The 129,628-nt window shown below is 38.2% G+C and overlaps 1 protein-coding gene and 1 long non-coding RNA gene across 4 annotated transcripts; both read right to left on the reverse strand.

Moving 5' to 3' along the window:
- Positions 1-10,844: 10,844 nt before the first annotated feature.
- Positions 10,845-97,270, reverse strand: tsnare1 (T-SNARE Domain Containing 1). Of its 3 annotated transcripts, none has more exons than XM_027002407.2 (13): positions 97,182-97,256; positions 95,958-96,006; positions 80,299-80,434; positions 64,612-64,689; positions 64,449-64,518; positions 51,248-51,338; positions 50,740-50,814; positions 50,461-50,517; positions 47,354-47,512; positions 32,975-33,047; positions 27,734-27,816; positions 21,777-21,881; positions 10,845-11,316 (listed from the first exon to the last, which is right to left on the reverse strand). In XM_027002407.2, the coding sequence occupies exons 3-12, from the start codon at positions 80,381-80,383 to the stop codon at positions 21,786-21,788; spliced, it is 867 nt and encodes a 288-aa protein (XP_026858208.2). In that variant the 5' UTR covers positions 80,384-80,434; positions 95,958-96,006; positions 97,182-97,256; the 3' UTR covers positions 10,845-11,316; positions 21,777-21,785. The 3 variants fall into 3 exon arrangements, with proteins under 3 accessions (XP_026858208.2, XP_035386785.1, XP_026858199.2); XM_035530892.1 differs by lacking the exon at positions 95,958-96,006 and adding an exon at positions 86,311-86,359 and having other exon boundaries at positions 97,182-97,211; XM_027002398.2 differs by lacking the exon at positions 95,958-96,006 and having other exon boundaries at positions 97,182-97,270.
- An 11,107-nt stretch (positions 97,271-108,377) lies between these two features.
- On the reverse strand, positions 108,378-110,049 carry LOC113573047. Its single transcript, XR_003410175.2, has 3 exons — positions 109,969-110,049; positions 109,570-109,773; positions 108,378-109,458 (listed from the first exon to the last, which is right to left on the reverse strand). It is a non-coding gene; the product is annotated as an uncharacterized LOC113573047 (long non-coding RNA).
- Positions 110,050-129,628: the final 19,579 nt, after the last annotated feature.

Raw genomic sequence — 129,628 nt, forward strand, 5'->3', positions numbered from 1 at the left:
ACAGCATTTATAAAGGTACACAAGAACTCAGAAAGTGATTCTAGCTAGCAAGCTGTCTTGTATTGTAAATGAAACCAAACTGGCCTGGATGAGGGTAAAACATATTGCAGGATTGATTGCTCATCCTTAATAAACAGTGAGAAAAGTCCCAGTTGTACATTGCAATTGAAATGAGAGATCTGATTATTACATGTCATTTAACAGCCAACCTGCATGTTTTTAAAGGCAGGTGTAACTACAAACACCAAAGTATAAATCCTGTTAGCCAAATACTGTCAAATACTAAGCTTGAAATTCGGCTCAGATATAAAACCACTCTTGTTGCATTAGAACAAGCAAAGGACAGATAAAAAAATCTAATTTTAATAGAGCTCCAGATGTTGTGTTTTTTAAAATGTTTAATGAATCAAGATTCACCCCATATGTGCACTGTAAAATGACTGCAGCCAGCAATATTTGATGCCAGCAGCTGACGTCTAATTGTTTAATGAGAGTCTTTGGGTCATGATAATTGACCCCTATTTCATGTCTTTTTAAAGTGAGCTCACTAACGCACTGACTGGTGCCTTCATTAGTCATAGTGCTGCAGCTAAAAGGAACCAGCTTCTCTGAACTTTCTGGAATTGGCTTTTTGAGATACAAATTGAAGTTTGGTCCCCATATCTGTGTCTATCCTTTCACTCAGCTTTTGCTCTTTGATCATTTTTCAAAAGCAGTATGTTGTAAAACATTTTAGAGAGCCAAGTCTTTTCAAAGAATTGTACTAGTCTGCTTAAGGCCCTGAATCCTGTTTACACTAATGAACACAACATCAGTGTCCTTTTTTCAAGGTCAGCATCTGAATCCCTACACCAGACTCTACATCTCTCTCTTATACCCAGTGAAATAATGGAGAGAAGAAACTGACCTTCATCAGTAAGAAGTTGCATTAAGCCCAACAGGCACTGAAAACCATAAGACAAAAGCAAGAAAACACTCAGAGTGCTTCTGCTCCCCCTGTCTCCCTTATGTGCTGGACCTGTGCAAATCATTTCCACTTGCAAATGATTTAGCATTTTATTTTTTAAATGAAGGAACTCCCAGCAAGCTGGAAGAATGAGCCATGCACAGATGTGTGTGAAGCATTTCATCCTGTTGATAGTTTCCTTGCTTTATCTCTGTACAGGACCGCTCCACCTTAGGATAATAGGATAATTTAAACTGGACATTATACCAACATTATACAAACCTTGACAAAATCTCTGTTTTAGAAGAAAATAAGAGGGAATGGCTGTCTCTTATTATATCCCAATTATAGAGAAAAAAAGAAAGATCAAAGGAAAAAAAGATTGAAGTACAAACGACTATGTGCTAATGGAATGCGTACATGTTATAGAAGTGTCATGGACTGCTCCCAGTCCGACTGGTCACATGGTACAACCCGCCACATGATGTGGGAGTTTGTCTCTTTGTTTGTGACCACACCTATGTTCGCACACCTGCTTTTGTGTCTAATGTTTACATGTATTTAAACCGTTGCAGGAGAGTTCAGGGTTGTTTGGTCTTTGTTCATGTTATATTCATGTTCGACTACATTTTCATGTTCATGATAGTATTGCATATTATGTTTGTAACCTGTTGTCCATGTTCACCTACCTGGTTTTGTGTGAGTGCCAATATGTTTGTTCTTTGTCTGTGTATAATAAATGTCTGTCTACGTCAACAGAGCCTGTGTGTCCTACTCCTCGCCCTGTGGCGCTCGGGCCGTTACAAGAAGTAATTGCAATATATGGAAGAGGTTGCTGATTTTAACATTTAAAAAAAAACCCATCAATTATTACATTTTGAATAAATGTACTGCTTATAATAGTGAATGTACACTATACATTACCGAATGCTACGAAACCCTAATCTACAAGCTGTCAGTACTACACAACAAAGTATACTTTGATATTTGTATGGAAGCAAGATATTTCCCCATGTAAAAACTCTATTCAGCCTAAAATAATGAATCTGTAATTAAAATAATTAAGAGAAATGCCTGTCAATAACTGTTTTTGTTTCTTGTTAAGCATTTTGTTTGCAGTATGGTCAGGAAGCTGCCAAACCTCACATGAAAAGTCAACTGTAATCACATGCAGCTATGGGACAAAATGTTTGAGGTTAGGCAAAACAGGTGGCAGCCAGGAAAAAGGATTTACAATTCAGCAAAAGGAGGAAGCTTCAAAAGCAGGCAGAGCTATTGTCAGAAAGTAATTCCATTTCATGAATAACCGCTTGACTGCTTACAGCGACAGCCTAGTCTTCAGCCTGTCTTTCCAAGCATCTCTGCCTGTGCCAAACACTGACAGAATGTCATTTCTACGTTCACAAATACTGGAGTTAGAGCATGCATTTCCCCCCCCCCCCCCCCATTAAAGCACCAAATCTGCACCATACTGATGGATGTTCAAATCAAATATAAACAGAAGAAAAGGAAAATGATAGAAGGTTCCTCTTCCAAGTAACTGAATGCCCATCATATGAAAGGATTTTTAGTTGAGGTTAGGACCATTCAGGTACAGCAGCCCATGTTTGGATAGGAGAGGTGAAAAATGCAGCCATTGAATATGAAGCTCCTAATTCAAAGGGGCTGTAGGGAGAGTGACCTATTGGTTGTAATGCTTTTTAATGAGTTCACTGCCATCTATTCTTCACATTCTGACAAAACATGACTGAAGCACCTGCAAGGAAAAGACAAACCAGAGGAGAACTACCCAAGACATATCACTGATGAATGAAAACAAAAATCTTTGGTCTAGATTGAAATGAGAGGAACTCCAAAAAAGTAAACAACCTGACATTGCCACTTACACTGGCTAAACATAGCCAGCTATAAATGAGCAGATTTTGCCCGATGTACCTCCAAAAAGGTATCTGTGTAACCTATATGTCTTCTTTCTGTTTTTAATATAGCAACAAGAAAAGCCTCAATTCCTCTCCGCATTATCCAGCCACTAACTATTGCAACATTAACAACATGATAGGAGATTAAATTCCCTATTTTTTTTACCCACACTATGCTCAGATGGGTCACTCATGTGAACATAGTGCAAGCACTTTTATTTGAGCACAGCAGGCATGAGCTAATTTACACCTATATTGCTAGATGCTGCAGAGATCTCTTGTCTAAAATTATTAATCATTTGTCCTAACTTTGGTGTGATGTAAGCATCTAGTAATCAAAACAGACTTGTTCATTTGGCAAAAGCAATACAGTGGTGCATAATGAGTGGTATGTGGGTTTAGTTTTCCTTATCAGGCCTAACTGAGCTTGACATATTGTATGCAAAGCCAGATTTTCTGCTCTACGATGCAATCCCTACCCTTTACACATTCTATCTACTGATGCCCAGAGGCCTGCTTTACAAAATGAAGTCAACATATTCACACTTTCATTGAGATAGCTGCTTTTAGATTTTATGTGTTTTAGCTAGGTTTAGATTTTAGGTTTTATGTGTGGGCTCTGGCTAATTCATAGTTATTACTGTTCACTTTAGGTTTTATCACAGTGGAGAAAATGTGAAATAGGCTTTGGTGTGCAATGTGCTTTGGTTTTTTCTCTTGGATCATCATCTGGTTGGTTAACATTGGCTCTTCACTTACTTCACTTACTTTTGCCTTAGATTCTGTTAAATTCAAGGCTTCTTCTCTGAACCTAGTTGTTTGTTTGCTGTTGGCTGTAATTACTCACTGCCTTGGCTCTAGGTGTGATTTGGGGGAGGGGGGACACAGCACTTACTGAATTGTTAAATTAGGACGGCTCCGCTACAGACGTATGTCAGTGCAGATGAGGAACTAGAAGAAAAGCCAAATGAAAGCCTTCTACAGATTGTACTTTTCTTCTAGTTCTTCATCTACACTGAGACCAGCCCTCTAAAATTCATCTAAATATTTTTTTCCTCACACAACGTTCATTGCATTCTTTCACAAACCTAATATCTTTCCAATCTGAAATGTGTCTCACACTTCCTATCTACATATCCCACAGATCTCCTAGACACTCATCATCATAGACATCACAATCTCAGCAACCTCATTTACTCCCAACGTTCAGCACAATCACAGACTATGGTGGTAGGAGGGCTCTGGAATTGCCAATCTGCTGTCCAGCAGGCTGACTTCATCTCATCCCTAGCATCCCTCCACTTACTACACTTCCTGGCTCTAGGAGAGACCTGGATCTCCTCTGAGAACTCAGCGACTCCAGCTGCCCTCCAACTCACAAAGTGAGTTTGGACCAGATTTACACCTGGAGCACTACAACATAGGATATCACAGTCACCCCCTCAGACCATCACTTTCTATCCTACCCTCTCTCCCTCCATTGTCTTTCCATCCATACCTCCCCAACATGTTCTTCCTCCTTCCATCGCAATCTGTGCTCCATCACTCTTTCTTCTCTTACTTCAACTATTTTAGCCACCCTTCCTCACACTGACTTGCTTTCTTCTCTCTCCTTGGATACAGTTACTAATACTTTCTACACTCTCCTCATCAATGACTCTTCTATGCCCTCTCTCCTCTAGACCTGCAAGATCTTCCACACCTAATTTTTCTCCTCTATCCTCAGACGAAATTGTTCAACTCCTGACTTCCAGCAATCTGACTACATGTCCGCTGGATACCATTCCTTCCATTCCGTTTTATTCTCAAGAGATCTATTTCCTTTCATCTCTGTCATCATCAATAACTCCTTATCTTCTGGACATGTACCAACTGAGTTCAAAACTGCCAGGGTGGTACCAGTCCTTAAGATGGCCACACTTGACTGCTCCAACATAACCAATTACAGACCAGTATCACTTCTCTCTTTCCTATCAAAAATTATTGAATGAGCAGTTTAAAATCAATTATCTCTTTTCCTCACCCAGAACCAGCTCTATGATCCCAATCAGTCTGGCTACAAACCGGCACATTCAACTGAAACAGCCCTCATAGCAGTGACAGAAAAAGTTCGTGCTGCCAAAACTGTCAAACTGTCACCTGTCTTGATTCTTCTGGACCTTTTGGCAGCCTTTGACACAGTAAACCAGAACATTCTCCTTTCTGTTCTCTCCAGACTTGGTGTGATTGGCTCTGCATGGAAATGGTTTCAGTCCTATATGGAGGGATGGTCCTATCAGGTAACATAGAGAGGGTCCACATCCAATCTATGTAGACCCTCCACCGGTGTCTGCCAGGGCTCAGTATTAGGCCCTCTTCTCTTTGTATATTTGTTCTCTTGGTGATGTTATATCTTCTCATGGCTTCTCCTACCACTGCTATGATGATGACTCTCAATGAATTCTTTCTTTTGCAGGTTTCCAGTCGTATCGCGGCATACATGACTGACATTGCATCAAGGATAACAGCCCACCACTTGAAGCTCAACCCCAGTAAAACTGAGCTTCTGTACATCCCAGGAACTCCAAACCCTTACCATGACCTCACAGTTTCCTTCGAGAACTCCCTGGTATCACCATCTAAAACTGCTCATAGCCTGGGCATAACTTTGGACAACCAGTTGTCGTTCTCAACTCATGCTTCAAATCTGACCCAGTCTTGCAGATTTATCCTTTATAACATACAAAGGATTCAGCCCTTTCTCTCACAAGAAACTGCCCAGGCACTTGTGCAGTCTCTTGTAATGTCAAAGCTAGACTACTGCAACTTGTTACTTGCTGCTCTTCCTCCAAGAGCCATCAGATCTCTACAATGTGTCCATAATGCAGCAGCATGACAGGTCATCAATCTTCCAAAGTTCATAACTGTCACTCCACTGCTGCGCTCCCTTTATTGGCTTCCAGTAGCTGCCCACATCAGATTTAAAACCTTGATGTTTGCCTACAAAGCCAAAAATGGACCAGCCCTTCCATACACAATGTCAATGGTCAAAGCCCGATCTGTACCTTGAGTACTTTGAACCTCAAGTTTGGCTCAGTTTGAAATAGCATGCTTCAAGTCTCATAGAAAACAAGCATCAAGACTATTCTTTGTCTTGGTTCCCAGATGGTGGAATGAATTTCCACTGGCTGTCCGGACAGCAGAATCCCTTCCAGTCTTCAAATGCAGACTGAAGACTCATCTATTTGGTAATATTTAAATGACCACTGATCCTGCTCCTATGTTGAAACTCTAATACTTATTGTAGGGTATTGTTTATTACACTGATTGTGGTCTGAAATAGAGCTTATATGTATAAATATATTTTATATTTTAAAAGCAAGGGAACACATTCATAATGGAATTCAATTCACTAACTGATTATTTTTTATTTTAGAAACATATTAGCAAATTTATTAGGCCAGAGTGGCAATAAGAGACTATGTGAAGTATATCCACATTCATCTGTTTGCTTACAATGGTGCTTTGTGCTTAATTTAATTTTGCGCTTTCATTTAAGATTATATTATTTCCATAGTAAATTAAGAACAACAACTGCCTTAAGAGCTTCAAGAGCTAATGAAAATAGAAGTAGCCATTTTTTGGATCTGCCTAAATGTTCAAAATGGTTAGCTTCATTCATTTGTTCATTTGATCATTCATCCATCCATTTATACATTGCGCGCGCACACACACACACACACACACACACACACACACACACACACACACACACACACACACACATATATATATATCTAGTGATTTCCACAGACATGTTCCTGGAACAAAATTCTTTGGTGCCTGTTCTTTGTTATTCAACCTCAAGCTGTCACTGTGCAGTGGGCTGTGTCTGTTACACGCACAGGGTCCTAATTCACAGGTTTCTGAAGACAGCTCAGTACCTTTGCCTATAGTGACAGAAAACTTACTGGTGGTGAGAGTGCAAATGTGTTAGTGTATGACCCATCAAGACATTTTGAGACAGCTATGGATTGCTTACCTCTTCATTTCCAAAAGCAGACGCCTCAGCGCACATGGTGTAGGACTGCTGCACATGGCATACTGCCACGATAGAAAATGGCTGCTCTACATCAATTGAGCCTAGATTTGAGCCAATGATCTGAGCTGTAAGTTCCATGTATTTGATTACAGAGATTTTAGTACTTTAGCACTTATAGTTTGCTGCTATGACAAACAAATCACCACAAAATATTTGAATAAAATAATGATCATGAAATGTACTATTACATTTCTACTTTTGATGAAGAGTCAAATATTGTGATATAATTTTCCAATAGAATAACATCTCTCCAATGCTCATAACTTTCTAAATTGTCTCATTCCTTTCAATTCACTGACAGCTGGCACTGTGAACATGTGCAGTCAAAACCCACAAGTCAACATTGCTGTGTTTACCTGTGAGAAAGCAATTAGGCCAATAGGATTTCTTCAGTCTATTTATAAGCTATCAGTAAGAGGCAGTAGGGCCATCTGTATTTTTATCAGTTTAGGGCCAGCAGTTCTCCTTCATGTGATACGTTAATACCTATATTAAACATTAATTGATATGATTTTTCCAAATTTTTAATTATTACACAATGTTTCTTTTATTGCATGAAAGGTGATTTTAAATTTCAAATTGTAACCAAACATAAGGAAGTGTTTGTGAAATCATTGTGCTACTTAACAAAAATATAGTTTTTTTAAAACTTCTGTAATAAGTATACCTGTATTTCTATAGCACCTTTCAAAAACAGAGATACAAGGTGCTTCACAATGACCAAAAATTCAAAAATTAAGTACAATATGTAAAAAACAATTAAACCAGACCATGCACAGATGCACATAATAATAACATGTACAGCATTGCATGTGTCCTGCCTTCAAAGACTAAGGTATACAAATGGGTTTTTAGTCTTTTTTTAACAAATCCTTAGACTCAACAAGTGTAATGATCAAGCGTAAGCGGTTCCGCAGTGTAGGAGTGTATACTCGAAAAGCACAATCTCCCTTCAGAAGCTGTAAAGAACATACCCATAGTCCCAGTTCCATTTGAGACATATTCTAGATGTGATGACAACATTTGCCATCATTTAGAGAGATATTTTTTTCTCCCTGATGAAGGTTTGTGATCGACATATTTTGTGTTCATGTCAATTTAAATATTTAAGTATCATAAGTTGTGTGTGACATTACTTTTCAACAATTGCATAGCATATATTTAGAATTGCTGACCAGGGTTGAGGGTGAATGGGAGTCTTTTATGAGTATTACCATATACAGATTGCTGAGCCTAAGCAATCTTTCAGTTTTATGGCTGCTTCTGGTACTCATCCTTATTTGCAATCCTAATTTAGTTTTAGGGGCATGTCTCTGAAACTCAAAAATTGTATTAGACAGAAATAATAATAATAATAATAATAAAATGTAGCAAGAAAAACATTAAATATGGACCCATAATGGACATGACGAACATGTTGTCACATAGTCTCAAGACTTTAATATTGTGTTCATTTTATTATATGGACTGTGATATGTGATATTTAAATTGGTAAGTGTGCTGAGCTGAATGTCATACACTGGGAGATGTTTCATCATATGGCTGTGATTAGCGGCATCCTGTCACAGCCGTGCGGCCTTTCACCTCACGAACACTCCGACCTGTGGGCACAAATCTCATGCATTTGATTAGTGTGAGCTGGTGGCATTTAGGACATCATCCATAACAGATACATTCCCTTATTTTTTCATATTTTGACCTTTATCTGTCCACCAGCTAATGAAGACATATTATTAATGAGCAAGCTGTCTGTTTTCTTTGCAGCTATCACTATGACAAAAACTTAGTGGTGTTGTGGTAAAAGTATTTGACATTGCAGTGAAAGTTGTGTAAACATCACAAAAAAACCCCAAATCTTTCCTAAATTATCTGATGTAATCTTTTTGTTTCGAACTTTTCTAGAAGTCATACCTTTCCGTTTGCTTTTGTAACAACAGCTTTGACTACAACACCTTAAATTTAAAAGTATTACTCAGATTTGGCCATGTACTTCCCTGCCATCCTTGTTGAGACAACTTGTTGCATTCATCGTTGTAAGGTTTGTGAGGCAGAACTAGATGCACAAATCAGTATGAGAAGGGTAGCCATTGTGTTCACAAATGCAATATGTTCCAGCAGTTCAGCCCATTAGAAAGCTGTTAATTTCTCACCATGGAGGGCTGTCTGATTCATGAGGCCTCGAGGAGCAATAACCCAGTGATTTATCCTCCACTAGCACACTCGCAAATGGGAGTGAGAGAGAGAGCCTAATGATGCACCATTCCTGCCACTTAGCCAATGTTTTAACATCCAAATAAAGATGGATTCATTGAGAAAAAACTCAACATCTTTGTGTCTCTATTTTTACCATTAGCTGACTGGTCAAAAAGTCTACAAATATCCATATGATATTTCTTAATGTTTTATTACTTTATCAGTAATGGTGTGTCATGGAACGCTCGCCTCCCACGAGGCACGTGGTTTGGCCAGCCACGTGCAGTGGGAGGACCTTCGTTTGTGGCCACGCCTGCACACACCTGCACCTGGTTTGTCTATGTGTATTTAATCCCACGTCAGGGTGTGCAGCGACGTTGGTTATTGTTGACGTAACGTGTTAATGTGGTGTGTTATTGTCAGTGTTGATGTTAAACGTTATATTCGTTATTGTTAGATGTATACGTGTTTATCGTCTTAGTGTTAACCGTTTCTTGTTTGTATTAATCGTGTGTGATTCTTGTGAGTGCCGTTAGTGTTCTATGTTAAATATTAATAAATGTACATCCCAGATGTTGGAGTCTGTGCGTCCTGCCCGTCGCCCTGCGGCACTCGGGCCACCCCACATTACATGCTGGTAAAGTGAGGTAAATTCTGTGTTAATTAAATACAGTGAAAAGCTCCAAATAACCAAATAATTATTTTAATCTATACAACTTGTTATATATTAATCTATACAAATCATCATTATCAGAATGAGGCTTCTTCTCATTTATTTTACTGAATATGCTGAATGAATCTTCTGCATTTGACCATGCAACAGATAATGACCACATTCATTCATATTTTTATTCATTTTTTAATTCCTTGCAGCATTCTGGTGTATTTGCACAATCCCCATATAATTGTGCTGCTTTGAAACAAACAGGCACTGTCTCTATTTTAGTAATCATTCAACAGAAAGTACTATAATTATTTTAAACAGAGATCAAATGTGTTACCATCTCTGTATGATATATTGAGGGAAAGATGTAAAGGATGTTGGCCTCATCTTGATTAGCTAATGGCTGAAATCCTGAGGCAATGACAAACCTGTCTTGTTTTTATGTCTTGAATCATCTTGAATTGGCATTTGCTGTGTGTCTGTGTGAGAATTCTGAGGGAGAAGGAAAACTTGAAGGAAGGGAAGGAAGTATTGATAAATATTTAAAATAATATCAGTTTCAATGAAGCTGTATAATTGTGATAACTGTATGATTGTAAGGTGTCATATAAAAAGAGGATATGGAGGGAGGGAAGTCTGACAGTATACTGTACCACTCTGAAACTCCCAAGTTCACTTTCTATATGTATTGGACTGGAATCTAAATAATGCTAAGAGGATTCTTCTGTACACATTCTATTAAATATCAACTAATGATGATTAACTAAAAGAGTGGATTGTTTAATCAACATAGGCCACCACTTATTCCAGACACAGAAATTGAAAAGAAAAATAATTTGCTCAGAAGCAGTTTTGCTAAGCCTTGACTGGCACAGGACAGATCCCAGCATGGTCATAATCAACTGTGGGACAGATTAAATCCTGCCAAACTCCGAGGAAGCTTGCAGTCCTGGCTTCATAGTGACCTTCACTTGTGTTAATGTAAATTGCTACTGAAGAAGAAAGCCGATGCTTTTATAATGTAACTTTTTTTATTCATCATATGATACAGATACACACATATTAGCAAAAATCCCTGCTCAAAGCTAAATCTGTTATTTCCAAAATAAGTATTTGACTTATTGTTACCATATATAAGATATTTTGTGCTCTAGGAAATGAATGCTATCACATTACTATTTAGCTGCAGTCCCTACAAGTACAAATAATAAACATCTAAAAAAAAATCTAATTTGTTCATGAAAAGTGCAGTGAAGCCTCAGGTCCATTTGCAGTATGTTCTTTGATTTGAGCTCAGTTTCAAATGGCAAGGAGCATTAATAACACAGTACAGTACAGAGCTAATTGAAAGCACTATAATCAACTAATATACCACACACACACACACACACACACACACACACACACACACACACACACACAGATTCCCAAAACCAGGAGAGAGACAGGAGGTGTGACAGAGCGTATGGCCTGAGGAATGCTGGAGAGATTGAAGCAGTGCAGGAACTCAGATCTGTAGAAGAGAATCACAGCAAGAGGAAACAGGTCAAAGGACTGATATAGACAAATACATTACAGTATATCTCCAAGGCACATCCATGTCATATGCATCTACTTCTTCCACCCACATGACTTGGTTGCACCCTATATTTAAATTATCCTGAGCTTTGAAGAATATTTATGACTGGAAGTTAAAGCCTTAATTAAGTCCAGGCCAAAGTCCAACAAGTTCACAACAGAACTGTATCATTAATCATTACAGACCCAAGCTCCTCATTTTTATCTGAAACTATAATCAGCAAGTTCACCAACACAAAACAGATTCAAGATTAAAAATTTCTTTAATGTCATTCAACTATACACTTGTAAAAAGAGCTCATAACAGAACGAAAATACTTGGCATTTGGCTTTGTCATTTAAAACACGTTTAACTAAGTTAAACAAATCTGCTCTCATCAGCTACTGGTTTTCAAGGTGAATGGGAAATGTAGTGTAATGCATAGCAGCAGCTGATGGTTGTAGTTGACTAACACACAAAAATCCGAGGTGTAGCTCATTCAGATCCATTACAGAAAGTGTGTGTCATCTGTCAGCCTGTGGCTACAACATGGCTGAGTGAATGGGACAAAAAATGTCTGTAATGAAACAGCATCTGGGTCTTTCCTACCAGTTGCCTAATGCGTTTTTTAGCCTTTGTCCCATGACCATCTACTGAATATAGAAAATTAGTAGAATGTGCCTGTATTTAATCTAAGTACAAGACGCTTTATAATGTGAAAAATGATCAATCAGTTTACACCTCCTCCATCTATGCACCCCATTTCTCTTACTTCCGTTTATATCTAGTATTACTATTCTCTTAGACTGCGTGCATCATTACCTCTTTTTTTACACCACATGTCTACTGCCTGCCTCCCATTCCACTCAGAAGCAAACACACTTCACTTTCTGTCACTCTCTCTGCACTGCATTGCTTGGCTCTGCCAAGGGCTCAGGGTTACGTCCCAGCGTGTGATCAGGGACAATGCCTCTGACCAGGTAGCTCCTCGACCTGCTTCTCTTGCCTCTTAGTCAGGAAAAAAGAGCAAGAATGAGAGACAGAGAGAAAGAGAGAAAGAGGTAGAGAAAGACAGACAGGGATAAAGAGAGAGAAAAAGAAAGAGTAGCAGAGAGAAAGAAAGAGGCAGAGAGAAAGAGAGAGAAAGGCAGCACAATCCATGAAATGAGAGCATGGGGACTCACTGCCATTTTCTGAAGGAGTGATGGCCATGACGCATTTCTCACTACTGTCACTGCATCCCCCAGCCATGTCTCAGCGACCCACTCACACCCACATGCGCACTCAATCACACACACTTAATCTCACACACACACACAATATATGAAGTGTGTGATCTGCAGCACTGCAGACACAAAGCAAGGCTACAGGGACAGACTGTAAAGAGACACAGAAAATGGGTAAAATGTGGGAGGATGGTAGGCAATGAGAGGAGATACTCCAGTGAGTCTGCAAAGGCACTTCAGTCATACTATTTGTTTTTTTTCTCATGTGTATACAAATGGACAAATAAATAACATGTAATCATATATTTATGACCGCTTGGCCATAATGTGTTATGTAGGTTTGAGGTCTGAGCTGTCACTTAGATTTATAAATGTTTTGCTACATTTCTTTTGTTATCATACTGTATGACTACTAATTGTCATCTTTGTGAAAGTGCCACAATGGCTTACATACAGTTCAATATATATTTATTCCTCTACAGAGATTTAGTGTTCACAGCAATTGCTGCGAAATATTCCTTATTATTTCACATTACTGTTATCACACATTAGGTATTGCCATATGCCATAGTTTGTGACATTGTTTTAAAATCAGCAAAATAAGTGTGACTAATTTTATGCCTCATATGGATTTCTGAGATACCAACAAAAAGGAGGGGGTACATAATGATTAAGTGTGAACATGAAAAAAAGAAGTAGGAGTGAGAGAAGGAGCCAGAGGGGGAGGGAGGAGAGAAGTAGTAGAATGTCTGTGGTGTATTGGCTGATAAAAAGGAATCTGTCCATCAGATCTGATGTCACCATCTCTACTGCTCCACTGTGTGGGAATGTTGGCTGAGAACACTGAGTGGGAGGAGGGGGAGAAAGCAAGCGAGACTGGAGAGAAAAAGAGAGAGATGGAGGAGAAAGAAGTGAGAGAGGAAGAAGGAGGGAAACAGAGGGAAAGAAGGAGAGAAGGAGAGGGGAGAAAGAAAGAGAGAGGAGAGAGAGAGAGAGAAACTCACTGTTTGAATGGATGAAGGGGACTGAAAGGAGGGGGGAATCCTGGAGGAGGAAGGGGCAACAGTGAGGGGAAGAACACCTGCTTTGAAGCGACAGAGATCAGAGGGCACTCTCCTCTCAGGCTGCTTCTCAGGCCAAGACACAGACTCTACTTGCTATATCCACATCAAAGCCTGTCTCTTTGCCACGGCAGGGAGGATCTCCCCCAGCATCCACCAACTCCCAGTTCTCTGCCTGCTTGCCAGCTATACTTCCGCCCACAAGCCCAGTGCACTAAACCTCACAGAGAGGAAGGGGGAGTTAGAGAGCCTCCTCAATCACTATCAAGCTCAAAATAACATGGTAGGACAAAAGACAGAAATCGAACACTGGCTAAACACATGTGAACAGATTTGATACAGAGACCATGTGACTTTATCCTTTAATTCATAATTATTCATCTGATCATAAAGGTCTTCAAAATAATAAGTACCAAGAAATACCAAGGAATTCCAAGGAATTCCAAGGAATCAGCACTTAACACATTTAAAAAAAAAACAAAAAACTAGACATCATGTGATAGAGAAGTTAAACACTGCTTAGGGTAACTCAGAGAGGACAGATGGAACCGTATCATCTGCAGGCATTTCCAGAACTAACGTCCAGGTACCTTGTGTTGAGAATTTTTAGAAGACACAGTCCAACATAGTTTCCCCAGCTCCTAGGATGGTGTAGGACACACCAGGCTGCAGCCTTCAAACTGACAGCCTTGGAAGGGCTGTCTCTCTGCTTGCCAATCTGCCTATTTTATTTTGCTCTGCAATTAAAAAAAAGTAAAATTAAAAAAAGATCCTCGACTCTTAAAGGAAGCGGAAAGTCAAGCTGGTTGTGATGCTTTCCACCCTGAACACCGTCAGCCCCGCTCTTCCCATCGGAGTGTGAGCAGTTTCGAATGAGGAGCTCAGTGCTGATCAGGCTGCTGTAGTGACAGCTTGAGCTTTCAGCTGGGGAACATGGGGAGCCTAACACATTAAGGCGACCAATCAGCTTTAGGTAATCCTAGCTCTTCCTGGAGACACAGGCAGGAGGAGGAATTAGATGAGGGTGCATCACTCACTGGGAGAAACCACTGGGAGAAACATATACATGAAGGACAAAACTGTTTTCTGTCTTCTTTTTCATGTCTTCTTTTGTCGATACATATTTTTAAATTCGTTCTCTGTAATCTACTGATATCATACAGAGATTTCGTTTTGGGACTCCGTACACTCCCAGCTTCCTTGTCACATGACATTACCTGACATGGATGTGGCAGTGATTGCTGTTCTCCTACACTAGTGCCTGTAATCCCCACTAGCAAAGTTTAGAATAAGCTGACAGCACCAAAAAGATAAATAAAGGATTTTCACATTTCATCCTGTACTAGATAATTGCATTTTCTTTCATCCTTTACCTCCAACACAGTTGGCAAATCCAGGTCTTTTCCTATGTCACAATCATCTGGTACAGAAAAATAACATTTAAATACTTTTATTGTTTAGTCTGTTTTTAAAAGAATACTTTGAAAGTCACTTTTAATCACTAACTAATCAATTAATATCCCAAACCACATATACTGAAAACAATATTTATTTATTTAAATATTTATTTATTACTGACAAAAAAATGCATTTCTTAATAATAAAGAACAACAACAACAACAAATAGGGTACTGATATTGACTATGAGTGCAACCACAGTCAAAAAGTGAACTCAGAAACTTCTCTCACTCAGAGAAGAGAGTGACTAATGTCTTGCATTACATTTGTTGTTTATTCCTGCCTGGAAGCAGTGAAATAACCCTATTAAATCAAGTAGTCACCTCCCCTCATTAATCTCAATGCAGCATACTAGTTTCTCAAAGCTAATGTGGTTTGGAATTTGCATGAAGCAAGTTTACCCACAAAGCTTTGTCTAAGGAGATTTGTCTAAGAAAAGTCCAGATAGAGAGCTTTGTCCTAGACATGTATTAACCTTACTAGATCTAAGGCAATATACCGAACTCTAACACCAGAGTGTTTCCTTCCTCTGTTTAATGTCTGCCACTCTATGGGAACAGTAATATGTATTAAGAAGTGCTTCATAATTTAAACTATTTAAACAAAATTTTAAAGAATTAGTGAGGATCTCAATGAGGATGGCCTTATCTTGTGATTACTGTTTTCATTTTCAGCATATTGTACAAATGAAGATGAAGTGTTCACTCCTGAAGGATTGTGGGCACAGCAAGTTGGTGAAGAAGAACTGAGATAACTCCAAACCTGTACTCTTTGCCATCACAGTTTTGAGACACAGGTTTGACAATATAATTAAATTACATATATATGGAATAGCCTGTAACAGATAGCCCAAATGTGATCCTAAAACAGGTAAAACTAGCAGTACTGTAACGTGCTGAAAGGACATGAACATACTGGCTGAATAATTGGCACCATACTTTCTCAGTTATGAAGATTTCAACTAAACATAATTATAAAACTCCAGAGAATTTTTTTTTATAACCTTAGTCTGGAATGTCTAAATCAGGTTCAGAGTCACCTAACATGGTGTAAGGCAAATCACTGGTTGGACCAAAGTGTTACTTCTTCTCAAAAAAGCCAGCATCACTAGGCTCCCATTCCACCTGCTGCAAGCGTGGAGTCAGCACACCTGCACCTTATGGGCTAATGAGTGAGGGCATCAGAACAAGCTCCAGAAGAGAGGGCCCAGGGATAGGGAGCAGCTATGTGGTGCAAGGTAAGAACTCTAATGATTGCTGTCTTCTCTGACACCTTCCACAGAGTAAGCCAGACATGGGAGAGTCCATTGCTGTACCAACTTGTGTTTGTTTGGTGTTGGAGATGCAAGACTAAAGTTAAAGGTTAAAGTTTTAAGTTAACAAGTATTCTTAAATTAATTGTTTGGCAATAATCAATAATCAATATAATTTTACACTTAGCAGTCGATTAGACCACATGATTGGTGCATTTATTAGTTTTGCACTGGTTCTATGAAACTAATGAAGCTAGCAAGTACTGGAAGCTGTTTCACCAGAAACCTTTCATAAATACATAGCCAGATCTTTATTTAGTTACTTTAAGCAACAATGTTAGGCTATGTAAGCTATGTTTTGAATAACTAATTTGATAAATAGTTCATAACTCATAGACTTCTGGTACAGTTTCTCCTTCAAATGTAGAAAGTGATAATGATTAACCCTCCCCGTAAAGCCTCACAATAAAATTCAAATGAGAGCTCACTAACCAGTAGTCTACTGACAATGTCCAATTGTTGATCTATGCAAATATGATATTTGATATGATGTTTGACATTTGCTTATTCTACAACAAATCAACTGGCTTCACACTGCCATAAATTAACTGTGAGAATGACTGGTCATGACAGTAAATGGCTGTATCATGTCAGAAGTGGAACAAAGTGTATTACATACTGATGACAAACAAACCGAAAATACACTTTTGACTTTGTTAGATTTCACGTTTAATACTCTAAGTCATCCCATTACTATTCTGGCACTTTTTTCATTTTGGATTTTCTTCCTCTCATCTTTGCAGTGTCTTAACATGGATCCCAGCTCTGTGTTGTCAGCTTGCCTTTTTAAATTCATTTGAATAAGCCTCTTTTTTTTTCTTGAGCCTGTCTGCTCTGTTTCACTGCTCTGACTAAATCAGCTTTAGCAGCTAAATATAAAAATGTTGCTTGTGTGTTAATTCTTAAATATTTATCAAGGTGCTTGAAATACATTTTCATCCTTGTTGAAGTATTCACTGAGAGAAAAGCCACAGAACATACACATTGCATGAAAGCTCTCACAAAATAAGTGGCCTTCAAAAAGACTTTGACAGTGAATTTTGTTTCACCCTCTTTTAATCCTTGATTATGTTGATTTAGTAGTTTTGGGTCTAACCTAGTTCTGAACTAGCATTTCTAATGGACAATCCTTACTGACCAACCAAAGTACAAGACCAGGCTCAATCCATTAAAATGAACAAATTAATTAAGTGAATGAATGAATGAACATGGGAGCAAGTAAGTGAGCTCCAATAAAAAACAACTAATGAAACTAACACTAAATAAATAAATAAATAAATGAGCAATAAAATTAACAAAATCCGAAATCTTCTCAAAGCCATGTTAGGGAATTCATTTTGAGGTGGTTGGAAATGCTGAATATGTAAATAACAGACTGACTAAATAATGTGAAAAGAGAAAAAGATAGAATAAAGAGGTGGTGAAAAGGCTTGTGCCTGCCAAGAAAAGCCAGCGATCAGCTGGTGCTTATAACACCAAGCATAAAGCTGTGAGAGCAAGCTGTTTGTGTCATTAGTCAAACTTTGCATTTTGAAAACAACACAAAACTGTCAAAGGCAACGCCCTTATCTCACCCTCAAAAAGTAAAAGGTGGAAAATATTCAACAAATGTTAATGCATTCTGAAAACATCATCCATATGATGCTTGGACATTATCATGCTCTGTGCTGGTTATGAACTTAATATTAAGGCCAGATGACAGGTGAAGTTTACCTGTCTCCATAGAGCCCACTAAATCACATTAAAAACCACCCCACAAATAATAGTTTAAAGAAATTCAAATAAAATGGAGATCAAAACCACCTAATACCATCTGCCAGTACCGCATGCAGCATTTCTGCCTGCACACACTGCATAGATAAAAGCAGTGGGTGAGAAAGGAGTTTTAAAAGGATCATGAGGGTTCTTGGAGGTAAACATTAGAAGGTGGGGTGGCCTGCATGCTGTCCTGCTGAAGCATACCTCTGCGGTGGGGCTGCTCGTCTGTCCTTTCACTCAGCGACTACGTCTGAAAACGCACAGGGCAGAGTCGGAGGGAGCAGTGGTGACTAGCACAGATGCATTCCTTCCTGCTAATCCCACACTCAGTGGTCAGCTTCTGACTTGATAAGGGTCAAGCTGAGACTTCGCCCAGCCATGCAGACCTGTGCCAGGTATGCCCAGGGAAGCATGTTGGCCACATGCCCTTCTGTTCAGAGGCATCTGCCTTTGTGAAGTAGGGGAGTGTTTCTGGGTTTGTGTGTCTGTGTGTGTGTATCTCTTTTAAGACAGTTGGACAAAAATAGAGGGGAAAAAAAGCATGGGAAATAACAGAGCAGCTGTAATGTACATAATACCACTGCAATTCTACACTTGTAGAAGTTTACTTCATAAGATACTGCTGAGTATAAAACATGCATTTAGTGATTTCACTGTGCATATACAATCTCAGTTTAATTTCAGGTGGAAAAAAGATCAACCTGGTCAGCAATATAAATAATTTCAATCGTGCATGTGTGTTTGTGTGTGTGTGTGTGTGTGTGTGTGTGTGTAACATATGTAACATGTTTAAGAGTCATGTGAGTACTCCACATGCTTGCAGAGACTATTGCTGCTTGCTCCCTCATTGGCTGACATGAGTGACTAATCTGCGTATTTTTGTTAGCATTATAGCAACTTTGTATATATAAAATGGTACATCTTTACACTTCATAATACTTGCTGAAGTGAAGTACAGATCAGTTATTTTAGGTGCAACAATCGCTCATACTGACTAATAGACAGTGTAGCCTATTCCTACAGTTTTACATCATGGTCTGCAAATTAGAGCTGAAAAGAGCAATAGCCATTTGTCACACCATTAAGGGTTCATTTTTAGCAGCCTAGTGACTGCATGAACTAGGGCCAGTCCCTCATTGCCCCTGATTTTAACAGATCTGCACGCTACAGTTAGCACATGGCACTGACATGCATATTGAAGAATATCTCCCCCCCAAATGACTCTGTAAACAAGATGTGAGGGCAGCACTGGTAACATAATTCGTAGGAATAAGTGTCAGGGTGCAGTTATTGCGTTATTTAGTGTGCCATAAAGCGCCAGGCTATTGATTTGAGAGGCGAAGCAGCTCCCCAGTTATTTCTGTCATTGCCACTCTCATTAAACTGATATATTAGGCTCTGTGCTTTCCCCTCTGCCTTTGTGTCTCAGAAAAGGCCTCTTTCTCTTGTTCTTCCCTGCTTTGCTTTGTTGGTCCTCTTTTGTTTCTTCCTTGTTGTTCCTTGTTGTGCCTCTTTCAGGGAGCTCTTAAAGTATACCGGTATCTGTTACCGATATTATCATTATATTTTACTAATATTTGTTTTTATTTGGAGTACTAAATAATGAATGATCTTTAATACATGATCTTTGCAACATCCCTCAAAACACACCACTTGTAGCAGCACCCAGCACAACAGTGTGAGCAACTTGGCTTAAGCAGCAGAGAAACAGAATGAACAACACAACATGAAAAGAATGAATAAAGCAGGCTATCAGCAGAGCTGCATGTTTTGTGCTTAGATACATTCAGAACTGTTAATTCTGGATAAATCCATACTAGTTTTGGAGCAGGATCCCTGTAAACAGTGGACTGGCTAGTACTCCCAGGCTTACAACAGAATCTGGGATGGCAAAGTACCAGACATTATTGCTCAGGCTGCCACCCCAACCCTTTCCTCACACACTGCACAGAGCCTGCACTGAAATCCCATCTCCACTGCAAATATGATTTTGTACACATTGCTTCACCAATCTCAAAAACCAGTAATGCGTAACCTTAGGGAGTTGACCTGGAGTAGATAACTGGAGGATGTATGCCAAAGCTCTTTAGTCAAGGAATGAGGGAAGACCAACAAGTGACCAGGCTGAAAAAGCAGAATATTAATATTCAAGAATGGACCCTGCTTAGGCAGAACAGAGTCCTAGTGCAATATACACTATATACGTTGTATTTTTCATTCAGTAATATCAAGACTCTGAATCATTTCAAAAACTACTTATTGACATTGAAGTACATCAAAGTCACATCAAACTAATATACTTATAACTATCAATTCTTCCTATCAATGTTTATGACAATGTAATGTTAAATCTTCCTCAGTGTGCCTTGAATGCATAAAGCACTTTGCAAAAGATGAGATCTTGAAGCCAAAGTTCAAACAAGTTTTTCTCTCTTTTAATGCCATTTTACAAACAGCAGTTAAGAGCTAGTTAATTAAAGATGTTATCTGGCTTCACGTTCAGATGAAGTGCAGAATAGGAGGTGTATGGGACATTCATAAGATAGAGAGAGGAAAAGAGAGTGAGAGAGGAGACTAGGAGCGAAGAAGCATGTATTTGAGTGGAAGTGAAAATAGAGCGGAAGTAGTACTGGAATAGAGAGACAGAGCAAGAGAGGTCAGAAGTAAGTGGCATAGAAAGAGAGAGAGAGAGAGAGAGAGCAAAAGACAGAAAAATTATCAAAGAGAAAAAGATACAAAAGTGGACAGAGACAGAAGAGCAGAGAGTATGTATGTAAGTTAAAGGGAAAAGTTAAAATGGAGTGGTAGTAATATTCGAGCAGTGGAATGTGGGTAGAGAGAGATAGAGAGGGTTAAAGAGAGATAGGAGGGAGAGAGAGAAAGAAAGGGAGAGGGAGACAGAGAGGGAGAGAGACAAGCAGCACAGGTTATCTAGAGGGAGAGCGGAAGAAGGGTGTACACTGATGGATATGTGGAAGAGTCCAGCCTGCACCTCAGTCTGCTCTCCCACGGGAAGATTAACATCTCATCTCTCACCTCACAGAAACCAGTTCAGTCCGCCACTAGTCTGCTAGCTTCTCACCCTCACTTATCGATCATGAGGCTATGAATGAAGTGAAGGAATAAACCAAAGCCACTTGCCCAGAAATGAATAGTAATGCTGAAGTGAAAGAAAGTAGGTTAAATTGGCCTTGTGCCATTACCAAAATGAGGTAATCCATGTCATAAATAGAAATATCACACATGGATGAAAAGGAGATTCCCTGAATCACTTTGTCTGGAAAAAAGGTCTTTAGAGTGACAAATGCAATGCTGATATAATATCATAGGGTACATAAGTCAAGAGTTTCTTTTCAGTTAGAAAATTGTTGCAGCTTTCTATGGTACTTTGGCAAACCTTATATTAATTTAGAATAATTAGTGGCTATCACAGTAAATAAAATGTTACCTATTTTAAAATGAACATAGCATACTGTCTTTGTACGTGCACTAGTATCCTGGAAATGATTCAGGTTGCCAATGAAAAGGGCTATTCCCTTATTTAACTTATTTTCGTTGTTCTCTGTATTGATGAACAGCAGATGCAGGTGGATGGCTTACCTACTGCTCTCATTTCCTGACTGACACAATGATGATGATGATCAGAAGAGTCAAAATGAAAGACCCAGCTATGAGCAGATAGCACTTCCTCCTTCTCAGCTGCCTCTGTGGAAGGAAAGAAGAGGGGGATATAAGATGATCCTTTCTGTAATAGCATGTGGACAGTGAAGGACCTGACATAACTTGCATATGGTAATTTCATTCTGATCTCCTTGGTTACTGTCAAGTCAGATCCACATTTGTAGAAAATTATCTGTTTCATTACAAATGGAATGAAACACATGTACATATGGAAATGCTCTCAGGAAGAACATTAAAGTGGACCACAGTATTGATTCTAGATAGGTTCCACATTGCAAAATGTCCAAACATAAGTTTTATGTCATAGTTTTCCAAGTTAATTCAGGTGCAGTTGTTGCCGTTGAAAAAATTCCCAAACATGAGGTCCCATAGCTATTGAAAGAGCATGAGTGGACCGATATACACCTCTGTTTATGAACACATTAATTGTTCATATAACCCCTTCTGCTTTTCATGCTGTGCCCTCTTCCCCTGATAAGTGTTTACTGTTGTGGATTTTCTTTTTTAGAGAATGCCACAAGTGTTATTTGGATATTAACTGCTTCAAACCATTTCTCTTCATGGGAAATGAGTGCCCCCTGCCTCTGCATTATTTTGTCAGGTTTTTAAATTAAGCCTGTACCCAAGACATTCAACAGCCAACTACAAATATATTAATAAAAATTTGAGTAAATATATTTGTGCGCTGAGTAGATGTATTTAAATATATATTTTTATACTTGACTGCGCAGGCAGCACCCGTGTTTGGGAGCTGAGAGGGAGCACAGACTCTATGATGTTTTGAAACACTTTTCTTCTTCGCTTTTTTTCCCCTTCGTTTCCTGCTACAAAGCCAGTGAGAGCGGCAGGACTAGACCAGAGCTGAGCTGGAGTCTTTAAGTCCTGACGCGCTTCAAAGCGCGAAGAGCAATTCATCTTCTTATCTTAGACTGGAAACAGGCTTTCTATGTGGAAAGAGAGAGAGAGAGGGAAGAAGAGGAGGGGGGAGCAAAAAACTGCTGTCGAGTAATTTTCCGTTTAAACGTTCCACTCCACAACAATTTGCATAAGCAGCCCTGCGTCTGTGATAAGAAGATTGGTAATTTTCAAAGGCTCTGTGGGATTGAGAATTAAAAGCCTCTCTCTGCTATCTCCTCTCTTGCAGCTGGTCACCACAGATTCCCGGGCTTCTTTCTTACATTTCCTCCTAAACTAACTTACTTTCTCTCTCTCTCTCTCTCTCTCTCTCTCTCTCTCTCTCTCTCTCTCTCTCTCTCTCTCTCTCTCTCTCTCTCTCTCTCTCTCTCTCTCTCTCTCTCTCTCTCTCTCTCTCTCTCTCTCTCTCTCTCTCTCCCTCCCTCCCTCCCTCTCCCAGAGCAGACTCCTTGTGCTGCTTCTCGCTCTGTGTCATCCTGGCTTCCACTGTCATTCACCAGAAACAAGAAAATAAGAAAATGAATAAGGTGAAAGGGAACAGAAAAAGAGCTTTGCACAACAAAAGAACTGATGCTCTTTTTTACAGCAGGAATTTCCCCCACATTGGGGAAAAGGGAGACATGATTATGATGAGGTGTGGAGAATCCTGGGAGAAGCAGCAGCATGGGGTGGAGTGAATGCCTTTACTTATTTTGTACAGCATGGCCATAATTTAATTTTGTGAATGAACTTTTTTTTAAACAAGCATTTGATTAAGGTTGCATTATTAACACTCACTCATTATTTGAGTAAAGGCTTCAAAGGAGTACAAACTTCTGATAATATTGAATTTTACTCATGGGAACAATTTAGATTGAAAAAGGATGTCAACATGAGTTTCTGCCACTTGGGCAACTATAGCAAGCTCTTTCTCCACTGCATGTAAATAGATAATATATACATTTGCATTTCAGAACAACCCAAAATAAGCATTCCTCACCATTCATTACCATGGTAATACAGTGGGGAAAATTTCCACCCCAGTGTAGAAGTCAGGTCATAATACTCACAATACAACAAAAGTTTGATTATGTTGCTTTATGCTCCAGAATTTAAAAGCATAAACAGGGAATGAACCCTTGATAAAAGAAGAGCAGCAAATTCAAATGTTATCATTTTCACTTTATTCTGCTTTTCTAGATGTTAGTAGTTTTTTGCTGTTTAGAGAGAACAGAAAGGTATACATTTTATAACAAACATGGCATATATTAATGATTTGAATGAAAAGGGAAATGCGAGTACCTAAGACATCTACATCTGATCTCCATTCATGCTGGGAAGAGTAAGCCATACAGTTGTATAGAGCCATATTTAACATCTCCTGAACATTTTGCGATTGTGACTTATAGATTCCAGCTGAGGTGTCCGTAGGGAAAGCTATTTACCTTGTGTGACATGTGAAATCTCTTCATAATACCATAACAATGTGGCAGAATGATTACTGACATAATGTTATTCTGCCTTTATCTCATCTTCTTGGAAAATTGGAGGTCCGTAAAATAAGTAATGTTTGCAGTGCTACTGCCTTGCTTGTAATCGGCTTATGTACAATTTGCATAAAAATTCGGTCCCAGTCTAGCTGATTATGATGTTTAGAAGGCATGGCAAATAAACACTGACTTGTGGTTCTGCTCTGCACTGCAGTTTTGCAGTCGTTATACATGACTGCACAGAGCCGGCCACCTCCCGGGACTCCTGTAGAACCACTATGTTGCTTTAATTTAGCATCAGTGTACAGCAGTGTATTCACTAGAATACTGCCGGCAAAGCACCCTGATCAACCCTAAATATCTGTGGGTTATATAGAGGAGGGGAAAATCAGATTTTTTTTATAACAATGTGGAGGCAGCTATATTTACAGCTATATATACAGTGATCAATCAATGCTAAAAAATCTTACAAAACATACGTAGAAATGTGATTTGCAAATTCATGAAATGTTTGTGTCCCAACTTATATTAAAATATATGACTGTTTAGGGTGGTGCAGGATTAGTGGTCAGTTATTGTTAACTGTGGAAAAATCCTAAGAAATCATTTTTCTTCACAATACCTAGACACTATTTGATACCTTAGGTTGGTAGTATTGTACAACATATTTGAACATTTTAATATTAGCAGTAAGAATGTGAAAGCATGGTTTGAGTTGGAATTGTGCTGGAAGTGTGTTATGACTGTTCTCTTGCTGAGTCATGACTACCCTGCTCATAAGTTCAATTTCTCTAATTTAGATATAATGTGAACACTCCTAGTTTCAGAAAATAATATAATCTCACTTACACAAACAGAATTACTCACATGTTCACAAACCCTAGCTTCAAGCTACTAATATGTAAGACACTGGGCTATGGTGCAATCATTAGCCCTATCTCATGTCATTTATTACTACAAAATTGTACTGCATGGTTTATTTGCGTTGTTAAATCTCTCATCACAGTATGAAATGGAATTGATCAGTTCCCCCTCACATAATCCAGTACAACATTATTCTAGAGGATCTATACACATGTGGAATGAACAGTATCGCTTGGCACATCAACAAAACTTTTAAAGAATGTCTGCATAGCTAAGGTAAAAGAGACCATGGAAAACTAAGCTTACAAAAAGTAAAAATTTAGCCTGACTTCATATGTGGAAAGAACTGCTCAATTCCCAGTAAATGCAATTAGCTGTCACAGCAGCAAGGAGTTTAATAAATGTTTTTTGCTATGATCAGCCCTTGTACATAGCTTTCTGCTTTCTGTGCTCTTGTGTGTGAGGGATGGGGGCCATCTCTGGCAGCGGGTGTGTTCTGCGTGTGGCAGCCAGTTGTCTGACCGACATGGACACACAACAGCCTGCGCCTCAGGCAGACCGAGCGAGGCATACCTCAAACACAACAACCCCTGCCATGTGCTTCAGTGCAGAAGATCATCCTGCATCCGGCTGTCACACAGTTGCACCCATGCAGAACCAAATACACGTTCAAGCAAGCAGATGATTGCAGAGTCTTACTGACATAAGTGCAGCTCTAATTATGAGCAAGTTTGTTCTCTATTAAATCAAGTAAGATCATCCATATTTCCCTGTGAAACTTTTCCCTCTTATTTGTAGTAATATAAGTCTTTACATGCTATGTTCAGAACCTGCTCATTGAAGTTTAGTGCATGCAGCTGCTGTGTGGTAATGAACAATCATGTTTTATCTTGGTCCATTGAGCTCTGATGGGGCTGACAACACTGGTCTTATACACTTCCAAGAGAAGAGAGGATTTACTTTTGGCCTGACAGATTATAAATTCAATTTATCTCGGACATTTATTTAAGAGACATGCTGGGGCCAGAAAAGGAAATGACTTGCCATTTTTAATTGGCCAGAGCATGTGATGCTCAGCAATGTATACAGGCTTAAGAGAGATGCTGAAAAAGAGATGTGGGTTTGTTTGGAGCCAGACACACTCCTGCACTGCCTCCCTCCCCTCGGTGAGCGGCCAGCGGGACTGGCGGAGTGCTAAATTGCTCTGTGTGGGTTTGGTCACGGCTGAGCTCTCCTTGAGATAATGAAATGACAATTAATCGGAAAGCTGTTGCCACTCGCTCATTTGCTCCCTCACTTGCTCACTTGTAAGAGGCGCGAAGGAAAGGAGAGGGAAAATGGAGTTGAATGTGGGAGGCAAGAGCAGACATTTGGGTTTATCCCCATTTCTTCTTCCAGCTGAACACCCACTGGGTCTGATGATTTGTGGATTTTGATTGACTTCTTAATGTGGAAACTACAAATTTACTAAAAAGGACAAATTACAGAGGATGCATAAATATATTTTTCTTGGAATTTTATACAATAACGTTTGCGTTCCAAAGTACTTTATTCCTTTGATATTAGAGACTTTATGAATATGCAGAGTTGATCAAAAATGCGTGAAGAAAAACAGAAGTGGAACTTGAGAACTCTGCAGGTGTACACAAGCTCGATTACTCTCCTTCCTTCCCCCATACATACAAATAACTATCATTTTATACTCATAATTCAGGGAAGGATTTGTAGTTCCGTGTTAATGACAGTAGAAACGTGTGGAGCAGAAAGCAACAGTCATCAAAAAAACAAAAAACAGGAGAGAATCCATGCTTAGATAAAACGAAAACACATTATGCTGAGGGACAAATCATAATGTAACATCACAATCATCTAATCTGGTGTTTCTCGGCTTTTGGATTTGTAAACAAAGAAGACGTGGAGAAGCATGTACTGTTGAACAGAGAAAGAAGGGTGACTAAGAGTAAAATAATGCACTGCAAATGTTAATGGAATGCACTTGGTTGTCCACTTGGAAGTTAACATCTGGCATACTTTTAATGTATGTAACTTCAGGAATCAATATACAAATGAATATTTTTGTGTAATTGAAGAAAACAATGAAAACACATTTCAGGTAACTGTATTCAGGCATTTCTGTAATTCTGTAATTGCTAAAATGTATTTCCATTAAACAAATACTGATTAATCAATATCAGAAAGTCACAGGACATTAATCCTATCATAACAAATGACGTAAATATTCCAAATATCAGTGCAAGGGCTTATTTACCCCAAAACACATGTATAGCACAAGTTATTATTAATATTTATTATTTATTAAACCAATGCATGTGTTCACGCACACAGACAGACAGACACACACACACACACACACACACACACACACACACACACACTTCAATGTAGATCAAAAACATGTAGTACGTCCATTTGGTTAAAAACAGAAAACAAGCATTTTTAAGTTTTTAATATGTCAATGGTTCAGGCTGTAATTAAATTTCTACAGCACTCAGTGGTTCAAGCTGCAATCAATTTATTACAGCACTAAAGCTTCATGTAAGGTGTTTATGCACTCTCGATATAGAAAATCTATTTTATGCATACAGACATCGGATTCAGAATTATTACCTGATGATGGCTGGCCTTTGCAAGCTCCTGATTAGCAGTTTCCACATGTGAGGTGGTGGTCTGAATGTAGTCCTCAATGCTGTCTGAAGAGAGAGTATATTGGAATTATAATTAGCTTCATTAGTATCACTGGGTTCATGATTATTGCATCACTGCTGGAAGACACATACTCTATGTCTTTGAAACATGCTTCTTTTCAGTTTGTCCTTATATACATCCTCATAACCCTGAGTATCTTTACAAGCTATAAGCACACTTTCATTGGAGAGGGTACAGGCCATGAAAACATACCTCTACAAAAAACACTAACTTTACTGTCAAATATTGCATCTCTCTTTCATCTGCCTTACTTATATGATGTTCTCTCTCAGAAGAAGAAAGAGCATGATCTTTAGCTCCAGTTCTACCACACCTTACTCTCTAGATACACTCAGTCTGTGGCCTCATTGTGCAGCCACACGTCTGACAGACCACGGAAATGGTCACGTCTGACAAACCTGGAAATGATATCTTGCCTTAAACAGTACAATGCATGGTTTAAAACAAAGCTAAGATGTGGTGAGTGTTTAAAAGCATTGAGTTCAAATGTAAATTTGTTTATTTTTGCAAACATCCATCCAAGCCCTGCTTTTAGTTGTATAGGTCCAAAATCAGACCAGACTGTCAAACCTCATATAGAGGTGCAGCTTTGGATCCTGTGTTCACAAAGCTCCATGCTGTTTGAGACATTCATACATACGAACCCCAGATTGCTAACCCCAGAATAGCCTGTCTATGGAGCACAAAACATTTGCAAAAGTAGCAAAAGGTATGTATAAAGTTTGTTGTGATTTGAAATCATGTTTCTAGTGCATTAATACCTGACTAGTATCTTTAGAATCTGATATGATTTAAAGCCTTCAAGGAGTAATCTGATGATGACATTTACATTTTATACCACCAAGATATCAGTATTCTTTTGGAATTTATATGGGAAAAAAAATAATAAATAAGAATTTTCCACCTTGTAAAGCCAGTCTATTTGGCAATCTTAGCCTAGACATGCACAAAGGGATATATGCTCTTGTTTTTTTTTTAATTCAAGAGAAACCCAACCAATTATTAGCTTTGAATAATCCAAATTAGTTGTCTTGTATCAATGCACATGTACTTATTCTACCAAGTGAGAACTCTGATTCAAAATGCAAACTCAATTCCCTTCCCAATTAAAAACAAATGTGCGGTTCAACACACACGAGGGCCCAACTAAAGCAGAAGTGAGTGAGATATAGCAGGGTTAAAGTGGGGGAGCCTCAGCAAACGCAAGCACTGTAGCCTCCCCCTCTGTGTAGCCGCTAGAACTAATGAGGTTTTGTTTATCTCCTTCTGATTTGATTTGGTAGGGGTCACTGCTGCCGCCTGCTGTCATGCCAGAGACAGAGAGGCCAAGAGAGGAGAAAGACGGCCAGATTGAGGCTAAGAAACACAGAGCTTTGGTCAAATGGGGAAAAAAAAGTTATTTGATTGCTTTAACTGAAGCCGAACAGCTCATCTGACTAACCAAAACTGAAGAGTTCATCTGACTAACCAAAGCTGAACAGCTCATCTGTCTTGCAGCCACTGCTCTTTGCTTCACTCCTACACACAGGCCCTGCTTCTCTTTGATCCCCACACCCTATCCACCACCTTCTTTTCTGTCACTAAGGACAGAGACTTTTTCTTCATGCAGGAGCTTGGTCAGCAAGACCCAGTGACTCACACCAAAGAAGAGTGACAAAACAGTGACAGAGAAGAGTTTAAAGAGCAGAAAACTGGAATAACCAGGGGAACCCAGGAGGAAAGCTTTGTGGTGTGTGTGTGTGTGTGTGTGTGTGTGTGTGTGTGTGTGTGTGTGTGTGTGTGTGTGTGTGTGAGTGTGTGAGAGAGAGAGAGCGAGAGAAAGAGAGAATACCAGTGACCAGTATGACCCTCCCAGCCTTACCACATTCTCCTGTCTCATTTTAGATAGCTGATCTATCATCCATGACCAATTACCATGCCAGTAAAAAGCCAGCAAAAAGCCAGCAAAAATAAAGAATGGTTCACTCAGAAACACAGAAGGAAGATGACACATAGTGCTGTCACTAAATCAATCAATATTTCAATAAGCGAAAGAGGAAAAAGAGGTGTGGGTTTGATGAATCTCCAGACATGTGTGGTATGAAGACCCTGCAGGGTGGGTGACATCTCTCTAGTGTTAGCCTGAGTGCAATGGGTCATTAGGTTGAACTATGAAATGGGAATTCCATATGAGGCAAAGTTAAATGAACCTTGTGGTCACAGAGGGCCATGACTAACACCTTTGTGACCATTGCTTTAAAACAGAATTTATTACACCATTTCAATATCACAAATCATACCAAACAGTTCTTAACATGTCATGTTCACAAGTTTAAAAGTCTAAATTATTCTTATTGTGTGAACAAATTCATTCTAGCAAAACATAATCTTTAAATCCACTGAGGTTTACAGTTAAGTGATGTAACCCCACTCTCACATTTCAGTTCTCACCTGGTTTTTCATATGCATTGGCTGGCCTCAAGCAAAATAAATGTATAACCTAACAAAGCATCCACAAACAAGGTTATGAAAACACAATGAATTGACTGATGCTTTTTAATTTTCATGAGCTCGACATCCTCAGTTCATTTAGGAATTATATGAACAAACTGTTAATGACTCTAAATGAACAGACTTGACAAACTCTTATTTAAAGACACCACAGCTTCGTGCGTGTGCACACACACTCTCTCACATGGAGCAAATAGCTCAAAAGTAGGGCAGAAATAATCAAATAATTAACCAATTATGGAACTGGCAAGCCAAGCTACAAAACAAACATCTAATTAGTTTGAAGCTCAGCGCAGTGTTCCTTGCTGCAGAACCAGAGCAGTTCTTTAGCCAGTTAATAGGCACAGTGCATGAAGCTGACTTGTCTTTCAGTTGTAACACAAAAGCAAAGAGAGAATGAAGAATACACGAGCGAACAGCAAACCCACACCCCCAAAATTTCTGCCTGTATTAAGTATGTATCTAAATTGATCATGCAAGTTAATCCATGTACTTTTAGGAATCTCTCATGAATGCATGATTGTGAACTGTGTCTTTATAATGTGTCATGATACAGGCTTTGCTGCAGCTTTTTAAAAGTCCATCGGCTTTTTAAAAGCAGTAATCCAAACTTCTTTTACAGTCTCCTATATACGCACACGCACAAGCACACACACACACACACACACACACACACACACAGATTAAAAGCAACACCTACTGCACCACTACTGGTTTATAATAAGCATGTCAATAACTAATCAATGTATCAAAACTAAATATGATCAACCTTTCCCTTTAATCTCCACTCCACTTTTGACAACCTCATAAAGAAATGTTTACTGTTAATGAAGAGAAAAAGAGAGTTGGAGGGAATGGAAGCTGCAACTTGCCAAATTAACCTTTCCATAAACTTTTCTTACTTTCTCACTTACATCTGCCAGACTTTCCCTTGCATGTGTAGAAGACAAAAACCAGAAGACCATGTGGTCTCTCCACCATCTTATTGTCTTGATTAAACTCTATATGTGTTCCACTGTCAGCACAAGCTCTCAGGCAAGCTACCGTACCAAGAGAAAAGGAAACGTGAGGATGGGGGTGTGGAGAGACTGCCAGAATAAATGTAACAAAAAAGAGAGAATCTCCACGTGTCCTCCACTTGCATATTATCTACCCTGTTTAAAAAGGCCAAAGACACTTTATTGTCCAATATATTGCACCCTTGCCATGTATTTCTATGCATGTTCATACTTTTGCTCGTTACATTAATCATATCTTCTGATATTCCTCAATGTCTGATGGCATTTTGCTCTATAAAACTTAAGTGCCTGAGCTAAGGAAGAAGTCAGAGACAAAGTAGTTATATTGTCTCATTTCCCACTCAGCCTCTCCTTTCTCTCCGCCTATGGAGTCTCTGCTCTGTGTGTGTGTGTGTGTGTGTGTGTGTGTGTGTGTGTGTGTGTGTGTTTGTGTTAAATGGGCCTGAAGGGTATGTACGGGACATCTGCATATAAAGGCAAATCGTAAAACTCTCCTACAAGAATTCAGCTATTCAGCTGCCCAAAGAAAAGTATAGGACAGAAGATTAATTAAACTGAGACAAAAGAACACTGTAATTGAAGAGAACCAATTAGAATGTAATTGATTAATTTTCAAACATTAAAGGCACTGCCTTGTGTCTCGAAAAAGCTTGACACTGCTATTTTTTCTCTGGCCCAAAAACTGCATGTTGCATCTGAGAGGAATCTCACTGATGTCAAATGCAAAAATACTTCCTTATGTAACTACTTCTTAAATGTCAACATAACTGCAATTAGTGAAACCTGCAGATTCTCTCACCATCTTTGGTCATCACCATTATAAAGAGTGATACCTCATTATAACTGGACATTTGTCTTACAAAGCAGAATCTTTTTATTGCAGCAGTAGAGGATATATTGCTGCATATATTGCTGCATATCCTCTACTACATATATATATATATATATATATATATATATATATATATATATATATATATATATATATATATATATATATAATTAGTCCTAATGAACCATTAAGAAAGAGATTTTTGGCAAACATGAGAACGATTTCAGAATGGACTTTAAGACATTCCTATTTACTTTCAAATGCCTTCATGGTTTTGTCCCTTTGTACCTGACTAAATTAATTATTGTATGTTCCTTCAAAAGCTATCAGATCTATCAACAGTAACCTGCCAGCCATACCCACTATCTGATTAAAGAGTAATGAGACAATCTTTTCTTACTATGGCCCTGAGATTTCCTTACTAAAAACGTGAAGACTCTAGTTGATCTAAGAACTTCTAAGTGGAAGGTTAAGCCTTATATAATAAGTTTAGCTTTTAATTATTGCTGCATTTCCTGTTGTTGAATATTATTTGTTGTTATATTGTTTTTTTATCTTAATGTATTTAATTTTTTACATTTTGTTCTTTGCTTTGTCATTAGGAGCCATTATTATTATTATTATTATTATTATTATTACTCATATTTCTTGTCTACTGATACAAGTAGCCAAACTTGTTGGAGGAGTGGTTATCAATAAAAGTAATCTAGTTTAAATCAGTGTTCCCCTTGTTTGAGATGCAGATATGCAAACACAGTCATAGGCCCATATGAATGCACCTACATGATTTCAAAGCCTCACCTATTGTGTCACCTTGTTCATGCACCATGCTGGCCAAGTCCTTCATAACCTGGCTCACGTCCAGCATATCTCTCTGCAACAAGGAAAAGGCTAGAGGTTAGAAAACACATACAAAAGAGCTCTTCACACCAGTTCAGGCCATCTTCAGGAAAGATATTTTAGGCATGGCAAGCTCAGAGATTTTTTTTTTTTTTTTCAGATCAAGTGGCTGAAAAGGTACTGCAGATGTTGCAGACAAAAAACATGTAATGGGGAACAAAATCAGAAAAGTCTCTCTCCCCTCAACCCCTTTTGAGCACAGGCCCAAGGCAACATAGAGGTGGTGTCTATTGGTTTCTATCTTCCCCTCACAGCTTCCCCCAGCTCCCATCCACAGCCCATGCAACTGCAGCTGGGCTGGTGGAGTGGCGGCCAGTGAGCCATTCATCACAGGTGGCTGTGATTGTTTGAGAAACTGGCAGATCTCCTAGCTCTTGGCAAATACCATCTGGCTGGAGCCAAAATGGCCCCTGGCAAACCCCGTGATACTAAAGACTTTTTGCATTTGTCTTTGGGCAGTCCAGTCCATCACACAGCAATGGTTCCACAACATATTTATTTTACCTGCCGAGTCCAGTTTGTCACAATGATGAAGTGAAAAGAATTGTTTTGTTCAGTTGGCAGGGAGGGATTTGTGGATATTCACAAGGTTAAGAGGAAGAGAGTGGGAAGAAAGAGAGAAGGAGAGAGATGCATAGAGAGATATTGACTGTTAGAGTGCTCTGGTGCTCTGTGTTCTGGTGTCTGAGGAAAGCCTGGCCATATCCTGGGGCTGTTGAGTTCTGCTCTACATCATTCATGGAGTTATATTCAGCCCATGGTGTTTAGCATCCCTAGTAAAGACCCAGCTCTTGAGACCCGCATCAGAAAAAGTGCCACTTACCCTAATCAAAAGACTATGCTGAGAGGGAGTCAGCCTTGACAGCAATGGCATTCCTGGCCTAAAAGGACAGTTATGTGAAGCATTAAAGCAGCCTTTTTACCCTTACCAGGAATTTACTTGTTCAGTTTGGAACAAACAGAAGGACAACAAAGGACCAAAGGTGCAAGACTTAATGGACAACTTCTTTTGTGTCTCCACTGCCTAGTAAAATAGCATTAAATCAGTGCAGAAATTATATCAGATGGGACCACTTTTTGCTTGTAATCTGTCTCTTTCACTCTCCATTAGTATTGTGTCTATTGGTAGAGGATAGAGAGTGGGGAAGAAAGAGAGGGGGAAGGCCTGACAGGACACAGAGGATATCTTTTTGTTTCATTAGACAGAAAATGTCAGTGTGAGAGCCAGACATCTGCTTCATTTGACACAAAGGCAAACATTGTAGCACACACAACACACACAAACACTCCATAGACGCAAACCATGAGGAGCTGCACCTACAGAATTATATGTGTGGGTTGATAAGGCATGTTACAATGTGAGTAAAAAAAGCCCCACCCCTACAGAAGAAGACTGACAGTACCATAGCCCCAGGCATTACAGAAGCAACACAGGATATGTCTGACAAGAAGGGAACATAAGTGTCACTATGTGCTAACTTTCAGGACATTTTGGGGGTGCAGGGTGGAGGTGGGGGGGGGGTTTGGTTGGTTGTGGTAGGAGTTTAGGTATAGCAATCGATAACAAGTATATAGAATTAAGTTTTCTTCCTGACAAAGCAATAATAACAAAATAGCTATTAAATATGCAATGCAATGACAATTTCTTAAATATACAGTGTAATGACAATTTTATATTACTTTACATAAAATGACGCATTCTCTGCACCCAAGAGCGAGAAAGCCAGGATCATTCAGATAAACATTAATGTGGTATGACAAAGTCAGTGCCCTGAGAAAGGCTGATGTATTCACCCTGAAAATGCATCATTTGCAATGACTACTGCTGGTTTCAAGTCCTCACAGTGAGTGCACTATATCAAAGTTACTGTGCTGTTCTCAAGGCCAGGCTCCATATTTAGACACATGGTACTGTATGTGTGTGTCTCCAAGAGAATGTGTGCTTACTGTTCAGTAGTACAGTATGACTGAAAAATATGACAACAGTATAGAAGAGGAGAAGAGAGTAGGCAACAGAGAGAGAGAGAGATAATGACTCAGTCTTACTCTAGTAAAGTAAGAACGGGGATCTACAGTAATTCATTGGTTTCAGAATCTCTGATCACCAGTACAGTATGGTAGGTGACTGAAAAATAAGAGATAAATAAGGCAATAATATAAAAGAGGATGAGAAAAAAGTGAGAAAGACCAAGAGAATGAATCAGCCTTACTCTAACATAAAGTACAAACGTGTATGTACAGTAATTCAGTGGTTTTAAGATCCAGAATAGCTTCAGTACAAAGCACTCAGAATGAACATCAGAATGAGAATAATGTGTTGAATAATCTACTAGAATGAAAGTAGGGAAAAAAGGAAAAATTAGCACAGGCATGCCAGTTTCATCCAATGTATTTTAGTTCCTATGGGATATATCAAAGGCTGCATTTATAAATCAGTATAGCTACAAAAGACAGGATGGCCACTCAAGGCAGAGAATGCATCATCAGTGTCATCCTTGTCTTTGTCTTTTTTTCCATTTCACAAGAACTTGGAAGACAAATGATTATCAGCTCACATGGCCAACAGCACAGTTCGCTGTGGCTTACTGGAGCAAATCATTTTCGCTGTAAGGTGTATGATTACACAAAGATGTTTTAGGGCCTATTCAGGCTGATATGAATGTTAATTTTAATTTGCGGGGTGGTTGGGCTTATGAACTTTTTCAAATTTCAAATTTTTAACTTGGATTTGTGTATCCTGAAAAGGCACACCACATATTGTTTCCTGCATATGGAAATTACTGCAAAACGTCTCATCCTTCTGGTTTATCTGGGGGAAGAATGCTTTGTCCAAAGGTATTTATTACCTCTTTACAACAGTGAACTGATCACTCTTTCTGCTATCAGCAAAGGGCAGCTAAGAGCCACTGATTAATCTTCTGATGAACATCATTCTGCAAGCTTGCCTGACAGACAAACACATCTGGAAAAATAAAGGCAAGACGTAAACAACAAGGAATTTAGATGCTAGGACATGGACTACTTTATTACCAGGCACAGCAGTAAATGAAATAATGCCCAAAAGACACTGTTTCCTCACACATTTGGATTTTCACAGAACTGCACAGAACACTCATAGCATCCTGAAACATATGATAATTTTATGATACTTGCACCATGAATATGTCACTCTTCCATCTTGAAGAACTAGATTTGGAATTCACTTTTCTTGAAACTCTGAAATAAGTTGGAATATGTTCCATGATTTTTACTGTCTCAGTATGAGATACGAACATTATGATCCTTCTTTTGAGTTGTTTCCAAACACTTCCCAGTAGACTGATTAAACTGCTGCCTCACCTAGGCCTCTTTATCACTTCCTTGTGAGCACAAACCCTTCAAGCATAACTCAGTGTCTCTGCTTACTCTCTCCATTGTCAACATGTTATTTTAGCTGCACTTTCCTCTTCCAGTGAGTCTGCTGTTGCTTAACTACCTTCTAACATTTCTCCAATTGGCCATGCTTGTTTGCCTATATTATTGCCTATTTCACTTTTGTTTTGAATGTTCACTGAATGCTTCATTTGTTGTAATGCCAGCCTGTATAGCCATGTTCTCTTTATGATATCCATAAACATAGGTGTTAGTATTTCCCAAATTATTTTAATTTGAGAAATTAAATTTTCTTTTGACATTTTCTATGCATTGCCTTTATTATCTCATCTGTCATCTGTCTCCCACAAGTCACATGGGTTGGCCTGCCATGTGCAGTAGGAGGATTGTTGTTTGTGACCACACCTGCACACACCTGCACCTTGTTTTGTTTATGTATTTAAACCCTCGTCGTAGTGTACAGGATTGTTGGTCATTGTGGAAGTAACGTCTTGATGTAATGGTCCTTTTGTCATTGTTAAACGTATTCGTGTTTATCGTCCATGTTTAATGTTAACCGTTTCATGTTTGTGCTTAGTGTTTGTAATGCTTGAGAGTGCCGTCATCGTTTTATGTATATATGTAAATAAATGTACGTCCCAGTCACTGGAGTCTGTACGTTCTGCCCCTCGCCCTGTGGCACTCGGGCCACCATGCATTACAGTATGACCAACCACCACAGGAGGCCAGCTCCCGCGGCTAAAAACGGACTTTCTAGTGGGAGGTGCGCAGGCACCCCCCTCCACCGCTGCCTGGACACTGGGGAGAGGACCGCGACCGCTGTCCGTGTCTTCTCGGGAAGCGGAGGGGAACACCCCCGGGAATTTCTTGGGGAGGGCCCTGAGACTGTTGAGCTTAGGCTGAGGAGGACCGAGGGGCACCACGACGACCAGAAAGAGGGCAGTTGGGTGGAGCCATCGGGATCTCCAGAGGGCGGAGCTGAAGCCCGAGTCCCTTCCCTTCAGCGGACTCGCCAGCGAGACTGGAGGGGTCTGCCCAAAGTCCCAGAGGCAAGCCGCTTCTGGGATGCTCCTATAGCGGTGGGAAAGAGGAGGACCGTTGAGGGAGGTGGCATGTCTGGAACCGGAGCAGACATGCACCCCTGCGTGTCCGTTGAGGCCACAGAGACGCCAAGGTGCCCGCGGGGACGGCGGGCACCACGTCACAGCAGCTTGTTGTTTTGTGTGTGGGCATTATTGTGTGTGTGTTTTGCCACCCAGATTCAAACCCATCAGTTCATTCTCCCCTGACAACAAGGGAGAGTGAAGCCTATCACATACTTCATACAAGGTACATGTAACCTATCACTACTATTTTCAAGCAGCTTATGGAACATCACAGGGAGAGTGGATAGCAGTATTTGTCCCCTTCTGATGCATGTGCTTACAGGCACCTGTGTCACATGATTGGTGTGCATCATTGCAATTGAGAGAACGGAGGGAGAGAGAGTAAGACTAAATATGCCACTCCTCGCTCCCTTCCAGCACAGCCAATTTTGCTCTCTCAGCCTTCTGTCCACAGATGGCTGTGGCATCATCAGGGATCAAACTTGCGATCTCCTGATGATAGGGCAAATGCTTTTTTGTAGCACCACTATGATAACCCAGTTAATATCTTATGACAAGAAAACATGAGGCATGTAATGACCTTGTGTCACAGGTAGAATAGTATGACTTTGGTTAATTCATGCTGTCTTTTTATGTATGTGGTAAAAGTTGATTAATCATCTTGTTGCCAAACAGGCAAACTGGAAACCCATAACAATTTCTTATTCAAACACACACACACACACACACACACACACACACACACACACACACACACACACACACACAAATGCATACCTTCATGGGCTGCTGTCACCCAAGCAGGTACAAGCTGTAAATGGTTGAAAGGCAGACACTTAAAACTAAATGGAAATGTCTTGTTCATTACAATTTTACCTCCTTCATAGCTACCCAAGGCATATTTCCTCCAGTCTCTAAGTATCAAATTTTGAAAAAGTCTCTGCTGAGTGCTTCATCTCACTATGCTCAGCAAGTTTCCAACAAAATATAAACCATGCAAGTGAACTTAGTTATAGATCATGTATTTTGATCATGTTTGTCACATTTCCAATAACTGTTGGCAACTTCATGCAATTATGATGGATCACTTCAAATGCAATAACCTTTTTTAAATATAATGGCCCAATTGTTGTCCTTTACTAAATTGAACAAGCAATGACCAAATATTTCAAGTGAGTTGTTTTAGCCACATCTCACATCAAGTAATTTATTTATATTTAGGTAAATTAGTGAAAATGTGCCCCCCCACCCCCCCTCAAACAAAAATGTTCGAGACTGAGTCTGTCAAGTAAGTGTAAGATTAAGTTAGGGAAGTCCAGCAGCTGCCTTTAAAAATATATATTACTTTTCACCATCTATGGAAACAATGAACAGAGAAGGCTGAGGGATGGATTCTGTAGCTTATAACTATTATCTCCCCTTAGACATGACTCTTGATTTCTTTTTTTTGTTGTTGTTCTCAGAGAATAGCATGACACTTTGTTTTTGCCAGTGCTATCCCCCCCGCCCAAACAAAAATTCAAAATTTCTTGTGTACTAACATTTACATTTACATTTATGTATGAACAAATATTTGTGCCTAATTGCACTGCAGCAGGGCTAGCGCTTGAAGCCACAACATAACATCCGGACATAAAAAAAAAAATCTGCAATTCTCACATTTGAGGAGATTGGAAGACTCGGACCGATTGAAAGATGGATAAGAATCAGTGCATGCCTGACCTCATCCACAGTGTGTAGAGCAATATTTAAAAAGAACTTTGAGTCCTGAGTCAGTCAAAAATAATTTTTGTCCACTTCTGCTCATATATATCCACTGCAGGAAACTCTCTATCTAATGAACAGATTGCCCAGTTAAACACATGAAATGTGGTGAGACAACAAGTTATCAAAATCATCTGCAATTTCTCCCACACCCTAACAAAAAGACCATTAGCAATGTTACAAATCAGGAGACTGACAGAGTAGCATTGTTGTGTTATGTCAGTCCCATGTCTTGATTTATACTCATCTCTGCCAGTGCTATGATGTAGACACAATGGGAAGGATTTGTACAGTCTGACAAGCTTTCATCAAGATTTTACTACGGGCTCATCACATAGTGGCCATTATGAAAGACTGGCCTTCTGCCCTAGGCAGAGAATGTGCATGATGACATGTCTACAAAAACCATCAAAGGATCCAGTCTGTCAGCCAACAAAAAGTTTGTTTCTTATAAACAGTGACTAGTAGAGGAGAGATAACATATCAATCAAATACATTCTAGGAGAGCTGAAGAAATATGAACAGAGATTGAGGGGAAAAGAGAATGTGTATATGAGAGAGAGAGAGAGAGAGTGCACTCTGCAGCAATATAAATTGAAAAGTCACTCAAATTCCATGTTGGATGATTAGGCTTAGAGACAGTGAGTTTTAGCTATTCTAACAGAAATAATCACTGGTCTTTATGTTTTAAATGCACTACTTTATTCTGCAAGCTATGCAATAACATATTTACATATTTTAAGATATGTAAGCCTTCCTAGAACAATTGTTACAACTACTAAACAGAACATATGCTGACAGAATCATGTTAAAAGATGTAGGATATAGACAGAAAGTCTAGACACATACACTGCCTGGCCAAAAAAAAAAGGTCACCACCTGGATTTAACTAATGAAATAGGTCAGAGCCTCCCATTGGATAATTACTGCATGGGTAATTATATTTCAGCTGGCAAGAAGTTATTTAAGCCTAACTGATGCAGAGAGTAGCTTCTCATTTGTTAAACAACCATGTCGAAAGACACATCCTGTGGTTGTGGAAAAGATGTTAATCTGTTTCAGAAGGGTTAAATTATTGGCATGCATCAAGCAGAGAAATCATCTAAGGAGATTGCTGAAACTACTAAAATCAGGTTAGGAACTGTCCAACACATTATTAAAAAGTGGAAGGACAGTAGGGAAACATCATCTTTGGGGAAGGAATGTGGTCGGAAAAGAATGATCGTGATCGGCTATTACTTAAACATGTGGTGAAATCAAATCGTAGAAAAACAACAGTAGAACTCAGGGATATGTTTAATAGTGAAAGCAAGAGCATTTCCACATGCATAATGCGATGGGAACTCAAGGGATTGGGACTCAACAGCTGTGTAGCCTTAAGAAAACCACTTGTCAGTAAGGCTAACCGGCAAAAATGGTTTCAATTTGCTAGGGAGCATAAAGATTGGACTCTGGAGCAATGGAAGAAGGTCATGTGGTCTGATGAGTCCAGATTTACCCTGTTCCAGAATGATGGGTGCATCAGGGTAAGAAGAGAGGCGGCTGAAGTGATGCACCCATGATGCCTAGTGCCTACCGTACAAGCCTGTGGGGGCAGTGCTATGATCTAGGGTTGCTGAAGTTGGTCAGGTCTAGGTTCAGCAACGTTACATGCCCAAAGTATTAGGTCAGCTGACTACCTGAATATACTGAATGACCAGGTTATTCCATCAATGGATTTTTCTTCGTTGATGACACGGGCATATTCAAAGATGACAATGCCAGGATTCATCGGGCTCAAATTGTGAAAGAGTGGTTCAGGGAGCATGAGACATCATTTTCACACATGGATTGGCCACCACAGAGTCCAGACCTGAAGCCCACTGAGAATCTTTGAGATGTGCTGGAGAAGGCTTTGCGCAGTGATCCAAATCTCCCATCACCAATACTAGATCTTGTGGAAAACTTAATGCAACTCTGGACAGAAATAAATGTTGTGACATTGCAGAAGTTTGTGGAAACAATGCCACAGTGAATGCATGCTGTAATCAAAGCTAGTCCAACAAAATATTAGAGAGTGTGACTTTTTTTTTTTGGCCAGGCAGTGTATACATACACACACCGCACAATGAAATTTGTTTTACCCCACCGCTTCTGGGAATCCTAGGGTCAGAGTGAAGCCATTGAACAGCACTCCTGAAGCTTACAGGGTTAAAGACCCAACAGTGGCTTCATAGCAGAGCTGGGATTTGAACCCAAACTCTTCTTGTTAGTAACCCACAGCTCTACACACTAGATCACCATTACCTCCTTACAACCATTTCTTACTATAGTTACCTATGTTAGTTCATCAACTTGATGCACAATAAAACATGTTTCTGTCCTCTCTGCTCAAGTTTACTAAGGACACCAATAGGGAACTATGTAAAGGATCATTTGAAGGAAGTTACAGAGAATATACTGTTGGTAATTGTGATGTGCAATAGTAACTGACCATGTTCTTGGGCTTTTCTGCAGAGTATCCAAAACATACTTATAATAAGACAGCTACAAAAAGATTTAAAGGCATTTTATATCTTCTTTTTCAAGAAAACATCTCATGACCATAATCTTAGCTTGTGAAGGCTAATGTGTTAGTACAGTACTTGGCCAAACCATGTCCTCATCCTTTTCTTTCTCTCTCTCAATGCTCTTTCATCCATGCTCCCCTCCCCCATCCAAATGTGTTTAATGCTGATATGAGATCCCCCCCATATCTCCCACCCTGGCCAAAGGCATCGGGCAGCAGGACGGAGTGTCACTGCCCCAGCAGAAAAACTGTTAAGCAGATTTACGCACACGCTTACTGTTGGAAAAAACGATGACATTTTCTTGCACTGCCTGCAAACGGCTTATGCATGAGATGTCTCTCTCTGCCCTTGCTGAATAAACGGTTTAGAATGTAGAATCAAATGTTTCCTCTGCTGCTCCAGCCCTGAGGACCCTACAACTCAAGGCACACATTCACTGCCAGAATAACATGGCATATGGTTGCATGCATCCATGAGCATGAGTTACCCTGAGAGAAAGTCAGTTGGAAAAAAGAAAACAACCAAAATATTTATTATTAATTATTAATTTTACATGAATCTTAAAGAGACTTTATCATTGTTTTAGAAGTTTTACAGGAATAAAAAATACATTCTAAAATGTACATGTTGATTAACATCTTAGAAAATCTTACAAAGTCCTAGTATAAGAACTAATTTATGTTCCAAATAAAAAACTTTTTTTTAAAGAGTGAGACTTCCTTAGCATTGTTCATAAGCAATATAATTTCTGAAACTACCTTTTCATGCAAAAACTATACCAAGTATAGCAATAGATTTTTACAGAAAGTACACTACAAAGTAGTGTTATACAATATAATGATGTTAATGTCATTCCTGAGGGGTGCACTTATACTAGAATCAGAAGTGAAGTAAAGTTGTGATATAACAGACAACTAAAACTATTAGTTTTGATGACTTCTGGAGATTTTAAATTATGTGCTAAAAATGTATTTCATCACAGGTATTATTTTATTCCTCCTCTTCTATATGACTATATACAACAACAGAAGCAATGTGGCACAAATAGAAGTTTCTGTTATCATTTTTAAAGTTATTTTTTCCACACTTTTTTCACTGTCTTGCTTTTTTTTTAGCACTGTACTATAACATATAGCATGTCTGTCATATTACATTGTAATATATTCTGTCATTTTTAGTCCATATTACATGTATCTGTGTACTATCTCTACATTCAAGCTGGCCAGCATCAACACAACAGCATCTCACCTTTGTGAGATGCCCCTTGATATCTGTGTATTGCTGATGACTCCCCTCTGGCCTCCACCTATAAATCAGTCTGTTCCTATCAGTAGAATAGAACCACAGAAAAATTTATTTCCTTACAAATATGAGACAAATATTTGTCTTAAAAACTATACAGAACATTATGACCAAAAAGATCCATGGAATCAGAACCTTAAGGACTACAACCTCCTGAGGTAAAAAGAATAACATATAATATTACTGGTCTTATACTATCAGTCAAACACTGTTGAAATGGCAGGGAAATTGAAATGACCCCTTCAGACAGTGTGCCAGAAATAAACATTCTATGTAGTATCCTTTGCCTTTTTACAGAGGACATAGGTTTATAGACTGGCCCACTTGTTTGTACTGGATTGTCTGAGGTATTCTCCAAAAACCTGCTGTGGTGCCATTGATAGAGCTGGCAGAATTTAAAAAACAATCTGTCCTGAGACTCATCTTACTTCTGTGATAGAATATAATGTTAAATGCTGTTAACACTCAGCATATAACTTTACTCCCCCTCCTCCCTCTCCCCCTCTCCCTCCCTCCCCCCCTCTCTCTCTCTCTCTCTCTCTCTCTCTCTCTCTCTCTCTCTCTCTCTCTCTCTCTCGTTCTAGGGTAAAACAAATGTGCTGTCTACATTTGCAGGGGAGACAGGTGTCTGTATTTTTCCTTCCAGTTGGGCCAGGTGTTGCATTCAGATTCCCCTTGAAAGTTGTCCTCTGTTATACCCACAGACATTTTTTTTTTCAAAGTTAATTTTAATGAAATGTTAGCCAGTGCCAAAGTGCTAAAGGTGCAGCTGGAGGTGATATCATAAAAGAGGGAAGAAGCAACCTTCCCGAGCCTGAGGCTAAAGCTCATCTCCACCCACCCTCTCTCTCTCTCTCTCGCTCTCTATCTCTCCCCATCTCTCTCTCTCATATATATATATATATATATATATATATATATATATATATATATATATATATATATATATATATATATATATATATATAATGCATTCAGTTAAACAACTGTCTAGGTGATGTGTGTATGTATATATATATATATATATATATATATATATATATATATATATATATAAACACACACACACTCACTTGTATCTCTCACTTTACTCAACCCCATAGTGGGACACCGAAGGACAGTACAGTACATCTGAATTCAATTAGCCACCCAGGAGGCACACGTAATTCCTCTTGTTCCTCTCCTTGTAAGAATATACCAAAGCAGTGATGAGTGGTTTAACTCTCTTCTCCCTGTCATTCCCGTTTAAAAGCCATGCACTGTCTCTTACCACAGCAGCCTCTAGAGACCACTTTGCCAGATCAACTTTTGGAAGGAGAGTGGTGAACACAAAGAGAGAGCAAGCTAGCTCACAGTGAGAGAGAGAGAGAGAGGGAGGGAGAGAGAGTGAGAGAGAGAGAGCAAGAGAGTTGAGTTCAGTTCCAGACACTGAGGATTCAGCTGTGTGGAGCTGGCTGAGCAGCAGTGGGTGGGGAGGAAGAGCGTGGGGATTTAGACTGGAAAAAGCACATTGTCAGATGTGATGAGCCTAACCGAGTTCAGGCACAGAGCCCTTCAGCACCTGCCACGGAGCTCACGCAGTGTGGGCAGGACCACGTCGCTGTCACCTCTCCTATCAGTCCAACTCTGCTCCCCCCTGCCTCACAGATGCTGTGTGCATTGGCTGAGCTCCTCATGTGTGAAGGTGGCTCTACTTTATCTGAGGGCTGATGACAGTCTGTGTTGCAGTTGTATATTAGTAGCAGCTGAATTGGCACTGGATGTCTGACATTTAGTGAAGCCTTTCGAAACAAAGCCATATATCTTAATTTCTAGGCTTCTTAGATTTTGTCATTTGTTATGAAGACATGTGGCTTTTCTTATCTTTCACATCCATACTAATCATACCACACACATAACAAGCAAAGAAACACTGAAATGTACATAAAAATGGCTTTGATATTAGACCGAAATTATGTCCCACAACAGCAGAGTGGCACCATCCTCTGTGAGAGACTAAACCCATCTGCGGGCACATCTGGAGAAAAATGCCCCTTGAGCAGATGATGAGGATTCAAAACTGAATTGTAAGCAAAATCACCTAATGCTAATGTATGACAAAAGAACAAACCATCAAAACATTATCCTTAGAAACTAAGTTAACTGTTAGATTTACTGAAGGATGCAGAAGATAGATGACTGAGTCCACACCAAATAAGCTTCCCTGGCCTTTAGGGATTTGTTCATTCAGTATAGAAAAAAAAGAAAAAAAATCACCATTGTGCTGTTTTCTCAGTGCAAATGTGTTAATCTATCCTAAAGCAATGATTTAGTTCCTGTACAGACACTACGGTTTACTGAAGTTTGTTTGGATAAGCTTCTCATACAGTCACTTTGAACTACTGTTGCAGAGCTGAGATGGAGTGGCTTATTAAGTTAGTCTCAGAGCAAAGTACCATACTTAAGCCTGGGGCACATGCTGACCCAGGAAAGGCAAAGCAGATTGTTATTTTTAATTGAGAGCACCTTGCCCATTTACAGGTCTAGCATACTGAGCAACTGTCTAAAAAAAGGAAATAAAATGGAACAGATTTCCTGCTGCCTGGAAAATATAAAAATCATATTATGTTCAAGTAACTCTATGCAGGTACACTGTCTTCAGCCAGAACCCCAAACCATCAGCACAAATCTGCATTATGTTTTCATTGTCTGACAGGCACAGATATAAGTATTTTAAAAGTACAACAGCTTTAAATGTTTTTGAAAAATCATCCATATCTGTCTAGTGAATTGTCACAAAATTTTACAAAAAAACATAATTTTGTGAGAATTATAAACACCTATAGTACGAGTTCACCAACCACATCATTTCTTATATATTTTGAACCCATTATTTTTATAACACAAATATTATTTATAGGAAAGAGAACCATGTGGCAGAAACAGAATCAATAAAAAAACACTATACTATGTTGTGGGCTGCTTTAAATCAGGCTACCTTATAAGGAATAAAATGCACTGCACTGTACACCCAATACTACATTTTATGATTTATGTTGGTTGAACAGGGTGACTACACAAAAGTCGCATTTAATTGCCTTTTCATGTTTCTATCCTGCCATACTATATGGAAGAGAATAAGCGGCTCAGGGCAGGGATTAAGAATTTTGGCCTCTGTTCTCTGATAAATCAGCTCCAGTCCCAGTTTACCATTACTGCTGGCTGCTACTCTGATGCAATCAGTGTCCCTCTCCAGGATCCTCTGGAGCGGGCAGCTTTCTTCAGCCCTCATGATCAGTGTCTCCAGGCTAACTGCCCTGCTGAAACCAAGTATTTCTTGGAGTATTTTCCAGCATATCAAACATACAATCAACCAAAGGACAAAGGCCCTCCTCAGCAGCCCCCTCTACAATAATCTTGAAACCCATAATGCTAAAAACAGCTACTGTGGCTTCCTAATGCTTGATCAGAAATTACGCAGTGCTGAGAAACCCCATGTAACTTATAACTATGACCTATAAAAACCTTGTCCCAAATATTACAGCATTCTGTAGAACAGTAATAGTATTTTCTGGACCCAGACTAAGACTGTGGCAATGCTAGTGAAACAGGGCAAGCAACTTTTCTTCCAACCCCATGATCCAATATGAACCTTCATATGGGATCTACTGAATTTACAGTAACACATTTTGGGATTGCATGGCAAGATGGAAAAATAGATATATTTTTCCATGACTTGGGACAGTTTCTGGAAAGTACTGACTATATTTTACTGACATTCTCATTTATTCAATGAAAAGGAAAAGCTTCAGACTAGTAACTGCTCAGATGTCAAAGCATGTTACACTTAAAGTATGCATTTCCAGTGACAAATATAAAGTTCTGGTATTCTAACCAGCTTTTTTTTTTTTAATGTTTCAAACAATTTGTATTCAAATGTGAATGAATATCCACAACCATTCAGGAAATCAAAACATACACATGTACCACATTTAATAGTTTCATGAGCACACATTTTTGAGCCAAATTCTGGACCACATCGGTCCAAGACTGTAATAACTTAAGGGAAGAAGAAGCTGGAAAAGAGCCATTCCAGAACAAATGGAGTCAGGCCAACACTGCACTCCCAGCAATTCTATATATGTTCTGCATAGTAATCCTGGCATTGTCAGTGGGATGTTCTCTAAGTGTGGCAGCTAAGCTCACACCTCTATCTGCAGCAGGGCCTCTTCTCTCTGGTGCAGTAGCTCCATGTCTTCCTCAGTGATCTCAGACAGGAACGCCTGCTGCCCGTCTCCTTGAACAGACTCTGCTGCCCCAAACAGCGGGTCTTCCTCATATAGCTCAGTGAACTGTGTCTGCGGGCTCTGTACAGACAAATATGTGCACCAAAAGACAATACACACACACACACACACACACACACACACACACACACACACACACACACACACACACACACAGAGAGAGAGAGAGAGAGAGAGAGAGAGAGAGAGAGAGAGAGAGAAAAAGTATATAGATTATGCTTTTAATTACTGCAGATAAAGTTACAGCTGTTTACAGACATTTGAGTTACAGCCATTCATTATAACACTCTGCACTCTATGAGAAACACTTTGTAAAATATTTTGATCCAGAATGTAGGACAGAACTGGTTGTTTTATTATAAGGACTACAATGATGTCCTCTCTCTGACTGAAATGAATTTATATTATATTTTTACACGTAGACTTCTTTAGTTAGAGATTGTTTGCCAGAACTCTGAACTAAAGTGAAAATCCATGTGGGAGTTGGTCACTGAGAGAGCAGCACATTGATCTGCACTTTCTAATTGTGTATATATGACATAGAATGCCTAAGGCATGTTATTGTTTTTGCTGTTCACTGGATGACTCATTATATTCCATTTCCCCCCCATCTCATGATTAGCACGCCTAATGGGCTACATCTCACTCCAGCTCTATGACACTCTGAAGAGCTCCATCTCCTCAGGGATGCAAAAAGTTCTGCCCACTCGTTAAAGATTTGTTTATAATGCAGCTCTCAATATTTAGATATTACCATAAATGGATTGTAGTCTATCTATTGATCGATGTAGGCTACTCTGTCTTACTTAGGGTATCTTTCATACATGTAACATATGCCAGATTTCATATACCAGATTTCAGCCAAGTTTCCCTGCAGCAATTGCAATACAGGGCTACTGACAACATGTAAAAACACATGAAAAAAACAAACCCCCAAAGAGACAAGTTGGAGTAACTTAGAAAACGTTAAAAAAACAATTGGAGTTACTTACAAAACTTAAATAAACATGTAGAATTTGAATGTCCCGTAAAAATTTGTCTGGCCTTGTCCTGAAACAACCTAAGACCTTTCCCTGCAGAAATATTTCTGTACAAATTGGAGTCAGCCTGATGATACACTCAGAGATTGCCTTTTCTGATACTGAATCACTTCTTTGATCTCCAGGAAATGGAACTCACCAATCAAACAACAGCAAAATCTGACTCTTTACAAATAATTCCACCTGTCTTAAAGAATATGTGCACTATTTTCAATTCATACTTTATTAAAATTGTTTATCCCCATAATTTATTTTCCACATAGTACAACCTTTACAACAGCCTTTGAGAAACCTAATTCTCTTCTGTAGCTTCTCATTGACTGGACCACACATTAATAGTTTTTGAAACAAGAAATTTATATCATTAGTACTAGTAATGCTTAATCTAGCATTCCCATTTATGAAATATGATTTTAAAAGTATAGCTTGTCACTGGATTTCTTATAATGACTTTATTGTTCATTTTCTGTTTTCAGCAAGCTTGTGCCACAGTGATAAACACTGAGCAGCAACAGTTTTAGTAAGGTACAGGTAAAAAATAAATAAAAAATCAAGCATATATATGTGCATATGTATTTTAATCCAAATGGATGTCCTGTTTGGGGGAGCTTGTTGTTGGGAGTTTCACAGAGGAGCTAACATGAGACAGGAACATGAGGGAAGTAGCTCCAGGTAACAAAACAGCAACTGAAAACAGCACCTCCGTACCCCCCACAGGGAGTGTGGAATGAAAAAGAAAGATGAGGCTGGAGCACAGTGAGGAGTGCATGGGGAAAGCGGTTGGATGGGTTTGTGTATCTGTGGGCTGCCATGTCTGCATCACAGGTGCATGACAGCTCAGGAATTCAGATGTACACTTTGGAGTGACATCCAAGTACTGAATGCTTTTGTGTCAGTCTGACAGCCTATAACGGTAAGCAATATCAAAAGATGTCATGCTTGGAGGAATATGACCCGATGGATGTTAGTATTTCACAAACAGGATTCAGCTCTGCAGTCATCTTCAAAACATGTTGCCTCTCAGTGAAAAGTCATATTAAGCCTAATCTCAGTCCTAGTCCACACTAACATGGGTAATCATGGCATTTTGTTTACATACTGCAGTAGTGTGCAATGTAGCAGCCAACATGCAGAGAAAATGGCAAGATAAAATGCAGACAGCTTCTTTGTCTAGACAGATAAAGTCCAGCAGCTAAACATAAAATTAAAATACCAGCTGCAGTAAACAGCAAGACAATGGGTTCTGCCATTTAGAGACTGTGAAGGTCACATGACAACTTTACGTCAGTGTTTTCTAAAAGCTACATTTTCCCTTGTCCACATCACAACAGCTTAATTTTCAGAATTACCCACTTTGGAGTGCGGATTTGAAAAGATGTGTTTTCAGTGGTGGAAAGCACAATTTTACTTTGGATGAATTCACAAAATATAAAGAAATCTGAAGTAGATTCCAGGTGAGTAACTGCAGTGTACTGCAGTCAAAGATGTAGAAATATTCAATATCGTCAAGAAGTACACAAGGTTTCCAGAGAAATAAGACATTTAGGCCAGAGGCCCTTTGTTGGCTATCCAAGCAATGTGCTTCTAATAGGAGGAATCAGTTTGTGTTAGAAAAAAAAAGTATGTTTAAATCAAAAGATTCATTCTATGAGGTTCGAAAGTTCCAAGTGTGTAGATCATATCATATGTAGAGCATATTGTGATATCCCAAAGCCAGTCAGATCTACATAATAAAAAGAAAAATAAGGAAAAAGAAAAAGATTATGCAAAGATATACATGCTGCCCATGCTGTGCCAGAGAAGTATAAGAGTATGAGAGTTTCTCTTACACTGTATGCAAGCAGTCAGTTACAGAGACAAACTCTTTATCTTACTGTCACTTGGTCAGCAGTGCATGCACAAAACAACAAAGACCAAGGAAGACCCAAGTAGACTCAGGCCGCCGCAGAGGAGGTTACACCCACTAACCTGTTTTCTGTCTTTCTTTGCTGGAGGAAGCAAGGCCCTTGTTCGGTCTGCAATTTTCTGAAGAAAAACACGTTATTAGTACAAAATCTGACCAAACAGACCATACAACAACCTACACAACGGAATATTAGAAATGGGTTTATTTTGTCACTTTAAATGTGAATTTCATAGGAGTGCATCATGTGGTCTTTATTAACTGACCTTAAAGCAATTGTATTTTTTCCCAAATGTAGACAGAGAGATGCATGAAGTTAAGGAGAGAGTGTAGGGTCTGCTCACCTTCTGCAGTTCTCCATATCGCTGCACTGATTCTGACAGCTCTGTCTTCAGTCTCATCAGACGGAGACGGTCTTGCTAAAGAAGAAAAAACCTTAAGTACTACATACAATGAACATCTAATGAGATGCTTATCATATTTAAACCATTATATAACTCATTACACTAGATAGCTCAGCTACTGCACCCGTTGTTAATAATGCATTTTAGTAGCCTTACTTGTAGCCTTACTTATATTTTAGTAGCCTTACTTAATGATTATAAATGTACTGATACGGAAAGTGCATTTTACATAATATATGACATATAGTAAACTTCCATAAATAGTGGGGTTACACTTGGCTTGTTTAATGGAAACAAATTAAGATTAGGACTGGATTTTCATTATTGAAAATCTCATACACCCCCATCAATAAGGTTGACATTATCCATGTCTATATGTCAAGTCTATGAATACAGGGTATATTTCGTCTGATATAGGAAGGTCAGAAAATTGAAAGGAAGCCTTTACCCGTGAGGAGCCACTGATGATGTCAGAGAGTTGTTTGATAAGTTGGCTTGTGCTTGTAATAACTTTATTGGTTTGCTGCTGTGTAGAGTGTCTTAGTGAGAGAGGAATAGAAGGAGAAAGAGAGAGAGAGGAAGAGCGAGCTGGTGTGTTATTGGTCTTACAGGGTTATGAAGTGAATCATATGAGTGCCAACATGGCATGGCATGGCAAAAAAAAATGTTAACTAGGCTGGCCTCGCTAGCTTTGCATAGCTTAGGTTCAGCCCTTTAAAGTGAATCATTATTTATGGCAGTAATAGTAAGTAACATAAGAAAATGCTATGTAGTGCCTCCATCTGCCTCCTATTTGGATAGAATGCTGAGACAACCAATGTCAAGGAAGGAAAAAATTTAATCAAGCAAAAAAAAACATGTACTGCAAATTTTTCATACATCCTGTCCATAACACAAACTGATCCTATTCAAAGCAGAAACAGGTCAATATTCAATGTGAAGAAGAGAAACAGAAAGATAAAATACAATTTTCAGAAAAGAAGAAACATGAAAGAAGGAAAGAATGAATGAAAGAAAACAACAAAATAAGATACAAGAAAAATGCAAAAAAAGGTAGACATGAAGACAGCAACAAAGTAAAGACTATATGTACATTCTTCCCTGTTTAAAGTACAGCAGTAAGGGAGGCGGAGGGGGTCAGAGGTTCCTGAACAAATATAATCTTGTGATAGAAAAGCATTGTTCTCCTCAGGCGGAGTGAGGTTGGGGATAAGCCCATTGATTTAGTGTCTGTGTTCTGTACTGTCTGATCCTTGCCTTTAAAAGCCAGTGCAGCCACATTGCCTTCTGCTCCCCAGAGATACGTAGCACAGGGGAAGTAGGCCACCTTCCTCTCAAATATTGATTTAGAGATGGAAGACGGAAGTGAGGGACAGGATGGGAAGAAGAGATGGCTTCAGTGTATTTGGTATGATGGGCATTTCACTGTCGTCCTCAGACCACAGGAAGAGTACTTACTGGGCTTTCACAGAAACGGTGTGCTCAGAAGGTGGAGCAGGTGAGAGAAAAAAAAATATCTTGGCGAATCAAATTAATTTCCCTGTTGTCTCATGAAGTGACAATGGGGCATAACAGAAATGCAGTGGTGTGATGACATTTGGTTATGCGATCCACATTTTGCAAGCTCAGACAAAGCTATAATTGCTACCTATGTCCTGTGTAATTATATATTTAAAGTGTGATTACTGGTAGTCACTAGCTGGGGCCAGTGCTATTTTTAGATTCCACATAATGTTATTTTGATTGCACTCTGAATTACATTGCCTATTCGTGTATTGAACATTTGATCATTTCCTGTTTCATTTGCACTGTGCTCTGTATACATTCATAAGGTCATGCAAAAATCTTGACTGAAGCTGCTGTATGAGATTTAGATGTTGACAACAGAAAGGGCAGCTACATAGTTTATACACACACACACACACACACACACACACACACACACACACACATATATATATATATATATATATATATATATATATATATATATATATATAAAAGAAATATTAACAGCACCAGCAGTTTGGTGATAGCATAGTGGTTGGTCCCTCAGGCTACAGACTTTCACGTCAAAGATTCAGATTTAAATTCCACTGCTGATAGCAGGCAAGCATCCAATGCTTCAGGGCAGTACCGAGCACTTGTGGCAGGTGTGAATGAGTCCACACATAATGTCCTGCTCTATGTACTGTCATTGTGCCCTTGAGCAAGCCACTGCCGCTAAGCCCCATCTGCTTAAGGGGTACAGGAGTATATGGCTGCCCCTTGCATAGCTCCAACACTCTGACCCCAGCTAGAGCCTTGATGTAAGCAAACACACACACAAGCACTTTGCTTGCACAGCTGATGAAGATATTTAATAATATATACATAAAATTGTTGGGTATGTGTATGTTCTCTAAGTGCATATTAATACTGTGCCACCTATAGTCAATTTACATACTTTTCTGTCCAGCCGATCAGGAAAGGATTGAAGGCAAGATTTAACCTGTAGCCTAATTTTTGCACCCTGGCTCCATCTCAGGTATATGGGATTAACTACTGATGAATTTTTACTCTGATGTGTCGCCACTCTCATTCTTAGTGAGAAGATTAGGAATGGCACCACATCATCATGTCACTGTGCAAAACCCAGACATGACAAATTTGCAGTCATATGCATACATATGAGGCCATGACATATGCCATATTACTGGCACTTAACCTAAGGGATGAGATAACAGAACTCAAATCTTCTGTCTTATTCAATTGTATAAAGAATTTGATATTAATTGAAGAGAATGAAGAAATTAGAAAAAGATTAGTAAAATCTTTATCTGCAGGTCTTGAGAAGAGTCTGAAATAGGTCTTCTAGGCAGAGGAAAGTGGTACATGTATATTTGTGGGTACATTAGAGAACATGGTTACACCTAGTAAATTTTAATAAACAAACCCTTCTGTCACAGGTTTCCTCCTTGACTGATGCAGTTCCCATGGTGCTAAATGCAATTTGGCTTTGTATTTGTTTCATTTTAGTCTCCACCTTGTCTTGTGTTTTGCATTTCCCTGCCCTACATTGTTTGCACCTGTGTCTTGTTCCTTCCTAATATAGTTGTGTATTTACACCCCATGTCTTCCTGTCCTGTTGCTCGGTCATTGTAAATTTCCTTTCTGAATATTATGTTTTGTAGGTTTATCTTTTCTTGAATTTTCTAGTTATGTTGTCTAGTTATGTTATATTTTGGTGCAATTAAAATAATGAAACTGGCAATTATTTAGGACTGGATTGAATAAACAACACATTACAGTACATTGGAAAAATTAGCTCTATGTTTCTAGATTTAGTCAGCAAATTTTATGATTAAAACTAAGTTATTTAATCTTGAATGAGGCTACACACAATGTATTTTTGAGCATTTTTTTTCTCTGCATTTTCAAAAAAATCTTGGGCCTACTCATGTACTTTAGATTATTTTAAGCAAAGATTTTCAGTAAAATTGCTCAAACATTTTGAAACAAACCACTAACATCCTTTATCAAAGTAGCTCTTTCATGAAATATTCATGAAATATACTCACCAAACTATAATACACTGAACACCCTCAAAGTGCCCCTAATTAAGTCTCTTTCCTATGCACTGCAGAGGTATCATTTATTCAGGCTCGCCCCCACACCATCTCAAGGGTAGTGACGCAGTTATGAAAAAGTTCTTGTATTACTCATCACATTCAAATTAAACTGTTTAGTTTTTCACAGTGCATGATTTATCATTAGAAGGCCAAATCTTCATGTAGCTGCTTTCTGGAAGGGTATGTTGAGATAATTCTTCCCCGGAGTGGAGTGCACTGTGGTGGGCTAGTGGCACAACTAAGGCCATGAGTCCCTCTTACAAAACCAAATTATGCCTTACAATACAATCTTAGGTTTAATTACAATCTTAGGTTTAATCTGCAGGCCTGTAACCATTAAAACATGCTGGCTTAGCCAGCAGTAGCCATGCACAAGTATGTTCTCAAAGACACTGGAAATACTGGTAAATCTCACTGTGGTAAATCTGTTGCCATTGGAGACAGAGCTCCTCCAGCAAATGAATAAGCTGAAGAAGGAAGACAGGACTGAGCATTTGTGTTATCAATTAGATTCAGAATGATGACACTATCAGTCTCATTTATACATGGATGTTACTGGACAGAATAACAAACTCCTGTACAAGTGGGAGTTGTGACATATTGTATCAAATTTGTGTACATACATTTCTGTGGTCTGAAACCCTTCTCCATCTGTAGATACCAGGCCATAGCCTATGTTCATGAGCCACTAGGGTCATTTTTTACCCTCTTACTACTAAAACTGTAACAAAATCAGCTACCCTGCTGACATCTCAATTTGGAAACTTACAAAAGTTACAAACTATTATTTTTCACAGCAGAAATATATTCATTTGTCTAATCACAGAATTTATATTGATTTACCAGAAACATGATATAAAACAATTAAAAGTAATTACTGAATTACTTGTTTTGCTGTAATAATTTGCCAAGTCATTTCCATGGGTTGCAATGTGAAAATATACAGTTCAGCATGATTACAACCAAACAAATAAATAAAATGAAAATTCCATATTCGTGCTATCAAAGGTTATGGTAACGTACACATACAATATTTAATGAGCAATTATAAAGTTAAGGTATAAATATAAAATAAATATGTGCTAATATTTTTTAAAAAAGAATCATTCAAAGGGTATTTTTAACCTTTGTCTAGATTCTATTTTTTTTTTTTTGCTGAACTCCAAACACCTCTGTAAACTTCCATGCATCACTTTGAATATAGTCTATTACTCAGTCTCTCAGTCTGGGACAAGAATGCACAATCCAAAGACAAAATAATAAATACAAAACACACACACATACACACACACACAATAAGCATTGAGTAAAGGAAAAAAACATGACACATACCAACATCATCATCTCATCGCAATCAAGATAAAAGAGTGTTTTTTCAAGCCAAAGCACATAATGATTCATCAACATTAAAATGACCAAAAAGGCTTATTAGTACTGATGATTAATGAGGTATGCAAACAAAAAAGAGAATTATTCTAAACAGATTTTTATTGGCACCAACTTAATTTAGTAATGGTACATTTTTCATCAACAAGTATCTTGTATGTTGGCATTATAAATAATATATGTCACACAACATTAATTTAGTGGATTTGTTTATTAAATGTAAAATCATCTAAATTTACTTGCAAGTAAACTGAGTCTATTTCTATGTGAGCCTGTGGTGATAGAAACATCTATTTTAATCATTAATTTGTTCAGTGATTACCCTAATAATGCATTTACATTTGAAATCAGTCATGCAATTAATCAGGCATATGATGATTTTGCCAAGTTTTCTGAAATGTATGCCACTCTTTGTTTTATAGAACTGCATTTCTTTTCAGTTTGAGATGTTAACTCTTGCCTTCAGATATTTGTGTGTACTTGAAGTCTGTTGTAGTACTTGAAAGGCTAAGTTGGTGGAAAGTGAGTCACTTTATTAGGTCCCTTACAAAATGCACCGTCATAACAGGCAAAATGATCAGTTAGTTTGCCAGACATAGTTTAAAAAGATTCAACAAATGAAACCATTTAGAACAAACACAAAGACTTATAAAATGCAAGAAACAAGGCAAAGTAATACATATTAAAGAGGTGAAGGAGAGATTAAGGATGGAGGCAGAAGAAAAGCCAATAAAGCAAAGACTCTCTGACATTTGTAACAGTTTGTGTCCATCATTTTTTGTTATTTAATGATTTTCAGTATTTTCATTTTTATTTACTTTTACCAATTTAGAAACTCATCTGCTTTAGTTTATATATGCACTATTTTGTGTTATGTGTATTGCGTTACAACAGAGTCGAGTTACATCTTGTTGCACTAGATACAATTACCACTGACATGTTGCATGGCGATAAAAATAATCAATCAATTAATTAACAAATTCAGTATCAGTGGTAGCTCAGTGGTTAAGGTACTTGACTTGTAATGACTTCCAAGTTGCCACTGTTGGGCCCCTGAGCAAGGCACTTAACCTCAATTGCTCAAATTGTACTCAGTCATAATTGTAAGTCGCTATGGACAAAAGTGTCAGATAAATGCCGTAAATGTAAATAAATTAATAGTTATTCAGCACTCAGACATTAGGAGGAAATGCCATGTCAGAATATAGCTACTAAGCCTGTACTTCAGACAGAAATGCCAGAATTCTAAAGTGTATAGAGGACATGTTGTGTCATCCAGCTGTGGACATATGGAAGATGACCAAGATTAAGATCTAACTTCTAAGGTCTAAAAGAATTGCTGTCAGTTCTACTGACATAGTTGATGCTATCAAACAGCATGCCAGGAGATATAAATACAGCAATAAGCACAATTCCAACTGCCAGTATAACTGAAAGTCACAAACTGGTATGTGCTTCGCAGTAATCAAGACTGAGACAGTAGCCTACAAGACACAGGCCACCACTAATGTCCCTATTTGAAACAAAGGCTGGAAGCCAAGACAAAGTTGGAAGTCAGCCAACTGCCAGAGTTCCAGAAAGGTATAAAGATCAAATATTGTGTGTGATTAGGTCCTAAAGTCTGCTAAAGAGTAGTTAACAGGTAGGTTAACAGAACTAGCAGCTAGTCTGTAGAGATACGCAAACAATAAACTTTGCCTAAGAAAGTCTCAGCTACAATGCAACAAAATCCTGATGGAGGATCCACCCAGAAACCGAAACAAAACAGTGCTGAAAACATATTTGGAAGACTGGTACAGTTAAAACAGAGCGCAACAATATCTCAGAGCAGGAACCGCTCACTATTACAACAGCAGATGACCAAGAGCAAGTCACAAACATGACAATCTGGGCAGCCCCTAGGCCTGACATAATTCATGCCTACTAGCTAAAGAAACTAACAGCTCTGCTTGGTTGCCTTGCAGAGCAAAAAAGAATCACCTGCTAGCTACCATCAGTTCTGGCTACAACAAGGCAGGACATTACTGGTCTGGAAGCACCCCAACAAGGGCCAAATACCATCCAAATCCTGACCGACCAATAACCTACCTCTCCACAACACAAAAGGTCCTGTCAGGAATACTAGCTAACAAGTATATAAATGCGCATATAAATGAGCATATGTCCAAGTACATGAGCACTGCTCTCAAGGGGTCTGGAAAAAACACCAGAAGCTCAAAGCACCATCTTGTCCACCAGGTTGTCCACCAGAATTCTAAGCATTGCCTGGGTCAACTATAAGAAAGTAAATAACACGATGTCACATATCTGGATACTATAGGATATATCTGGATAGGGTGAATATAAATTGTGGTATATACAAAGGGAATGCACTGTCCCCATTGTTGTTCTGCATAGGCCTGAATTCTCTTAGCCAGGTAATGAATGAGAGTGGGTATGGGTACAGATTCAGGAGTGGAGCTACTATCAGCCAAGTGTATATGAATGATATGAAGTTGTACACCAAGATGGAAAGGGACATTGACTCAGTGATCTACCTGACAGGATATACAGCAAGGACATTGGAATGGAGCAGTGTCAACGAATGAAAGTAAAAAGACAGAGGGAATTGAACTACCACCTGATTATCTGGTGGTTCTCCAATCTAACAGGAACCTCCACTGGGCACAATAAGCTGTCTAAGAGAAGATAGGTAAACTGCTGACATCAAGGAAACTCCTCACAATGCATGGAGCACTCAAGATCCAATCAAGTTCCAAAATCCTAAGGCTGTGCACCAGCCATAAGGATAGGAGAAGGGGCATGTGTAAAACTGTCCAGGATGAGACACAAAATGTCCATGAGTAAATTCAAGGAAAGGCATCCAAGAACAAGCTGATGACAAAGTGGCTGAAACATTTAGGATACATGGATAACATTGAAGCAGAGGAGGTGCCATAGCAGGATAAGCCACAGACAGATGATAGAGCTAAGGCAGGAAAAGGCACTAATCATGGCAGAGGCACTAATCAAGGCAGACCAAGAACAAGCACTAAGCACTATGTCAATCAAAGCAGGATGAATCACATCATACAAGATCCAAGATGTAGACTATACTAAGAAGCCCCTGAAACAATCCAGCACATAGTAACAGGATGCAAGATGCTGGCCAGGAAAGCTGCCACTGAGAGGCACAACAAAATGGCAGAGATCATATGCAGAAACATATGGACACTCACAAGTCCTAATGGGAGGAGCTACAGAGAGTCGTGGAAGATGAAAAGCTAAGATCTGTTGAACTGTTGGATCCAGATCGACAAAACAAGTACTGGTGAATCAACAAGACAACATGATAATAGATAAGATGTCCAAAACAGCAGTAGAAATATGTGTGGCAATCCCAAGTGATGGAAGATGCAAAGGAAGGAGTATGAGAAGTTTAAGGGAAATTTAAGTCTAAGGTTGTCTCATTGGTGATAGAGGCACTTGAGGCTGTGACTCCTATGCTGGAAGAATGGCTCCAAAATATCTCAGGAAACAAACATCACCTGTTAGCAATGCTTAATAGTCCTAGCCTTAATATCAATGACCAAGATACATATACCAGAACATAGCAGAGCAAAAACTTTTATTTGCTTTAAATTCTTACCCCAACTTTTACCTTTAAAAAATAACATGATATATGAATGACCTTGGGTTCCATTACCAATAATTTAGAGCACCAAATGTGTGTCCCATTTTATAATGTCACATATTTGTTTACATGTAATAATTTGCTCTATGCTCTTCTAAAATATTAGATATATGTCTCATCACTAAGCAAAAAATGTTAGAATTTAATTAACTGGTGAGGTAGCTTTTACTTGTGCACTTATCCAAGCTTTCTCAGGCCTCCCAGCACAAGTTTTGCCTACTATGCTTGTGCAAGAGTCCTTAGTGAGAGAAAGAGAAGGCTCAACAGATAACATGAAAGCTTACATGATCTGTCCTTGGCTCCAGTGACAAGCAGTGTCCCTCAGACATCCTACACACATCAGCAGAGAATGCATAATGTGCTAACATAATGAAACACAATGGGAGTGAATTATTAAGACACTTAGTTTTGCCATGCATGTGCTTCCCTGATTACAATGATGGGTCAAATCCAGTTAGCCAAGTGATTGTGACTAACTTACAATGCATAAATGTAGACAGATTCAGAGACAAAGTTGTGGGATTTACAAGAGTCACATAATTTCTGTGCCATGATATTTAGAGGACATTTTTAAATATTGTGCTTATTAAATTACGCAACATAAGACTAGGTCTCACATATCAGTCTCACCTTTGGTCAGTTTCTTAATAACCTAGACTAGGAAGGAGAAACTGCTCTGAATTGAATTTCTATGGTTATGGTGCAAAAACAGCCCCAACCATGAGTGGCCAATGACACTGGGGAGAAAGAGTGTGGGAGGGAGGGGGTGTGCAAGGGAAAGAGAGAGTCTAAGTGTGTGTGTGTGTGTGTGTGTGTGTGTGTGTGTGTGTATAGAGTATGTGAGTGTGTGTAAGGGGGCACCAGTCAGGCAGGGTCGCTGGACGACATGTCGCCATCTGGGAGGTATGACCCTAGAACTGAGAGGTTTCTGTGGAAACTGGCTCTAATAGAATCATGGCTGGGGTGCAGCAGGGGGCAAAGAAAGATGGAAAGGGGGAAAGAGAGGTGGGTAGTCTGGCGCCCTACTCAGAGAAGCTGGGCGTGGAGGATTAAGACTGGCACAGAGGGGAGCTCAGTCAAGGTCAACTGAGAGAAATACAGACAAAAGACCTAAAAACAGCTACTCAGAATAACCAACTTGCTTTGTGACAGAAGAAGTGAAAGAGATGAAGGAATGAGTAAAAAAGGATAAAATATTCACTAGGACAATGCACAGCAGCAAAACAAAAAGAAACATTTTCTGCAGCAAATTAATATATTAAGCAACCTGGGAAATCTTACAGGCTTGTATTATGAAACAAATAATGTTGAAAATGAAATAATAATGAACAGAGAAAGAAAGTTGACATGAGATATTGGAATGGACATAAATCAATATCCTAATAAAGGTGCCTCTGGCTTGCCACACCATTCTATATTACAAGATAGCTTCAAAACATATAACCCTCCAGTAGTAATTTAGGATTATGCCATATGGGAGATAAAAATAGGGAAGAAAGTTCTGTATATTTTCAGTGTATTCAGCCCAGTGTTGTAAGACAGTGATTTTCAGTTATGTTGAATTAAATTGAAGGGGGATTATTTAAAAGGAAAGAGAGAGAGCAAAAATTCAAGCCCCACTAAGTGTGTACGGAACCATTACCTCTCTAGGATTAGCACTAAGTGTGCTACACTGTACGCACATTTTAAAGGGGGCACTGATTGTATTTGAAAGCTTCTATTGTTCTGTAGTAAAAATTGTTCTTGCAGGAATTCCCGATAGGATTTTAAGGCATGTTAGAATATTAATTATTCTATTATGCAATATTTAATTAATGATAAATATTCTGCCATGTGGAGACAAGCATAACAATGCAAAAAATAATAATAAATCATGAGCATTGTTGTGGGCTGTTTATTATCCGATATCGTTGTGCATGCAAATGTGCTCATTCAATGGTTTGACATTTAATGTCATTGTCATAGACATAGCTAATTATGAATTACTTGTGAACCGGGGTCCTCTATATAACAATAGAGATCAAGACCATGGGTCTATTAGCTAGCAACAGAATTAAACTTTAAAGAATATCATGAGCACTCAACTGAAGGCAATGAGAAGCTTTTACAGATTTTATCATCATCTAATTTATGTATATGGACACATACACACACATGCACACACACACACATATATATATATATATATATATATATATATATATATATATATATATATATATATATATATAAAATCCAGAAGACCAAATTTGTGAATATGTTTGAGGACTATTACAATTGGTCAAAGAGAAAAGATGCACCAGGAATCAAAAGGCCTGCATTTTACATTACATTTAACTGATGCTTTTATCCAAAGCAACTTACAATTATGACTGAATACATCTTAAGTAATTGACGGTTAAGGGCCTTGCTCAGGTGCCCAACAGATTACTAGATGAGTGCTTAACCACTATTTTAGATTGTTTCTGGATGTCTCTGAACTTAAAGTAGACTTTAATAAGCTTACACTCATATTACCATGTACCATCTAAAAGTAGTATCACATTACACAGAAGCCTGTTTTTCTTGAGATGTTGTACATGATGACAGTAAACATTTTAATGTCCACTTTCCTTAAATATGCCCATGAGAATAGAATTGTTCCCTGCTTATTTGTCACATAAGAGCAATAAGAAATCAGACTAAGGGAACTACCAACGGTACTAAGCCTGCTCGAAGCATTAAAGAACTGGATTAAGATAAAGATCGATCAGTACAATAATGAAGCTGTATTTGATTTGCATGGTTAACAGTAGCAGTCTACCATACACAAAATACCACTGCAAACATTTATCAATGTAGTGTGCAGTCACTCTTACAAAACAGCAGATGGGGCAGCTACAAACAGATGTTCACTATCTGCTCATGCAGTAATGGCAAACCACTTGCTCCTGAAGACTTGTATCGAGCTTGAATATAGTGGATCCATGAGGAGGAAAAAAATTATTATTTTTTTAAATAAATAAATATAGATAGATAGATAGATAGATAGATAGATAGATAGATAGATAGATAGATAGATAGATAGATAGATAGATAGATAGATAGATAGATAGATAGATAGATAGATAGATAGAATTTGACAGTGCATGAATGTCAGTAGATTTTGAAAGCCATCATAAAAAAGCTGGTAGAACTGATGACATTCCAGTGAGTATATTGCAATTTACACAAATGCAATTATTTCAGACCACTTTGTGACAAGCAATGAATTCTGCAATTGCTATCAGTCTAACTGAAAAAGAGTAATCGATGTCTTTGGGGAGGGGTGATAAACCAGGAAAAACAGGCACTAACAGCTTTGTTCAGTTTCATGCATTATTATTATTATTACTGAGAAGGAGAGTTTGCTGATCAATTGAATGTCTGAGAGAGGTCATGTTTTAGGACAGAAAACCCACAACCTGCTCTGAAGTGGACACTACACAAGGCAGCCGTACCAGCAGTAATAGCTTCACAGTAACATTTTAACTGTTTAGCTTGTTTAGGTTACCTACTGTAACCTATGCTATTTTTCTTGAAAGAAACAAAGCCTATTTGCTACAAGGAAAGCTATCATAGTTTCTGCATCCATAAAGATATAAGCAGTTTTCTGTTTATGTAACTCATGTATGTATGGATCTTGCAGCCATAACTACTGGACATTAAGCATAATCATACATGTAACCTTGTACCCAGCAATATAGCCTTTTCACACATGGCCTCTCCCAAGGCTGATAGACATCTACAAATTGCATTGTTGCTCCCATTTGTATGTGAAAAAATCAAATACAAACTAACAAACAAAAACATACAGAAATACAACCCTTAAAGCGCAGGACATGTAAGTGAGCTAATGTAACATTCCCAATTTCACAGAATAATTCAATGTATGCTGCAGCAGGGGGGCAGGGAATTTCTTTCAAGAATTATTTTACACTGATACCACAAGCAAGGTAAAAGCATTAGGCTAAATGTAAGAAGGTAGGCTCATAATGGCTGATTACTCAGGCGTTATGTTAATTATTTTGTTATTACCACAGATCATCCAACCAGAAGAGGAGTCTGAACAAACAACCCATTTTCTACACATTGTGATTCAGTGGTTTCCAATTAGAGTCAAGAGGCATTTACTTATATTGGGAATGATTCAAGCCAGTAAGTATTTCATCTAAATTTCAGTCAATAGAGTCTAAGTATATGAAATGTAAAAGGTTTTAACCTTTCTGTATAAAGAGCGGACATATGCAGGCATCTTTATGTTAAGCAGTTAATGTGAAAAAAGCTCCACATTACTGAATTAATACCTGAATTGCAAGAGATAGTAAGATTAGTGCATAAATGTGTGAAGCCGTATCATCTATTATGATGATGAATACTCTGTGCTTTGGTCAAAAGCAGCAATCTCTGTCATATCATAAGACAGTCATCAATTTAATTACTCTACTTATTCAAAATGCATATGTGTCTAATCAGGCTACTTAGATCATTCCATTAACATTAAACACTAAACACACATTAAACACTTAAATACTTTAATTTGTTCACCACAGAATGTTTCATAGAAACTAAAGTGTTGAGTACCTTTACTATTATGAACATTTAACTTCTCAAATTAAGTTGGCATGTGTGTAATGTGCAATGTGTACATGGCTGGTCATTATTTTGGACCATGTCTACCTGGGACTAGATAATGCAACATAACATAACTTGGTAAGGCTAATGGTGAGATCTTGTTGTTAACAACTCAGAATATCCTTTTATATATATATATATATATATATATATATATATATATATATATATATATATATATATATATATATATATATATATAAATCAGATTTAACGTTGCCTTTAGAACATACTAAAATGATGTCAATAGCACCTTTGTTTTTTTAGTTATATACTACTGCTTGAGATACATACAATATAATGTCAGCAAGATCATAAACACTTACAGACTCTGGCGTAGCTCTGCTGTGTCTCTAGATGTTCCCAGTGACTGAAGGCTTTTATCTAAAGTTACCACTGTAAAAGTAATGAAACATAAACTCTGAGATATCCTTTTTTAGTAATTCATAACCAATAGAATTCAATTAAACTAATGGAAAATTAACTTACCATTGGCATTGATCTGAAAGATGTTGGAGGAGGTTTCCTGGAACACATCTTGCAACTCTGTGGGGCTAACCTGAGTGGCTGCAAAAATAAAAGACAGCTCAATCTTTCTAATTGGAACACATGTAAAAGAAAAACTGTAACTTTTTTGTCTCTCAACATAGTGAGTTGGTGAGAGTGGTTTGTAATCACCATGATTTAAAAGCTTTTGCACCTGCCTAATTTCAGTGATAACTAGCATTCCCCAATTTTTCAGGAGTGCAGGTAAAGTCCATTATAATTATTGTGCTGTTGAGCACATACTGATGGCATATCAACAAAAGTTCCCTGTTATTGTTTAACATGAAACAAAATCTATTTCATAAGTTTTAACTAACATAATACTGAGCAATTCTATTATTCACCTCTCTAGTGAAGTCAAATGGAAAAGATAGAGACAGATAGATACCAGTTTCCTGGTATCAGTTCTGTCTAAATAGACCAAGTCATGAGCCACCCAAATGTATATTGTGAACATAGCCATTACTTCATTAAACACAAATCCACTTCACAACCTCTGTCTCAATGTACACACACACACACACACACACACACACACACACACACACACACACACACACACCCCTTCATAGGCTTTTGTCTGTCAATGCCTCCAAAATGACTAGAATTGACATCTTTCTATGACTCTTCATCAAATGCACTCTTAGAGAACAACTATGAAAATGGCAAATGATGCTTAAAAACACTGATGTTTTGTGAATTTTTCTGTTGGAGGTGTTTTCTACCATCATAAGATAAAAAATGTAGGTATTATACACATTGGGACAAGCAAGAATAGCTGAAAGATAACAGATGTGATTTTGTTTCAAGTTTCAAGTTTGGTTTATTTGTCACATACATAGTCATACACAGTATAACTCGCAGTGAAATGGTTTGAGAGTGTTCCGTCCAAACTGAGGGAAAAAAACAGGGGTACATAAGGAAATATCTATCTATCTATCTATCTATCTATCTATCTATCTATCTATCTATCTATCTATCTATCTATCTACATACAAAAATATGTATAACAGTGTATGTACAATATATGTATAATATGTTTGTATACACAATGTACAATGTATATATGGATATGTGGATATATGTATGTACACAATGTACAGTTCCAGCTTACAAATTTACATATTTACAGTCACATGGTGGTGGTGGTCCCCACAGTTTATCAGTTTCCCTGATTCAGGGCCCGAATGGCCTGTGGAAAGAAGCTCCTCTTCAGTCTCTCTGTCTTGGCCTTCAGGGAGCGAAAGCGCTTCCCTGACCTCAACAGAGAGAAGAGCCTATTGTTGGGATGGGTGGGGTCCTTCACAATCCTTCTGGCCTTGGTCTGGCACCGCTTGTAATAGATGGTCAGGAAGTTCCGTATGAGTGATGCGCTCTGTGTTTCAGTATTTTAGTGTAAACACAATTAAATATGAAACTCTATCCCAGATACTGAGGGAACTACATAATGATCATTGTAGATTAAGAAATGACCCTAGGCAGTATCTGATATTGTGACTGCATATCCGGCCAGTGTGTGTAATGGTGGCAATAAGGTTTCTGAGTGAATTGTTCAGTTAAATAACCTTTAGTGCCTTTATTGTTATCTCTCCTGACCTCCACATCTCCCTATGTTTGACCCTCCTCTCCATCATTATGACAGATGCATGTTCCACGTGCCACTCTGTACACATCAGATCTTCCAAGCTTACGGGTGGCAAACATTGTATTCAGCCCCCACTAGGCACAGAATGTGGCTGCATGTGCCTGGACTCTGTAAGGGATACAGGCACACACCAATTAAACCCAAGCATGCATGATCACCACTCATTCCTCAATATTGAGAATCCACATACTTCAGCTCAGTTTACTGATACTTAAGATAACAAAATTTTGTTATGGTAAAAAAAAAAAAAGAAAAGAAATGAGCCTGAAAATCTTGGCCTGCTGGGGATTCATTTATATTTGAATTAATACTTGTTGATCAATACTGTAAATGCAGATTCTGTAGCATATTCTATTATATTCTCAAACCAGAAAATGGCTTAATCAAAAGCTCCCTGCTCATTATACATGAGGTCAGCATCTTCTTGCGTCTCTCAGAGGCAAAACTGGCAAACTCATACTGAAAGAGCAAAGGCAAGTCAGGGTATTTCCTGCCATAGAACAGCAGTAAAAAGCCATATTCTTTCAACAGAGCACAGATGAGGGAACATTGGGCTTCAGGCTTAGTGTGGCCACACTCAGTGTTATTGTATGAAACTCCAAAAACCAGAGGGACTCACTGTAGGGACAAATGCTTGTGTATAGAACTGCTTGGACCCTTGGAAATATGTTTTATTTATTTTTCTTACTCAAAGACATTTCTTTTTTACCCACCACACCTTGTAATGACCTTGAGACTATGACTGATATTAAAATGGTTTTTAAACTCTGACTAAATAATTTTTGGACCTCCCAGGTATCACCCTGTAATATTGATACTGACCTTAATGATTCTTTAAGCATGAAATCCAATTTTTTTCCATAAGCAGCTAGAAATCCAAGTTTGGAGAAAAACAGTTTTTTACTCTTTTCTTTGGCCATCCAGTTATTTTTGATTGACAATGTAGCAATTTCTTATTGAGTCCTTGCCATAAAAAAAGCAATAATATAAATCATTATTGCAAGTTTTATTTTTAAATGCCCACACAAATTAAGTAAGGTAAGTATAAATAAAGCATATTAAGCATTTTAATGTAAAAGATATACAACATATTAACCAATCAAAAACTAACATAACTAATTACACAAAAAGGGGAAATGGCTGATTTGGTTTTTCATTGCAAGGGATCAGTTGTGGTTAAGGTCATTTAGCTATTTTTTGTTAATGCAATTGTACAAGGCAGAGTTATGTTAAGAGATGGGGTTATGATTAAGTTTACACTTGTGTTTATATTTATACTTAGGGCTATGGTTAAACTATGAAGCCAGTCAATCATGCTAATTGAAGGCTATCATGGCCCTCAGGGACATGACCACCACTTACACAACATATGCATGTGCAACATGCTGTAATTACAGATGTAACATTCATGTGCATTTATTTATATAAATGTTAGCTTCCGTAAATTTAACACAAGGGATGGTACTTTTGTGTACAGTATGTGTATCTCCAGGAAGAATGGCTATGTTGAGAGTCATTTCTTTAGAATGTAATTCAGTCTGTTCTTTCAAGTCTTTAAGTGAGTGCTTAGCAGTATACTGCTTCACTGCACCATTCTGACCAACACACACACACACACACACACACAAATCCTCCTCAGATATATATATATATATATATATATATATATATATATATATATATATATATATATATATATATATATATATATATATAAAGTTCAGTTCAAGCACTTTTCCAATCTTTGGGGAACATAGTAAGCAACCAAACTTCAAGCTCAGTGCTTTGGAAATTTACATCAAGCTGTCCAGATTCAACCAAGTCCAGGCAGAGGAACTGAGTTACTGCACTGGGTGATTTGTAATTGGTGTTGTGATGGGTTTATTAACTCTCTGCTGATGCAGAGGTAACAGTGTGCAAAAATATATTTTAGGTGTTCTGTGATTTATAAGTATTCAGCAACTGAATATAGCAACTATGGAGTTATTTTCACAGTAGATGTAATTTTATATGGTACCTACAGTTACTTCCAAATAAATATTTCAGTAAATGTGGCTGAATATGATAAAGGGAAAAGTGCAATTTTGGTTCCTACATTTATATTTCAAACATTGATTTTTAAAATGTCTGAAAATGTCACCTAGACATATATATATATATATATATATATATATATATATATATATATATATATATATATATAAAACCACTGCTTATTTTGAATTTATTTTAATATGTGCAAAATAATTAATATGTGCAATATAACGATTTCAGTACTAAGTGGTCCTAAGTAAATAGACCTAAATTAATAGAAGTTTATTTTGATTACTTATATTTTTACATTTATAAAGTAAAATGGTTGCTTGGCAAATATAAACTGATGCTTACTCTTGAAAAAAGGCTTTCAGCTGTATAACTTGTTTGTTTGGAAAGTTGTTCTCAATGCAACTATCAAAAAAATACATCCCCTTTTTTCCTATTTTTCCAGAGAACATTTTCCAGAGAAGATTTTTTTAGATGTCAATGTTTGTTACTTCTCACCCTACAGTTAATGTTTCTAATCATATGCAGTGCACCAGTAAATGCAGCCATACCATACATTATGCACATGTTAGCATAGAGTATTCCAAATGTTGGAATGTGATTATTATATTTTATATCAATAATATTTTAATATGAGAAATATCAAATAAACATGAGTATAGCAAATAAACCTTTTGCAAAATCAACTTGCAAAATAGTGCTTTGTAGAAATGACTTCAAAACAGTTCAAACTATCCAGTGAACCTTATATATTATCTCTAAACCTTTCTGATATTACATTACAATATTCAGTTGGAGAAGAATAGTTACTATACCATATGTTCAGGCCAAGCTTGCCCAGAGTTTGACAGAACAGAATCTTATTGACTGACAAATTGAAGCCCATCTTCTAATCAAGATACTTAAAACTATGAAGAGAATCATTGAAAATGACATGGAGGCTTTATACTCTCCAGTCCCAGTAAATTGAGAATTTTCATTTTCTTCCAACTTGCCTTTATCACAAAATGCTAATTATGCAGTCATATGTATTTTATGCCATAGGGTTTTTGGCTCTGTGCTCCATTACACTAGTTCTGAAATTAATCAATGACTATGAAGATAAACTGCATGTCTTCGAATGGTTTTGAGGCATATGGTTTGGTCTGTGTATTTCAGATACCTTTGCATTCATAGTGCCACTGCTCTGGGCAGTCAAATCATCAGAAACAACAAGCAAGCCTTTAATCCCACAGCCGTACATACCCATACTACTACCTTTCACAGCTAGCTAAGATGTGTTTAAGATGAGTATGTATTTTTATTCTCTAGGCATTCCTATTTCTCTGCTTTCTCATTCACAAGACAAAGTATTTTATACATTATTTCTTTATTCTTGAGGCTTCTACGTTGTGATGGAATATATATATTCAAGTTCGGTTTATTTGTCACATATATAGTCATACATGGTATAACTTGCAGTGAAATGGTTTTGTGAGTTCTCTGTCCAAACTGAGGAAAGAAACGGGTGCATAAGGAAGGAAGGGGGAGAGAGAGAGAGCGAGAGAGAGAGAGAGAGCGAGAGTGAGTGAGAGTGTGTGTGTGTTACCAGTTCAAGACCCACCACTGCCAAGTTGCCACATATTGATTATATATGTATCAAATTGTTTTTAGAATTAGAAGTCATTATCGCAGGACCCTCTATAGGCCTCTATTAATATAATATAATATAATATTATATATATATATATATATATATATATATATATATATATATATATATATATATATATATATATATATATATATCCCTGAGCAAAGCCCTTAACCCTCAATTGCTCAAGCTGTGTTCATAATTGTAAGTTGCTTTGAATAAAAGCATCAGCTAAATGCTGTAAATATATGTTTGATGATAAATTCTCTTTATGGTTGCCTTACAATATTTACACCTATATTCCAGAGAGCAATCTTTACCTGTTTAACACATTTCATTTATGATTATTAGTCATTTTTAAATATTAATAGTATAATTTTATTCTACTATTTCAGGATACCCACTGTACATGAACACTGATTATATCTTCAAAATGTAAAACAGACACTTAAACATGAAACATTTAAGCATTAAAAGTAAAAATTAAATCAGATGTTAAAAACCTAGTACAAGATGAAATAAAAAAAATGGAACTATAGAATAAAGTGAGATAATTAATGAAAAGATCTAAATGTTTCATATATTTAGTCACAAGATATTTAGTCAGGGACTAAATATAAGGAAAAGCAATCTGGAAGAGAAAGGTTTTAGTTGTTTTTTGAATGAGAAGAGTAAACGTACAACAGTGGAGATGTAAAAGGAGAGTTTTCCTGAGTTTAAGGCCTGCTCTGCCAAAAGGCCGATCTCCTCGAATGGGGAATAGAGAGTAGGTGAATATCAGAAGACTAAAGCGATTGAGAAGGTGAAGGAGAACAGAAAGGTAAGGAGATGCCAGACCATGCAAGGATTTAAAAACCATAAGAATGATTTTATACTGCATACTGCAAAAGTGCAGAGGAAGCCATTGTAGGAGACTAAGAGTAAGATTAATGTTTTCACAGCTTGGCATGGGTTTGAACCCTAGCAGCTTTGGACATACTGCAATTTCCTGAGCAACAAACAAATCATTAGTAACCTTAATCAGAGCAGATCCAGTGCTGTGGTTATCTCTGAAACCTGGCTGAAACAGTTTAAATAGGTTGCTGGAAGTGATCTTTCAACTGGGAGTCCACCACATGTTCAAGTAATTTGCTAAGAAAAGGAAAGTTAGAAAAAGGTCAGTAGTTCTTAAAGGCTTAAGGGTCAAACCATAGCTTCTTTAGAACTGGAGTAACAGTAGGCAATTTTAGACTGGACAGAACTGAGCCAGATCTAAGAGAAGCATTGGTGACTTTAGTTATCAGAGGGCACAGAGAGGGAAGACAGTCTTTAACCAGGAGACTGGGCATAGGATCCAGGACACAAGTAACAGATCTGGATACACTGATAAGCCTAAAAACAAAACTTTCATCTACTCAGGTAAAAGTAGAGAAATAGTTATTATCCATAGGCTCAGAAGGCCGCTGGAGTTCTAAATAGATATTATCAATCTAGTCATTAAAAAATGTCATAAACTTACAGCATGAGTTCTGATGATGGTGTTAAAAGGCAATATATTAGTATGCCACAATGGCTTATTTACAATTGAGAAAGGAGCTTGAGCATTTCCTTGGCAATTTTTGATAGCAGCGGTATAAAAATCAGAATTGGCCTTTTTAAGATCTTTCAAACATATGACAGTCATAGCTGGTGCCCTGAAGCTTTCATATGCCATAGTTCAGGGGTAAACCAAGGAGCAGAATGACAGAATGTCACAGTCTGTGTTCTGAGTGGGGCATACTGGTTTAGGCTAGCTGAGACAGTGAATCATCAGCTTGACCAGGCTCTCAGGAGATGGCATTATAGCCTGAGGGATGGGAGACTGATCAAGGCATTAGTGCAGGAGGCCTGACATTTCTAAGATCCCTGTATATGAGAAATAAACAGATCATACAAGATAATTTTGTCATCAGCGATATGAAGAGCTGTCCCCCATGGGTTGGAGTACTGAACTGAATGGAATATCAAGAATGTGACCTCTGGTATGAGTGGGAAAGTTTACATGTTGAGTGAGGTCAAAGCATTGAATCATCTGAGAAAGCAGTTACATGTGGCAAAAGTATGTTAAAATCACCTAAGAGAAGCATTTTAGGGTAACAAGGACAGAGCAAAGTGAGCAGTTCAGACAATTAAGCAATAAAAAACAGGTTTTAGGAGGATGAACCAGAACAATCAACAGAGGCTTGAATCCAGAGATTTTCAGAGAAAGACATTCAAAACATTAATCAGGACAGTTTTTAACCCTATATGTGGAGGAAGAGAAGACAGCCAGTCCACCTCCATGTCCAGTAGTGTGTTGTTTATCAACATACTGGAGGAGTAGTTTCATTTAGTGTAAAATAGTCATTCAGCTGTTGCCTTGTTTCAGTCAAAATCATAAAATCAAGATTATGATCCACTATAGCATTGGAGATAAGTACTGCTTTATTGCTGAGAGAACAAGCATTGAGTGCAAATTTAGTGTATGTATGTGAAGTAGAGTTCTGAATGAATTTTCAATCAGAGCTTCTAGGCAATTCTTGCAGTAGGGAGTGGTTCATGGCATGTTGAGTCCGCAAGCAACAACAGTCTGATCTCTGGATGCAATTAATATTCTCATATAGAGCAGTAAAATTAAATTTGTGACATGAGCTACAATGAACATTAGAAGGCCAGTGAGCTATTCCCAGAGTGATGCATCCATTATACACATCAGAAGGAAGTAACCGGTTCCTGCAGTTTAGCCACAGAGGTTCATCAGCAGCTTTTCCAGGATTGCACAGGGTAACTACACTTAAGACTATGATTACACTTGAGAACTAACTGGCATCAACATTGAATCAAAACTATTGCATTCACCTGCTTCCAGTTTCTTCATTGCATGTATAATTTTATTGTCTGAGCGCATTATTAATTTATTCCTTAAATTATTTCCTTTTTTTTTTTTTTTTTACCTATGGCTAGCAGTTCATGGTGCTGAGCAGTTCCCTCACTTATGGTTTCCAGTTTAATCCTGACTTTGCTTCTACCAGTCTAAGTTCATCTTTATCATATAAGACTTCTTAGATTCTACTTTTATCTGAGTACTTTGATATGTCTGATGTAATATACTTTTTATTATTTCGATATTCTTTAATAAAGCTTTTAGTGACTGTGGACTCAAAAAGAAGAGGATTTAGTGATTACCTCTGCAGGACGAGTTGTGTCATTGTCCTGTTAAAAACTAGGAATAGAAAGCAGGCCTGCAATTTCTAAATGTTGTTGTGTGTCCAGATGGAAACCATTTTAATACAGATTTGATTTTTATAAGAACATGCCAGTAAACCAGTAATAATTGAAAGCTTTTCATATGCATACACTTGAGTTCAAACCTGCACGTTTCATTTAAATTCCAGTGTGCAGAGCCAAAATACACAAGTAATGCGCTGCATTTTTTAAAATTCCTACTGCTGACTTAAGAGTACCATTACTTTATCATCATTGCCTATTATACAATACAGTCTCTTAAATGTAAAACATTATGAGCATTATGAGGATGTAGAGTGGGCTGTTCCTGCTACCTATTAGGCTAATGTCAAGTTTGTTAATTAAGCACTTGATGATGTAGGCTGCAAAAGTCACTACTCGATTCTAAAAGTCATGGTCTTACCATATTCTCTTTTATCAGGAAAGTAAATAACTCTCATTTGCCATGGCTGTAGCCCACCATTATTTAGATTGTATTATTGAAGTCCATAGGAAGTAGGGTGCAACACCTTACCCTCATATCTACAGGGGCCACATCTAATATGGAAAGAGCTTCATCCTTATTCCCCAGCAAACTCTAATCTTATCAGGACATTTGAATCATCATGAAGCTGCCCTAGTACTGCTCCATCAAGCAGGGTGACATCAAGAAGAAATGGCTTAAGAAAGCGTTCAGTCAATAGGTCCACTGCCCCCACTAAGCCATGAACCACCAACTTGTCCCCCAGGGAACCAATGCAGTGTAGACATATGTAACACTTTTGGTAAAAAAGTAAAAATGCATGTAAAGAGACTTTGAAAAGGAAACCAGCATGACCACCATGGTAAGCCCTGCACTAGCCTGCATCACATACAGATATCGCTGACTGTTAATTAACTTTTATTAACTGGTTATCACACCTTGTTCTTCTGAAAGCAAATATTGACATCCCCATTTGTGAAAACTATGGAAAAAAAAACCTGCTGACATATCCTAAAATATCTAGTCTGACACATTATATACCTAATTAATATAAAATGTCTGACATTAAAAAAGATTCATAAATGATGCATCATAAAGATTGTAGAACAGAGCTTGTTGTTCCATTCATATTTCTGTTAGCTCATACATATTTTCAACATGGTCAAAACAACCTGCTGGAAATTCAAACCAAAAAATAGCTAGGGCAGTGGTAGCTAGGGATTAAGGTACTTGACTAGAAGGTTGCCAGTTCAAGACTCACCACTGCCAAGTTTCCACTGTTGGGGCCCTGAGCAAAGCCCCTAACTCTCAGTTGCTCAAACTGTATTCAGTCTAATTGTCTAAAAGTCACTTTGGATAAAAGTGTCAGCTAAATGCTGTAAATGTATTTCAGTAACTGCTGATCTATTGGGATTTTCATGCACAACCATCTCTCATGTACAGAGAATGGTCCAAAAAAGAGAAAATATTCAGTGAGTGGCAGCTCTCTGGGTGAAAATGCCTTGTTGATGCCAAAGACAGAGGACAATGGCCAGACTTGTTCTAGCTGACAGAAAGGCAAAACTATTGCAGATAACCTCTTGTTACAACTGGGATATGCAGAAGAGCATCTCTGAACACACAACACATCAAATGTTGAAGTAAATGGGCCACAGCAGCAGAAGACTACACTGGATGCCTCTCCTTTCAGCTAAACACAGGTAACTGAGGCTACAATTCACACAGGTTCACCAAAATTGGACAACAGAACATTGGAAAAAATGTTGCCTGGTCTGATGAGTCTTGATTTCTGCTGCCACATTGGAATGGCAGGGTCAAAATTTGGTATATACTTCATGAATGCATGGCTCTTCATTAAAAATTCATAAAAGCAAGGCTCAGGCTGCTGCTGGTGGTGTAATGATGTGGGGGATATTTTCTGAGCACACCTTTGGTCCCTTAATATCAGTTGAACATTGTTTAAAGGCCACAGCATATCTGAGTATTGTTGCTGACCATGTCCATTCCTTTATGACCCAGTGTACCCAAGGACTACTACTAGCAGGATAACGTACCATGTCACAAAGCTCAAATGATCTGAAACTGGTTTCTTGAACATGACAATGGGCAGTGGTAGCTCAGTGGTTAAGGTACTTGACTTGTAATTGGAAGGTTGCTGGGTCTGTCATAATTAGTCCCTCCCACCTTCCATGTTCCGTGTTTTCCCTGTCTTGTGTATTTTAGTTCCATGCCATAGTTTAATTTTCTCCTCCCCTCATTTGATTTTCGACTCCTGTCCCTCGTTTAGTTCATGTATTTAAACCCTGCCTTGTGCCCTTGGTTTTGAATATTCATTGTAGTTGTTTACTTCATTGCATATATGTGTTTGGTGGATGTTTTTGAAAGCCCGTATATGCATGTATTTAAGTTTGTACTCTGTGCCTTTGTGTTTATGCTAGCCTTCGTGCTTCCTAGCCTTTGTTCCTAGCCTGCTTCCCCTGTTTGCCTTTGTGTGTTTTGTTTGTTTGATCATGTATCCCCGTAATCTCCATATTGGCTCAATGACCCTGGATAACCCTAATGACTACAACTCTGGATTTGCCCCTAATAAATCTCGCTCTTCTCCACACATGCGTCTGCCTCCTCACTGCTCTCCGTTACAGGTTCAAGTCTCACCACTTCCAAGTTGCCACTGCTGGGCCCCTGAGCAAGGCCCTTAACCCTCAATTGCTCAATTTGTACTCAGTCATAAGTGTAAGTTGCTTTGAATAAAAGCATCAGCTAAATGCCGTAAATTACAATGAGTTCACTGTTCTCAACTGGCCTCTACATTTCACCAGATCTCAATCTAATAGAGTGCCTTTGTTACACCTTGTTGCATGTTTGTTGCACCTTTGTTGTGTCTTTGTCCAGCACCTTGTTGAATCCATGCCACAAAGAATTAAGCTAGATCTGAAGGCAAAAGAAGGCTATCAAGTACTAGCAAGGTATACATAATAAAGTGGCTTGTGAGTGTATATATAAAGTCTACAACAACATATATGTAGCATCGTTCTAAAAACTAGAGCTGCAGTGATTGTCATGATTTTCCACGGCAGTGGAAAATTCCATTAACAAGCACATAACTTATCCCTTAGGCACTCAACCACTCTGAGCAAACGGACAAACCTTCTTCACACCCCGCAAGCACTGGACAAACATGTCTTACTTGCAGCATTACTCTGTGCTCTGTGGGGGGTGAGCTTGGATGGCTGTCATGTCTCTCGTGTCCGTGATGCATGATGCCTGCTATCACTTTTGCTTTCCTGTGCCAGGATTATATCAATGCACTGGAGTGCATGCTCTTGTTTTGACCACTTAAATGGCTATACGTAGAACCTGCTGTAGCATCTGTGCCCCTTCATTAGGTTCTCCATATGTGCAAATCTAAAGTTAACCTCATTAATGAACACCACAGTACCTGCTGTTCCGAGCCTACAGAGAACCTAAGAATTGCAGCTCTGTCAGGAGCTGTCTTATCAATAAAGATATTCCTAAAGAAAGATGTTAAAGCAGACCAGAGAGAATATGGATAGAACGGGACCAGTCAGCATGTCCGAAATATTCCCATTTAAATGAGAAAAAAACATTCAAAAAGAGAAAGAAACTATAGGGAACAAAGACAAACGAGATACAGAAGGTGAGAGCCAAAGTGAGGGAGAGAAAATGCATATGCTAGAGGAAGCTGAAAGGTTTGGCAGGAGGAAGGAGGAGAAAGATTAGCTCAGCTGACTACTCCATTAAAGACTTAACCTCAGCTTTGATCATCGCCTTAGAGTCTCTTCAAGTGGGCTGACGCCTGAGCGCCGATACACAGCAAAACTGACAGGCTCCTGAACATAGGTTTTCCTGTGATCAAAGACCTGTCTCTAATAACTGGAGTTGCATGCACTCTCTCTGCTCTCCTCTGGGACAGGTGGCAGCCAAGCATACTACCTCACACTTAGACCTAATCTCACTCTCCCTCTTTCTCTGTATCACTCTTTTCTCTCAGATGCCCAGTCAATTAGTCATTTACTCTCTGAGGATGATGTCTCAGTAGGTGTAATTTCTCTCGGTCATGTTTTGTAAAGCGTGCTAAATATTTGCATTTCATGTGTGGGAGTTCTGGAACTCCCTTTTGACAGTATTATGATTTGGGTTCTTGTTATGGTTGGATGTGGAACTATTCCATTGACCATCTAATAAAATCAATCGTCCTATATATCCCCTTACTAATAACATTGTTTTCTTCTCTCCCTCATCCACCCACACCATTACACATACAAACTGGTGTAGGTGAACTGCAGCCTGTTTTTAACCTGGCAAGGAACATTAGTGTGAACCACTTCATTTATATGTTTTATTTCATGGTAACTGGAGGTAGCTGTAATGAGTGTAGTCATTAGTCTGTCATGAAGACAAAAGAGCTTTTATTATTTTAAGTTGGGAAAATGCAGGTAACAGTTTTTCACCTTTTAGGTTTTGATGCTTTCAGGTAAGTAAGTAGGACTTCTGTTAGATTAACAGCCTTATTCTTTACTTTGTTTCCTGTAGAGCAGATTTAGGTAGATAACTATCTTAATAGCAAAGTACTAAATGGTTATGTAACGGCACATTCCTTTCTCCTTTGTATTGTTTCTGTTTGATGTGTCACCATGTGCTCCTGTGTACCCAGCCCTCACGTGCTACCACGCCCCCTTATTAGCCTGTTACCTGTTGGGCCTGTCCCTTTTTCTCTCACTAATCAGTGATGTATTTAAACTCTTGTGTGTGACCATGTTTGGTCAGTCATTGTTCATTCAAATTCAGCCGTATCTGCATGTTTGACTGTAAATGATCGTGCACTGTTACTCTTCATGTTGCACCGTATTGCTTTGCTTTCGATTCCGAATAAATGTCTTTGCGTTGGGAAACTCGTGCCTGCATCCTGCCCCTTTTCCCAGTTGCTCGTTCACGTCACAGGTTAGATATCTTAAATGGGTTCTGAAAAAAAAATCTAAAATTATTTATTTTCAAAGAGCTCTTACCTAATTTCACAATGAATTTGTGTCTTTGTCTTTGTTTATGAGCATGAAAAATAAAAGTTCAGTTCAGAACACTTAATACAGAAACATTACCTAGACATATAACAAAGCTAACATTAAGATCAAGTGATGCTGGATTTAATCTATAATGCATTAAAATGCACCAGAAGTTATATATTATGTGACAGCATGCAACTGACATTCAACTCTGCAAGACATGTACTTTCACAACTCAGATCTCTGGAAAGCCTGTTTTCCACATATTCTAGTCACACTGAGCTGAAATTCATTTAAAGTGATGCTGTATTTTTGTATTCACAGCCATAACCAGCCCCCAAAAGTTCAGACATAGCCAGAGAGACTGCTAATAGTGGCACAGTTTACAAACCAGCACATCTGTGAATGTGAAAATTCCTTCATATTTGTTCCATTATTTGTTAAGCTTATTATTTCTATGTATTCAGATTCATATGCACCTGTTGTCTGCTTGACATAATGAATGCACTAATGAACACAAACTGCAAAGTTATTACACTAAATTCTGATCTGATTAGACCTAATATCCTGACATATAGCTGCCTTGTCTTTTAGTTGACGGTTTGCAAACTCTCTGAACTTAATGGTGTGCTTTTGCATCTCCTTTTGTGGAAGGCTTGGAAATGGGCTTGCTCTGTAATCAGATCCCTTTCTTATCAGAAATTGGTCTTTGTCCTCATAGCAAATATTTCCTTTGAAAACCTTGATCATGTTGTGGGGTCTTACAGATGATGTGTATTTATCTTCACAGGTGAATTCAAAGCAGATAATTCACTAATTACTAATTTTCCATGAAGGTGGGTTCCAGTCACAAACTGTATGACTTGTGACAATTTCAACGCAGCACATTTACATTGTTAGAGTTCAATATACTAATAATATTGTTGCCAGCAAGTTGCAGGTTCGTCCCAGACTATTGCTACTACATTTTAGCTGCTGTAGCCCCCAAAGCTGTGAATTCTGATTTTGAATTGTACTTTTTTTCACTTATATATTTCTTTTAACTCTTACACCACCTCCCAGCATCCATCTTTTCAGATGCCAGAGGGCACCCTGACCTGAATTCTAACCCATTACTAGATTGTTTGCACTTGCCCTCCATTAGCAACCTTAGCAGCAGACATTTATGCCCTTCTTTCTTAGAGCCTTTGCAAAGTCTTGCCAGCCATTTGGGAGGCCTCTACTGAGTGTTTTGTTATCTCCTTTGATCTCCTGTGTGTGTACTCAGCTTTGGATTTGTGTGCTCTGTTCAGGATCTCTTCTGCCTTTGAATAGACTGTGATGTGTGAGACTATGTTTGGGATATCTCATGGATCACGGAGCCTCTGACTGGACTGTGTAGTACCTCTGAATGGACTGTTTTGAAATGGGTGTTTAATATATATATATATATATATATATATGACAATTCCAGGGAGTAACTGCAGTGTACCATAGTAAAAGATGTAGAGGTGTATATATAAACATACAAAAGTGAGTGAGAGTATGTGTGTTGTGCGTGTGTGTGTATAAAACAATTCCAAATATAGCTTTAGCATTGGACTTTTAATTTGTCTCGTATTTATTTCCATTTACAAAATGTTTTACACTTTTCTAAAGCACCTTGAATTTCCTTGTTTATAAATAAATATACCTTTCCTTTAATAAACGCTATTAAAGATGCATCAGACAATTTTTTTTTCAGTTATTACAAGCATATACTACTAGCAGTGTACTTAAACTTCTACTGTGTTCTTTTTATTAGCTACTACCACAGACGCATTTAGAGACAAAGTCACAGTTTATACTATAACATGTCAAACCAAGTAACTTTGAATGTGCTGAAGCAGATTTTTGTTAAAATAAGACATATGGCTGATTAGTTGCATATTGATTTATGAAGCGCAAACACTGAATGCATTGCCTTTACAAATAAGTTTGAAATTGCCCTTTGTCTTTGTCAAATGATTTATGGTATTTCAATGAACAATACATGATGATAAATAATATGACATAAGCTTATATTATGAAGTTATACAGAATACGGCGGTAGATGGGATTTTACCGACTGGTTGGTAGCCCTGTTTTGTGGGCCCACCAAATGGGTTCCTGCTGCCAAACGAGCTGCCATCAATGGATCCATATGACATCCTGGAGCTTCCTCTGGTTTACGGGGAAGGAAGTTTGGTACTCTATAAGAACTAAAAGAGGAAAAATACTGCAGATCAGAGGTGCTCGATGTAAAATATTACACAGCTATTATTATCGTTAATACATGATTGTTATTATTGAAGATAAATGCAAAAAAATGAATGAGCCTGAAATGCTGAGGCCTAGGGCTCATTCTTCTGATTTATCTGCCCTGTTAAACTTGTGACATTTGGTGCATGATTCAAGAAGAAAGATAGGCATATATGATGCTATTTAACCTCTGCACTTCCATGCATATATGTGTATTTTTGTATGGGCATAGAGATTGTATTTAAGATAAGACCATGATAGCATTCATTAAATCCCATGTAATTAAATCCCATGTGAGACAATGACAATAATCATTCCTTTATAGAGACCATTCTGTCTAGCGTACTGGATGGATTACCCATTTACATCCAATGAGAGCTGTGCGAGATGCATGACATGTTGCTAGAAAGGTTAAGTAACACAGTGAGGTTTGTTGTTCTGCCCCCCAGGCAGTATGCAGGCAGCAAGCATGGAGAGCCCTAGGCATCAGACTTTAGTGATGTCCTCACCTACTAGCATGGCATATACATGCCCTTATATATAATTTTCAACCACTCACATGGAGGCCTGGGCTCAAGTATGAAGTTTGACTACTTTATAAAATATTTATGAAAAAATATTTATGAAAACCTCATCAGGGGTATTGTGTTTTTTGATAAAGATGTGATAAGCAATGAATACATATGAATGAATGGATTGAGAGAGATTCCCATTACAGGTGGCCCTGAGGGAGTAGGGTAAAGGGGAATGGGGGTGGGGTTATTTGGTTATGGCTGTATGATGGAGGAGATAGTACATCAGATTAGTTCTGCCACATGGCCAAATAATCCAATTAATTTTTACAGAGTAGAGGGATTAATTACTTTTGGCAGCCAATAAACAATTTATACACTCTTTTATTTTCAGCCTAGCTGGTGGACTACTGGCTTCACTCACAGAAGATTCACCGATATTGCCTTTCTCATTCTTTCTCACATGCAGACAGATCAGTGCAACAAATATTTCTCCTCTTGGTTTTAGACAGAAAAAGTTGTGCATGCCTCTATATGAGAACTATAGAGAAACTATCAGCATTAAATATATTTAAATTTTGCCAGTGCAAAAATTTTGTTCAGGTTAACTTTGCAAGCATTAATCCATAATTTGTCATTTTTGTGTAACCTTCATCTCCTATCACTTAATATTTCATAATAATTCCCTTTAACATAGAAGTACAGAAGTGCTGGTTACTTCTTGTCCTAACTGACATGTCCCAGTAAATTTAATGATAGTGTAGGCTAGTCATTATTCAAAGTGTCCAGTCTGCACATTACAGAAGTCAAACCCTGGGGCTGCCCCTGAATACACCTGAACCCATGTGCATATGCACATTCAGGGTGCTAGCCCCATTAGATGCCTCTAGGATTGTGTTGTTTTTCTAGATTATATAGCAGTGATATTATAGACAGAATATTCATCTCTAAAGCTTAGCAGCTGATTATCTCAGGTTAATCAGTGTGTCACTCTCAATTAAGTGATTCTCCATCTCACTCCTGTCGTACACAAATGCTTTGCCCCACAGGTATGGTGGAAGAATGCAACTGGACATGAGAAGCTGTGAGTTATTCTCAGCAGCAGACCATTTAAATTAATAAGAACAGTGTTTGCATTGACGTGCGGCAAGGTTTCCATCTCACTACCATAACATAAAAAAGTACAATAATGAAAACAACTAATGTTGAAAAGGTTTTGTGACTTCACCTTCAACATGGAGGGAAAACCTTTTGTTCCTCTAAAGTAAATAATGTATCTAAGAAACCAGGGGTTTTGGGCACCCACAATTCCTGCACTTTTACCAATGTCCCTCATTCCAGATTACACAGCGCTAGATAATAATTTAGCTAGTTAACTTTAACGGATGCAACCGCTCTGGTGTGTATGAACTAGGGAAAGCTATAAAGAGTGCAGTGCAGAGCAAGGCAATAGTCTTCATGCATTGTCCTCAATCCATCAATTGAGTGCTGTTTGTTTTGTTTTTGTATTCTTGATAGTGACAACAATAGGCTAAAAAGCAGATAGGCATGGTCGAATGTTTTTCACGTTCTCAAAAGAAATGAATTTTAGGCTGAATAGTGTTAGCTAGCTAGCAAACTTTTTTTTCCTTACACATTTTGCCAACACTTTTATCCAGAGTGACTTACAAGTTTCAATCATGTTACAGAAGTAAGCAAGTGTAATTTTAGGAGTCTTGCTCAAGGACTTTTATTCGTATAGCATAGAGCACTTTCCCAGATGGGGACTGAACTCCAGTCCTCCAAAGGGGAGGCAGTATTGTTACACTTTCCAAACTATCTATGATAATTTTCTTTCTTGACCTTTTCATGTCCCAGAATAAAAAATAAATAAATAACAGGTGTTATCTGTTAAGCCTGCAGTTCTGAATGCCTTGCTTCAGGTCCAGTATAAACTTAAATAACTGTATAACCAACCATTGTCCAAACCTGTTTGTTTGTTTGCTTGTTTGTTTGTTTGTTTTTTGAGGGGGTGGGGGCAGGGGTGGGGTTTGGGTGGAGAGTTATGAATTAATCATTTCAACTACTTTAATGAATATTGTATTATTTGATGGTTTGTTATTTTAACTTTGGATATTTGTCATCCCCTAGACTCACCACCACCAGATGGCAATGGGTCTATATTAATAAATATGGGTATTTCTTTCTATAATGCTCTGTTAGGCTTTATAATACAGACACCTTCAGTTCCTAATATGGATATTACCTGAATTGTTTTATCTCCAGGAAGTGAAATGTATACTCACTGGGGTTCAGATTGGGTGATTTGCTCCTTGTGCTGAATCATCTGAAGATACGCCAATAAATTATGTTCTTTGCAAATGAGTCAGTCATCCTCTATGTACCAGATATTCTGTTTCTTTGGCCCTCAAATTTAGATACAAGAGCAACAAATACAAACGGCCCATCTAAAATCAACTAAAGACATTTTGTATGCTCTTGTACATAAACAAATAATGCAATTACACTCCATGGACCAAAAGCAACTGAGAGGACAAGGGTTTACATTGTGGTCACCTATTTCATAACTATGCATAACAATTCCTACTTGGCTGTAATTCCTACATGGTTGACCTGATATAAATTTGCATATTCTCAAATTGATGCTCATAGTGCGCACTTTAACTTTTATTGTATCAATTTAAAAGTCATATCCTGGATTATAGAGCCAAAACATAAAAGTGTGACTAATGTCCAAAAACAAAAGGACTAAAACTCTATTACTGCAATTGATATTGTATCTAACCTAAACATGTTTCCATTATCACCTCTCTTTTTTTTTTTACTCTCTACGTAAATTCCATCAAATGGAGAACAACAAAAACAGGCCAGCAATTCATTAATAGTTTAAAAATACACAGTAACATTCTGTTACTTTACATTTATACTAGCAAAGGGCTAAATTACACTGGTCACTGTGCATATAATGTGATAATATGTCAGCATTAAAAGAGGCTAATTAGAACTCAGTCTAAATGAGCTGGAAAGCGTTTCAAGCAGGCCTTAGAAATCACGTTGATTGTTTTCATGAAGTGAAAATTAAGAGGTCAATTATGTATCTAAGATAGACATTATGGAACATGGAATATTAAACACCTTTTTATACAGAGTCACTGGAGATATAGGTTCTGTGTGTGTGTGTGTGTGTGTGTGTGTGTGTGTGTGTGTGTGTGTGTGTGTGTGTGTGTGTGAGAGAGTGAGAGAGAGAGAGAGAGAGAGCGAGAGAGAGCAGCCTAATTTGAACCAAAAAATCAAATTTATCCAACTGTTCATATAGTCTTAGAGAAAAAAAAACACATACACAGATACACACACAAAAGAAACTGGCCATATATACACACATTATACACAATAGATGCATGTATATACTTCCACTGCAGGAAGTATGGACAGATAGTATGAAAAAGTTAAAATTATTGAGCAAGTTCCAATTTCTCTTTGTTTTAACTAATGACCATATTTCTCATTGATGACATTGATGTGTTTATGTGTGCATATGTGGTAGAGTAATGGAATTGAGTATGTATAATCAGTGGTGTCTGTGGTAGCATAGCGGCGCTAAACACAACCATCGGAAGACAGACAGGATTGTGAATGCCCACAGGGGAATGATAGAATGCCTCATCACTTCCTCTCATTCTGAATTGGCCCCCTCATCTCCTATTATCACTACAGCAAGGCTTAGCCCAGCATGAGAGAGCACAGTCACTGAGCGGAGAGAAGGCGTGGCTAAGGACACTGCCACCACAGCAGCCACGTCCTCTTCTCATACACATACAGCCTGTGCACAGCCAACTCGCTCAGGTGGATGTGTGCACTCTGCAGAGTTCACAGCGGATCCAGTGACTTTCTTGATATCAGAGAAAAGCTGGTATGGTATTCACCTTTATGGAGTAAGTGGTGGTACATATGTTCCCTAATATGCCATGTTCTTTTCTCTGACAGTCTAACAAATACACATACATTAATAAGACTGTGGTAGAAGGAGTTCAACATATGGAGATACTATACCTTCTAGCACCTCTTTATCTAAGTATTATACTAGCAGAGAAAGTGTCACTCACATTTCAAGTTTCCTGGGTTTACTATCAGAAGTGTGAAGCATGACCAAAGAGGGCAAATGTCTTTTCAGCATTATTAATCATGTGTTTTTGTATGTAATCCATATATTAATTTAAATACTGAAATACAGTATTTAGATACTTAGTAATATATCAATATTCAATATATTGACTATTGAATTGTAAATCAAGACACTTTTTAACATGACAAGAAGTTATAAAATGTATATCTTCTTTATTATGGTAATAAAAATTTAGTTTGGGTTTGGTATTAAGGTCTTTAAAAACAAGATACAAATCATTTAAGCTTGCCTATTTCGCCAGACAACAGTTTGCAAAGAGTATATCTTGCAAAGAGAAATATCTTCTTTCGGGTCTACGACTTCACTCTCAACATCCCTCAGCTTCATAATTGACTGTCCATTCTTCCACTCCTTCAAGCCAAGTAATTTCTCAGACTCTTCTCAGCAAGTAACAAAAATTGAAAATTACACACATACACTCACACATACACGCTTTGCCACACAAAATTGCCACGTCAAAAAGAAGCTCATTATTGAGATAAATCACCCAATTTTCTTCCAAAAATACACCAGATCCCACCTCCCTTACCACCACAAGCTGTCATCATCAGCCTCTGGCTGGGGCCTGAGCCCTAGTGGTGAGCTGATGTGAGTAATTCTATCAAACCTCCCATCAGCCCTTCTACCATCATAGGCTTCCTTATTTAGCATACACAATCAGCCCCACACAAACATTAAGATGTCTGAATAGCACAACAGGCCCTGCTAAAAAGTGTCTACAGGAGACGTTTGAGGCTAGTTTCAATGCATAGTGGTCAAAAGCTCATGAACGCTCCTTCAACCCTTAACAAGCTCCATTTAGACAATTAGACTGCAGAGGACTGACTTATGACTCACTCTTTCATAATTTCAGAAAACACACTGAGATGTGTTTTTGTGTTTCAGGTTTTGTATCCAAATCATGCAGCATGTCCAGCTGTGTATCCACACCACAGGCAAACAACTTTGGAATTATAGCATAGAAATGAGTGGTGCAACAAACTTGCTAATGATAAGAAAAGTAGAGATGTAAGATATACAATCTCAGTCTCAATCTTGGGCTCTTTCCTTGCTGTGGATTGGTTATCAGGGCAAGATCTCACCACAATTTGTCCTGGGAATACACATCTTTGAACACACTACAGTAGGGAGAATTACCTACTTTGTTCTTGATTCCATAGTTGCTTATCTCCAGAACAACATTGTATAATCTGCAAATGTGAGAAAAAAGTGTTTAAACCTTTTTGGAATTATCTTGATTTTTGCATGGCTCCTAAAATATGATCTAATATTTAGGGTTGCAATAAATACAGTCTTATTTAACAAAACTGACCCAACCTTTCATTATACCATAATAAACCTTCAAGGTTGCTAGTGGAATAGCCAATATCTGTAATAACTTAAATAATCTAGTTACTACAGTTTTTTGTCCCCAGAAGGGCATTCTTGGGGGTGAAATGGAAATATATGCCTCATGTTTTCACATCATGTCAGATTATAGCACATTTTTTATTAAAACTGATTGATTCATTCAGGACAATCGAAAAATATGTTGTTGTTGATTTGCTCCTGTGTTCTGCATCACGTTACAGGATGGTCAAACCTCTTATGAGTCTTAAATTATACACACCCTGACATTCTGTTATAAAATTTCTCAAAAAGACCTTCAGAATTAATCTTCCTTCTGGTAAGAATTTCTTGGAAAATTCATGTTTCCTCAATCACTACAAGCTATCTAGGTCCTGTGGCAACAAAGCAACACATCACAATTCTACCTCTACCACAGTTCTAGCTGCACCATGCTTCACAATTAGATTAAGGCTGTTTTTGTTATGCAGTATTTATCCAAATATAACCATGCGTTCATTTACTACAAAAAGGAAAATGTAAAATATTGTCTTGTTAAGTCTGACTGCCCTTATTCATTATAGAAACTTACTTACATTAAGATCAGATCATATTTTAGGAGCCATTCATGCAAAAATCCAGATAGTTTCAAAGGGTTAGATACAATTGTGCATAGTTGGTTAAAAAGTATATAGCTTGCATATTGTGCTTATACATACTTGTACACTTCAAAGCATGGCTCTGCATGATTATTGCTAAGCAAACATTTCACACATGAGTTTTCTGTTTCTATGGTGAAATCTGCAGCATCCATGTATACAAATGTACTAATCAACAAACTTTCCAATCTTCATTTAGTCAGCTACAGCTTCTACAGCTTGTTAGAATGCAGTTATTTGCTGCATTTGCCAAAAAATAGCTTATTAAAACCCTAAATCTATTAGTCTGAGGAGAACAAGAGGAGAAATGGAATCTTTTTTGAAGATGAAATCTTTTTTGAGGTTGTCACAAGTTCTGCCCAGCCATCTAGGACTGTCACATACAAATTCTCCCACACCAGGGAGACTCACCAGCTAACCATATCATCTTCACCAAAGTACAGTACTGATGTTCTACACCTGTTGCCTTCTAATTAATTACTATGGATCTCAGGATTGGAAAAACTACTCTCTGCCTAGCGAATTCCCTGTCACAAATGTCGAACCTGCCTTGGTCTCAGCCAGTCCTTCCTACATAGTTTATCTGTGCCTAGAAGAAATAAAAATGTCCGCATCTGGATCCGAACATACCTGTGTCCTAGCATTCCATAAAGAAGCCAGTTACCAGGTTACCAGAGAAGTGTTAAAAAGGAGTTACAGTGATGAATGAGGTGGACTGTGTAATTTCAAAAACATTTATGCCAAGGCAGAAATTATTTCTAGTTTTAAAGTCAATGAGACATAAATTTGTATATTGGGCAGACAGTTAGTCTATGCATATCACTAATGTGTAAAATACTGAGTGTCCGCATGGTGAGAGGAGAATTCAGAATGCTCAGTAACCTTCACTTAAACAGGGAGATAAAGACCTTGATGATTTCATTTACTTGAGAGGGTGGCAGTGACCTGTAGCCCATTTAATTCAATTATTGGTGGTGGATGAAAATATTTATTTTCTTTTTTTTTTGGCATGTTAGATATTTATGAGTATGACATTAAACAAGTCTGTTAACCTGTCATTCCCCATTATCATTTACTCATTCATCATCATTAGGACTCATTCACAGATTATTTTATCTTAATGTTAAATGACAAATTTTATACTTAACTAATCAATTCAAAAACACCATACACTAATTACTAATTGATGAAAGTAACATTAATGACACAAATAGCTTGTCTGAATAATGAGATTGCTGACAGGCTTCTGAAAAATATGCCCATTAAGTTCACTGCATCTCACAATATGAATAGTGCTAGTCATCTAATGAGACAGTCCAGGACATATACATTATATATATATATATATATATATATATATATATATATATATATATATATATATATATATATATATATATGCATTGTTCCATTTGCTTTACAGCATATTTAATAAAGACAATAAATAAATGGACAAATATAATAGACTGGTGGAAAAAGGTAGGCTTAAACATTTTTCCCCTCATTTTAATGCTAGCTTGTAACCAGCAGTCTACTACCTGATTATTGGCACTGACATACTGACATACTCCCTTGTTACTACTGATGGCAAAATGGTTGTTGCAGCAAATAACTCTATAAACACTGGTGATAAGCATATTTTCAAATCTGAGTGGGACCGTGGGATCCTAGGCATGATCAAGATTTCATAGTAATATATGCCCTAAAAGACAGGGATTTTTGCAATGAAATTTCTGATCTTGACCAGAGAACTGGGGGTATAATTCAAAAGGTTATGGGTTTAATCCTATGTATTAGCTAACACATTTGTACAACTTCTAATGATATTTGTAATTGAAAATTAACTCAAAATTAAGGTTTTAACAATTTCATTAAATTTTTATTTAATTTCATTAAAATTGCAAAATAAGAGAATAAGTGGTGTAACATTTTAGTTACTAAAACAGCCCAGCAGTTCTTAAACCACTGGTTGAAGGCATGCCATGTACTTTATGTGTACATTTGCACAGGGCTCAAAGCTGTGTTGTCAGTCTATAGGACTCTTTGTTGCACATGGCTATGAAATTCTCCCTTAGGGATTTCAAGCTGTTTTGGGGCTGGACTTTGGAAGAGTTATTCTCCCTCAGAGTTGTCATGGCTGCCTGGCCAGGGTTAGGGACAGATGGCCTACTGGACATCCAAGTTGCAGCCTTCTGGTTCTCTCCTCTTGCCACATATGTTTCCCCCTGCAGGATGGTGATGGGTTTCCCTTAATCCAAAATACTCATCTCCATGGCTACTGAGCCCAACTGCTATGAGTACGCTTCTGTGTACATATCCAACACACCTGAGCCCTGCATGTCAGTGATCCACATAAACTGTATTATAGTATGCATGATCAAAGAACCATTATGTGCATCAAATTCAGACTTAATTTAAATTATAATGTTTCATCATGAAATTATAATTATTATTTATCACTATTTATTTAACCCAGCAGATTGTGCTCTAGTATATGTAGTAAAAACTGTGTATACATTGTAGATACTGATGGAATTTAATGGAATTTTAAATAGAAACAATGAGAAACTGTCAGTACCAATAAGGATTTTCAGCCCAATATTCATAGCCTATGACAGGTGAAATCTGTGCTTCATGTCATTTGCCTATTTTCTGTACACTGTAAAATCAGACTTGGGTCAAATATTGTATGTGAAAATGTTGGTTTGGTGTATGTTAAGTATTTTAAAAATCTTTTTTATATACAGCACATGTAATTACTTTCTTGAGAAAAGTAATTGTTAATATAAAACATCAAGTATTAATTAAGCAATCAAGAGGCTAAACAAAAGAGTTCGATCAGTCTGGAATCTGCTCTTATACTTCAAACATTTACTGGCTTCACATTTATTTTTGTTTTTGTTTTTTTTTCCATTTGTGTATTTATTTACTTATTCATTTGTGAAGAAAAAATTATTTGCAAGCATTAAAAATTATCTGTCATCTGTAGCAAATCCTGACTTGGACTTTCCTTTTTTTTACCTGTCAATTTTTTTTCTATGTATGAACTAGCTAGCTAGTTTTCTTTCAGACAACATTATTGAACATTATTGTGAGAGTCAGTATTATTATGGTCGATGACTGACCAGAAAATACAGAAGGTGCATGCTGAGGTTGTATCAAGTAAAAACAATCAAGAAATGGTTTGCTCTATGAGGAAGCTAACAGCTAGCAGTCTTCCAATGTCTAAGGAGCTTAGAAGTGAGTGAACAGCTCTGTTGGTGGTACAATAATGCTTTGGTCCTATATCCAGCCCATTTTCTCTCTTTTTCAAAATAGCACAGCAGTAAATCCATAATTAGTTCAGATACTTCAGTTGACAAGTTGCTTAAAACATCCATTATAGTGTCAGGCCTCAATCTTAGTTCCAAACTAAATGGTAAATTTATATTCTTCCAACCATTTAAAATAATCAGCAACAAAAAACAGCAGATACTAACTCTGTGATTACAAAGAATGTTTGTGTTCTTCACAGTATTATATTACTGCAACTACATCAGTGATGGAATAACAATGTTATTATTCTTTTAACATTTTTTCTTTTATTCTTTTAACATTTATGTTTCTATTCCTAGCCTTATAGAAGTTTTGCAGTACAACTACAAAACCCCTATGGTCTTGCAAATTGCTATTATTCTACTATTACTACTACTACTACTACTAATTACTATTATTGCTCCAAATTGTTTAACCAGCATTAAAGAATATCTTAATTAAATTAATATCCATTTTATCTGCAAAGACAGCCTGGTTATAAATGTGCCACCATTAGTCTCAATACAGTAAAATTGAACCATTGTATGAAGCTGGCCAAAAGGAGGCCAAGTGGTTTGCAAATACCTGGTGCTTAGTATTCAGTCAAAAACTTTTATAGACAATGGATGATGCAGAAAACTTCATGTGTGACATTTGTTGACATTCACTCTATACCACTCTATACCATTATGAAAGTGTGGCTTTCAATTCTAACTGCTGAGAAATTTGGCCAAATGCCACTGTTGGATATTTCTCTGTGAGACTAAACTGCCCATTCATATCATCATCTACAATCAGTGAGAAATTAGCAAACCTTTTTAAAAAGGTTAAAACTGGCATGTGTTAGATTTGAGAAATTATGCTAATGCCCTGCCCTGGGCGTGGTCTAAACAAATCCTTGTAGCCCTGTCATAAGTATCTCATAAATATTCTAAGCCATTCTTCTACAAGTCACACTGTACTGATAACCACCATACACAAAACCGCCATACACTAAAAACCTTGGCATAATTATATTGACCTAGATAAAAACCTAGCTGTGATATATAAGGTAAAATGACTACCCTGAATATTTTTGCTAACTAAAATCTATTGGGATAAATATAAAGAATGTTGTGGATCAAATATTTCACAGAAAAGTAAACTTTAGTATCAGGTGCCCTTGTGAAAGACGTTCCCAAACAAATAAATTTGCTGTGCAGAACCAGAAACTAATTTCATTAGTGGCTGCCATTTGTGGGTGATTAAGGCCTGTTCTCACAGAGCTCTGTACTGGACACAAAGTTCTCAGAGGTTAATAACCAGTTACAATTAATTACTCAGCCAATCTGATACAATCAATGAGTCTCTCCAATCACAATAGAGGAGAGAGAGAGAGAGAGAGAGAGAGAGAGAGAGAGAGAGAGAGAGAGAGAGAGAGAGAGAGAGAGAGAGAGAGAGTTGAACATAAGCAAGCCATATGAATATCCTAGCCATGCTGCAGTTCAAGGTGAAGGCATTAAGAATATTACAATGTTATGTTAAAACAGCATGTCACAGTTGTTGGAAGGAACAATGGCTGATATGTACATTTGCCTTAGAGGTGACCTTTTGCATGCATGTCTATTAAATTTTGCCACCTTTAACAAACTAGAACACAAAATCCCCAGTTCATATTTTTATGAATTCCTACATATTCACTTCTGCAGTCATGACTGCATTCAAAATAAACTGTTGGAAATACATAAACAAACATTAATAATCTCTCAGAAAGCATACAACACTTATGCTTAGAAAACTCACACTTGAAAAATGGTCTTGGCTTATAGCCAGTCAACTTGTTTAACAGTCATGTTCAAACAGCAACATAAACAATATCACAAATGTGAATGGGCACTGTCTAGTCATGGGCTCTCTTTGGAAGCAGGGTCTTACTGACACAGCCCTTTCATCCTTTCCTGCCAAATAAGAGTGTCACATATTTGTATGAGACCTGATTCTCTATCAACTTGAGTACTGATTAGTTTATTAGGTGTGAGGCCCTGACCACCCTTCATTTTTAGCTAACATTTCCAACCTTACAGGCTTGTTTTCGGGATTGGGGCCATCTCATCTGCATGGCATTACAGATTACATTACAGCCATGTTTCTCTTCCATGGTCATACAATGCTGTCCAGTCACACAGATTTCAAGCAAATTACTTCTTTCCATGATGTGTTGTTTTTGTGTCGTGAAGAGCAGAGTCACTGTTATGTGCTGCTTTACCTCATTAAGGTAAAATGTAATAAAAAAGAGTTCTTGAAATTTTGACTGATGAAAGTTGTGTTTTACTTGTGGTTCATATAGCATGATCTTATTTTCAGAGGTGGGAACTAACTAATGTTTTGTACTTCATTACTGTACTTACTGTACTACTGTACTTTAAATATCTGGGTATATCTGTAACTTCATATTTTTTCTTTGAGTCAATATATTTCATATTTATTCTTTTTTTTTTAAAGTCAATAGTTTTAACAAATCGAAATCCATCTGGATGTGAAACAAGAACAGATGTATGAGATCCTATGAGATATATGTCTCCACATTTCTACAGGTCACCTGTGATTGATTACTTTTATAGCTTATAGGCACTGCTCAGCACCATGCAGGATACGTTTTAGCAAAGCAGAACTGATTTTTTGTCTCAAAAGAGCACACTTGGATCCAAATAACTGAGAAATAAGTACTGCTTAGATGATTTAAAACATTCTGGAGCTCTTGCTACATTGGGATGGTGGTACTTACATATGTTATTGTAGATGGTATGGTGCTTTTCCTCCACTCAAAACTGACAGCAGGTATAGTAACACACAGGTATAGTATAGACCATTACTTACAATGTCACGTGTTGTGTACATCTAATCACTCGAATAAAACCCTCAAACATTACTTTTTAAAGAAACGATTTTTTCAAACTTTATGTATATCTAAGAGCATGTACTTCTATACTTTTGCTTGAGTTATTGATTGATTGATTTAAACCTATTGTTTGTTATAGTTATTTATATATAGTTATGTAATAGTTATTTTTAACCAGAGTACAATATTTGTATTTGTATATGTATTTGTACTTTAAATCAATTAAGGGACTTAATGCAAGATATATCGGAGGTAAAAATTGAGATAAGAGGGAAACAGCTGTTAACTGCAGTGTGTGTTCCTGGTGCTGTTCTTTTCTAGATGTCCTTCCTAAATGTGATTATTTAATGGTTTTATTTCTTATATTTTACTTTTCATGATATTGCAGGATATCCCAGGGCTTAACTACTTAGTAAAGGATAAGTATCAGCTAACGAATACTGTTTAATATTTTAACATTTACAGTTTGATACATAATCTCTATCATAATCATAATCATAATCACTATCAAAGGAATTCTGGACACAAGTTGAAACAACAAATGTAGCAAGTATTGGTGATATAGACAGTCAGAAGAATGAGCTGCATTTTCCATTTGGCCTCCCAAAATTGCCACTAAAATAAATGAATATTAAAGTAAATAAACATATAAATAAGAAAACAATACAGTACTGATATAAAACTGCTAAAACACCGGCTGACATGAGTTTATAAGAAATATATATGTGTCATACATTTGATATTTATTTAATTTGGTCAGCTTATGTTGTTCAACTTCTACCTCAAAAACATGTTGAATCACAGTTTCTATTAGTCTTTTTCATGATAGTGTTGCTGTTAGCTGCTGCATATCCCTTGGCTGTAGTTGTGATCTCCTTTATAAAAGCAAAAAATTTAGCTGCAACAAAATTAAATAATTACAGATACATACAAATCTTCCTTTTATTGGAATCGGACCTGAGAAAGTAGTCTTCAAACACCTGGCTAACTTTCTGCCTTTAAATATCTATTTTGACAGCTATTTTAACAAGAACTGCTCTGATACTGCTGTTAATGACATCTATTTAAATAAGGCATCTAGGCAATAAGGCAATATCATCTTTTATTGGTTGATCACAGTGTAGCCTTTTGATACTATCAAACATACAATAATTTTAGATTTGAGAACTCAGGACTCTCAGGAAGAGTTCTACAATGCCTTAGATCATACTTACAGGGTAAGAATTACTTTGTTCAAATTATCAAACCTATCTGAGTGGGTGCCTATGACCCAAGGTGTCCCCCAGTGTCTTCTTGACTTTCAGTCAAAACAAGAATTTGGCAAACTCATTCATGTACTTATTTCTAACAGGGATGATTAATGGAACAGTGTCCTTGTGGGTCTTTCAAAAAGACATTAAGTACATTCAAAATGCATTCAAAATGTTCTTTGTAGAAGCAAAAGAATGGGATATATCACTTGAATTTTGAAATCTTTATGCTGGTCCCCAGTATATTACAAAAGTGATTTTAAGATATTATTACCTATTTGTAAATAGTTTGGGGCCAATACATTCAGTGAAACTATCTGATATGCTCAAGCAATATGATCTGAACAGGATTCTCAGAACACTACTCATTTAGGTTACCACTCATTTAATTTACTTTAGACCCTATTGCATTGTGTATGAAATATGTTATATAAATAAATTTGCCTTGCCTTGCCTTGCTTGTGTCATGGTGCACAGGGTACCCAGCAGAAGAGGCATGGCCACTGACTGACACACACACACACACACACACACACACACACACACACACACACACACACACACACACACACACACAGTGCCTTATTTGTCCTCTCCCTGTTTAAATCCCACTTGTACTCTCCTCCAGTGCTGTATAAAGCTTACAGGTACTCTCCTGCAGTGCTGTGCTTTGCTTGCCTGTAATGTATCAGAATCGACATCATAAGTGTAGCTGCTCTTCTGCGTCTCAGTGTTTGAGTGTTTACTGCCTGCATATTTGAGTTTTTTACTTTCATTTTTTGAGCTGGCTGCTGTGCCTTTTTCTTTGTTGTTACACTCTCATCTTTACAAGATTTATTATTTAAAAAGAGTTTTAACTGAACAACATTTATTATACAAATGCATTCAAAATATGACATTTAATAGAGCATTAATAAAGTGGGAAAGAAATACCATTAGAATTATAGTAAGTTTATCAGTAAAAGGATGGAACCTTCTGATGTTGCATAGGAACAAAGTGAGAGGAATACTGTAGAGTGCTCAATGCTATGGTAACTTTGATTGGCATTGGTTGTTGTAGTTAGCCAAGACCAAAATTTTGGGCCATAATCATCACAATTATTTACCATATGAAGGGGATGCCTAACTACTATAAAAATGAAAGGTAACTACTGTAAAAAATTGTGAGGATCTTAAATTGTCATTCTTATCTAATTCAATTGCATCATTAATTTTAAAATGCATCAGTGCATTTTGATCCAGAAATGGCCCGTCTTAACAGCACACCTATCCAAAACACATGTCCAATGTATGTGTTTTTTCATGGCTATAATATTCAATTGACTTGAATGATATTGAAAACCTGTGGTCTGACCCGAAGAGACTGTAAAGAAGGACATACCTATACCAAATGTTTCTGCCACAAGCTCCCTGACTGCATGTTCCCCACCCTGAGAAAGCACAGCAGGAAAAAACTCCATTATCCTAATCATAGGAGGCTCCACCGAATACTGAACAAAGGGGTGCCAACAATTGTTTTTTTTTATTTTGGGGAAAATGTATATGCTAAAATTGTGCTGTATAATTAATAGGAGGAAGATCAAATATGTTCGATTTTTAAAAAATATATTATCGAATATTATTCTTTGTTTTCTTTATAAGGGATTCCAGTCATTCAAAAGAGACTATTATGTAAGTTAATATAATACAATACACAAGATACTCTAAACCGAGTTGCAATAATTTATCACATGCAGTTTTACTAGTAGTAGCTCATTGTGAAGAGATCATAAAACTCATGATGCATGATACTCTGTCCACATTAGAGGAACAATTTGGGATAGATACTAAAAATGAATACCCCTTTAATGCCAATCAGATTCAATGAGGAGAGAAAGTCAAAAAATCAGAAATGCCAGCATGGACAGCATATGAAATACCCAAATTAGGAAACAAAAGCAAGACACGTGAGAGTAAGGTATAATATATGTGGAACATTGACTAGAAAAGGATGCTGTTACCATTAGTAGCAGTAGCAGTAGTAAGTGCAGTAGAAGTATTTAACAATAAAGACAATTATTTTATTCATTGAAACTGATATTTAAAAAGTACTTGAAATCAATTTCAGAAATGTTATAAATTTGATCAACAAAACAACAGCAAAAATAATGCCAAACTCATGTTATTCTTTCTGTATAGTTAATTGGCCTGGGAAAGAATACATGTGATTTTTGTATCTGCCTGACCAGCAAAGATGTTGATAAAGAAGTCTCTGATGTTGAGTACCGAGGGCCCATTCATCAGCTGCAACAGCATAGCATACCTACCATCCCAAAGGCCATTTAATCTGCTAAACAAAGACATCCACACAGTTCCTAAATGTGGTAATCTAACTGCAGGATGCATGCTCTAATGCATAAACATGCAGACACAGATACACACTGTTGATCTTGGATGCTGTAGAAGGAAAACAGTATGCCTCCTCTCTGGCCTACTCCCCCCTTCCTCTCCTCTTCCGTGCTCCCTCCATCCTCTCCCACTAACCTCTTCCCTGCACTAGTCTCAACAGTGAGAGCAATACCTTCAGCGAGATACACAGCAAAGGAAATAGATTCTGAAACAGTACCTTTTTTGATCAAGCACTTTGTCTTAGCATTCACTCCAGACGCAGTATTAGAAATCAGATTCAGTCTAGAATAACATCACATGACTCTGTGCCACTTCCTCCTCTTTCCTGGTCATGTGACATGGATAAAAAGGGAGCTTCTGGGATGTGTAGTTTGAATGAAATAATCATAAAAAAGGTAATGAGTTAAATTTCATTTGAATTAAATGAGAAATACATTGGAGACTCAATCTATGTAGTCAGATTTAACTACCTACATCACTGCAATGCATTGCATTGCACCATTTTAAGATAGGAAAAGCATTAATAATCCCTAAAAGACATTTTACCAGTAAACCAGTGCTGCAGTTGAAACAAACAAAGAAGAATCCCTATAAAGCACTACATAAAATATTTAAAATTATTTAATTGTCAAGTTAAGCTATATTTGTGCTATAGTATGGCTTGATACAATTTGCTTGGAACACATATTTTTAACATGTTTCTTGAACGTTGCCTTGTGCCTTTTGCGGTTGGTACATGCTCAGGAACCCCGTGACCCTGACTTGGATTAAATGGTTTAGAAGATGAATGAATAAATGCTTTTTGAACATTAAAACATACATTTGTATAGTGCCGTTTATGCCAGTTTTGTATCCCAAACACAGGTTAAGCTAATCTTTCATTAAATTACTATACATACTCAGTGGGAATTCTCCTTCCTGGCATGAGAATGGAACATATCCTAACAGGACTGTCCAAACTGCAGACACAGGGAGGAGGCTGACCAGCAATATTGCATTAGTCAGTGTGTGTCATGGTCAGTCCTTGTATGTTTTAAGAGAGAGAGGGTGAGGATATACAACACAAACACACACACACACACACCCACACACACACCCTTCTCTGATGTAACAACAACACAGCTCATGTCTGCCACAGGCAGAGGGGGAAGAGAGAAGTGTTAAATGCAAGTGGCAGACTGAAGCAGTACAAAGGGAAAGTGGATTAACGGGAGCAAGATGTTATTGCGAGCACCTTAGCAACACACTCTCAGTGTGGGCACACACAGAGCTGCTGCACAATGTCCCCAGTATGATGACATTGATGTGTACTTTAGTGGTTTCCTCAGTGCAACTCACCTTGGCTGCAGTTACCCAAACACCATCATTCCCATTTACCCTCACTGCTCATGAGAGACCTAGAATACATGGTGTCCTGAACTAAAGCTATATTTCTGAATTGTCAAAATTTACTTGATCTTATAGCCAGTTTATTTGACAGGTGTGAGTCTGGCTGTTCCACCTATCTGAACACAGCATGTAATGGGCAGGACTAGACTGACCTGTTATCTGCTACATTCTCTCACACAGACTTGGGGAAGAACTGTACTGATGGGTTGTGATAGGAAACAGCATGAAACAGCCTCCAGACTGAATTATAGATGGCTTCCATCTGCTGACAGAGGGCTGGTCTGTCAGGCCTCCTCAGTGTCACCACTCTGTGTGCTAAGTGATCTGGCCTTGTTCGCTGTCACCACCCCAGGAAAAGGAGATCCCCTCCTCTGTGACATCTCTCTGTCCTATCCAAACAGAAGTTACAGGTATATATACAGATGCCATGTGCCAGTGCAGTTTAGCTCACAATAAAGTGACATTGATTTACACCATGGAATTTACACCATGTAAAATCATAACAAACCAACTATTTTACTGTTTTTTCTTCTTCTGTGTAGTTCTCCATCAGCCAGGATTAATTAAATTAAATGACTAATTTAAAGCTCTTAATTGGCACCCTATAATCATATCCACTGGAACTTCTCTTACACTCAAGTGGAAAGTTTATTTTCAGTAATACAGTCTACACTTCCTAGAGGAGAGCCCTTTATATATATATATATATATATATATATATATATATATATATATATATATATATATATATATATATATATATATATATGGCTCTATCAGCTGAATCTGAAATTATTTCAATAGGGGACAATCGCACAGGATGAGTCACACATTTAATTAAATAATTAAATATGGCTACTAGAAGTTAGAATTTGCATGGCTTGCCATTTTCCACTTACATTTTCCCTAGAAGCCTCTAGCTTTTGTGACTTTCCTTAGTGTTGTGTTAAATAAAGAGCATTAAATTAATTTTGAGTCTCTTGCCTTGCTTGTTTGGCATTACAATAGCCAAAGCACCTTAAACTTTAGATCAGAACAGGAAAACTGATTTGGAGATATAACTTTTTTTCTCACAGTAGCAACAAAAGGGTAATGGAACAGTGAACTAATGTGAAGCCATCTCGCCGCAGTGGTGAGTGGACTTTAGAGGTAATACTGTAAAGCAGGGTGCTTCAGTGCCATTACTCCTACTCCCCCAGAGTAATCACTTACACAACTGCATACTACACTGCTAGCCTTGAGAAGACAGCCTGGACAAAAGAGACAAATTATAATCTATAACAAAAACAGAACCACTCAGGTAGGTGAGGCGAGTGCTTACATAGGGCTTTTTCTGAAAGTGTGGATCGTGCAGAGTTTCATGTTTTATCACCAGTGCTCTGACAGAGCAGCAGACCTGTGGGCCCGATTATATGCCATAATAAAGTGCAGGTAATGAAACGTAATGGCCCATACTCTGTTCAGAATAATGAGTGGAACAAAACTGTACAGATTATCCCTGCCTGCTCTCAGGAGCTACCTGGGTATTGGTTTAATGTAAAACACCTACTTATGCTGCAAAGAAATCATCCCACATTATCTGCATTACATCAACCTACAGAATGTTCCATCTTACATCTACAACCATGCAGAGATATCTCTCTCTCTTAGGAATACATAGCTAACAGTGGATAAAATTGGCTGTGGATAAAGAACTGCTCAGAATGTCTAATTCTTGTCAAGTATCCGAATCTCCTGTGACCTTCCACCTTCTCAATGCAGGTTATAGTGCCCAGCACCTTTTTTATCCATACTTTGAATCTGTTGCTGTGACATGTAGGAGCAATGTTTATTAAGGTTAAAGCTATAATCAGAAGGCATAGTCCAGTCCAAGGTCAAAGAGCCAGAATCTCGCTAATCAAAACCGGAAATCATAAAGACATGGAGAAGATTACAACAGTGGAAACTCTGGAAACTGCAAAGGGGCTTACAACAACAAAGACTGACAAACTAAGGCAGGAAAATGAGGGTTATATAGGATACAGGGTGATTAGTGGAAAGGAGACACAGGTGGACACAAGCAAGGGTGGAAATATGCAAATCACCAGACAAGGGCAGGGACAAAACCGAAGCACTAACAAAAAACAAAATCACACGGCGCATGGAGCTTGGCGACATGGGAATGACAATGCCCAAGGGGGGAGTCCATGACAATTTCTTCTGATTTTAAAACCACATGAGCTGTGAAGAATGTTCATCTGTGACTATCATACTTCTGAATGGTTTCTTAACATAAAAAAAAAATGTATATAGTTATGGTGAATCTAGAGGGGTTGCTGAATAAAATCCTGAATAAAGCACTATTGAATGTTCTTTAGCCTCCTTTCAGTAAATAATGAAACACTTAATGACACACCTGGATTTTAATTTACTCACTATATGCAAACTTGACCAGATGCATTTTACATATTATATATGACCAGAGTAGTGTGTCATATACTATGTCATATCATCTATACACTCATGCCTTTTGCTTTGTCAGTGCTTTGAACCCAGGGAGTCTTCTATTTTGCATTTCAGCTTGGCTGTGAACTATGTTTATTTATGTTCATTTGTGAAAAACCTGAGGTTTGGAGTGAGTTTGCAAAAATATAATAAATTGGGGCAAATTGTAGCTACAAAGTCAAATTTGGGTAGCTACAAAGCCAAATTGGCTTTTGTAGCTCAGTGGTTAAGGTACTTACCTTGTAATTGGATGCTAGCTGGCTCAAGCCCCACCACTGCCAAGTTGCCACTGTTGGGCCCCTGGGCACTGAGCACAAGTTGCCACTGTTGGGCCCTTAAGACTGAGTTGCATAAGTTGTATTCAGTCATAATTGGAAGTTGCTTTGGATAAAAGCATCAGATAAATGTAAAGTAAAATAGTTAAGACTATACAACATTAGTTTTGCTGAAAGTGGATTGCATGATTATAGCATTATTGCATGTATATAGATCACCAAAATCCATGAGATTGAATAGCTTTCTCACTGTCTCACTGGGCATCAGGCTATACAAAATATCAGAAAGACTGGGTGATGTGTTGAAGCAACTAAATCTGAACTTCCATCTAGTAAACTTTCAGCTCACTATTTAGTAATCATATTACTATTACATATTATTCATAAACCTCTGATTCATTACCTTCTTTGAACCTAATATGAGCAGTATGGTTATGTGAGTGAGAAATGAGAGACTGCACTCACTGGTGGGTTCTGAAGGTTTAAGAGCTTAAAAGTGTGTATGCATTTGATGCTTGTTCAAAAAAACAGTTGACACTAATGCTAACATACTGTGTTTGAACAAAAAAAAAAAGGTATTTTAAGAATAAGCCTAAAAATACTTCAGAATACTTCCAAACAGGACCAAATCTCTATCAAAACCAAATAATGAAAAAGAAAACTTAAAGCACAAACAAAAGAATCATACTTTTTTTTCCAGGTGGTAAAATATGAAAATAATTTTTAAAATTCTGATTTGCATTCACCAAAGTCTTAGGAATGTTTCCTTTTTTTTTTTCCTTGCAGTTTAAAAATGAGGTTATTAATATGAAATTCTATTGTTATCCATCATTACAAGATAAATGTGTGTGTGTATAATGGGGGGATTTTTTTTTTTGTTGTTGTTGTTTTTAAAGATCTTAAACACAACTAGTATACTTTTGGAGTTTATTCCAAATGGTTGTATCACATGCTGGGAGCCAAGCAACAGCAGTTTTAAACAGCTCCCTACTGACAATGCCTCTCCTTTGTGTTTCAATCAGCAGCCAGGTCAGATGTTCCCACTGGCAGCCATTACACATTGTGATTTTCTTAACAGAATGCTGACACAATTAGGAAATGGGAACAGGAATTAGATGACGTTAATTAAAGTAAATGAAATGGACTCAGCATAGCTCTGGACAAGGGTGCCAAAGGTGGGAGTGTAATTTACATGACATGAGGACTTGAGTGTTAAATGCGAAGGACTGGCTGAAATGCTGGGCTCCTTTTTTTCCTCTCAGCAAACAGCCCAGGCTGCAGCGCTGGAGCTACTTTAATATTTCTGTGGGACTTAGATAATGGATAAATTCCAGTGAAGGGCCAGGAGGGAATTTCACTGAGAGACAAATGAGGTGACATGCAGGGTTTCAGGGTGGGGGAATTATTTTCAGATTCTATGTGCAGTGCAGGATGTGTTTATGTGTGTGTGTGCACATTGTTTTTTTTTTTTTGTCTCCAACTTGCATTAAGTGATGGAAAATGAAACTTTTATGAATCTTGCATGCTTCAAGATGCTTCTAATAATAAATAAGTTAAATTTTCTGCCTAAACTTTTATTTCCTTTTCTTCCATTTGATGCTGCTCTGAAATTGATAAATTCACATGCCACAGATTACAATATAATTTCTCACCAAGACAGAAGTGCACTGAAAATCTCTTACAGGCCATTTTCCATGGCTCACTTCAGCATATATGCAGCCCACATTCAGAGAAAATGTTCAGCACCTTACTGTATTACTGAACGCTTCCCAGAGAAGGCTCTTTCCACTAACACTGTAACAACATTTGGCTTATACTCAGAACTGTGTATAGAATTGAGTAAGCCTTAATTAATGTGCTTGAAAAGTTCTGGAATATTTTCAGCTCACATTATATATTACTGTTTTTACTTACCATATTAGACACTTCCTTGCCTTTACACCATGAAACACCATAATTAGGTTGTATATACTTTAATGTAAATAGCATTGTCTTCATCAGGTAAACATGTATATTAGGTCATTACTTGCATCCAGTTTTACCACTAAAGAAAGCCAGTAATGGTAGATGTTTCGTTCTGGTGGGTAGGTGTGGGGGATTAAAGATGTATTCTGGAGTATGATGTGAGCATGATTGATCTAAGCAGGCATACAAACCATCAGAACAAAGCTGGTAAGCAGTTGGTTCCCAATAATGATAAATTTATCACATTTTCAGGAGTGAAATGTTTTGAGTACCATCTGTGACAGAGCTTATGTGAATGATCTCACCAGTAAACTGAATTATTTTGATCAAAGGGTCACCGAAAGGCCATATGCATGCCGGCTTATATAAGCATATCTAAAAATATACATTTAAATACACACAGACACACAGAGGTACTCTATTCTGAAAGCACCCATTCATACTCATAAAACTCATTCAAAGAAAAGCATGGAGAATCCCATGCTTAGCTCTACTGGAGAAGGCTGCAAGCAGGAAATGCAGATATGAACAATGTAAGTACGCTGAAATCCAACTGGTTTATTAATTGGGGATGCTACCTGAGTGCTGAGGCACGCTTCCTGTGTTTAGTCAATGATGTTTAGTCCTCATGCAGCAGAGCATTCTCAACAAGACAGAAAACTTCAGTAACCTCTGAATGAATTAAAGTTGTAATTCATACCAATAATGCTGTGTATTTTCTGAGTAATGGCTTGCATTTTGAGGTAAACGTCACACTGCTGACTTGTATATTCATTTTAACCCATTGTACACATCATATGTAAAAGAAATTATAAATGTTTCTGTATTTTTAAAAAATCGTTTTGAACATATCAGTATAGAGAATACTAGTGTTTTACAAAAGAACCATACTTTTATTTGTTAGACTTTATTTCTATTATTATCTAGTGAAAAGTCTTAAAATTAATTCAGGGCAATATCTTTCATCTCCAGATTGTCATCTACTGACTTCAACATCATTGACATCTGTTATAACATTGCAAAAAGTCCACCAAAAATACTAATTATCTATATTTACTCCATCATTTTATTACTGCCAGTGAGTCATCAGACAGAAAGATATACATTCTGATATGTCCTTTGGCTTGCTCATTAGCAGTCTAGACCTGCTTACTGTAAAGCTGCTTTGAGACAATATCTGTTGTCAAGTGCTATATGTAAATAAGAATGAAATGGAATTGAATATTGTGTGACCTTTTATAATGGAATGGGTCTGCATTCATTCCATAATCTCTTGTTCATTCCCTGCTGATTAAGTGCATTATTTTTAGTTACAACTCTGGGTTCTGGAACATGGATGAAAGCTTCTTCTGGGTTCTACCTTACTTATACATACATTTGTGACCAGAAAACTAGCAAAAATTCTGGTTTTCACAAAGTTTGCTGCTTCAGTTATGGTGGCAATTTGCATTAACTCTAGATTGTGAAGAGTGATCAGATTCCTTGCCATGAAAATTAACTTAATAACAAAAATTACTGCATTCCAGCCACTACATTTCAGCCCTGCAACAAAATGGCTTGCTAACATAATTTCAGTGATCTTCTCATTAGCTCAGGAGATAGTGTTAACGAGGACAAGGCAACTGATATCAATCTGTCATGCTGATTAGAAAAGGAGACTAGTTGCTTTAAAAGGGTGGTGGTGCTTTAGGTTTTCTACTGTTAACCATGGTTACCTCCAAGAAAACATGTGCAGTCATCGTTTCATCAAAAGGGCTTCACAGGCAAGGACATTGCTCCTTGTATGATACCAAAATCAACCATTTATTGAATCATCAAGAACTTAAAGGAGAGATGTTCAATTGCAGTAAAGAAGGCTTCAGAGCGCCCAAGAACGTCAAGCAAGCACCAGAACAGTCTCCTAAAGAGGATCGGGTCAACAACCAGTGCGAAGCTTGCTCAGGAATGGCAGAAGTCAGGTGTGAGTGCATCTCCATGCACAGTGAGGCGAAGGCTTTTGGAGGATGGCTTGGTGTCAAGAATGGCAGCAAAGAAGCCACTTCTCTCCAAGAAAAACATCAAGGACAGACTGACATTCTGCAGGAAGTATAGGAATTGGACTGCAGAGGACTGGGGTAAAGTTATTTTCTCTGATGAAGCCCCTTCAGACTGTTTGGGACATCTGGACAAATGATTGTCTGGAGAAGAAAAGGTGAGCACTACCATGAGTCTGTGTCATGCCAACAGTGAGGCATCCTGAGACCATTCATGTGTGGGGTTGCTTCTCATATAAGGGAGTAGGTTTGTTAAAAAGTTTGCCTAAGAACACTGCTATGAATAAGGAATAGCATCAAAACGTTCTCCAAGAGCAACAATGGAACAATGCTTTTTCCAGCATGATGGCGCACCATGTCACAAGGCAAAAGTGATAACCAAATGGCTCTGTGAACAAAACATTGAATTTTGGGTCCATGTCCAGGAAACTCCCCAGATCTCAATCCCATTGAGGACCTGTGGTTAAGCCTCAAAAAGAGGGTGGACAAACACAGAAACTGATCAACTCCAAACACTGATTTGGCAAAAATGGTTTGCCCAAAAAATTGCCCAGAAGCTGATATCCAGCATACTAAAGCGAATTGCAGAAGTCTTAAAAAAGAGGGGTCAACATTATAAACATTAAGTCTTTGCTTAAACTGGATGTATTTTTCAACAAAAAGTTATATGTTTATAATTGCACTTCACTATACCATATAAACATCTGACAAAAGGATCTAAAAAAAAACTGAGGCAGTAAACTTTGTGAAAACCAACTTTTGGCCATGACTGTACATTGAGACAATGTTTGAGTTTCTGTGCCTAATCATAAGAATATTCTGTTTTCTATTTTGGCAATTTTATAAAATTGATCACTATGTGACTGGACAGTAAACATTCATAGTTTGAAATGTTATATACATTTAGTATGTAACATAGCACTGTCATGGTTGCCCCCCATCTGACAATGAGGTTCCCATGTCGACGACTACCATGTGTTCCCTTATTTTGGTTTTGGTCTTGTTTAACCCCATGGCTCATTTCTCCGCCCCTTATTGGTAATGCTGGTGTCTCATTATTCCGCATTAAGTTGTGTATTTAAACCCTGCATTTTTCTTAGCTTGGTTGTCAAGTCTTTGTATGTGCTCCTTGTCATTGTCCTCTGAAGTTTTCATCTTTCTAGCCTACTGATTGTTTTCATGTTTTTTTTTTACCTTTTTATCTGTTTTGTTCTTGGTTTTCTGTTAGTTTGTCTCCCCTTTTTGGTTCTCCAGTTATCAGTGCTTGCTTTCTTTGTCACTCTGTTGGTTTAGTTATTATGTATACCCTTTGTAATATTAAAGAACTGCATGTCTCAATGTTACAAGTACAGAATGACCAAACTGTCTTAGTCAGAGAATAACATGACATTAAGTGAGAATTCAGCCAGAGCTTAATGGTACCAGTAGGGGTTGACAACACACAGGTTGGAATATCTGTACTGATTACAGTAGTTCATATTGTTTGTGAACAAGAATATGTTTATTATTAGACAGGTTTGTGTGTGTATTCATTCTCATTCATATATATATATATATATATATATATCTATCTATCTATCCACTGGAACTGTGCACACCACTGTGTCACGTCCGCAGACCTGAACGTTCTCCATTTCCCTATCAACTGATTCACTTCCGTGTCTCCTCCCCTTTGTGTATGGCTGTTCTGAGTTTGTCCCTAATTGCATTCCTATGTAAACCCTGGTCCTGCATCTCTTGTTCATCAGTCATTCTTTGTCATTCAGTGTCTCTCATTGTTTTTGCTAAGATGTCGCTCGTCCATGCGCCGCGCTCATATGTTTGTCCAAGCCCCTAGCTCCTGTGTCTCTCATTAGATTTTGTTTGTTCTCGCTCCTCGCTCCTATATAGCTTGTATATTCCTGTTTAATCTCGCATCTTGTTTCCAATTCCTGTTCCCGGCCCTTCCTGATCCAATTCCTGTTCCCGGCGTGGAGGAAGCCACCCATCCTGATCCAGTTCCTGTTCCCGGCCTGAGAGAGGCCACCCATTCTGTTACCAGGTCTGTTCCTGTGGTCGCGCCTCCGGACCCGCCGCCGCTGGACAACGTAGCCGCGCCTCCAGACCTCCCAGACCCGCTGCTGGATGCTGCAGCCATGCCCCTGGAACTTCCCGACACGCCGCTGAACGCTGCAGCCTCGCCTCCGGACCCCCTGGATCCGCCCCTGGTCACCACAGCCATGCCCACGGACCTACAACTGACTGCTGCACTCCTGTATCTGCCATATAATGTTGGAGTAGCACCTCCAGTCCAGCCAGGTCCTGCTTCAGGTGCTACAGACACCTCACTGCCTGGTCCTCCTCATGGATTGGATGTAGCCAGGCCATTTCCCATGCCTCATGTTGGTCTTAGCACCATGGTTAATCCTTCTTTTGACTCTCCTGTGCCAAATAAGGCTGCTACAGGTGGACTCCCTGAGATACCTAGGACTCCTCTGCTCCTAGAGGCTATTTTGTCTGCCCCAGTGATTGCTTCTCCTGTTATTACCTCAGCTCCTGTTCCTGGTTTCATCTATGTTCACATCTGCAGACCTGTCAGTTTCCATGGTTTCTCCTCCCCTTTGTGTCCAGCTGTTCTGAGTTTGTCCCTAATTGCATTCCTGTGTAAACCCCATTCCTGTCTTGTTTGTCAGTCATTCATTGTCTCTGCTAAGATCTTGCTCATCCATGCTCCGCACGCATATGTTTGTCCTAGCTCCTGTTTGTATCTCATTAGATTTTGTTTGTTCTCACTCCTTATTCATATGTAGTTTGTATATTCCTATTTAACCTCGCATCTTGTTCCTCACCCCACGTCTGTTTTCTCCTCACGCTCCCTGCTTAGTTACGCTCACTGTCTATGTGTAATGTTTAAGCAGGGACGAGGGGAAAGGTAGAACGCAAAGGCAAGAGGCTATTAAATAAGCAAGGTTAACAAAAAACACAGGAAGCTAACATACAGAGACAAAGGGAAAACACTGAGGCAAGTAAAACGAACTAAGTATACAAATAAATCAATTGCAATAAACAGCAACTTTACATGAACAAACTTACCAAAATAACCAAACTAGAAGACAAAACACAGGGCTTAAATAACCAAGACAAAATCAGGCACTAACCAGACTCAGGTGAACATGGGAACAGGGGGAACCAAAACACAGACTGGAACGAAGGAACAGACGAGGGGCAGCCAAAACAAAACCAAGGAGCGGAACAAGGAAGAGAAGGAAAAGCAAAGACAAAATAGAGAAATCATAAAACAGGGACACCAGGAGAGTGGCCGATCATCACAGAACCCCCCACCGAAGCGTGCAACACTGGAGCATGCAAAAGAAACCCAAAACAAAAACACAGAACCAGGATATGACACAGACAAGCAGAATGGGTAAGATGTGGAGCAGGGACAAGACCCAGAAACAGAGGCAGGAGGTCAGTAAAGAGCAGGAACAAAAGGGCTGTACAAGGCAGAGACAGGGCCAAAAGGATGAGGAGACAGGATAGGAGACCGACGGGGGGGGACACGCAGAGCAAACAAAGAAGCGGAAGCTGGGCTAGGGGCAGGACTACAGACAGGGACCATATACGTGATACAAGGCCAAACCCTGGACAGGTGCAGGAATCAGGGCAGATTGAGGGATGTAAGTAGGACAGGGAAGGGGAGGGGAGTCGGACCGGCAATGTGGCTGGAACAGGAGGCGGGCACAGAGTCAGGAGAGGAGACATGCTGGTAGCGGGAACAGTTTTAGGAACAGAAGCAAGAACAGAGAAGTATATTCAGGACAACAGACACGGGAACAAAATATACAATTGGCATGGATACAGGTACTGGGATGGGCAGGGTAACTTTGATGCCACATCAAACCCCCGGTGGGTACAGGGGGTCCGGAGGCGTGGCTGTGGCAGTCAGCGGTGCTGCAGGGATATGTGAAGGGCGCACCTACAGGTACAGACTTGACACATGGAACAGGAACAGGCTGAGAGACCTCTTTGGTGGCAAAAACAGGCCAGGCAGCCACCACTAGGCCAAGAACAGGAACAGAACTGGTGGCATCCACTATGCCAGGAACATGACTTGCGGCATCTCTCGTGCTGGGGACTGGAACAGGATCAGGACGGGCGGCATCTCTCTCGCTGGAGGTGGGGACTGCTGGTTGGTTTCCTTCACACCAGAGACAGGGACTGATAGGGAGTCTGGCAGCTACAGCAGGCTATTTTGGTGGAGCAAATCGTGTAGAGAGAACCCTCTGTCAACTCTCTGGAGAAAATCCACCGTTATAGCCTCCTGAGCCCTGTGCTGGAGTTTTATTTCAGCCCATGCAAGCGCTTTACCCTGGAGAAATGTTTTCAAAAACACTATCTTCATAAACTCCGTGGGATTAGGGCACGTCAAGTGTTGAAAGTAAATGCGGCATTGCATGACATAATGTTACTATAGACTTACCCTCCCCATTACACTCACTGTGTGTGGCCATAAGCGAGGGTAGAGCCAAAGGTTTCATCTCTCTAAGCGTAGAGAGCAGGGCCCCGATGTAATCTATGTCCCCTTTCGGTAGTAAACCATTGTGCGGTGGTGGCTGAGCTGACGCGGACGGAACACGACGTTACTTAGAGAGGTCCTCCTGCTGCATTCTTGTGGTTGGTTATTCTTTAATGTTTTAGCAGGGACAAGGCGAGAGACAGAATGCAAATGCATGAGGCTATTAAATGAGCGAGATTAACAAAAACACGGGAGGCTAACAAACAGAGACAAAGGGGAAAACACTAAGGCAAGTAACACACGAACTAAGTGTACAAATAAAACAACTGCGATAACGGCATCTTCACACATGAACAAACTTACCAAAATAACCAATAAACTCGAAGACAAAACAGGGCTTAAATAACCAATACAATCAGGCACTAACCAGACTCAGGTGAAAATGGGAACAGGGGGAACCAAAACACGGACTGAAATGAAGGAACAGACAAGGGGCGGAGAAAACGAAACCAAGGAGCGGAACAAGAAAGAGAAGGAAAAACAAAGACACAACGGAGAAATTATAAAACCGGGATGCCGGGAGGGTGGCCAATCGTCACACTATGTTTCCTTGTTTAGTTCTCTGCTGTTCCCTCGTCTGTAATATTTTCTCTGTATGCTTTAGTTAACGTTATTTTGTCTAACTTAGTCTCGCCCTAACCCTATTAGCATGTTATTGTTCTGTTAGCCTGTTCCTCTTATGTTTGTCTGTTTTTTCTTTTTTTTTCTAGTCGGTATTGTTAGTCTGTGTCTGTTAATAAATACATTTACTTATTCTATCCCATCCATCCCTTATATTATGGCTTCCCTAGTTAGTTCAGTTTCACATAACATCCAACGCGCACTTCGCAAGTGTATTCGCTCTCCACCCCTCCCGCGTTACACACTGCCCCAACCCAACTTTCTTAATTTTATTTTACAGCATTTTGACAAGGTACTATATTCTCAATTTTCTACTTTTTTCTCAGTTACTACTTTTGTCAGTAACTCAATATCTCATTTTAATTTCTACGTTAGATTAAACTAAACCCATCTTTAAAATGATATGTAACCCAAGATTAGAATTAATCTGTGTCCAGAAAAATGGTAATACCAACATTCATTCCTCATCATCATGTATATGAGTAGAACATTATACCTTTATGTCTTTGTTCCTAAGCATGCCATCTCTGTGATAGCTCAGTAATCAATTCTGAGAATAATTACACTGGACTGACACAGGAAAAGAATCATTGCCTGAAAATGGAGCATCAATATTGTTTTAATTAATTAAATTGGCAATGGAGAAAGTGGACATGGCCCTAGCTCTAATGAAACTAATTGAGGGTTATCCTTGAGAGTCAAATAAACCTGCACCCACTATAAACTAGGTCAGCACCCTTTTTATCATACTAAACAGCAGAGTCATGCATTTATTTAACTCTTCACTCACTCATGACTACAACAGCCAGGCTACAACAGCCTTCAATGCCAGAAGCAAATGGAAAGTGGATATAAAAAACAGAAGAATTAATCTCTATAATTCCCAAATGATATAACTCAAAGTGCGAAGAACAGGACCATAGTTTTGAACTAATTGTAGTTAGTGGAACTATATCATAAACCTATTCATTTGAGACACCTGTTCTTGTGGTGTTTTAGATGGTTTTTGCTGAGGTTATGGCTAATTTATTCCAAAGTTATGATCTTAGTGATGTAGTTATAACTTTGCATAAACATTAGTGGGGACTCGATTATCAGGCTTATTTATTAGTGTCATGTCCACAGACCGGAGCGTTCCCCGTTCTGGTTCGATCTCGTTTATTCTCGGTGTTTCTGGTTCGATCTCGTTTGTTCTTGGTGTTTTTGGTCTGATCTCTTTTTTCTCTGTGTTTAGTCCGATCTCGTTTGTTCTCTGTGTTTAGTTCGATCTTGTTTGTTCTCTGTGTTTGGTTACCTTTGCTGCATGTTGCCTTCCTTGTTTAGCTCTGTATCTTCGTCATCAATATTGTTTGTTCATGTTACATTGCCAGGTTCTGTGTTGTTCCCGTTTGTCTGTCTTTATGCTCACCATTATGTTTTATTATTGTTGTTCTCCGTTAGTCTTTCCTTAATGTTTTGTTCCCTTGTTGCCCATTTCTTGCCATTACCCTGTTATCATATTATTTTTCTGTTAGCCTGTTTGTTCTTCATTCTATTCTGTATTGTTAGTCTGTGTCAATTATTAAACTTATTATTTGTTTATTTTAGTAAATCAGTTTGGTTTGTTATGGAGTTACTTCACAGAGTGTGTTCACTTTCCACCCCCTCCCGCATTACAGAATGACCAACCCACTAACACCACAGCGAGTGCATGCCTCTCCGGTCAGTGGTCACTTTGCTGTGAGTTTTCAGAGCAGGACCACCCCGGGCAGAATAACACCCCTGGCACTGAGGGGACAAGGAGTTCTCGACGTAAGTCCAAGAAGTCTGCCAAGGGTAAGCAAACCTGTTTAAACATTAAGGAAGTCGAGACTCCCGGCAAGTGCTCACAACCTTCTGATCATGCTATCGTTAATGATAAGCTTACTGCAGAAGTCTCCAGCAGTGTTCATGTGGCACTTGAATGGACAATTGGACTATGGATTTGAGGATTTGATGAACCGTCTGCAAACTGGGCAGCCTTGGTATCTCCCTTCTATTATGGGCCCTCCACATGAGTACAATGGGGAGGGTTCCTTAAAGGGATTCATTTTACAGAGTAAGAACTATTTCAATTATCTCCTCTATCCAGATCCTCCAGAATTCCTGAAAGTACGTTTTTTATTGTGATTTTAAGAGGGTAAGGCCTTACAATGGGCAGACCTACTCATGACGCATGGACCAAAACAAACAAGTACCTTAGACGAATTTTTTGACCAGTTAAGGGCCAGGTTTTCAAAACCTAAACCCACTGCCATCGTTGACCAGCTCTGTACCCCATCACCCATTACAGCCGCCCAGCTGGTCCCTGCTTCTGGTGTGAAAGATGCTGCCAAGCCTGATCCGGTCCCTGCCTCTGGCGTGAGAGACGCTCCCTGTCCTGATCCCGAGCCTGTTCCCGGCGCGAGAGACGCCGTCCGTCTTGAGCTTGTTCTGGTACCCGGCATAGTGGATGCCGCCAGTTCTGTCCACGCCTTCGGACCCCCTGGACCCGCCGCCACCACTGATGGCTGCAGCCTTGCCTCTGGACCCCCCAGACCTGCCGCCGCTGATCGCCACAGCTGAGCCAGAGGATCTGTCGCTGATTTCTATGTACCCGGACCCGCCGCCGGTTGCCGCAACCGCACCCGAGGACCCGTTGCTGACTGCTGCACACCTGGACCTGACGCCGGTTGCCACAGCCGCACCTGAACACCCGTAGCTTACTACTGCGCCCCCAGGCCCACCACTGCCCGGCACAGCTGTGCCTCCAGACCTGCTGCTGTTGACCACCGCAGCCACACCTCTGGACCCTGCAGCACCACTGAGCAGCACAGCCCCATCTTCGGGCCTCCCGGACCTGTCGCTGGCCAGCACAGCCACACCTCCGAACCTGCTGCCGACTACCTTAGCTGTGTCTCTGGACCTCCCTGCAATGCTGCTGACAGCCACAGCCATGCCTCGGGACCTCCTGGACTCGCCACTGAATACCACAGCCATGCCCTTAGGCCCACCACCGCTGAACATCGCGTCACTGGACCCAGTTGTTCTTAGAGTGGAGCAGGCCACAAGTCCCAGCGCCATGTGCCAGGCCTGTCCCAGCACCACGTGCCAGGCCTGTCCCCATGGTCGCTCTTTGAAACTCCCCTGTGGCTCCTGTAGCTGCTACAGGTGTGCCTCTATTTGGGACTCCCTTAGTCACGCCTCATGGCGAGCCAGTGACCCTTGAGGTCCCTCTGTCAATCACCTGGATGCATATTAACTCCTTGTTTATGCTGGGTGTCGCTCCTCAGCTCCCTGAGGCTGCTGCGCCAGCACCCAGTAATGTGCCCTTGTCTGCTTCGGTGTCTCCAGTTCCTGTGTTGCCTAATCCTGTTCCTGGTTTCATCTATGTTCCTGTTCATGTATCCATGCCTGTTTGTGTTTCTGTGCTTAAACCTGTTACCCTGCCTTGTGACATCAGTCACCCTACCTGTCCCTGTTCCTGTATCCATGCCTGCTGTATGTTTTGTTCCGGTGCCCTTATCTGTCATAGTTCATGTGATCTCCCCTGTCTTTGCTTCTGTCCCGGTCCCCAGTTTCGTAGCTATGCCCCAGACCAGCAGTTCTCCTCTCTCTTCCTCTCATGTCTCCATGCCTATCTGCAGTCACAACCACGTCTTCAGTCCCACTCCTTTCCACGCTTACCACGACCCCAGTTCCTGCCCAGGGTTTGGTCCTAAGTCCCATGCGTGCCCCATATCTTGTCAAGAGCCCTACCCAGAGTCTTGCCCCTGGACCCATCCCTACTCCTGTACCTCCTTCTCACATTGTCTCTACCCCTGTGTCTCCTACTAATGTCGGTCCTTCATTTGTCCCTTGTTGTTTTTCGGTTTCTGGTTCTTCTTGTCCTTCTTTGGTTGGTTTCGTGCTTCCAGAGTCGCACGTTAAGGGGGGGGGGGGGGGGGGGGTACTGTCACATCCACAGACCAGAGTGTTCCCTGTTTCCCGGGCAACCTAGTTACTTCCGGGTTTACGTCAGTGTCTGTGGTTACCTGTATCCTCCCCTTAGTCCCCAGCTGTTTTGAGTTTGTCCCTAATTGTAGTGTTATAAAAACCCCGTCCCTAGGTATCTTGTTTGTTGGTCATTGTCTTTGTCCTAGAGTGTCTCTATCATTGTGTTTCTGGTTCGATCTCGTTTGTTCTCGGTGTTTAGTCCGATATCGTTTGTTATCAGTGTTTAGTCCAATCTCGTTTGTTCTCTGTGTTTAGTCCAATCTCGTTTGTTCTCTGTGTTTAGTCCAATCTCGTTTGTTCTCTGTGTTTAGTCAATGCTCGTTTGTTCTCTGTGTTTGGTTACCCTTGCTGCATGTTGCCTTCCTTGTTTAGTTCTGTATCTTCATCGTTAATATTGTTTGTTCATCTTAGCCAGGTTCTGTGTTGTTCCCATTTGTCTGTCTTTATGCTCACCATTGTTTTATTATTGTTGTTCTCCATTAGTCTTTCCTTAATGTTTTGTTCCCTTGTTGCCCATTTCTTGCCATTACCCTGTTATCATATTATTTTTCTGTTAGCCTGTTTGTTCTTCATTCTATTCTGTATTGTTAGTCTGTGTCGATTATTAAACTTATTACCTTTTATTCTAGTCAATCGGTTTGGTTCGTTATGGCGTTGTCACTTCGCAAGTCTGTTTGCTCTCCACCCTCTCCCGCGTTACAATTAGCTCCAGTAATATGCTTGCATTTGACATTAAGCAGAGGTCCATGTCTTAAGTAAGGAATTAACAAGCAGAGAGCTTGTGTTTGTGTGTGTAATGAATGAGATTAGAATGGATATCTAGCACTTTGGCAAAGGTATAGCACCCCACCACCACCTTTTTAATGCCACTTTCAAATGTTTTCCAGAGCAACTTAAAAATCTGTTTCCCACTTCACTTCCCCATTCAAAAAATATTCATCTTACTATTATTTCTGTGTTTTGTGTATCGATTTTCTGCTTGCTGCTTGTACTGTGGCCAGGCTGAAGGGGACCTTCAGAGCAGAGTAAACTGACCAGTCTTTGCTGCCTCATTATCCTGGACATTGTCAGGGATTTGTTGCTCCTGCTACCATGAAGCAGGAAGTGGCTTTTTTTGCTTTCTGAGCTGCTCTCCCAGATGAAAAAAAAGTTCATCTGCATACTAAACCTTCCACCCCCCATAGTAGCCTCTGTAAACACATTATTTTTCACACAGATATTCTTCATTGGGAACAAAATTGTTGACATCTCATCACACCAGTCCAGCCTGAAAAAGAAAAGACCAGGAATGCAAATCTTTAGGAATTTTTAGAGAAAGATTTTTGTAGGAATTACTGTGAATTATCATGGAATAATGGCAAATTAATGGTAATAATTAATAATTCATTAATATATTACTTCTTTTTTTAACATTTCTTTTATCTCAATAGTATGTGTTGGTCTTCTCACAGGCATACCATACAACACAGCTGACTACAGATAGAAAAGAAGTCTTCATAAATGACTTCTTGATAAAATCAAAAATAAGTAATTTGTTCATAGGACAGAACTTACAACCATCAGGATGGATCTGTCATTAAAAACATGGACCTCATGAGCCAGACAGGTTTGTATTATAATTATTGTACAAGATGACCAATGGCGTCACTGTAAATTATGTGATGTAGCCTATACTTCTGGCACCCATGGAGCAGTTCCTGGCAATAGTTTGATAAGTATCAATCTTCTATTCCGACAGTGAAGCCCCCATTGAGAAATGTCAGCTGCTGTCCATGGTGCTTAATCCTACAGCCGCTGGATCAGCCCTATAGCTATGGACAGCACACGAGATCATTGCCAGTGTGCACTCCCAAAAAGTCAGCACAAACTGCTTCCTCGTGAGCTTCCATACCACCATGGCTGACACACCTCAGCACACCCATTACACACTAATTTTACCAACCTTCCTGTAAGTGGTGTTTTTGTTAATCCTTCCTTATGTGGCATATTCAAATTACTCAAATGGGATGTGCTATTATATTTGTCACAACTAGTTATTATAATTGTGTTAAATAATATAGCATTTGAAATTACGATATAATTTAAATTTTGAAACCCAAGACCTAAACATTACATGTGCTATCTGGAGACACCTAGACAATGCAATAAACAAACTATCTTAAAGTAGCCTATCATGTTAGATAGCTAGCCAAATCTCTACTTGGCCTTTTTAAAATTATATAATCAATTTGTTTTCATAATTCAATCTTTAAAATGTTTTTTTAAATTGTATTTAATTGACCTACTTGTGAGAGATGAAAATAAACTCCACTTATAAACAAATACTGGAATTCGTCTTAATAACCATCAGATGGGGTGTTTCCAGAATTTGCAAAATTTCTAAGAATTTCCAGAAATGTTTCAGAAATTTGCCCTCTGCAACCTAGAGGACACCTGTGAGTACTGTTTGATACAGCAGTGCATAGCAGTTACAGCATGTGAGGGAGAGTGGGTGTCTGATTGATGAGCCAGTAGGTGTGGGACAGAGGTGATCAGAGACCAGTTTGCACATCCCATGGCCTCTGACAGGTGCCACAGGCCAAGGGATCGATACCTCCTATGTGCAGCTAACAAGCGGCTATATTTAGCCCCCAGACAACTGTCAGAGCATAGCTGTGTGGGCCCCCACCTGCAGAGAGAAACAATGCCTATCATATTTTGCTTCCTCTCTAGGGCAGACGCAAATAGGGACAGATCCATTGGGGGTGCGGCACTCTGTCACAATGAGAGAATGTAAAGCAGCACTTTAATTTCAGCTGTCATATTGCCTCTTTGTTAATTTAATTTAGTTCACTTAGAAATGGCTGGTCACATTGAAAGTAAAGCTAATTTATAAAGCCTTTATACGTTAGTTCACAATGTAAAATATAAATATAAGCTAAACACGGAGTGAAACCAGCATGAATGTAAGTTGTTATTATGTTACACAAACCAATGTCTTCCAGTTTCCATCCCAAAGGACCTTCTGCATCAAACCATAAAGTGTATGGGTCCTGGACACTGGTGAGAGATAGTTGGTTTCCAGTAGACAGAGAGAAAAATTATTTTCAGTACTTCCACCATTTACAAATTCTAGTGGCAGGCTTATGTTATATATTGTAGAATCCTGTCAATAATGAACCAATGATGTTTGACATTTTCTAAAATAATGTTGTTATGTGACAGTTAAATATAATAAGAGAGACATATATTTAGCATTCTTAAAAATGTGGCAGGCATGGCCTATGATCATAATGTTGCCATCAGCCCCTGTATTCTATTCACTTTCATTTACAAAGCTTAAATGTAGTCAGAAGTCTTCTTTCATTATATTACACATGCTTATCTAATGTTTGTCATCCCTTAGATCATGTTACTTATCTGGCAGTGACAAATAGGCTTACCCTTCATGCTGCATGACATTCAATTGTAAACTTCAGTACATCAGTGTAAAACAAAACATATATAAAAAAATATTTTATATATAAATATTATTTATATATAATATATATATATATATAAATTGTATAATGTTGCTTAATGTGTCCTGATTTTAAAATATATGTTAAATCCACATTTGAGATCATTTGATGACATGTAAAAAATTATAAAACTACTACTAATGCACTGACTCAGAATGTCTATCTATGGGTCTGTGTATGCATGTCTCTATGTGTACGTGCATGTAAGAGTGTGTGTTAGCATGTGTATCTTTTGTATGAACATAAGCATATATAATCACTTGGTATAGCTCCATTTCTAGCTCCTGTGACTAAGAGGAGGAGTCATTTGAAGAGATGGGGTGAAGGAGGGGGTGTCAGCTGGCCTGCTCTCTACTTCCTGCTTGGTGTGGAATCCGCCCACCTGGGGATCTAGATCTTGCCGGAATACTTGAGATCGGGGAAGACTGTCATGGAGCATTGGCTCCTGTGTTCTGGAACAGCCTGTCTGCTATAATGGTGAAATCTCAGGTTAATCAGCAACACTGTTTAAAACCCAATAGTGGGCTTGGTTTGCTTTACATAAATGCAACAACTGGAAAGCCTTATAATGTACACATTGGGATGTATATTAACATTACAATAGACTATTACATTTCAGTGCACTCTTGTTAGGCAAGACTTTAGTGTCTAATTCCATTATTACTCTTGATAATCTGGACAAAGATCATTAAGTAAAAGTAGTATAACTACTATAAAATCCCTGGTTTTCTTTCACCGGTCATATTTCTACAAATATCTATGCAAAACTCTCAACTTATGACCTTAGTTGTCTGTCAATGTTATTCAAGCACTGTGTGTATTTTACCCCAACAGCAAAAAGGTAGCAGATGGAACAGAAATAAGACTGAATTAAACCTGTCAGTCCTTACAGCAACCATGATCATAAATGTGTAAAACACCCCAGGATTCTGCAAAACAGCATGTGTGTCATACATGAAAGAGAGATTAGTTGAAAAATTGATGGTAGCTTTGAATGTCTTGAATGCTCTGGGCAACAGGGTTTAAATGGATGTTTCTGTTGTCAAGATGTATATATGACTATTAAGCAGAGGAGTGGATGATCTAGACGCCAAGCCAGACTAGTGGTAATTTACAAATTGCACAGGGAGGTGACATGACACAGAACTTTTTTTTCTTTTTTTAGTTTATAAAATGAACCTTCATCAACAATGTTCCAGTTTAGCATTTAAAAAATGCAACTGTCCAATGTTTGTGTGTGCATATGTGTGTGAGAAATGAGCATATGAGAACATTGCTGTCAGCATGAGGGCCATCTCAGCCTTTCGATGGCCTTGGTGAAATGTAAAGCCAAAGGTCTTTTCACTGAATCAGCATGGTTGTAATTACATGCGACAGAAATGGATTTCCTGCCACTCCTGAGGTTTATGATGAGAAGCTGGGGAGCCTCTCCAGCTTTCCCTTTCACAGCAGTGTGTGTGAACATAAAGGCCTACACCTCTCTGCAGACTATCAACTCAAACACTGTACATCCGATCGATGTGCATTAAACTTCCCTTTATTCTGGTTAATTCATTCCTTCCTACAGAGTAACATAAATGCGCCATCTTAGATGGGCATGAACAAACAAGAGTGCAAGGTCGAATGTTTCATTGCTGCACTGGGAGATTAAATGTTCTACCTGTAATTGTTGCTATTTTTTACAGTAACCAACAATTTTAGAAACTCCTACCAAGTACCTACATTCACTGTGCACTTTTTTAGTTACACATATCATAGAACCATTTTATTTCCACATCAAGTTAACACTAACACAGTAGGTTAGAAGACTCCAATACTGTTGAAGAGTGGAAGTTTAACAGGTACTGCTTAGATTTTTACTCATACGTGTCATTACTGAGTTGATAGTCGTCCATCACCCCAAAAATCCACCATAATATGTAGATGAGCTACATATTATTATTATTATTATTATTATTATTATTATTATTATTATTATTATTATTATTATATGTTTACAAAATAAGGGCATATGATGATGTAATAGGCAGCTGGTTTAAGCCTTTCTTGGCTCTGTTTTTTGATGAACTCAGCATCTCAAAGTCACATTCAGAAGGTTATAATGATGCAGACCTATGCAGCCAAAATCAGTAGAAAGAATTTTTAGTTAATCCAAAAAACAACAAAAAAAGAAAAATCTAAAGCTGGGAACACTGTAAAGATTTAGTGATAGTATCTCTCATTTCCATTCTTTCAAGAGTAGATAATTTGGTTATCTACAAATCCAATTTTTTAAATTAAGGATTTATTTGTGTTGTTATATACTTTTCAAAAGTCTTTATTGGATTAAATGTTTAAATTACTTATAAAAAAGAAATCAAGATGCATTAGCTACCAAGATAAACAAGAAAATAATAATAAAAAGAATGATATACCAAGACATTAGTATTAGTAAACATATAAAAACCTTTCATGTAAATTTTAAATATTTTTAGTCAGTGATGTGTCCTTGGTTGCAAATAGACTGCAATAATTTGATTTTTATTTATTCATTTATGTTGATTTTTGTAAACAATTTATTTAATTCTGGATTTTTTAACCTTTCTGTTCTGACATTAAACGGCATTCCTGTACATTTGTGTACTGGTAACAGCTAATGAGCATCTGGTGATAGCATGCCCATAAATCCACTAGGTAAAAAGAAAAACACATTTAAACATTTTAGTCCTTCTAAGCATTGCCTGTGACCTAGACAGAGATCAAATTACCATTTAAATATTATTTTTCATTTAAAACAAAAATGTCAGTGTCTAGAGTGAGACTACAAGTAGGTATTATTGTACAGATTAGAATTTATAGAGAAATTATAGCCTGGCTTGAGTTTACTCTGATATTGTTTTTGTCTCTGTCTATCAGAAATTGGTGAACTCAGATGTCTGTAACTGGCCTTTAAGCCTCGATTGAGTTTACATATATATATATATATATATATATATATATATATATATATATATATATATATATATATATATATATATATATATATACATACATACACACACACACACACACACACACACACACACACACACACACACACACACACACACACACAATGTACTCAAGGTTTCATATATACATGTAATTACTTTTATAACAAAGGAATTCTTTTTGTCTTAACAACCGATTGTTTATAGGTTAATGCGTCCACTCTCCTAACAGGTAAAACACGAGCAAAGGCATCATCTACAAAACCCACAGTTTCCTAAAAATAATGATAGGAATGCGCAGGGCTCTATTAAAAGAAAGTTAATCTTAGACCAGTGTTCAACAATTCAGTTGAGTAAATCTAATGGATTTTTTATTTATTTGTTTTGTTCATTGTCATTATCAGTACTGTAACAGAACTAAACACTGGATACAAGCTGTGACTTATTCTTATCCATGCTGTCTCGCTCTTTATCTTTCCCTGCCTTTGTCTTTCTCTCTCTCTCTCTCTCTCTCTCTCTCTCTCTCTCTCTCTCTCTCTCTCTCTCTCTCTTTCTCTCCATCTGTGGGTGTTGAGTGCCTCTGAAGTATTTTTTCACTTGGCTACTTATGACACATGTGAACATCACTAGGGATTCTCAGTCTGTGTCTCTATTGTACATGTCTTTTTTTTCTCTAAAATTTCAGCTTTGCTGTGTTACTGTGCACTGTGAATCTCAGTGGCTGCACTCTGCCTTTGTCACAACATGCTTGAGTTTGATCCAGCATCAGCCAGAGGAGATAGGAAACAAGGGAATCAGCCATCGTTCTATGTGTCTGTCTTTACAAGCACCCACCCACATATCTGAATATATATACACAATCACACAGCATGCTATTGTAGTGTGAAGCAGTGCTTTACAAAATCTAGGTACTGTACCATCACAAAATAGTTATAGATTGGCCCACTTATGAAAAAAAGAATAATAATTGGTGAATTAAAACAAATAGAGAAGTGAAGTATATCTATAATCAGCCCTCAGATGTGGGATTTGGGGCAAAGCCCTTTTTTTTAGTTGTGCAAACCTCACTATTTAATAAAAGTCATGATTTTGGATTATTTTAGATGATTAAGAAAAGTGAATTCTTTAATTTCTCATTAGGTGACAGTGTCATTGTGAAGAAAAATAGAAGGCTGGGATTGCAGGAGGGAGAGAAACTGGAACTTTCTCCGCCACCACCTCTCTGTTGCTCCTTCTGACATATCATCCTCCTCTCCGGCTCTTTCTTCTCCATGTGTTGTTAGTCCAAAACAAGCACACTTTTAATCTGGGGCTTTGTTGTTTGGGTTGATGCTAGGATGTCTCAGCATTAATCTTTGAGCAGTTTAGACTGTCATGTGCTAAATAATGCAATATGAGGTCTAACTCTCCCCAGGCGTCTTCACCTTGCCTGAATGGATGATCTCTCAAACTGGCCCCACTTGTCATTTAATGCAGGAACAGGAAAGGGTCTCTGAAATAAAGTGTGTGTGTGTGTGTATGTGTGTGTGTGTGTGTGTGTGTGTGCGTGTGTGTGTGTGTGTGTACTGACCCAAGCGTTGACCTCTTGCAAACATAATTTTCATACATCAAAACCAAGAGAAGTGTCATCTACAATGTCAGGTCATGGAAATGAACACAGAGATAATTTCTCCTGAAAGATTAGAAGGACAAACTCCTCTTTCCAAATCTTTTTAAAATTATGAATCTGATTAGGACACAGTCCACCATTCAAAAATTAACTGCTCATTTAAGTTTTTGATGGTATATGAATTAATATATGATGACAACAGCAAACTGTGGGCTCTGAAGAACTGGGAAATATATGAATAAGTATAAATAATCCATGAGTTGTTATTTAGAGATGAACATTCTAATTTGTGTGATTAGTTACAAAGAAATTTTAAAATAAGTTATTTTCGGCATTTCATGTTCCCATTCTGTTATTCAACATCCTTTACAACAACATGGCCAGGTTCTATGGTCAGCATAGGATCAATATAGTTAGTTTTCAGTAATCCATTAATTGAGACAGGGTTTTATAGGATGAGGTAGGTGTTCAGTAGGGAATTAGCCACTAAAGAATTTGATAGACTAAGTTTGAGTTCAGAATGAGTTCAGAATTAGCTGAATTAATGTTTAGGAGGTAAAGTTAGAGTTCAGCAGCCATGCAAATCTGTGTTCAGTTTTCATTAGAATATGGCCAATCAGCCTGAGATAATCAGGAATATTTGCATGAAATTCTGTAATCTCAATAAATGATCATCCTAGCCTATAGTAATAAAGACAATTGATTTAAAAAAAAGACAAATATTAGGTAGAGTTTTCCATTGCAGAAGTGTAAGGAATATATACTCCTGGGGCTACACCTATTATGTGTTCGCTCTGCTTTAAAAGACAAAGTGCTGTTAGCCATGGTTCCATTGGGCCTCAATGACTGCCAGTAAAGGCAGTGATGGTGCCTAGCAAACAGCACGGCAGTTACTGCAGCTCAAATGTATTTTCATGGTCAAGCTCTGCTACCTCTCGCTGGTAAATGCATCCCATCTCAGGATACAATCTATAAAGCCCATAGTTTAACTAAATATAAAGGATGCTTTCTATTTCCCAGAGGTTTCACTGAAAAGAAGATGCTCAGAATGTTTGTTTTAACAATAATGGTTACACTTTTAGGGTAACATCCAGTAATGTGTGCAGTAGGCTTGATTACTGGCTAATAATACCATGACTCATGACAGTTCTGTATACTGTATATGTTTTACTTTATATGTTTTATACTGTATACTTTTCTTTTGTACTGACTATCGTAAGCATCTTTGGGTCCTTGAAAAGCGCTATGTATATATATATATATATATATATATATATATATATATATATATATATATATATATATATTTATATATATTTATATATATATATTTTTATATATATATATATAAAACGCTTTTCACACACACACACACACACACACACACACACACATATATAACTCCTTTGTTATAAAAGTAATTACATGTATATATGAAACCTTGAGTACCTTGTGTGTGTGTGTGTGTGTGTGTGTGAGTGTGTGTGTGTGTGTGTGTGTGTGTGTGTATATATATATATATATATATATAAAATGTACAATACATTATTTTTTTTTATTATTATATAATGTATTAGCTTTTTATCTATAATGTATAGTATAATATATTATTATACTATTAGCATTTTTGATATTTGTTTTTTGCTGTTGTTTAAATTACTAGTATTACTATTTTACACCAAAATTGTTTTTTTTTAAATGATACTATTCTTCACCCCACGTGTTCCAAACAGATAGGGGACACTTCTCAAATTACACTTATGGGGAACCTCTAGTGTTCAAAAGTATTGTAACCATTTTCATTATAGCAAAGAGGATTCTACACGTTCTTCTGCTAAAGTGTGGCATGATGGGAATGACTGATGTGGTATAGTAGTAAATGTGCTTTCTTTCCTTGCTCCTTTCCTCTCCTTTTATTCCACTTAGCTCTCACAAATCCCCACCATTTGCCCCTCATCTACCTGTAGCTTTTAATTAGAATGGTAGGTGATTAGGATTATCTTAGAGAGAGTTTATTCTAAACACCTTTATTTAAACCCTTGTATTGATCCACCCAAATGAGGCCCTGATGCATGGCAGTAGCAGTGTTTTTTCTAAATTCTAGCTTTTGTCAATACCCAGATGTAGACATATGATGATAGTGAAACTGAATGTGACTATAAAACAATTACAGCACAATATTCTTATCTGTGTATTTGGACAATTCCTTATCAAGTTCTTTATACCCTTCTAACACACTCACAGACAGGTGGTATTTCCCTGTGTTAGCGCAGTTAAAATTTAATTCACTGAATATTCGTAAACCGTCAGCACCTCTAATCAATGTCAGACCTTAACTCATATTGTGAGAGGCAATCCTTTTATTTCATTCTTGATCCTTTCTTTATGATGAACATGCTCATTTTAAAAATCCATTTAAATACAGCTGTATTTATAAATAAAATATTTTGACATTCCATATTTTATGTTATTTATTTGTCTGTCTGGATTACTTGTTCCACCTGGATCTGGAAGTATTGTTGAACCCTTTGAGGTTCTTCTCATTTGGACCTGGGCCAAACCTTATTCCTTGCAGACCCCTGTAAGCACACAGGTCCAATAGTTAGGCCTATCTCTGCAAAAAAAACAGACTGTCAGACTGTCCTACAGTTAACACCTGAAAGCCACATGCAGGTTTAAATAAAGGTGTTAAATGTAATAAACTCTCTCTAAGATAATCCGTATCACTTACACTAACTATATGGTATGATATAATCATCTGCACCAAGGTTAGTGGTTGGACAAAAATAATTGTAATTAAAACTAGTAACTATTTGCAAAATCTAAAATATTCATTATCATAAACTATCATTTTACATGTCAAAAAAATACTCAAAATAAAAAAAAAAATACTTTGGTACAGTTATTCCCCTATAATTGTTAGTGCAGTCCGTGAGACCATCTTCCTGATAGTACTTATACACTTGGTTTTGCCTCTCAGCATATTCTGTTATTGCATGAATTTCACATCTTGAAGCAGAGTGCTGAACTCTTTCAGTGCCTTCTTTGCACAGCCTGTACCTTGGGTCTTGTCTGATATGGTACACACCTGTTTCTAGTACTAAGTGATGGTTTTGGGTTGCCTCTGTGCTGTCTTTGTGTCCTGCCTTTTCCAGCTTTTGATAGGATGTCAGCCATTTCAGATATCTGTTGCTAGAGAGGTACATCCTGTCATGCCACATCTGATTGCACACTATCCTATTAGTTGCTTGAGGCATTCTCTTAGCAGCGCATCCTTGGGAACTTGTGACTTAGATATTCTCATGAATGTTTTATGTCTCATTTAGCACAACAGACTTTTTTTTGTGTTTTTTGAACTAGTGTAAAGTTTCTTGATGCTGGGTTTTAAGTGAAGTACTCAATAAATGGTGAAACATTACCAGATCTTAATAGCAGCAGCTTCCACTTCCTCTCTTCACCAGCTAACAGGGTATGTGAAACTGGCTGGGCACAAGTGTTGATGGAATTGATCTTGTTAGTCGAATTGAGGTGATTCTTCATGGATTGTCTTGCTCTGTCGAGGTATCTGAATGTCAGCAATTCCAAGAAGACACAAGATACAACAACAATCCATTTAATTAGGTGAGACGATACAGATCATAGTTCATCACTTTCTGTACAGTTTGTTAACCACCCTCTGCCCCTTTCAACAGTTTCTGACTACAGGTCCATTGATGACTGTATGGAAAAGCAAAGGTGTTTTAGTTATGTGTTGTTCCATATGAAACTGCTAAAGTAACCTAATTTCCCCCCTAGAATAAGTTCCACAAGTTTCTGAAACTTTACTGGAAAATGGAGAATCCTTCTTCAAAAAGATATTCCCTCGACTGATGTTTTGATTGATGCTGCCTAACATGTTGGTCCAAAATCTCCTATAGGTGGTCATTTGGATTGAGATTTGGTAACTGTGAAGGCCATTGAATATGACATCATTTTCATGCACATCATCAATGTCCCTTAAAGTCCTATGGATACTGTCTCTGTGAAAAGTCCACTCCATCAGGATAGAAATGTCAATCAAACAGAATAACTCAATATTGATTTGTAGAGACACTTCCCTGCTTGAAGCCAAGGGGTCCCAAACCCAGTAATCAGGATCTTGCTGATTCAAGCCCCACCTTAGTCAGGTTACCACTGTTGGGCCCCTGAAGAAGGCCTTTAACCCTCAATTACTCAGAATTGTACTTGGTCACAACTGTAAGTCACATTGGATAAAAGCATCTGCTAAATGCCATAAATGTAAATGTAAATTATGCCAGCAAAATGCCTTCTAACATAATAACAGAGCAACGAGACTTCCTCACTGTGGAAGTCAAGCATATGGGCCTATACTGTTCTCAAGGTACTTGCCTCATTCACTTGTCAACAATATGGGGCAGACTTATCCAACCATATCACCTTTTTCCACAGCTCTGTAGACCTCCGGTTTCTACAGTTTTTGCACCAACTCTCAAATGTACATACATCTTTGTACTGAGGGAGCTATGCTTTATGACCCTTTTATAATACCCTTTCTATATAGTTGTTGATAGACTGTTCTTGAAGACAAAATTCTACCCTGACATTCTCATTCACCTTAAGAACAGCTGCTCTTCTGTTTTTCTTTACAATTCTCAACTAATGCACTAGTGTCACATTTACTGAATGGTGCTTTCAGCTACAGTTTTCAACCATATATACAGTCTTTCACCTAGATTTAAATGCAAATGTCACTTTAGTCACTGTGCTTATTGAACCACTAGCCAGTAGAGATGTATTTGTGACTGAAGCTCCTGCAATCCTTCCAATAATAAACACTCATTCAATGTCACTTATTTTCCTCTAAGCATCTTGAACCCAAACCAAATTCAACTGGGCATGTTCATCTTTTTAAAAACTGTATTATGAATTTCACCTCTCTGGAAGAATCTGCAATCCAATTAATGTTTCTCTTTGTATTTATTCAGGTTTTTAATACAAATGAGAGGTATATGTAAGATTCCTGGGAATAACTGCAGTGAACTGTATTAAATATGAAGAGATAGTAAAACATACAGTGAAGTACACAATTCCAGAGCAAATCTGTACTTACTATATATTTTCTTACAATACACACACACACACACACACACACACACACACACACACACACACACACACACACACACACACACACACACCTGTAATAAAGGCATATTAATCTAATGGATTATTCTTAAATTTGTTTCTAAAACAAATATAATTTGGGGAATGTGCTAGCCTATATGAATTCATTTTCAAAACACCTAAACACACGCACACACACAAACCCATAAACACAACATTTTATATGCACCTCAGCAAATAGTTTTCTTTCAGAACTTTAGTTTCTCACTTTACAAGTGCTCTGCTTATGTGAGAATGTTTTCAAGACTGATGGAAAAGCATCATACGTGGCTGCCTCATGACGCTGGTTAAGAGAACACCAACTTTGAAGAATCTAGTAACTTTGAAGAATTTAAAATCTAAGGTAGTCAATATCTATTACAATACAAGCACAAAGAAGTTATTTCGTTGGTTGAATACCTTCCCCTTTTTTAATGCAGAAAATAGTAAAAATAAACAAAGAGTAGGTGCATCCAGGTGACTTGTATGGATACATTAACAGAATTTAGCTGACACATTTATCCAAAGCAACTTACAATTCTGACTGAACACAGCTTGAGCAACTGAGGGTTAAGAGCCTTGCTCAGGGGTCCAACAGTGGCAACCCGACTACAGTGCGACTTCAACTGGCAGCCACCTGATTACTAATCAAGCACCTTAACCACTAAGCCAAAACCGCCAGATACTGGTCATGGAGCAATCATCAGCAACCAGTTCAGAGAGTAGACACACTGACCTACCAACTACAAGCGACAACAAGACTTCCTTTGGTGCTGACTTATCAACCTACAAATAAAACTGGCTAATATTATACTTAAACAAGAGACCACATCCCTTTTTAACGATCCTCCACTAATCTCCTACAAATGAGAGAAAAACATCAAAGACATGCTCATGAAGTGAGATAAATGAGCATTCAAATAATAAATGCAGGACTGTGGCTTGGAGAAACCAACAGTCTTGCTGATCGATTTGTTGAACACCTTCGGACCATCAGATTTCAGGATTTGTTATTTCCAATGGCAAGGGATTTTAATATCAATGGACTTTGCATTAATGATATATTTGAATTAATGTTATGACTTTTTTATGACTTTTTTCTAATATAAACTGGTTCCTCCTACAAATTCAGAAACACTTATATATAAAATATTTATTTATTTATTTATTTATTTTTTTCCCAAGCCCTGGAAGTGTGGAATCAAAGCTGACAGTTATCATATTATGGATCGTAGAACAGGAATGAAGATCAGCTAAGGATCTGAAATTCGACTCGCATTATTATTACATGCCAAATCATGTAACTGTCACATAGCCTGCCAGTTACACTTAATGCACATGCAAACATGAGGTCATCTGTTATATTTTGTGGCTGTGTAACTGTAATGGAAAGTAATAAAAAGAACATTACAGTTTTTTGCTGGGTATTTATAACAGCAAATTATAATGGAAAATTTTCAGATAGGGCATAATTTGTATTTCAAATAAATTGGTGAAATGATGAAGTATATAAGTAATATACACATATTGAAAAATGTAATTGTTATTGACATGTTTTTGATACATAAAACAAACCATAGAACAAAAGTAAATTTATATATATATATTTTGCCCAGTGTTATGAGACCGATTCTAAAATGTTCGCTGTGTATTTTGGAACTAAGCAGTTCATAACAACAATTAAACTGTTGAAGATTTATAATAAAAGTATAAAAAATGTGGAGGTGCTTTATTTTCTTAAACATGATTTTGGTAGGATTCTAATTTTACATGTCTGATTTATGTTAGGGGCTACAAAAAATGGAGTAAATGAGAAAATCTTTCTTGATGAATAAATTGTTTGTCCTCCTTTCTCCCCAGGTGTCTAAGGTACATCTAAGGGCCATCAATTTCCATTATGCTATCCAATAAAAGTGATATCACCTATATTTTAACAATGTGCTCACTCCAAGAGGCAAGGTTTGGTGTCATATCAGTGCCCCAGCAAATCCTCTCTTTGGAAATGAAAGCTATTGAATGATTAAAATGCTTGTGCTTGTATTGCTGTCTGGTCCAGAGTGTTGCTACTGGCTAACAGTTGGTGAAGGCAGTCACACTTGCCTGATTGA

The sequence above is a fragment of the Electrophorus electricus genome, chromosome 10 (assembly GCF_013358815.1).
Source record: "Electrophorus electricus isolate fEleEle1 chromosome 10, fEleEle1.pri, whole genome shotgun sequence".
Taxonomy (NCBI): domain Eukaryota; kingdom Metazoa; phylum Chordata; class Actinopteri; order Gymnotiformes; family Gymnotidae; genus Electrophorus; species Electrophorus electricus.

What these genes read in the sequence shown, in the direction of transcription:
- tsnare1 (XM_027002398.2), bottom strand. Translation starts at nt 80,383, where the DNA reads ATGTCATATGGATCCATTGATGGCAGCTCGTTTGGCAGCAGGAACCCA. An exon ending in TCATCAGTGGCTCCTCACGG is followed by an intron (nt 50,815 to 51,247) that starts GTAAAGGCTTCC and finishes TTTCTTCTTTAG; the next exon opens with CAAGACCGTCTCCGTCTGAT. An exon ending in AGGCCCTGCTGCAGATAGAG is followed by an intron (nt 33,048 to 47,353) that starts GTGTGAGCTTAG and finishes TCCTTGTTGCAG; the next exon opens with AGAGATATGCTGGACGTGAG.